The sequence below is a fragment of the Sparus aurata genome, chromosome 5 (genome assembly GCF_900880675.1).
Source record: "Sparus aurata chromosome 5, fSpaAur1.1, whole genome shotgun sequence".
Taxonomy (NCBI): Eukaryota; Metazoa; Chordata; class Actinopteri; order Spariformes; family Sparidae; genus Sparus; species Sparus aurata.
Genome location: NC_044191.1, coordinates 35,039,071 through 35,161,758, shown reverse-complemented (window position 1 = coordinate 35,161,758; position 122,688 = coordinate 35,039,071). Strand labels below are relative to the sequence as shown.

The 122,688-nt window shown below is 40.1% G+C and overlaps 15 protein-coding genes and 1 pseudogene across 21 annotated transcripts in view; 4 read left to right on the top strand and 12 right to left on the bottom strand.

Moving 5' to 3' along the window:
- Positions 1–4,602: 4,602 nt before the first annotated feature.
- LOC115582201 (phospholipase A2-like) lies at positions 4,603–10,213 on the bottom strand. Its single transcript, XM_030418017.1, has 4 exons — positions 10,174–10,213; positions 9,869–10,028; positions 8,521–8,648; positions 4,603–4,752 (listed from the first exon to the last, which is right to left on the bottom strand). Exons 1-4 carry the CDS (start codon positions 10,211–10,213, stop codon positions 4,631–4,633), a joined length of 450 nt encoding a protein of 149 aa, XP_030273877.1. The 3' UTR covers positions 4,603–4,630.
- Positions 10,214–13,609: 3,396 nt separating this feature from the next.
- LOC115581319 (phospholipase A2-like) lies at positions 13,610–14,618 on the bottom strand. Its single transcript, XM_030416302.1, has 4 exons — positions 14,557–14,618; positions 14,250–14,409; positions 14,039–14,166; positions 13,610–13,808 (listed from the first exon to the last, which is right to left on the bottom strand). Exons 1-4 carry the CDS (start codon positions 14,594–14,596, stop codon positions 13,687–13,689), a joined length of 450 nt encoding a protein of 149 aa, XP_030272162.1. The 5' UTR covers positions 14,597–14,618; the 3' UTR covers positions 13,610–13,686.
- Positions 14,619–18,668: 4,050 nt separating this feature from the next.
- LOC115581317 (phospholipase A2, minor isoenzyme-like) lies at positions 18,669–20,994 on the bottom strand. 2 transcript variants are annotated; one of them, XM_030416297.1, is made up of 4 exons: positions 20,899–20,994; positions 20,624–20,783; positions 20,415–20,542; positions 18,669–18,847 (listed from the first exon to the last, which is right to left on the bottom strand). In XM_030416297.1, the coding sequence occupies exons 1-4, from the start codon at positions 20,936–20,938 to the stop codon at positions 18,726–18,728; spliced, it is 450 nt and encodes a 149-aa protein (XP_030272157.1). In that variant the 5' UTR covers positions 20,939–20,994; the 3' UTR covers positions 18,669–18,725. The 2 variants fall into 2 exon arrangements, with proteins under 2 accessions (XP_030272157.1, XP_030272158.1); XM_030416298.1 differs by having other exon boundaries at positions 20,624–20,780.
- A 3,592-nt stretch (positions 20,995–24,586) lies between these two features.
- On the bottom strand, positions 24,587–25,832 carry LOC115581315 (phospholipase A2-like). The gene is made up of 4 exons (XM_030416296.1): positions 25,732–25,832; positions 25,417–25,576; positions 25,208–25,335; positions 24,587–24,973 (listed from the first exon to the last, which is right to left on the bottom strand). The coding sequence occupies exons 1-4, from the start codon at positions 25,769–25,771 to the stop codon at positions 24,852–24,854; spliced, it is 450 nt and encodes a 149-aa protein (XP_030272156.1). The 5' UTR covers positions 25,772–25,832; the 3' UTR covers positions 24,587–24,851.
- Positions 25,833–36,562: 10,730 nt separating this feature from the next.
- LOC115581314 (phospholipase A2-like) lies at positions 36,563–37,564 on the bottom strand. The gene is made up of 4 exons (XM_030416295.1): positions 37,468–37,564; positions 37,158–37,317; positions 36,950–37,077; positions 36,563–36,717 (listed from the first exon to the last, which is right to left on the bottom strand). The coding sequence occupies exons 1-4, from the start codon at positions 37,505–37,507 to the stop codon at positions 36,596–36,598; spliced, it is 450 nt and encodes a 149-aa protein (XP_030272155.1). The 5' UTR covers positions 37,508–37,564; the 3' UTR covers positions 36,563–36,595.
- A 3,244-nt stretch (positions 37,565–40,808) lies between these two features.
- Positions 40,809–45,244, bottom strand: LOC115581320 (phospholipase A2-like). The gene is made up of 4 exons (XM_030416303.1): positions 45,205–45,244; positions 43,910–44,066; positions 43,684–43,820; positions 40,809–40,930 (listed from the first exon to the last, which is right to left on the bottom strand). Exons 1-4 carry the CDS (start codon positions 45,242–45,244, stop codon positions 40,809–40,811), a joined length of 456 nt encoding a protein of 151 aa, XP_030272163.1.
- A 2,082-nt stretch (positions 45,245–47,326) lies between these two features.
- LOC115581321 (phospholipase A2-like) lies at positions 47,327–49,313 on the bottom strand (annotated as a pseudogene).
- A 5,190-nt stretch (positions 49,314–54,503) lies between these two features.
- Positions 54,504–56,191, bottom strand: LOC115581747 (phospholipase A2, minor isoenzyme-like). The gene is made up of 4 exons (XM_030417073.1): positions 56,152–56,191; positions 55,885–56,047; positions 55,667–55,800; positions 54,504–54,631 (listed from the first exon to the last, which is right to left on the bottom strand). Exons 1-4 carry the CDS (start codon positions 56,189–56,191, stop codon positions 54,504–54,506), a joined length of 465 nt encoding a protein of 154 aa, XP_030272933.1.
- Positions 56,192–58,885: 2,694 nt separating this feature from the next.
- On the bottom strand, positions 58,886–60,390 carry LOC115581783 (phospholipase A2). 2 transcript variants are annotated; one of them, XM_030417174.1, is made up of 4 exons: positions 60,339–60,390; positions 60,088–60,247; positions 59,879–60,006; positions 58,886–59,173 (listed from the first exon to the last, which is right to left on the bottom strand). In XM_030417174.1, the coding sequence occupies exons 1-4, from the start codon at positions 60,373–60,375 to the stop codon at positions 59,049–59,051; spliced, it is 450 nt and encodes a 149-aa protein (XP_030273034.1). In that variant the 5' UTR covers positions 60,376–60,390; the 3' UTR covers positions 58,886–59,048. The 2 variants fall into 2 exon arrangements, with proteins under 2 accessions (XP_030273034.1, XP_030273035.1); XM_030417175.1 differs by having other exon boundaries at positions 58,971–59,173; positions 60,088–60,244; positions 60,339–60,384.
- Positions 60,391–62,190: 1,800 nt separating this feature from the next.
- LOC115581781 (C-type lectin domain family 4 member E-like) lies at positions 62,191–65,354 on the bottom strand. Its single transcript, XM_030417172.1, has 8 exons — positions 65,285–65,354; positions 64,734–64,817; positions 64,568–64,651; positions 63,717–63,803; positions 63,582–63,632; positions 63,351–63,490; positions 63,145–63,260; positions 62,191–62,516 (listed from the first exon to the last, which is right to left on the bottom strand). Exons 1-8 carry the CDS (start codon positions 65,331–65,333, stop codon positions 62,363–62,365), a joined length of 765 nt encoding a protein of 254 aa, XP_030273032.1. The 5' UTR covers positions 65,334–65,354; the 3' UTR covers positions 62,191–62,362.
- Positions 65,355–67,389: 2,035 nt separating this feature from the next.
- cox6a1 (cytochrome c oxidase subunit 6A1) lies at positions 67,390–70,202 on the top strand. The gene is made up of 3 exons (XM_030417176.1): positions 67,390–67,546; positions 69,637–69,779; positions 69,881–70,202. Exons 1-3 carry the CDS (start codon positions 67,444–67,446, stop codon positions 69,968–69,970), a joined length of 336 nt encoding a protein of 111 aa, XP_030273036.1. The 5' UTR covers positions 67,390–67,443; the 3' UTR covers positions 69,971–70,202.
- A 1,052-nt stretch (positions 70,203–71,254) lies between these two features.
- LOC115581782 (uncharacterized) lies at positions 71,255–76,156 on the top strand. The gene is made up of 7 exons (XM_030417173.1): positions 71,255–71,809; positions 71,924–72,098; positions 72,526–72,596; positions 72,680–72,853; positions 73,685–73,782; positions 73,858–73,929; positions 74,016–76,156. Exons 1-7 carry the CDS (start codon positions 71,794–71,796, stop codon positions 74,157–74,159), a joined length of 750 nt encoding a protein of 249 aa, XP_030273033.1. The 5' UTR covers positions 71,255–71,793; the 3' UTR covers positions 74,160–76,156.
- Positions 76,157–76,309: 153 nt separating this feature from the next.
- On the top strand, positions 76,310–87,678 carry hps4 (HPS4 biogenesis of lysosomal organelles complex 3 subunit 2). Of its 3 annotated transcripts, none has more exons than XM_030417168.1 (13): positions 76,310–76,448; positions 77,969–78,073; positions 79,368–79,458; positions 79,950–80,093; positions 80,211–80,318; positions 81,208–81,324; positions 81,713–81,807; positions 81,895–81,967; positions 82,776–82,894; positions 84,071–84,722; positions 85,131–85,257; positions 85,581–85,692; positions 85,949–87,678. In XM_030417168.1, the coding sequence occupies exons 2-13, from the start codon at positions 78,042–78,044 to the stop codon at positions 86,118–86,120; spliced, it is 1,842 nt and encodes a 613-aa protein (XP_030273028.1). In that variant the 5' UTR covers positions 76,310–76,448; positions 77,969–78,041; the 3' UTR covers positions 86,121–87,678. The 3 variants fall into 3 exon arrangements, with proteins under 3 accessions (XP_030273028.1, XP_030273030.1, XP_030273027.1); XM_030417170.1 differs by lacking the exon at positions 76,310–76,448 and adding an exon at positions 77,747–77,888; XM_030417167.1 differs by lacking the exon at positions 76,310–76,448 and having other exon boundaries at positions 77,767–78,073.
- A 139-nt stretch (positions 87,679–87,817) lies between these two features.
- On the top strand, positions 87,818–92,204 carry LOC115581780 (uncharacterized). Its single transcript, XM_030417171.1, has 3 exons — positions 87,818–88,614; positions 91,446–91,590; positions 91,677–92,204. The coding sequence occupies exons 1-3, from the start codon at positions 87,981–87,983 to the stop codon at positions 91,987–91,989; spliced, it is 1,092 nt and encodes a 363-aa protein (XP_030273031.1). The 5' UTR covers positions 87,818–87,980; the 3' UTR covers positions 91,990–92,204.
- Positions 92,205–99,177: 6,973 nt separating this feature from the next.
- Positions 99,178–107,888, bottom strand: mlec (malectin). Its single transcript, XM_030416025.1, has 6 exons — positions 107,663–107,888; positions 106,999–107,219; positions 105,263–105,441; positions 104,462–104,638; positions 101,139–101,196; positions 99,178–99,483 (listed from the first exon to the last, which is right to left on the bottom strand). The coding sequence occupies exons 2-6, from the start codon at positions 107,198–107,200 to the stop codon at positions 99,239–99,241; spliced, it is 861 nt and encodes a 286-aa protein (XP_030271885.1). The 5' UTR covers positions 107,201–107,219; positions 107,663–107,888; the 3' UTR covers positions 99,178–99,238.
- A 3,879-nt stretch (positions 107,889–111,767) lies between these two features.
- Positions 111,768–122,688, bottom strand: part of cabp1a (calcium binding protein 1a) — a 12,612-nt gene continuing 1,691 nt past the window's right edge. Inside the window, exons 1-7 of one of the 3 annotated variants that reach the window (XM_030418391.1) lie at positions 120,095–120,263; positions 116,179–116,209; positions 115,845–115,988; positions 114,765–114,874; positions 114,603–114,677; positions 114,444–114,516; positions 111,768–113,664 (exon numbers count right to left, since the gene is read on the bottom strand). In XM_030418391.1, coding sequence (XP_030274251.1) covers positions 113,639–113,664; positions 114,444–114,516; positions 114,603–114,677; positions 114,765–114,874; positions 115,845–115,988; positions 116,179–116,209; positions 120,095–120,235 — 600 coding nt within the window. In that variant the 5' untranslated portion in view covers positions 120,236–120,263 and the 3' untranslated portion in view covers positions 111,768–113,638. Of the gene's footprint in view, positions 113,665–114,443; positions 114,517–114,602; positions 114,678–114,764; positions 114,875–115,844; positions 115,989–116,178; positions 116,210–118,182; positions 118,327–120,094; positions 120,264–122,688 lie in introns of those variants that run through there. The other 2 variants (XM_030418392.1, XM_030418390.1) reach the window with 2 other exon arrangements.

The window sequence follows — 122,688 nt, the reverse complement described above, 5'->3', positions numbered from 1 at the left end:
CAGGTCCTTTGCTATTGAGCATAAATATTGGACTCATGAAAGGTCAAGTGTTCTGATGAGTCCAGATTGACCCTGTTCCAGATTGATGGGAGCATCAGGGTAAGAAGAGAGGCAGATGAAGTGATGCACCCATCATGCCTAGTGCCTACTGTACCAGCCTGTGGGGGAAGTGTTGTGATCTGAGGTTGATTCAGTTAGTCAGCAACATTATGTGCCCAGAAATGAGGTCAGCTGAGTACCTGAATATACTGTTGGGACCCACAGAAGAAGTCGTTCATTGTGGATTTCAAAATAGAATCTGAACTGAACTCATTTCCCCAGAATTCCAGTCTTCACACCGAGGTGTAAAGACTGGTGTAGAGACCCAGCCTGGAGCTACTCGCCCTTTTTAGATAGAAAAGGCGGCACATTTGCTCCAAGGTAACAACGACAGTGTGCGGCCCTGTCTTTCTAAAACGGAGGTGTAATATTCCTCCTTTTCCAAAAGCCTCCTCTGAGGTAGGCGTAAACATGTGACGTGACGTGAAGCTTGAAGTTGGGCTGTGAACAATGACAAAGAATTTGTCTTCAAAATAAGAGCTTTACATTGCATCCCATTGGACTTTAGAACTGGGTTCTTAGCGGGGGGCTTTTAATTTGAAAGTAGCGACCGTTCCTAGCTTGCCACTACAACAACAAGCGAACAATGAAGACAATTAAAGGGACAGAGGAGACGCTAGCATCTCCTGGATCTCAGCGGCTGTCCAGTTGCTCATCTTAATGTCCGCGGATGAAATGATGGACTGACTGCTGTGATCAGCTGTTTCCTGGTTTTAAAACTCCCCGGCTGTGGGCAGAGATGGACAGAGTACTCGACCCCAGTACTTGAGTAAGACTACAAATACTACTGGTCAAAATTTACTCTGTTACAAGTAAAAGTAGCTCAGTCGACATGTTACTCGAGTAAGAGTATAAAAGTACTTTCTTTTAAAGGTACTTAAGTATCCAAAAGTACATCCTTTTAAATTTACTTTAAGTAAAAGTAAGAGTAAGAGTAAATTTCTTATTTTTCACATCAATTAATTACTATAATTTCTAAATGAATTTAAGGACCTTTTAACTCTTGTTTCTGAGAATGAACTCTTTGAAACCACCTGCACTGATGTGCTTGCTTTAAGAACCACAATGTTATATAAAGCCTGCAGAAACACCTATAAAAACAAATCAAATGAATGGGATCACAGGAGGACAGCAGGTGTTGCAGATGTTTATTAACAATCATTAAAACTGTAACCAACTGAACCTGCACCGTCCAACTAACTCTCTATCATTTAGCTAAGTTGGGAACTGGAACCCGCTCAAAGACCAATGTTGTCCCCAGACCACTGGTTGAGAATCACTGCTTTACAAAAAACTACATCTGATGCAGCCATTGTCGCGGTTTTGTGTTGACAAACGCAGTCGAGAGCGCGGCTACTTTGGTGGTATCCTTATGGGGAGGGATGACGTATTTCAGCTTTTACGTAGATCCCAGTGGAGAGCGTGCACTGTGATAGGTTTCCTTCTTTGACAAACACAGCTTGTGTCCAATAGTATTTTAGGAAAAAAAAAAAAAAAAAGTGTAGACCTAAAAGTAACAAGTACTTTTCAGCCTTCCTAGATATTAACTCAAGTAAAAGTAAAAATATTTGTCTTGGAAATGTATTCAAGTAAGAGTAATAAGTATCAAAGAAATCTAATACTCAAGTAAAGTACAAATCCTCTGGATATGTACCTAAGTACAGTACTCAAGTAAATTTACTCCGTTACTGTCCACCACTGGCTGTGGGTCGCACAACAGTGCAGGTCATCGACACCTCCGCCCACCTCACGCAGAGGCCGGCACATTGACGCCTCGTTTTTAGATAGCAGGCAAGGCGGAAATAAGTGTACCCTCAGAGGCCGAAAATCAGCGACCAAAACAGACCCCCAATTTGCCGGCCTCTGTCTAACCGCGGACCGAGTCTCCAAAAGGACGGGCAAATTGGCGGCTTGGTGCCCAGTATAAAAACGACTTCTGTTACTCAGAGTGACAGACCCCCTCTTACCAGATAGTCAAAACTCCAGCTGCTTCCTTTGACCTCTCTTCTCCAGGCTTAGATAGCACACAGCATGGCACAGCTAAGCACAGGACAGTTTTTTTTTACCTCTGGTTGGTGTGACGCACATGTTCAATCTTTGTGTTTGTTCACTGTTTGGGTGTTATTGTGATCTCAGGTCGGGTTATTTGTAGCTTGATTTGCTATACGGCTAATTTGACATTAGTTGAATGATGCTTCACACAGACTCAGAGACTTTGCATGCAACTAATCATCTTCTCTAACCTGGCATCACACACACACACACACACACACACACACACACACACACTCCTTCAACATGGAGCATATCAGACCCACATGTGATACCATCTTGGACCTGCGTCCTTCCCTGATGCTATAGGCCTCCTCCATCAGCCATTTTATTTGTAGTCACCTCGAACTCTAGCCATCATTTCGCCTGCGCACACACACACCTATATAAAGTACATGTCATATATATTTACATATAGTACAATACTTTTGAACCTTCATGCTGTCTATTTAATATCGTACAAGAGTGAATGTTGCCAACCTCGACTCAACAAGTACTCTCCCATCATTAACACAAGGCCATGGCAGAAAATGATTAGAGTATGTGACTTTGTTGTGGGGCTGGGCAGTGTATTTAATGAGGATCAGTGTCATCAGAGCGTCATGTGGCTCAGAACCTGCTGCAAACAGGGCCAATATGATCAGGATCTGGCACCTGTGTCACTACAGGATAAATATTTAATCTAATTATCCTCTCCTGACTAGGACGCCCTCTTTCTTGTGAGGTGTATAATGATCATATGCCAAAATATTTACATACTAACAAGGATGTGAACTTCAGTGGAAAGTTAAAGAAGGACAGCAGAGATAAGATCAATTATTACACAACATTTCTCTGGTAGAAACAAAGGAGGTGACTGATCCTGATCAAACTGGTGCTGGTGACAATCTTTGAGATCCCAGACTTAAGCAGAACTAATTTTAATAGTCCTGATCAGCTTTACTGAACACTTTTGTGAGGGTTCTGTGTTTTGTGTGTCTTTGCCCTGTCTCTGTTCTGTCTCTGTTTTCCCTGCCTTCTTGTTCTTCCGCCTCTGCAGGACTTGGCTGACGGGACTGACGAGGCACACCTGCAGCCACTCGCTCATCACTACCTCCATAAAACCTCATGACATTTCTTCCTGGAAGACGATGGTTCACAACAATCCATCCAGGTTTTATTAATGTGTTGGACAGTTCTAACTTTAGTAGTTTCAGTCGTTTTCTTTGCTTGATGCACACCAATAATTTGACCCTTCTGAAACAGCATGCACATTTGTGAAATCAAGGGGAAATTATGAATCAGTCGCTCTGACAAAATATCATGGACAACAAGTATGTGACCACTCTTCTCTACAAGCCAATATAATCCACAGAGCCATGATCCAGACTCTTATTTTGAAAAAATAATAAGTTGTTGCTGCTACTTGGAGTGTTTTGTTAAAACTGGACCTAAATATTCTCCTGATGTTTTTACCTTCCTGTAATCTCAAATTGTGGAAATCTTGCACCTATTTTAGTTCAGATTTCTGCACAATGATGTTGATGTATAATCCATAATAATGACAGTTTAAAGCTTCCTGTCTTATAAGTTAGTATCAATCAGAAACTGACAGAAGACACGAGAAACACACGTGAATGTTTTTATTTTTTTAATGCTGAACTGATTGGATCCAGATTTGTCTGTAGTTTGTAGTTACACATGATGCACAAACACACAACACATGATTTTGATTATTTTTTAAAGGAACAGTTCACCCACAAATGAAATCCAGTCATTTCATGTTGTTTTGGTTGTTTTATACATTTTAATTCAAGTCTGCAGCTGCTTCAGTTGTTTAGCAGAATGCTGCAACTCTGTTTTACTGTGAAACTGCAGAAATGTTCTGTGGACGACGACACTTCACCTGACTTTATATCATCAGGAGGAGGAGCGGAGGACTTCATAAATCTGCTAAGAAATCATTAAAGAAAGGACGCTCCTCACATGTGCAGAACCTGCCTTATAAAAATCATGTTTTTAAGTTGTCTTCAGTATCACAGTGATCCAGTGATAGTTGTCTGTACATCCACAGGTTCACTGCTAACAGGAAGTGCAAACAGCTAATTCAGCAAACTTTTAGAGAATTTTATGATGTGTTTTAAGTTTTAGTCCCCAGATACACCCAACTTTCCATCAGCATGGAGGGAGGAGATAATGACTGGATTTGTATTTCCAAGTGAACTGTTCCTTTAACTGATAAAACTGTAAAAATCATAAGAGACTGTGACTGGATGGTGAGGTCAGATCAGCTGTAACCTCTGCTACAGAAGCTCTGCAGACATGAGGACACAGAGAGGTTGAAATCCAAACTGAGAATCTCACTTCCTGTTTTTGATTAAGTGGAAAAATAAATCATAGAATCAAACTTCTTTTAAATCAGGTTTTGTTTGAAAATCATGAAAAAATTAAACTTTAAAGAGAAATCCAACGTTCTCTCTTGTGTGTTTTGTTGGTTAACTCATTTTTTACAGAATCTCTCATCCAGGTTCTTGTGTTCAGGGTTGTATTTGGCCTGAGTGAAGCAGAGAGCTGCTGCCCGATCGCACTCACATGCAGCAGCCTGGCAGTAGTCGTTGGTTGCTGTGAAGACAAAGTTAGAAAATACACAAAATACAGATTGTGATGTTACAAACAATAAGCAAATGAAAAACATTTTGTTGGGCCTTGCATTACACAAAGCACAATTAAGTAGTGTTTATGCAACATTATTTTAAATCAAATCAATAATCAATAATTATGAATGATTATCAGGGATAATTATTAATCATAATAAATAATATTTTCCAATTTACATTAGATCACCTCGGGTCACCACCCTTGAAGAAAAGAAAACAGCAAATTTACCAAATCAGTCTCATAAAAAGGTACTAAACTGTTTTTCACTCTGATTAATAATTTACTTAATAAATACAACCAAATTTGTCATAACAGCTGTAATGGTTGAGGGTTTTTGGAGTTCTTAACAGTGTAGAGGTCGGAAACATTCACTCTTGTGCAATATTAAGTAGACAGCAAGAAGGTTCAAAAGTCTTTTATTCAGCACAAAGATGAAAACACACGATCTAACTAACATGTACTGTATACATGTGTGTGTGTGTGTGTGTGTGTGTGTATGTGACGTGATGTGTCAGTTATAGAAGATGGTTAGTTGCATACAGAGACTCTGAGTCTACCAATAACTTCACCTGAGGTCACAATAGCCCTTTTTAGATAGAAAAGGCGGCACATTTGCTCCAAGGTAAGGGCGGCAATGTGCCGGCCTGTCTTTCTAAAACCGAGGCGTAATATTCCTCCTTTTCCAAAAGCCGCCTCTGAGGTAGGCGTAAACATGTGACGTGACGTGAAGCTCGAAGTTGGGCTGTGAACAGTGACATAGAATTTGTCATAGAGCTTGGAACAACGGACCAGCTCTTTACTCTGGCAGGGGTCTTGGAGGGGGCCTGGGAGTACAATCTCCCAGTCCACAAGTGTTTTGTGGATCTGGAGAAGGCGTACGACCGGGTCCCCCGGGATGTTCTGTGGGAGGTGCTGCGGGAGTATGGGGTGAGGGGGTCCCTTCTCAGGGCCATCCAATCCCTATATTCTCAAAGCGAGAGCTGTGTGCGTATACTCGGAAGTAAGTCGGACTTGTTCCAAGTGGGTGTTGGCCTCCACCAGGGCTGTGCCTTGTCCCCAATCCTGTTTGTGATTTACATGGACAGGATTTCGAGGCGCAGTCGTGGTATGGAGGGGCTACAGGTCGGTGACCTTAAGATCACATCACTGCTTTTTGCAGATGATGTGGTCTTGATGGCATCATCGGCTGTAGATCTACAACGCTCACTGGATCAGTTCGCAGCTGAGTGTGAAGCGGCAGGGATGAGGATCATCACCTCTAAATCTGAGGCCATGGTTCTCAGTAGGAAACCGGTGGATTGCCTACTCCAGGTGGGGAATGTGTCCTTGCCCCTAGTGAAGGAGTTCAAGTACCTCGGGGTTTTGTTCACGAGTGAGGGGATGATGGGGCATGAGATTGACAGGAGAGTCGGAGCAGCGGGTGCGGTGTTGCATGCGCTTCACCGCACGGTTGTGACGAAAAGGGAGCTGAGCCGAAAGGCAAAGCTCTCGATCTACCGGTCAATCTTCGTCCCTACCCTCACCTATGGTCATGAGCGATGGGTCATGACCGAAAGAATGAGATCGCGGGTACAAGCGGCCGAAATGGGTTTTCTTCGCAGGGTGGCTGGGGTCTCCCTTAGAGATAGGGTAAGAAGCTCAGCCATCCGGGAGGGACTCGGAGTAGAGCCGCTGCTCCTCTGCGTGGAAAGGAGCCAGTTGAGGTGGTTCGGGCATCTGATGAGGATGCCACCAGGGCGCCTTCCTAGGGAGGTGTTCCTGTCACGTCCAACTGGGAGGAGACCTAGGCGTAGACCCAGGACCAGGTGGAGGGATTATATCTCTTCTCTGGCCTGGGAGCGCCTGGGGATTCCCCAGTCAGAGTTAGCCGATGTGGCCGGGGAAAGGGATGTCTGGGGCTCGCTACTGAAGCTGCTGCCCTCGCGACCCGATTTTGGATAAGCGGTTGACAATGGATGGATGGATTGAATAAGAGCTTTACATTGCACCCCATTGGAATTTAGAACTGGGTTCTTAGCGGGGGGCTTTTAATTTGAAAGTAGCGACCGTCCTTAGCTTGCCGCTATAACAACAAGCTAACACAACCAAACAGCTACAGAGACCGAGGAGATGCTAGCATCTCCTGGATCTCAGCAGCTGTCCAGTTGTTCATCTTAACAACAGTGCAGATCATTGACACCTCCGCCCACCTCACGCAGACGCCGGCACATTTCCGCCTCGTTTTTAGATAGCAGGCGAGGCGGAAATAAGTGTACCCTCCGAGGAGGAAAATCGGTGGACCAAAACAGACCCCCAATTTGCCGCCCTCTGTCTAAAACCGCGGACCCAAAAGGACGGGCAAATTGGCGGCTTGGTGCAAAACACATAATTGAACACATCACATCAACCAGGGTTTAAAGTCCTGTGCTATGCTATTCTGTCTAAGCCCAGTTCAGCGTTACCAGTCTTTGAAGAAAATGTGCTGGTGGCTGCAGGAGAAGGTTGGGATTCCGATGTTGAATGCTGTTCTTTCTATGCAAGGTTTGATGAAAGTCGGCAGAGGAGGAAACTGGTTTCCTTTGCAGGGATAGCAGCTCAGTGCTAACCTGCTTGGTGTTCCTCAGATCCTCAGATTGGCAGGACCTCGTGTCGCTGCAGTGAGGAGAAGTTCTTTGGGCCTGCTGCCAATGCAGCTTGCAGCTCTCCACAGCTTGTTGGGCCCAGAAGAACAGATCTTGAAGGCAGGCAGCACCGTAGGGGGAGGTGGAGAGGGGCCCTTGAAGATCAGAAGTTGAGGGGGAGTCGAGGGCATCGAGTGAGAGATAGAGAGAACAATGAAGGCGCTGGGATTTTGACTACCTGATCAGCGGGGGGTCCGTCACCCTGATCAAAAGTAGCTCAAACCTGAATTATGCATTGAATTATTATGAATTCTTGGACACTGAGGGGCCGTCCACACGGACAAAAACAATCTTTTTTTTCTCCATCTTCCTCGGCATCTTTCAAGAATATTTGCGTCCATACGGATCCACTGAAAATGACCGAAAACGCTGTAGTTTATATTCCAGGCCTATAAGTGGCGCTTGACATTCACCAAAAACGAAGAAGAAGAGACAGAGCATACGCATAAAGATTGAGCGCTGTAAACAAACAGACAGTAGACCGAGAAATCAAACACAACAAGAAGAAGATGAAAATGGCTACTGCAAGGAAACCAGAATCGTTTGTGTGGACCGTTAATGAGGTCGAACTGCTGCTGCGACTCACACTCAACTACCAGGCGAGTAAGTTGCAAGAAACACGAACACAAGCATGTAGTCCGCCATTGTTGTTGTTGTTGTTATGAGACGTCGCGGGGTTCAGAGGTCGAGGGAGGGCTGCGTTTTCGGATTTTTCCACCCTAAGACCCATTTTCAAAAAAGTGTGTTTTCAGGCGCTGCGTCTTCAGGATCCGTGTGGACGATCCGCCAAAACGATGCAATACATGTGCATTTTTGCAAAAGAGCGTTCTCATCTGGACGGCCCCTCAGGTCAGTTCAGAGTCCATTTTGAAATCCACAATGAATTACTTCATCTCTGGGTCCCAACAATTCGTTCCTGCATTTTTGATTCTGGGGTGAACTGATCCTTTAAAATCAAGGCTTTTGTCAGATTCTCACCACAGCGTTGCAGATTTTCACCACAAAAGTTTTCAAAAACACCTCAAATTTAATGTTTAAATTGTGGAGTTAAAGCATCCTGGTTCAGTCTTACCTGAGCAGGTCGGCTGGCCTCCTGCACAGCTGTACTGATAATAAACAAAAAATAACAGGCGAGAGAAACCCCTGCATTGATGATTCTTCATTTTTGCTGTGTAGCAGTCATCATGAACTTTGCAGCACCTGAACACAGAAAGAAAGAGTGCATGTGTCACAGGCAGTAAGACTGTTTTATCTTAGTTGTGCTTTTTATTATGTTTTATTAGGTTTTTATATATTGAGTTTTATGATTGCATGATTTTACATGTGTTGTGTTTTTAATAATTGTATTTATCGTGTTGACTTTTACTGCATGTGTTTGGGTTTTGTTTTTGGTACTGCCTGTGAACGCACTGTTTTGATTGTTGATCAGCTGCACCTGTGAGGTTCCATTTTGTTCACATATTTAACAGCCACCAACTGACTAAACAGGGACCAGAGACACAGACAGAGACACAGATACAGAGCCAAGAGACACGCTAGAGAACGGAGGGCGGCACGAGGAGGCCAATTTCTTGGCAGGTCTGGTCGGCGGAAATAAGAGGCCTGGTTGATGGGAGAAGCCTAGTGGATTAGATTATTAGAGAGGCACTGATGTCAAGGGGCGAGTGAGCACACCAGCGAGGCGCCGGGTCTCCATGAGGGGACCAGATCTGGTCTGAGGGCTCCGAGAGGCTGGAGACGACAAGACAGCGTGAGCACCGGCCGCACACGAGAGAAACCCAGAGCGTTACTACTCGACGTACTCGCAGCGGCAGAGCATAGCGCTCTGCCTGGCGGGTGAGTTTCCCTTTGGGCCATAGTAGCACTCTGGTGTGTGTTGGTGCCGGTGAAGCTGTAGTCCGCGAGGTGTGTGGACCCCCGATTGGCTGTGTGTTTGTATTTTCCAGGAGACCTCTGGAACACTGACTGGGAGGAGCAGCTGAGGTACCTGAAGCCCCTGAGGAGAGATGGCAGAGCTCCGCCGCCACCTCCGAGCCGCCCCTGTATCCAGTCTGGCTGGCACAATAGACTCGCTTAATTATGAATGGACTATTTTTAACAAATGCAGCTTCCATTTTAAGAACTCTGTTTTAAAACCTTTTAAGGTTTTAATGTTCTGTGGTCTCTTTTACGAAAAATATCTTTTAATAAGTGGTGCACCGGCATAAATTGTCTTTGTCCTCTCCTTCACCTGGTCGCTGTCAGTGTGCTCTCCCCCGATAAAATTCACCATAACCTGTATCTCCCCCCCTGTTAAAAATAACCCTTTACACTCAATAATTATCTCCACTACTTCTGATTGCTTTCCCCACTCCTTACACATGTTTGAGAAAATCCCACATTTATTTAGTTTTTATAATCTTGACTGAAAAACAACCTACTGGTCCACTTCATCCACAGGAGTTCCCTGCCCACCGAGGCCGCAGTAGCAGCCGTAGTTGTTGTACTTGAAAGGGATAACACCAGGCTGAACACACCAGATCATGTTCCCAAACTGCCAGAATGCACTTGATTCCTGCTGATCACTGAGCTTACAGGCTGCTGAGGCACATAAATACAAATATGGATCAAATCAGCAGAACAGAAATACCCGTGAAACAGTGGTACAACATTGACAGAAGTGGTGGATTAAGAAAGACCTGAAAGAGACATAAAGATCATTTCTTATTGTCAGTTCTTTTCTTACCAGAGAGAAGCAGCAACAGCAGAGGACCTGACAGGTTCATGGCTGCAGACAGAGTTGGTAAAGATGGTCAGAGTGTTGGTGCAGCCGTTCTTATAGAGCAGCAGGTGAGAAAAAAAGAGAAAAGATGGAGACAAGTGGGTGTGAACTTTAATGATGACATACCAGATAAACTGTCTGTGTTGGTTCAGTTCCAAGTGTGACAAGCAGTTCATTAAACAAACTCACTGATAAGAAACATACTGAAGAGATGCCAGACCAACGTCTGTGATGACTTGAAAAGACGTCCGGTGAAGAGCCAGAATAAAAGTTCTTTGACATCTTTTAAATGTTCACTAGTGATGTTCAGGTCCTTTGCTATTGAGCATAAATATTGGACCCATGAAAGGTCACGTGTTCTGATGAGTCCAGATTGACCCTGTTCCAGATTGATGGGAGCATCAGGGTAAGAAGAGAGGCAGATGAAGTGATGCACCCATCATGCCTAGTGCCTACTGTACCAGCCTGTGGGGGAAGTGTTGTGATCTGAGGTTGATTCAGTTGGTCAATTGGAGGTTCAGCAACATTATGTGTCCAGAAATGAGGTCAGCTGAGTACCTGAATATACTGTTGGGACCCACAGAAGAAGTCGTTCTTGAAGTGAAGCTCGAAGTTGTGCTGTGAACAATGACAAAGAATTTGTCTTCAAAATAAGAGCTTTACATTGCACCCCATTGGAGTTTAGAACTGGGTTCTTAGCGGGGGGCTTTTAATTTAAAAGTTGCGACCGTTCCTAGCTTGCCGGAGACGCTAGCATCTCCTGGATCTCAGCGGCTGTCCAGTTGATCATCTTAATGTCCGCGGATGAAGTGATGGACTGACTGCTGTGATCAGCTGTTTCCTGGTTTTAAAACTCCCCGGCTGTGGGTCGCACAACAGTGCAGGTCATCGACACCTCCGCCCACCTCACGCAGAGGCTGGCACATTGACGCCTCGTTTTTAGATAGCAGGCGAGGCGGAAATAAGTGTACCCTCCAAGGCAGAAACTCAGCGACTAAAACAGACCCCCAATTTGCAGCCCTCTGTCTAAAACCGCGGACCGAGCCGCCAAAAGGTGCCCAGTATAAAGACGGCTTTAGTTACTCAGAGTGACAGACCCCCTCTGACCAGATAGTCAAAACTCCTTCCTTTGACCTCTCTTCTCCAGGCTTAGATAGCACACAGCATGGCACAGCTAAGCACAGGACTCTTAAAAAATGTTTAACCTCTGGTTGGTGTTACGCACATGTTCAATCTTTGTGTTTGTTCACTGTTTGATTGTTATTGTGATCTCAGGTCGGGTTATTTGTAGCTTGTTTTGCTATACGGCTAATTTGACATTAGTTGAATGATGCTTCACACAGACTCAGAGACTTTGTATGCAACTAATCATCTTCTCTAACCTGGCATCACACACACACACACACACACACACACACACACACACTCCTTCAACATGGAGCATATCAGACCCACATGTGATACCATCTTGGACCTGCGTCCTTCCCTGATGCTATAGGCCTCCTCCATCAGCCATTTTATTTGTAGTCACCTCGAACTCTAGCCATCATTTCGCCTACGCACACACACACCTATATAAAGTACATGTCATATATATTTACATATAGTACAATACTTTTGAACCTTCCTGCTGTCTATTTAATATCGTACAAGAGTGAATGTTGCCAACCTCGACTCTGTCAAGTACTCTCCCATCATTAACACAAGGCCATGGCAGAAAATGATTAGAGTATGTGACTTTGTTGTGGGGCTGGGCAGTGTATTTAATGAGGATCAGTGTCATCAGAGCGTCATGTGGCTCAGAACCTGCTGGAAACAGGGCCAATATGATCAGGATCTGGCACCTGTGTCACTGCAGGATAAATATTTAATCTAATTATCCTCTCCTGACTAGGACGCCCTCTTTCTTGTGAGGTGTATAATGATCATATGCCAAAATATTTACATACTAACAAGGATGTGAATTTCAGTGGAAGGTTAAAGAAGGACAGCAGAAATAAGATTAATTAATCATTACACAACATTTCTCTGATAGAAACAAAGGATGTTCCTGATCCTGATCAAACTGGTGCTGGTGACAATCTTTGAGATCCCAGACTTAACCAGAACTAAATTAAAAGCTCTGATCAACTTCACTGAACACTTTTGTGAGGGTTCTGTGTTTTGTGTGTCTTTTTTTAAATCTTTTCCATGACCACAGGATGTCTTCTGACATGGACAAGAAGGAGGAGAAGAAGCATTGAACTAGTAACCCAAATACAGCATGCAAACTAGTGAAATCAAGGGGAAATTATGAATCAGTCGCTCTGTCTGTCAGACAAAATATCATGGACAACAAGTATTTGACAACTCTTTTCTACAAGCCAATATAATCCACAGAGCCAGACTCTTATTTTGAAATGATAATAAGTTGTTGCTGCTACTTGGAGTGTTTTGTTAAAACTGGACCTAAATATTCTCCTGATGTTTTTACCTTCTTTTTCTCAAATTTTCTGCACAGTGATGTTGATTTATAATCCATAATGATGACAGTTTAAAGCTTCCTGTCTTATAAGTTAGTATCAATCAGAAACTGACAGAAGACACGAGAAACACACGTGAATGTTTTTATTTGAATGCTGAACTGATTGGACACAGATTTGTCTGTAGATTTGTAGTTACACATGATGCATAAACACACAACACATGATTTTGATTATTCTTTAAAGGAACAGTTCACCCACAAATGAAAATCCAGTCATTTCATGTTATTTTGGTTGTTTTATACATTTTAATTCAAGTCTGCAGCTGCTTCAGTTCTTCAGCAGAATGCTGCAACTCTGTTTTATTGTGAAACTCCAGAAATGTTCTGTGGACTACAACACTTCACCTGACTTTATATCATCTGAAGGAGGAGATGAGGACTTTATAAATCTGCTTAGAAATCCTCAAAGAAAAGACGCTCCTCACATGTGCAGAACTTGACTTATAAAAATCATGTTTTTAAGTTGTCTTCAGTATCACAGTGATCCAGTGATAGCTGTCTGTACATCCACAGGTTCACTGCTAACAGGAAGTGCTAACAGCTAATTCAGCAAAGTTTAAATGTAGTTTTAGAGAATTTTATGAGTTTTCTTTTTATGTTTTAGTCCCCAGATACACCCGGCTTTCCATCAGCATGGAGGGAGGAGATAATGACTGGATTTGTATTTCTAAGTGAACTGTTCCTTTAACTGATAAAACAGTATAAATCATAAGAGACTGTGACTGGATGGTGAGATCAGCTCAGCTGTAACCTCTGCTACAGAAGCTCTGCAGACATGAGGACACAGAGAGGTTGAAATCCAAACTGACAATCTCACTTCCTGTTTTTGATTAAGTGGAAAAATAAATCATAGAATCAAACCTCTTTTGAATCAGGTTTTGTTTAAAAATCATGAAGAAATTAAACTTTAAAGAGAAATCCAACATTCTCTCTTGTCTGTTTTGCCGGTTAACTCATTTTCTACAGAATCTCCTATTCAGGTTCTTGTATTGAGGGTTGTGTCTGGTCCGAGCGAAGCAGAGAGCCGCAGCCCGATCGCATTCACATGCAGTTCTCTGGCAGTAGCCATTGGTCCCTGTGGAGTCAGAAAATACACATAATACAGATTGTGATGTTATAAACACTAAACGAATCAAAAAAACATTTGCTCATGCATTTTTGATTCTGGGGTGAACTGATCCTTTAAAATCAAGGCTTTTGTCAAATTCTCAGCACAGCGTTGTAGATTTTCACCACAAAAGTTTTCAAAAACACCTCAAATTGATGTTTAAATTGTTGAGTTAAAGCATCCTGGTTCAGTCTTACCAGAGCAGGTCACCCGGCCAGGTGAACAGGTGTAACGATAATAAACAAAATATGGCAGGCTAAAGAAACCCCTGCATCGAGGATCGCTAATTTGTGCTCCGTAGCAGTCATCATGAACTTTGCAGCACCTGAACACAGAAGGAAAGAGTGCATGTTTGAGAAAATCCCACATTTATTTAGTTTTTAAAATGTTGACTGAAAAACAACCTACTGGTCCACTTCATCCACAGGAGTTCCCTGCCCACCGAAGCCGCAGTAGCAGCCGTAGTTATTGTACTTGAAAGGGTTAACACCAGGCTGAACACAGCTGATCATGTACCCAAACTGCCATACGGCACGTGACTCCTGCTGATCACTGACCTTACAGGCTGCTGAGGTACACACATAGAAATATGGATCAAATCAGCAGAACAGAAACATCCATGAAACAGTGGTACAACATTGACAGAGAAGTGGTGAATTAAAAAAGACCTAAAAGAGACGTAAAGATCATAAAATATTGTCAGTTATTTTCTTACCAGTGAGAAGCAGCAACAGCAGAGGACCTGACAGGTTCATGGCTGCAGTCAGAGATGGTGAAGATGGTGAAGACGGTCTGGATGGTAAAGATGGTCTGGATGGTGAAGATGGTAAAGATGGTCTGGATGGTGAAGATGGTGAAGATGGTCTGGATGGTGAAGATGGTCTGGATGGTGAGGGTGTTGGTGCAGCCGTTCTTATAGAGCAGCAGGTGAGAAAAAAAGAGAAAAGATGGAGACAAGTGGGTGTGAACTTTAAATGAGGGTGTACCTGATAATCTGTTTATGTTGGTTCAGTTCCAAGTGTGACAATCAGTTCATTAAACAAACTCACTGAGCAGTAATATCTTGAAGAGATGCAAACCAACGTCTGTGATGACTTGAACGTCAAGACATCAAGAGCCAGAATAAAAGTTCTTTGACGTCTTTTAAATGTTCACTAGTGATGTTCAGGTCCTGACAGGGCTCAGAATTAAAGTTTTTACAATGTAATGTTAGACTTCTGTTCAACTTCAGACACAGACATCTAAAGACGTCTTCAGTTTGCTATGGGGCATAAAGATGGCACCTGTGCCACTTCAAGATAAATATTTAATCTAATTATCCTGTCCTGGTTAGGACGCCCTCTGTCTGGTGAGGTTTTTAATGATCATATGCGAAAATATTTACATACTAACAAGGATGTGAACTGCAGTGGAAAGTAAAGAAGGACAGCATAAATAATTTTATTATTACACAACATATCTCTGGTAGAAACAAAGGAGGTGACTGATCCTGATCAAATTGGTGTTGGTGACAATCTGGGAGGTCCCGGATTTAACCAGAGCTAATTTTAATAGCTCTGATCAGCGTCACTGAACACACACTTTTGTGAGGGTTCTGTGTTTTGTGTGTCTTTGCCCTGTCTCTGTTTTCCCCGCCTCCTTGTTCTTCCCCCTCTGCAGGACTTGGCTGACGGGGCTCACTCATCACTACCTCCATGAAACCTCTGGTCTTCATCCTACTCTCCTGCCAGATAATTCCATCTTGTTGGTAGAGGTGACCGTGTTTGCTTGTGAGCTTTTTGCCACCTTGTGTGTTGCCAATAAGTATTGATGTGTTCTTTCCCTCGTGTGTTTTTTCAATTCCGTGTTCCTTGCTGCCTCCATCTGATATTTTTATTTTTAACTAAAAAAAACATTTTTTCAAGCAGCATCATAACAAATCTTCTTTAGACGACTTTAGACCTTCATCTGCCTCTCTTCTTACCCTGATGCTCCCATCAATCCGGAGCAGGATCAATCTGGACTCATCAGAACACGTGACCTTTTTCCATCGCTCCAGTGTCCAACCTTTATGCCCCATAGCAAACTGAAGACGACTTTAGATGTCTGTGTCTGACGTTGAACAGAAGTCTAACATCACTGTTAAAACCTTAATTATGAACCCTGTCAGGACCCGAACATCACTAGTCAACAATTAAAAACTTTAATTCTGGCTCTTCACTGGATGTGTTTTCAACTTTGTGAAAGAGGTTGGTTTGTTTCTGATCAGTGAGTTTGTTTCATGAACAGATTGTCAAACTTGGAACTAAACCAATACAAAATTTGTCAGGTACACCCTCATTAAAAGGTCACACCCACTTGTCTCCATCTTTTCTCTTTTTATCTCAGAGTCGAGGTTGGCAACATTCACTCTAGTACAATATTAAATAGACAGTATGAAGGTTTAAAAGTATTGTACTTTATGTATATGTATATACTACATGTACTTTATACAGTGCTGTTCTTGATGTGCAATATCTGATGAAAGACAGCAGGTGGAGGAAACTGGTCGCTCCTTTCCTTTTCAGGGATAGCAGCTCGGTGTTAACTTACTTCATGTTCCTCAGATTGTGGAGTTAGCTGGTAAGCTTTGGTTTATACCTGCTGGTGCTAACTGAGCTGGGGTACTAGCATTTAATATTTAGATTTAGATTTAAATTGAACATTTAGATTTAACATTTTGCATTCAGCATTTATATTTAACATTTATCATTCAGCATTTATATTCAAATTTAACATTTAGATTCATATATAACATTTATATTTATATTTAACATTTAGATTTTAATTTAACAATTAGATTTAGATATCAATTTAACATTTAGATTTAACATTCAGCATTTAAATTAAATTGAACATTTAGATATATTTAACATTTATTAAACCTTTATATTTATATTTAGTATTATGCAACATTTAGCATTTAGATGTAACATTTGGATTTAGATTTAGATTCAACATTTATATTTAAATGTAACAATTATATTTAACATTTATATTCAACATTTATATTTATATTGAACATTCAACATTTAGATCTTAATGTAACATTTATATTTAACATTTAGCATTAAGATTTAAACGTAACATTTATATTTGTATTTAACATTAACGTTTATATTTAAATTTACCATTTATATTCTGATTTAACATTTAGATTTAGATGAACATTTATTAAATATTTAACATTTATATTTACCATTTACATTTAACATTTAGATTTAAATTTAACATTTAGATTTAGATTTAACATTTATACTTAACATTTATATTCAGATTTAACATTTAACATAGATAGCTTTAGATTTAAATGTAATATTTAGATTTAGATTTACATTCAACATTTAGCATTTATATTCAAATGTAACATTTATATACATATTCAACATTTTCATTTATATTTAACATTTAAGATTTACATTCAACATTTAGATTTAGATTCAACATTTAGATTTAACATCTAGATTTAGATTTAAATTTAACATTTAGATTTAACATTTAGATTTCAATGTAACATTTATGTTTATATTCAACATTTATTTTAACATTTAAATTTAACTTTTATATTATATTTAACATTCATATTTAACATTTATATTTATATTTCACATTTAAATTGAACATCTGGCATTTGTATTTATATTTCACTTTTATATTAATATCTAACATTTATATTTCTATTCAACATTTAGGAGAGGAGGTGACCTCAGACATTACTGATCATCCTCCTACAATGTAGTACTGAGTTCTCTCCCCAGGCAGTTTAACAACCAGTCACACCTGGACTCACCTGGACTTAGCAACACACATGAAGAAGAAATATTCTCCTGATGTTTTTACCTTCCTGTTGTCTTAAACTGTGGAAATCTTGCACCAATTTTAGTTTGATTTTCTGCACAATGAGGTCGATGTATAATCAATAATAATGACAGTTTAAAGCTTCTTCTCTTATAAGTTAGTATCAATCAGAAACTGACAGAAGACACGAGAAACACAAGTAAATGTTTTTATTTGAATGCTGAACTGATTGGACCCAGATTTGTCTGTAGATTTGTAGTTACACATGATGCATAAACACATAAACACACAACACGTGATTTTGATTATTCTTTAAAGGAACAGTTCACCCACAAATGAAAATCCAGTGATTTCAGGTTGTTTTGGCTGTTTTTTACATTTTAAATCAAGTCTGCAGCTGCTTCAGTTGTTTAGCAGAATGCTGCAACTCTGTTTTACTGTGAAACTCCAGAAATGTTCTGTGGACGACGACACTTCACCTTTAGACTTTATATCATCATGGAGGAGGAGAGGATGACTCCATAAATCTGCTTAGAAATCCTCATAGAAAGGATGCTCCTCACATGTGCAATATTTCAAGTTGTCTTCAGTATCACAGTGATCCAGTGAAAGCTGTCTGTACATCCACAGGTTCACTGCAAACAGGAAGTGCTAACAGTTAATTCAGCAAAGTTTAAATATAGTTTTAGAGAATTTTATGATGTTTTTTAAATTTTAGTCCCCAGATACACCAACTTTCCATCAGCATGGAGGGAGGAGATAATGACTGGATTTGTATTTCTAAGTGAACTGTTCCTTTAACTGATAAACAGTAAAAAATAATAAGAGACTGTGACTGGATGGTGAGATCAGCTCAGCTGTAATCTCTGCTACAGAAGCTCTGCAGACATGAGGACACAGAGAGGTTGGAATCCAAACTGAGAATCTCACTTCCTGTTTTTGATCAAGTTAAACATTTTCTTATAGAATTAAACTTCTTTTAAATCAGGTTTTGTTTAAAAATCATGAAGAAATTAAACTTTTTAAAGAGAAATCCAACATTCTTTCTTGTGTGTTTTGTTGGTTAACTCATTTTTTACAGCGTCTCTGATCCAGGTTCTTGTGTCGAGGGTTGTATTTGGCCCGAGCGAAGCAGAGAGCTGCTGCCCGATCGCACTCACATGCAGCAGCCTGGCACTTGCCATTAAAAACTGTTAAGACAGAGTCAGAAAATACACATAATACAGATTGTGAGTAAATAAAAGAATTGAACAATGAGAAAGCTTGTTTGTAGACACAGTAATCAATCCCTGGCTGTGTAATACCTATATGTTCCTCTTACCTATAGTGTTATTTATCCATATACATAGTTTAGTCTACCTATTTTTTGTTACATTTGCTAAAATTGTCATTATGATCTGACAGTAGAATGAAATACAGGTCAGCCTTCTGTAGCTCCACTCAGTGGAACTAATTTGATTTGCAAGAATCCACCGCTCCCGGATCAACACAACTAATCAGAGCCAAGGGGCGTGTCAGAGAAGTGTCAATCATTCTCATGCGTATGCTGCTGCCAGCCCCCCTCCCCCGCACAGGTGCAGTGTCTGCTCTCACCTGGTCAGATACATTCAAGATCAAACTGTAAACAATGGTGGAGAACAGACAACAACAACAACAGAGCTGAAAAATCCCCCACCATCGCCCACATCAAAGAGAAGAAATAAAAAGACTGACAAAGAGAAGCTGTGTGAGAACAAAGAATTGGACCGAGCCAGAGAGAAAACAAGGATAAATGTCTGAGTCATTTCAGAGCTGGAGGGAGCTGCTGGATCTGGACTCAAGAGCGACGCAGAGTCAGCTGCTTTTCTGCTGCACAAGTAAGGACCCCTGCGTTATATTCGTCATTCTGTGTTTTAACCACAAGAATAAGATGGCGTCAGTTACAGTAATGCTTGCATTAGCGCATATGGCCATACAATGTTGCAGTCGAGCTACGTAGCTTGTTGCCAAATTTGCTTGTTAGCTTGTATGCTAACTCTGGTGTTTAGCTTAGTTATTTTGGCCACTGGTGATGGGAGGAATGTTGTTTGTTACTCGGGATACAGTACTCCACTGTAATTTAGTTGTATTGATTAGAAATAGAACAATTGGGGCTTGTTGTTATTTTGAATACGCCGTTTTGGTTATCTGTCGACCTCCGTGGTTACAAGCCTGCTCGTGCAAGGCAGGCTCCTCTGTGGGGAGCAGCAGAGAGGAAGAAGGAATCACCTGGGAGCTGGGCTCATTCAAATGTTCTGGCTAAATCCCCTTTTTTCTTTAAACTCAAGACTGCAGCTTTAAGTGTGATTGACATGGCATTAAGGGGTTCATATTTTTCTGAAAATGAGAAATTTCCTGCTCCAGGAACAGACGAACTCCACCCTGGAATCTTGGGAACTACACTTGATTTTAAGGTATAACATCAGTAACAGCCCAAAAACTAAAGCAACAAGATGAAATACGCATTTTATTAATAGCTTACAGTACCAAGCTCCATGTGAAGACGGTTGGTGTTGGGACTAAACACCAGAACGATCTAGATGAATGAAATAACGCGGCAGGTCAGAGGAAAAATATACATTTTTGATTCTGAGGCAAACTGACCCTTTAAATTCACTCAAATTAAAAAGAAATCAAGCCTTTTGTCAAATTCTGACAAAAATTGTCACCATAAAAGAGCTTAAAAACACCAAATATGACGTCTAAATTGTTGTGTGCCGCATTCTGGTTTAGTCTTACCTGAACAGGTCACCTTGTCCTTTGAACAGGTGTACCGATAAGGAAGAATATATGGTTTTAAGAAGAAACCCTTGCATTCAGGATCATTCATTTGTGCTCCATAACAGTCGTCATGAACTTTGCAGCACCTGAACACAGAGGAAAGAGCACCTGTTTAGAATATCCCACATGATATACTTATTTAAAATATTGACTGAAAAACAACCTACTGGTCCACTTCATCCACAGGAGTTCCCTGCCCACCGACGCCGCAGTAGCAGCCGTAGTTGTTGTACTTTAAAGGGTTGACACCAGGCTGAACACACTTGATCATGTACCCAAACTGCCATACGGCATTGCTCGGTGGCTGACCGCTGACCGCACAGGCTGCTGAGGCACACAAATACAAATATGGATCAAATCAGCAGAACAGAAACATCCATGAAAGAACTAAAAGAAACATAAAAATCATTTCATCGACGCATATTGTCAGTTCTTTTCTTACCAGTGAGAAGCAGCATCAGCAGAGGACCTGACAGGTTCATGGCTGCAGTCAGAGATGGTGAAGATGGTCTGGATGGTGAAGATGGTCTGGATGGTGAGGTTGTTGGTGCAACCTTTCTTATAGAGCAGCAGGTGAGAAAAAAGAGAAAAGATGGAGACAAGTGGGTGTGAACTTTAAATGAGGATGTACCTGATAAACTGTGTTGGTTCAGTTCCAACTCACTGATAAGAAACATATCGAACAGATGTCAAACCAACGTGTTTGACAACGTTGAAAAGACGTCCAGTGAAGATCCAGAATAAAAAATCTTTCAAGATTTGAGAAGGTTTATTGTCATTCCAGCCATATACTCAGTCCACAGTGCATTAAAAGTGCAAACAAACAACAACAAATCTTTGATGTCTTTTAAACGTCCACTAATGATGTTCAGGTCCTGACAGGGTTCAGAATCACAGTTTTTACAATGTAACGTCACAGACGTCTAAAGAAGGTTCGTAATGATGCTTCTTGAAAAAATGTTGGGTTTTTTTTAAGTTAAAAGCAAAAATATTTAGCTTTGCTTCATCTAAAAATTACAAAATATAAAATATAAATTACTGACTTGTGTTAAAACAAGATATTTCATCTCATCTCTCCAAAATCTAAGATTTAAAATCTTGGTGATCTCAGAAGTGTTTTGTCATAGTTGATCATCTCTTCTCAGTTTGATGAACATTTTAGCTGCTCGTCATCTTGTTTGATAGAGTTTATACACAGACGTTAGAAGTAGAAAAAGCAATAAGATAAGAATTAAACAGCTCGTAAAGTTTATGAGGACCAATTAAAGCCTGTGTTCAGTGACACTGAAATCCGGGACCTAATAGATTTTTACCGACATCCTATTTGATCAGGAACAGCCTTTGTCTCTACCAGAGAAAAGTTGTGTAATAATGAATCTAATCTCTGCAGCACTTCTTTAACTTTCCACTGAAGTTCACATCCCTGTTAGAATGTAAATATTATGATCATATACATAGGATGTGTATCATATAAGAGGGCGTCCTAACCAGGACAGGATCATAAGATCACATATTTATCTTGTAGTAACAAAGAAGGTGCCAGATCCTGATCAAACTGGCACTTGTCCAGATTCTACGTCCTGAATTCTGTTAAGGATCTGCGTCAAATTAATCTCTGATGCCACTGATCTCACTCTAACTGGTCCTCATTAAATACACTTTGCAGCCCATTGGACCGCCTTCAGCTTTGATTACAGCACACATTCACTGTGGTATTGCTTTGATGAGCTCATACAATATCACAACATTTATTTCCCTTCAGAGCTGCATTATTTTTTGGTCACAGTCTTGTATTGATGGTGGGAGAGTCGGCCCGCTGCATGAGGGATTCTGAAGCACATCTTAGTGAGGTTCAGGTCCGGACTCTGTGGTGGTCTTTCTAAGTCTGAGCCCCATGAACCATGGTGTTGTCATCTTGGAATTTGCCCAAGTCACCAGCGAAGAAAAAACCCATTGATGGGAAAACTTGGTCATTCAGTGCTGAGCTGACCAACTGGATCAACCCCAGATCATAACACAGGCTGGTACGGTAGGCACTAGGCATGATGGGTGCATCACTTCATCTGCCTCTCTTCTTACCCTGATGCTCCCATCAATCTGGAACAGGGTCAATCTGGACTCATCAGAACACGTGACCTTTCATGAGTCCAAACTTTTTGCTCCACAGCAAACTGAAGCCTTTGCGTCATGACTCTAGGCTCATGTTCTTTGTGTTGTGTCTTGTTGTGTCTTGTGTTTGGATTTCCATGCCCTCATGTGTCTCTTGTCCTTTAAGTGTATATGTTCTTCCCTCTGTCTCCCTCTGTCTGTAAGTTGTGTTCCCTCCATGCCATCGCCACTGTGATTCCCTCATTATCTCACCTGTCCTCCTCCCTCCTCTCTCCACACCTGTTCTTCGTTCCCTCATCAGTCTGTCTGTGTATTTAAGCCTTGGTTTCCCATGTACCCTTTGTCGGTTCATTGCCTGTGTTCCTGCTTCTGTCCGTGTGGTGTCCTCCCAGAGTTCCTTCTGTTGTCTAGTTCCCCAGTGGTATATATAGCACATGGAACTGCCCCTTAACCAAGGCTTATCAAACATGTTCCTGTCAAACTCAGCTATTACCTGTAGAATTTTATAATGAATTTTATATATATATATATATATATATATATATATATATATATATATATATATATATATATATATATATATATATTAGGGCCGGGACTTTAATGCGTTAATTACGATTAATTAATTACACAAAAATTAACGCGTTAAAAAAATTAACGCATTTAAATCGCACTAATTTTTGCACCGCGGAAAGTTTGTCACTGGAAGAGTTTCAGCGGTACCGATTATACTGGAGCACCAACTAATGTTCATGACTTCAGACAACAACAATGAACGAAGAAGCAGATGAGACTGCTTTGGTTGGCACCGTGGATGGGAAATTTTGTCTTAAAAAGCGGACGGATGGCAGCTGCACTGGTCGGGGCAGCGTTTAGCTCAGTGGGTAGAGCGCGCGTCCCATGTGCCGAGGCTCTGCAGCGGACCCAGGTTCGACTCCCGGCCTGGGTCCCTTTGCTGCGTGTCTCTCTCCCTGTTTCCTGTCATATCTTCAGCTGTACTATCAATAAAGCCATAAAAGGCCAAAAAAATATTTAAAAACTGCACTGGTCGGGGCAGCGTTTAGCTCAGTGGGTAGAGCGCGCAGACCCAGGTTTGACTCCCGGCCTGGGTCCCTTTGCTGCGTGTCACTCCCCCTCTCTCTCTCCCTGTTTCCTGTCATATCTTCAGCTTACTATCAATAAAGCCATAAAAGGCCAAAAAAATATAAAAAAAATTGCACTGGTCTATTGGTCTTGAAAACACAATGTTTTGTTGCTTAAGCTTCTGTATTCAGTCATTATTCAATGGTATACTAAAATCCATGTGAAAACTGGACCTAAATATTCTCCTGATGTTTTTACCTTCCTGTAATCTCAAACTGTGGAAATCTTGCACCGATTTTAGTTACAATTTTTTGCACAATGATGTTGATTTATAATCCATAATAATGACAGTTTAAAGCTTCTTCTCTTATAAGTTTGTATCAATCAGAAACTGGCAGAAGACACGAGAAACACGCGTGAATGTTTTTATTTGAATGCTGAACTGATTGAACCCAGATTTGTCTGTAGATTTGTAGTTACACATGATGAATAAACACACAACACGTGATTTAGATTATTCTTTAAAGGAACAGTTCACCCACAAATGAAAATCCAGTCATTTCATGTTCAGGTTGTTTTTTACATTTTAAATGAAGTCTGCAGCTGCTTCAGTTGTTTAGCAGAACGCTGCAACTCTGTTTTACTGTGAAACTCCAGAAATGTTCTGTGGACTACAACACTTCACCTGACTTTATATCATCAGGAGGAGGAGAGGAGGACTTTATAAATCTGCTAAGAAATCCTCAAAGAAAGGACGCTCCTCACATGTGCAGAACCTGCCTCAGAAAAATCATGTTTTTAAGTTTCCTTCAGTATCACAGTGATCCAGTGATAGTTGTCTGTAAATCCACAGGTTCACTGCTAACAGGAAGTGCTAACAGCTAATTCAGTGAGGAGACAATGACTGGATTTGTATTTCTAAGTTAACTGTTCCTTTAACTGATAAATCAGTAAAAATCATAAGAGACTGTGACTGGATGGTGAGATCAGCTTAGCTGTAACCTCTGCTACAGAAGCTCTGCAGACATGAGGACACAGAGAGGTTGAAATCCAAACTGAGAATCTCACTTCCTGTCTTTGATTAAGTGAAAAAATAAATCATAGAATCAAACTTCTTTTAATCAGGTTTTGTTTAAAAATCATGAAGAAATTAAACTTTAAAGAGAAATCCAATGTTCTCTCTGGTGTGTTTTGTTGGTTAACTCATTTTCGACAGCGTGTCTGATCCAGGTTCTTGTGACGAGGGTTGTGTCTGGACTGAGCGAAGCAGAGAGCTGCCTTCCGATCGCACTCACATGCAGCTCTCTTGCAGTAGTTGTTGGACGCTGTGGAGACAGAGTTAGAAAATACACATAATACAGATTGTGATGTTACAAACACTAAACAAATTAAAAACATTGTTCATGCATTTTTGATTCTGGGGTGAACTGATCCTTTAAAATCAAGGCTTTTGTCAGATTCTCACCACAGCGTTGTAGATTTTCACCCCAAAAGTGTTTAAAAACACCTCAAATTTAATGTTTAAATTGTTGTGTTAAAGCATTCTGGTTCAGTCTTACCTGAGCAGTTCGGCCGGTCTCCTGAACAGGTGTACTGATAATTAATAAAATATGGCTGGCTAAAGAAACTCTGGCATTGAGGATTCCTCATTTGTACTCCGTAGCAGTCATCATGAACTTTGCAGCACCTGAACACAGCAGGAAAGAGTGCATGTTTGAGAATCCCACATTTATTTAATTTTTAAAATATTGACTGAAAAACAACCTACTGGTCCACTTTATCCACAGGTCTTCCCTGCCCACCGAAGCCGCAGAAGCAGCCGTAGTTGTTGTACTTGAAAGGGTTAACACCAGGCTGAACACAGCTGATCATGTTACCAAACTGCCAGAACGCACGTGACTCCTGCTGATCACTGACCTTACAGGCTGCTGAGGTACATAAATACAAATATGGATCCAATCAGCAGAACAGAAATACCCATGAAACAGTGGTACAACATTGACAGAGAAGTGGTGGTTAAAAAAAGACCTAAAAGAGACGTAAAGATCATTTCATGGATCCATATTGTCAGTTCTTTTCTTACCAGAGAGAAGCAGCAACAGCAGAGGACCTGACAGGTTCATGGCTGCAGTCAGAGATGGTGAGGATGGTCTGGATGGTGAAGATGGTCTGGATGGTGAGGATGGTCTGGATGGTGAGGGTGTTGGTGCAGCCGTTCTTATAGAGCAGCAGTTGAGGAAAAGATGGAGAGTGGGTGTGAACTTTAAATGAGGGTGTACCTGATAAACTGTCTGTGTTGGTTCAGTTCCAAGTGTGACAATCAGTTCATTAAACAAACTCACTGAGCAGGAACATCTTGAAGAGACGTCAAACCAACGTCTGTGATGACTTGAAAAGACGTCCAGTGACGAGCCAGAATAAAAGTTATTTGACATCTTTTAAATGTTCACTAGTGATGTTCAGGTCCTGACAGGGCTCAGAATTAAAGTTTTTACAATGTAATGTCAGACTTCTTTTCTACTTCACTCACAGACGTCTAAAGCCATTTTGTTATGATGAACTTAATAAATGTAGGATTTTCTCAAACATGCACTCTCTCCTTCTGTGTTCAGGTGCTGCAAAGTTCATGATGAATGCTACGGAGCACAAATGAGGATTCCTGAATGCCAGAGTTTCTTGAACCACCCATATTTTATTTATTATTGGTACACCTGTTCACAACAATTCAACAATTCAACCGTAGAACTCACAGCTGTGTTTAATGGTGATAGTAAGAGCATTTTGGATTTCAAAATGTACTCTGAACTAAAGTCAGTTCCCCAGAATTCCAGCCTTCACTCCGAGGTGTAAAGACTGGTGTAGAGACCCAGCCTGGAGCTACTGTTACTCAGAGTGACAGACCCCCTCTGACCAGATAGTCAGGTAGTTAGTTAGTTGCTTTTATTGTCTCCCTTAGGAGAAATTTGTTTTGGACACAAGAGAATGTCACATGTTCACATACAGCACATCACAAAGGACAAATCACAATTCCTTTGACCTCTCTTCTCCACCTCTCTCCCCACGGGGCTGCCTGCCCTCAAGTTCTCTTCTCCTGGATTCTTCTGGGTCTAACAGCTACTGAAAGCTTCCAGCTACATTTCCAGCAGGCCCAAAGAACTTCTCCTCACATCAACGACGTGAGGACCTGCTAGTACCACAGCTCAGTCAGCACCAGCAGCTATGAAGCAAAGCTTACCAGCTAACTCCACAATCTGAGGAACATGAAGTGAGTTAGCACTGAGCTGCTATCACTGAAAAGGAAAGGAGCGACCAGTTTCCTCCACCTGCTGTCTTTCATCAGACATTGCACAGCAAACAGAACTGTTGAACACTGGGATTCCAACCTTCTCCTGCCTGGCTCATCAGCCAAAGAATCACCAGCACCTTTCTCTTCAAAGAAAGGCAACGTTGCTTAGATAGCACACAGCATAGCATAGCCTGGCTAAGCACAGGACTTTTTTAGCTCTAGTTGGTCCGATGCCGATGTTCAATATTTGTGTTCGTTCACTGTTTGAGTGTTATTGTGATCTCAGGTCAGGTTATTGGTAGTTTGCTTTGCTACATGGCTAATTATACATTAGTTGAATGATGCTTCTTTGTATGCAACTAATAATCTTCTCTAACCTGGCATCATACACACACACACACACACAGACGCACACACACAAACACACACACACACACTCCATCAACATGGAGCATATCACACCCACATGTGCTGTGCAGTGTATTTAATGAGATCTGACACCTCTGTCACTACAAGATAAATATTTAATCTAACTGTCCTGTCCTGGTTAGGACGCCCTCTTTGATCATATGTCAAAATATTGACATACTAACAAGGATGTGAACTTCAGTGGAACGTTAAAGAAGGACCACAGAAATAACATTAAATATTACACATCATCTCTCTGGTAAAGATGAAGGATGTGACTGACCCAGATCAAATAGGTGCTGGTGACAATCTGGGAGGTCCCGGATTTAACCAGAACTAATTCAATAACTCTGATCAGCATCACTGAACACACGCTTTTGTGAGGGTTCTGTGTTTTGTGTCTTTGCCCTGACTCTGTACAGTCTCTGTTTTCCCTGCCTCCTTGTTCTTCCCCCTCTGCAGGGCTTGGCTGACGGGGCTGACGAGGCACACCTGCATCCACTCACTCATCAGTACCTTCATAAATCCTCCTCATGTAAGAATCATCCTACTCCCCTGCCAGATGATTCCATCTTGTTGGTAGAGCTGACCGTGTTCACTTGTGAGTTTTTTGCCATCTTGTGTGTTGCCAATAAGTATTGAAGTTTTCTTTTTCTTGTGTGTTTTTTCAGTTCTGTGTACTTTGCTGCCTTGTTGCCTGAGTTCCTGTTTTTTTTCCAAAAAAAACCTGGCCAACTATCCAGGTTTTATTCATGTGTTGGACAGTTTTGTCCACAATTTTGGTAGTTTCAGTTGTTTCCTTTGCTTGATGCACGCCAATAATTGGCCCTTTTGAAACATATCAACATCTTTTCCACGACCACAGGATGTCTTCTGACATGGACAAGAAGGAGAAGCATTGAACTAGTAACCCAATATCACCAGACTCCCTTAACAAATGTGTCAGTTTAACTGATAAAACAGTAAAAATCATAAGAGGCTGTGACTGGATGGTGAGATCAGCTCAGCTGTAACCTCTGCTACAGAAGCTCTGCAGACATGAGGACACAGAGGTTGAAATCCAAACTGAGAATCTCACTTCCTGTTTTTTGTCAAGTTAAAAATTTTTTCTATAGAATCAAACTTCTTTTAAATCAGGTTTTTGTTTAAAAATTATAAAGAAATGATACTTTTTAAAGAGAAATCCAATGTTCTCTCGTGTGTTTTGTTGGTTAACTCATTTTTTACAATGTATCTGATCCAGGCTCCTGCATTGCTCTGCTCCTCCCGCTGATCGTACAGGCTGCTGAGGCACACAAATGCAAATATGGATTAAATCAGCAGAACAGAAATATCCATGAAAGCATATTGTCTATAGGGTGCGGAATGTAAAGTTGCACATGGTATAATAAGCACCACATTTAGCAACAGACCACATTTAAAAAACACATGCACATTTTAAAATGTTACTTTTGACCAGATCTACAGCCATATTTGTCAACTTTGTGATATTTCTTCCCTTGTAAAAGTATGTTTATGTTAAATCTAAATAAAAAATCTAAATCTAAATGTTAAATATAAATGTTACATTTAAATTGAAATGTTGAATCAAAATGTCACGGGTCACAAGATGCAAATTCACACTGCCTGTCACTGGAAGTAACAAAATAATACATACAAACTGCCGCTGTGGCAATAATGCGGCAACTTTGTGAAAAGGGCTACTGTCACTGTCGTTGCAGACGCATTGCTGAAACTGTATTGCTGCCAAAACGGCCCTACCTATGTTTCCAGCTAAGTTGGTGGACATGCTGCCAGGTAACATGAGAGTACGGTGAGGAGACATGCCTAACAGTGCAGCGTAATCACTCTGTCTGACTACTCTAAGAAGACCATGCCTACCGCTTGCTCATGTCAATTAGCTTTTTTTTTTTTTGTACTTCCGGTGACAGGCAGTGTAAATTTGCATATTAGCTAAACATTTAGCATTTATATTTAACATTTAGATCGAGATGTAACATTTAGCATTCAGCATTCATATTTAACATTTAGATTAAATATTTAGCATTTAGATTTAGCATTTAGATTTAACATTTAGATCTGGATTTAACATTTAGATTTAAATTGACCATTTAGATATAACATTTAGCATTCAGCATTTATATTTAACATTTATATTTAGCATTTAGATTTAAAATTCAGATCTAGATTTAACATTTAGCATTCAGTATTTATATTTAACATTTAGATTTAAACATTTAGCATTTAGATTAAACATTTAGATCTAGATTCAACATTTAGCATTCAGCAAATATATTTAACATTTAGATTAAACATTTAGATCAAGATTTAACATTTAGATCTAGATTTGACATTTAGATTTAACATTTAGATCGAGATTTAACATTTAGATCGAGATTTAACATTTAGATCGAGATTTAACATTTAGATCGAGATTTAACATTTAGCATTTAGATTTAAATTGACCATTTAGATATAACATTTAGCATTCAGCATTTATATTTAACATTTAGTTTTAGCATTTAGATTTAACATTTAGATCTAGATTTAACATTTAGTATTTAGATTTAATATTCAGCATTTAAATTTAACATTTAGATCTAGATTTAACATTTAGATCTAGATTTAACATTTAGATCTAGATTTAACATTTAGATCTAGATTTAACATTTAGTATTTAGATTTAACATTCAGCATTTAAATGTAACATTTAGATCTAGATTTAACATTTAGATTAAATATTTAGATCTAGATTAAACATTTAGTATTTAGATTTAACATTCAGCATTTAAATGTAACATTTAGATCTAGATTAACATTTAGATTAAACATTTAGATCTAGATTTAACATTTAGTATTTAGATTTAACATTCAGCATTTAAATGTAACATTTAGATCTAGATTTAACATTTAGATTAAACATTTAGATCTAGATTTAACATTTAGTATTTAGATTTAACATTCAGCATTTAAATGTAACATTTAGATCTAGATTTAACATTTAGATTAAACATTTAGATCTAGATTTAACATTTAGCATTCAGCATTTATATTTAACATTTAGATGAAACATTTAGCATTTAGATGAAACATTTAGCATTTAGATGAAACATTTAGCATTTAGATTAAACATTTAGCATTTAGATTAAACATTTAGATCTAGATTTAACATTTAGATTTAAATTGACCATTTAGATATAACATTTAGCATTCAGCATTTATATTTAACATTTAGTTTTAGCATTTAGATTTAACATTTAGATTGAGATTTAACATTTAGCATTTAGATTTAACATTTAGATCTAGATTTAACATTTAGTATTTAGATTTAACATTCAGCATTTAAATGTAACATTTAGATCTAGATTTAACATTTAGATTAAACATTTAGATCTAGATTTAACATTTAGCATTCAGCATTTATATTTAACATTTAGATTAAACATTTAGCATTTAGATTAAACATTTAGATTTAACATTTAGATCTAGATTTGACATTCAGATTTAAATTGACCATTTAGATATAACATTTAGCATTCAGCATTTATATTTAACATTTATATTTAGCATTTAGATTTAACATTTAGATCTAGATTTAACATTTAGATCTAGATTTAACATTCAGCATTTAAATGTAACATTCAGCATTTAAATGTAACATTTAGATCTAGATTTAACATTTAGATCTAGATTTAACATGAAGCATTCAGCATATTCAACATTTAGATTTAACATTTCACATTTATATTCAAATGTAGCAATTATATTTAACATTTAGATTTAACATTTCACATTTATATTCAAATGTAGCAATTATATTTAACATTTAGATTTAACATTTAACATTTACATTTAACATTTAGATTTAGATTTAAATTACACACTTAGATTTACCATTTATACATAACATTTATATTTAACATTTATGTTTAGATTTAACATTTAGGTTTAGATATGATTGTAATATTTAGATTCACATTCAACATTTATATTCAACATTTAGCATTGATATTCAAATGTACCTTTTATAATCAACATTTATATTTATATTTAACACTTGGATTTAGATTTAAATTTGACATTTAGATTTAGTTTGAGATTTAACAGTTGGATTTAATATTTAACATTTTATATTGAAATTGAACATTTATATTTATATTTAACATTCAGCATTTCTATTTAAATGTTACATTTATGTTTAAATGTAACATTTACATTCAACATTTATATTTAATATTTAGATTTAACATCTAGATTTAGATTTGAATTTAACAGTTGGATTCAACATTTAGCATTTAGATTTAAATGTACCATTTATATTCAACATTTATATTTATTTTTATATTTCTCATTTAGATTTAACATTAAGCATTTATATTTTTAACATTTATATTCATATCTAACATTCATATTTAACATGTATATTTATATTCTAGATTTAGATATTTTTTTTTTTATTTAACAATGACATATTTTTACAAAAGAATGTTCACAATTATTGCTGTGTATCTGGTCAAAAGTAACATTTTTAAACCTGGTTTGTTGCTAAATGTGGCAAAAAGCTGTTGCTGTTTATTATAGGATGTGCAACTTTACAATCAGCCCCCCCATATATTGTCAGTTATTTTCTTACCAGTGAGAAGCAACATCAGCAGAGGACCTGACACATTGACGCTAAATTTTACTGTAAGCTAAAAAAGGTACAGAGAGGGCCCAGCCTTTTGAATCTAATCCTAATTGATGAAGGCTTGATGACCAAAGCATGTTGTGTATTAAAACTGGGGTCCATTTCACAAAGCGGGTTTAGTGAAAACTCTGAGTCTGTTAACCCTGAAATGAGGGAAACTGAGTTTTCCGTTTCACAAAGGGAGGTAACTCAAACCAGAGAAAGAGGGGTAACTTTAGCCTGTTTCACAGAGAGAGGTAACTTAAGCTCTCGGTCAGTTACCATGGTAACATACTTTCTGAACCTAACCTGGTCGGGACCAGGTTTTTCTCAACAAACCTCGAGTTTCTCTCTGTCTCCGCCCTCTTTCAGCCACACACAGTATTTGGTTTTCCTCATTCAGTCAGCAGGCGAGTTTTGGCGTAGTATAGTTCTCATTGATCATTGCAAAAATGCACCACCCGTTTTACGGGCATCTGCTTTCTTTCTTTTGGCTGAGTATAAGTCTGTTAGTTTAAATAGGCTTAATTATTTAACAGAACATGATATAGATGAGAAGACATTTGTGTGTGAAAACAGCATTATGTTGGGGATAAAACAACTGTACAGTCAAACAGCCACTTAATATTTACTTTACAATGTAAAACATGATCATCATGAGATTATGCCGAGGTCTAATGTTTTTCTGTTTCATCTTAAGCTGCAGCCAAGTGCGCTTCTCCCCCTCAGGTTTGCACCTAAATGAAATAAATTAATAGGCTACCACTCAAGCAGTTTCCCCCTGTAATATTATTGTGATTGCAAAGGACTACATTTAAACTTACGAATTGACCCGAGCACCAATGTTCTCCCACACCGTCTCCCTCTCTTTTGCTGCTGCAGCGGTGTTACACTTCCTTGTAAAAACGTGCTCAAACTCACCGTATGAGGGCATTAATATTTCCAATTCCAGTGGGGTGAAAAACGTAGCCCTCCTCTTCCCCGTTGCCATGGTGACTCGTCGAATCGGGGCTCCATTGATGCTGTCTTTTTCTACTTGTGGTGCACGTGCTTAACTCCAGGTTAAACTACTCCGAGTCGATCAAACTAACTCAAATCAGCTGTTCTGGAACCGAAAACTCAGAAATTCCTATCTCTGAGTAGATCAACTCAGAGTTCAGGGTGAGACTCAGTTTGTTGAACCTGCTTTGTGAAACGGACCCCAGATGATTGGCTCTCCTGGTAAAGAACGAGCCTCCAACAGGCTGCTGAGGTTGAGGATCAGCGTTTGAATCCTCTCTGTAGATTTTGCTGCATAAAGTAAAATCTAGCATCAAAATTTTTTTATTTTGAACCACAAGAAGTTGTTTAAATGCCTGAGAAGTCTAACATTTCATTGTGAAAACTTTTTATTTTGAACCCTGTGAGGACGTCACCTGGACATCACTAGTGACCATTTAAAAGACATCGAAAACATTTAGAGATGAAGGATATGTTAGATAAATATAACAAGGACAGTTTTAACAGCTCATATTTTTAATGATGACCAATTAGAATTTCATCAGTGTTATCAGGGCTGAATGTATGCTAGATCCTTGTGGAACAGAATCAGTGACCTCCAAGATCTGGAGCAGCGCCATTTACATCAGGATCTGACACCTCCTTTATCACGATCAGATAAATGCTGTCATCCTGTCATGGATAAAAAAACGCCATCTTTCTTAAGACATCTACAGCGATCATATGCCAAAATATTTGGACGATACCAGGGATAAACTACACAAAATCTTAGCTCGCGTTTTGTGCACAAAACTCACAGATTCAGCTACTTCAGGCGTCAAAATAAAGAAAATGATACACACATGATTTCTGAGGAACTTCAGTGGAAAATAAAAGAAGGACAGCAGAGATGAGATTGAATGGTAGATATGAAGGAGGTGACTAAATGCTTTTGCTATTGTACAAATTCAACAACTGTGTATTCACTCTATCAAACAAGATGATAAGCAGAAAAACTTCTGAGCTCACCAAGATTTAAAATCTTAGATTTTGGAGAGATGAGATGAAATATCTCGTTTTAAAGTTATTCAGTAATTTATATCTTTGTTTATATTTATGTTTTTAAAATTATCCTTTTTTTTCTATTAGTCGCAACTTTTGCAACTGTTGCAACTTTTAGATAAAGCAAAACTTGGCAACATCATCATTCCCCAAGTCACAGAACATATGAGAAACTCAGGAGGATCTTTAAAAAACATCATATCCCGGTTCTGTCATGACTGTTGATTCTTGCTCCTTGTGTCATGTTCTTGTGTCTGGTTTTGTCTTTTGGTTTCTTGTATTTGATTTCCATGTCTTTGTATCGTGTTTTGTTTTGTCTTATGTTTTGATTTTCCATGCCTCACTGTGTCTCTTATGTTCTTCCCTCTGTCTCCCTCTGTCTGTAGTATTGTTCCCTCCATGTTTTCTGCTCTGTGCTCCTCCCCCTCGTTACCTCATCTGGCCTCCTCCCTCCTCTCTCTCCTCACCTGTTCCTCGTGTTGTCATTAGTGTCTGTGTATTTAGTCTTTGTCTTTCCTGCACTTCTTGTCATTGCTTATGTCGCATCTGTTCTTGCAGCTGTCTGCGTCTGCCGCGATTCATGTTCCTGTCATGTTCTTCCAGTCTCCCCGTAGTATGTGTGTTTTTGGACCTTGAGTTTTGCATTTTGCATGTGTTTGATTTGAACTTTAATTTCTGATTTGAACTTTGCATTTTTCTTTGCACTTTGTCTTGCTGTTTTTGCCTTGGTTGCTACTTTGGTTTTTGTCCCCTTTTTGTCTGTTTTTGTACCTTGCTCCTTTGGTTTTCGCATTCAGTTTTGACTTAATAAAGCTCGTCTTTTGTTTTCCCATATCTTTGTCCTGTGAGTAACTGCATTTGGGTCCACCTCCTATATTCCTTCTTAGTTTTCCCCTTTAACCTCGGCGTGACAGGTTCACTCTAAACCTGCCAACACACTGAGGCAGACACTTGTCCATCCTAAAGACAAAACACTCAGGCATAGACAGAGTAATGTAGTTTATGGAGAGCACAGATTTGTACAATGGAGAGATAAAACAACCTCTCCATAAACGAGTGGACAACACAGGAGGGCCAACTCCTCATGTCAACACTCTGCTGTCCACTGACATCTGAAGGAGACAAATCGTTCTTTGAGGACAACAACGTGAACATGTTGTCCAGAGAAGACAGACGGTTTGAACGAGGAGTCAAAGAATCCACCTGTTTCGAACTGGAACGACCGTCTTTAAACAGAGGAGGTGACCTCAGACATTACTGATCATCCTCCTACAATGTAGTACTGAGTTCTCTCCCCAGACAGTTTAACAACCAGTCACACCTGGACTCACCTAGACTTAGCAACACATATGAAGGCTGATTGGACCAACGACCCACACGTGTCCTTAACGAATCTTCAAGGACACTCCCACACAGAGTGTAAAACCCTGCAGCTCTCCTCCAGTTAGTTAGAACTGAAGAAGCCTGTTGGATGAGAAGTGAAACGTCTCCAAGAAACTGAAACAAGTCCAGTTGCCTATGTTACAGCAGTAGAAGAAGTAGAGGAGGAGGAGGAATATTCTCCTGATGTTTTTACCTTCCTGTAATCTCAAACTATGGACATCTTGCACCAATTTTAGTTCGCATTTTCTGCACAATGATGTCGATGTATAATCCATAATAATGACAGTTTAAAGCTTCCTCTCTTATAAGTTAGTATCAATCAGAAACTGACAGAAGACACAAGAAACACACGTGAATGTTTTTATTTGAATGCTGAACTGATTGGACCCAGATTTGTCTGTAGATTTGTAGTTACACATGATGCATAAACACATAACACGTGATTTTATTATTCTTTAAAGGAACAGTTCACCCACAAATGAAAATCCATTAATTTCATGTTGTTTTGGTTATTTACATTTTAAATCAAGTCTGCAGCTACTTCAGTTGTTTAGCAGAATGCTGCAACTCTGTTTTACTGTGAAGCTCCAGAAATGTTCTGTGGACGACGACACTTCACCTGACTTTATATCATCAGGAGGAGGAGGAGAGGATGACTATATCATCAAGAGGAGGAGATGATGGCTTCATTAATCTGCTTAGAAATCTTCAAAGAAAGGACGCTCAGAACCTGGCTCAGAAAAATCATGTTTTTAAGTTGTCTTCAGTATCACAGTGGTCCAGTGATTGTTGTCTGTACATCCACAGGTTCACTGCTAACAGGAAGTGCTAACAGATGAATCAGAAAAGTTTAAATGTAGTTTTAGAGAATTTTATGATGTTTTTTAAGTTTTAGTCCCCAGATACACCAACTTTCCATCAGCATGGAGGGAGGAGATAATGACTGGATTTGTATTTTTATGTGAACTGTCCCTTTAACTGATAAAACAGTAAAAATCATAAGAGACTGTGACTGGATGGTAAGATCAGCTCAGCTGTAACCTCTGCTACAGAAGCTCTGTAGAATCAAAAAAATTAAAGAATCAACTTTGTTTAAATCAGGTTTTGTTTAACACGTTTTAATGACAAATCCAACGTTCTCTCTTGTGTGTTTTGTTGGTGAACTCATTTTCTACAGCGTGTCTGATCCAGGTTCTTGTGTCGAGGGTTGTGTTTGGACCGAGCGAAGCAGAGAGCCGCCTTCCGATCGCACTCACATGCTGCTCTCCGGCAGTAGTTGTTGGACGCTGTGGAGACAGTCAGAAAATACACATAATACAGATTGTGATGTTACAAACATTGAATAAATTAAAAACATTTGTTCCTACATTTTTGATTCTGGGGTGAACTGATCTTTTAAAATCAAGCCTTTTGTCAAATTCTCAACACAGCGTTGCAGATTTTCACAACAAAAGTGTTTAAAAACACCTCAAATTTAATGTTTAATTGTTGAGTTAAAGCATCCTGGTTCAGTCTTACCTGAGCAGGTCACCCGGTGTTGTGAACAGGTGTACCGATAATGAATAAAATATGGCTGGCTGAAGAAATGCTTGCATTGAGGATTCCTCATTTGTACTCCGTAGCAGTCATCATGAACTTTGCAGCACCTGAACACAGAAGGAAGAGTACAAGTTTGAGAATCCCACATTTATTTAGTTTTTAAAATGCTGACTGAAAAACAACTTACTGGTCCACTTCATCCACAGGAGTTCCCCGCCCACCAAAGCCGCAGTAGCAGCCGTAGTTGTTGTACTGTAAAGGGTTAACATCAGGCTGAACACACCAGATCATGTACCCAAACTGCCAGAACGCACGTGACCCCTTCTGACCGCTGACCACACAGGCTGCTGAGGCACATAAATACAAATGTGGATCAAATCAGCAGAACAGAAATACCCATGAAACACTGGTACAACATTGACAGAGAAGTGGTAAAAAAGACCTGAAAGAGACATAAAGATCATTTCATGGATCCATATTGTCAGTTCTTTTCTTACCAGAGAGAAGCAGCAACAGCAGAGGACCTGACAGGTTCATGGCTGCAGTCAGAGATGGTGAAGATGGTCTGGATGGTGAAGATGGTCTGGATGGTGAGGGTGTTGGTGCAGCCGTTCTTATAGAGCAGCAGTTGAGAAAAAAAGAGAAAAGATGGAGGCAAGTGGGTGTGACCTTTAAATCAGGGTGTACCTGACAAACTGTCTGTGTTGGTTCAGTTCCAGGTGTGACAATCGGTTCATGAATAAAACTCACTGAGCAGGAACATCTTGAAGAGACGTCAAACCAACGTCTTGACAACTTGAAAAGACGTCCAGTGAAGAGCTAGAATAAAAGTTCTTTGACATCTTTTATATGTTCACTAATGATGTTCAGGTCCTGACAGGGTTCAGAATGAAAGTTTTTACAATGTAATGTTAGACTTCTTTTCAACTTCACTCACAGACGTCTAAAGAAGATTCATTATGATGCTGCTTGAAAAAATGCTTTTTTAGTTAAAGATAAAAATATTTAGCTTTGCTTTATCTAGAAATTGCAAAATGTAAACATTTCCTGACTAACTGAAGAACAAAAGATCATTTTGTTAATATGAATTAAAAGATATCAGTTACTGGATTATGTAACGTTTATGAGGACCAATTAAAGCGTGTGTTCAGTGATGCTGATCAGAGCTATTAAATTAGTTCTGGTTAAATCCGGGACCTCACAGATTGTCACCAGCACCTATTTGATCAGGATCAGCCACCTCCTTTGTCTTTACCAGAGAAATGTTGTGTAATATTTAATGTTATTTCTTCTGTCCTTCTTTAACGTTTCACTGAAGTTCATTTCCTTGTTAGTATGTAAATATTTTGGCATATGATCACTGTAAACTTCACAAGAAAGAGGGCGTCCTAACCAGGACAGGACAAATAGTCCTGGATTCTGTTTCCAGCAGGATCTGGGCCAAATGAAGCTCTGATGACACTGATCCTCATTAAATACACTGCACAGCCCAAAAACAAAGTCACATACTCTGATATCTCATTGGACTGCCCTCAGCTTTGATTACAGCGCACATTTAACTGCATCATTTTTATAGGCTTATACAATCTCACAACATTTATTTCTGTCCAGAGTAATTTTCTGCCAAGATCTTGTATTGATGATGGGAGAGTCGGGCCCATGAATCGTGTCAGTGACATCTTGGAATATGCCGGTGTCATCAGCGAAGAAAAAATTCATTGATGGAAAAACCTGTTCATACGGAGAATAGATAAAATATCGCTGTTTAAAGAAACCCCTGCATTGAGGAATCCTCATTTGCACTCCGTAGAATTCATCATGAACTTTGCAGCACCTGAACACAGAAGGAAAGAGTGCATGTTTGAGAAAATCCCACATTTATTTAGTTTTTAAAATGTTGACTGAAAAACAACCTACTGGTCGACTTCATCCACAGGAGTTCCATGTCCACCGAAGCTGCAGTAGCAGCCGTAGTTATTGTACTTGAAAGGGTTAACACCAGGCTGAACACACCCGATTATGTTTTTAAAGTCCAATACAGAACCGAACCGCTCCTCACCGCTGCCTGTACAGGCTGCTGAAGCACACAGATACAAATATGGATGGTCTGGATGGTCTGGATAGTCTGGATATTCTGGATGGTGAGGGTGTTGGTGCAGCTGTTCTTATAGAGCAGCAGGTGAGAAAAAAAGAGAAAAGATGGAGACAAGTGGGTGTGAACTTTAAATGAGGGTGTACCTCACAAACTGTCTGTGTTGGTTCAGTTCACAATGGGTTTGTGATTGTTTGTGTGGAAATGATGGGAGAGTCTGGCTGATGAATCATGCCTTTCTTGGAGTCTGTCCGTGTCATCAGTGAAGAAAAAATCCATTGATGGAAAAACCTGCTCATTCTATAGTGTAGTGCTTCATGCACCATTAATAGGGAATTTTGGGTTAAATTTGACTATCAATAATAAATCATCCTTATCAGAGCTAATTATTAATTATGATAAGACCCAATTTATATTAGATCACCTCGGGGCACCAACATTGACGAAGGGAAAAGAGCCAATTCACCAAATCAGTCTCATAAAAAGGTACTTAACTATCAGTTTGTAACTCTGATTTATAATTAACTGAATAACTACGATCAAAATTCTGAACACAGTTTTAGTAGTTTCAGTTGTTTTCTTTGCTTGATGCACGCCAACAATTTGACCCTTCTGAAAACATCTTTTCCATGACCACAGGATGTCTTCTGACATGGACAAGAAGGAGAAGGAGAAGCATTGAACTAGTAACCCAATATCACCAGACTACCTTAACAAATGTGTCAGTTTAGTGAGTTGTTGAGTTAGGAAATAGAAATCTGTTACTACAGCATGCAAACTAGTGAAATCAAGGGGAAATTATGAATCAGTCGCTCTGTCTGTCAGACAAAATATCATGGACAACAAGTATGTGACCACTCTTCTCTACAAGCCAATATAATCCACAGAGCCATGATCCAGACTCTTATTTTGAAATAATAAGAACGTGTTGTTGCAGCTACTTGGAGTGTTTTGTTAAAACTTAACCTAAATATTCTCCTGACGTTTTTACCTTCCTTTAATCTCAAACTGTGGAAATCTTGCATCGATATTAGTTAAAATTTCTGCATGATGATGTCGATGTATAATCCATAATGATGACAGTTTAAATCTTCCTGTCTTATAAGTTAGTATCAATCAGAAACTGACATGTGAATGTTTTTATTTGAATGCTGAACTGATTGGACCCAGATGTGTCTGTAGATTTGTAGTTACATATGATGCATAAACACACAACATGTGATTTTGATTATTCTTTAAATTCAGTTATTTCATGTTGTTATTTACATTTTAAATCAAGTCTGCAGCTACTTTACATTTTATCAGACACTTTTTGTCCAAAGCGACTTACACTAATTCATACATTCACACACTCATGGTGGTGGCTGCCATGCAAGGTGCCGACCAGCACATTAGGATCAATTTGGGGTTCAGAATCTTGCCCAAGGACACTTTGATATGCATACCAAGAGAACTGAACCAGCAACCTTCTGATCACAAGATGCTGGCTCTACCCCCTGAGCCACAGCCACAGCTGGATGGTGAGATCAGCACAGCTGTAACCTCTGCTGCAGAACTCTGCAGACATGAGGACACAGAGAGGTTGAAATCCAAACTGAGAATCCCACTTCCTGTTTTTGATAAAGTCAACCATTTTTTTTATAGAATCAAACTTCTTTTGAATCAGGTTTTGTTTAAAAATGATAAAGAAATGATACTTTTTAAAGAGAAATCCAACGTTCTCTCTTGTGTATTTTGTTGGTTAACTCATTTTTTACAGAGTCTCTGATCCAGGTTGTGGTGTTTAGGGTTGTATTTGGCCCGAGCGAAGCAGAGAGCTGCTGCCCGATCGCACTCACATGCAGCAGCCTGGCACTTGCCATTGAATGCTGTGGAGACAGAGTCAAAAATACACATAATACAGATTGTGATGTTACAACCACTAAATAAATAAAGATGGATAAAATAATGCTGCAGGTCAGAGGAAAAATATAGACTTTTGATTCTGAGGTGAAGTGACCCTTTATATTCACTCACATTAAAAAGAAATCAAGCCTTTTGTCAAATTCTCACCAGTGTAGTCAAAAAATGTCACCACAAAAGCGCTTAAAAATATGGAGCACATGCTAAAATAAACAGCAACTTCTTGCCACATTTAGCAAAAAAACATGTTTAAAAAACATATGTGAAATGTTTTTTGTATGTTACTTTTGACCAGATTTATAGCAATATTTGTGAACTTTGTGATATTTACTTATATATAAATATAAACCCCGATCCCCGCTTGAAAGACTAAAATTTTGTCAAAAAAAGAACAAAAATATATTTCATTGTCACTAATGGTCAGTAAAATGTTTTTAAGCTCACCATGTCCAGTATTCAGAATTCAAAACATTTATTCACAAATATGTTCTATTTTTTGTTAAGTGGAGCCAGCCAGTCCTGTGTATGTATGCAAATAAGCCATGGGCGCCAAACAGAAGAAAGACGTAACGTTGAGAAGTTGTACTAAATATAGCTAGCAAGCAAACGCTAAACCAGAGTGTATCACTCACACACTTTGGGATCACATCCAAAAAGGTGGCACTCAGAGATGAGGATGCACCGAAACACGATGCTGGTGCAGATAGAACAGTGGGCCCACTCGCTACCGGAACAGAGGATCCTCAGATCCCCAGAAGAACTACATGAAGTTGAGGCCGAGTCCGCCAAAGACACAGCAGGTGCTGAGGGAATGTTAGCTGCTACTGCTGCTAGCACAAGTGACTTGCTGGCTGGTTGGACAACGAAGCAGGTGGGCGAATGGAAAGACTGCAACCCTTGGCTTGACATTAAGGCAGGAAAATTGGGGTGTTTAGTTGCAGGAAAGCAAAAACGTTACTACTCTCAGAAAAGGGACCAGGTTTACACCTTGCAAAGAATGGATCAATGGTGATGTTACTAGCTCTGAAGCAAAGAGGCTACGAAAGAAGATCTACAGACAAAAGGACAGCAAGGCCCACACAAGGTCAGTGGAAATAACCCAGATGAAAGAGAAAGACACCCTCCCGAACACTTTCATCGATATACAGTTCTGATTTACTCAAAAAAACCACAGTCTCGTTCAGAACAGCTTACACCGTGGCAAAGGAAAGGCTATCATACAAAAAGCTCAACCCACTCATGACAATGCAGGAGCTTAATGGAGCCAAAGTTGGTAATATCCACAAATCTGACCATGCATGCGCAGAAATAATCAGCCACATTGCCAAGGAAATGCACCGCAAATTCTTCTTCTACGTAAAATGTGATGTCAGCTGGAAGGGGGATGTAGACAATGTTTTCCTGGATCTAGTGGAAATTACAGATGGGGTCGATGCTGAATCCATTTATAACTTGATGATTGCGAGTCAACATAAAGCCGGAATAGATGATGACTTTTTGAAGATGCACCTGATAAGCACCGCCACCAATGGAGCTGCGGTGCTCACAGGAAAAGCCAGTGGGCTTGTCATTAGACTCAAAGAAAAGTTTCCGAACGTGCAGTCTGTTCACTGCCTGGTGCATAGATCAGAACTAGCTGTCAAAGATGCTCTTAAAGAAGTGGCTGGCAATAATCAGTTTGAGTTCTTTATTTCAAAGTTATATTCACTCTACAATCAGTCACCCAGGAACACCAGATTGCATAGAGAATCAGCGGCCGAGCTCGACATGGAAATACTGAAAATAGGTCAAATCTTCACCATCAGATGGGTTGCCAGCAGCTTTAAAACAGAAAAGCAAAACAGAAAGATTTCCCTGCACTAGCACTCCATTTCAAAACAGCCAGTGAGGACACATCACGCAATGATCTTAAGAGGCAAAAATACAAGGGATTTCTGAAGCACCTTGCTTCATGAAAGACATCATGCGGTCTCAGTTTTATGAATCAGTGATTACGTCTCTAACTAAGCGATTACCAGAGTCAGATTTGGTCCTGTTGCTCAAAGCTCTTGACAAGCGTTGTTGGCCAGGAGAGCAGTAGGACTTGATTTTGCATGGCGAACCAGAAGTGCACAGCATTCTGAAAGAGCTTGGCGAACCAACCAGGGAGGCCATGGAGCAGTTTCGAGACTGGAAACTACAGGCACTGCACCGGGGAAAACAGTGGAAAGACTGTGCATAGCAAGTCGCACGTATCTCCCCACGTCAGCTAAGTGCGAACAAGGCTTTTCTGCAGTTAATAACACCGACAACCAGACCCACAACAGGTTGCAGGAGGACAGCCTGTCTTCACTCCTGTTTGTGGACCTCACCAGACCTCCCCTGGACAAATTCAACCCAGTTCCATTTGTCAGAAGCTGGATTAAAGCAGGACATCACCTCTCTTCTTCCTGGAAACCAGGATGGCAACCATAAGAAGTTGAGCCAAGGCATCTTTGGTCTGTTCTAACTTAAGGTAAGAAGCTATTTTTTCAAACTTTGTAGTGACTGAATTGTGATGATAGAACTGATTGTTGTGCATAAGTATTTTAGTGCTTCCTCTATTTTGTAAAGAGATGTGTCTTATTTCTCCAGCCTCCCTCTCGCGCGAGTGCCAGAGTCAACTTTACAATCCCCATACAAGAACACCAAAAATGTGATGTCTAAATTGTTGTGTTGAAGCATTCTGATTTAGTCTTACCTGAGCAGGTCACCTGGCCTTTTGAACAACTGTACCAGTAAGGAAGAGTATATGGTGTTAAAAGAAATGAGAAGAAACCCCTGCAAGCAGGATTCTTCATGCATGCTCCATAACAGTCATCATGAACTTTGCAGCACCTGAGAACACAGAAGGAAAGAGTGCCTGATTGAGAATATCGCACATTTATTTAGTTTTTTTTATAAATGTTAACTGAAAAACAACCTACTGGTCCACTTCATCCACAGGAGTTCCCTGCCCACCGAGGCCGCAGTAGCAGCCGTAGTTGAGGTACTTGAAAGGGCAAACACCAGGCTGAACACAGCTGATCATGTACCCAAACTGCCATACAGCATTGATCTGCTTCTCACCGCTGACGATACAGGCTGCTGAGACACACAAATCCAAATATGGATCCAATCAGCAAAACAGAAATATCCATGAAAGACCTTAAAATAGACATAGAGATCATTTTATGCATGCATATTGTCTATGGGGTGCCGAATGTTAAGATGCGCATGCTAAAATAACAGCAACTTTTCACCACATTTAACATGTATACATTTTAAAATGTTACCAGATTTACAGCAATATTTGGGAACTTTGTGATATTTCTTCTCTTGTGAAAATATAATGTCAATGTTAGATCTAAATGGAAAAATATAAATCTAAATGTTACATTTAAATCTAAATGTTAAATCTAAATCTAAATGTTAATTCTAAATGCTAAATGATGAATCTAAATCATGGGTGAAACTAAATATTTAGCTAATATGCAAATTCAAACTGCCTCCCTAGATTTAACATTCAGCATTTATATTGAAATTTAACATTTGGATTTAGATGTAGGTTTAAAAGTAATATTTAGATTTAGATTTAGATTTAACATTTAGCATTTACATTTGAATTTAATATTTACATTTGAATTTAACATTTACATTTATATTCAAATTTAACATTTAGATTCATATTTAACAATTATATTCATATTTAACATTTAGATTTAGATTTAACATTTAGATTCATATTTAACCATTATAGTCATATTTAACATTTAAATGTAGATTTATATTTTACATTTATATTCAACATTTAGATTTAGATTTATCATTTAAATTCAGATTTAGATTTAACATTTAGCATCTATATTTAAATTTAACTTTGATTTATATTAAACAATTATATTTATATTATCATTTATATTCATATTTAACATTTAGCATTTAAATTTAACATATATATATTGAACATATAGATTTATATTTAACATTTACATTTATATATAACATTTCACATTTTGAGTTAATATTTAACATTTATATTTAAAAAACATTTTATATTTGACTTTGACATTATATTTTTTAAAAATAAGTAAATATCACAAAGTTCACAAATATAGCTGTTCACATATTCACATGTTTTTTTAAACGTGGTTTGTTGCTAAATGTGGCGAAAAGTTGCTGTTTATTTTAGCATGCGCAACATTACAAACGGCGCCCCATATATTGTCAGTTATTTTCTTACCAGTGAGAAGCAGCATCAGCAGAGGACCTGACACATTCATGGCTGCAGTCAGTAGTGGTCTGGATGGTGAGGGTGTTGGCGCAGCCGTTCTTATAGAGCAGCAGGTGAGATAAGACTGAAACAAGTGGGTGTGAACTTTGGATAATGTCTTACCTGTCAGACTTTCTGTGTTTGGTGCAGTTCCAAGTGTGACAATCGGTTCAAAGACGTCCAGTTGAGAGCCAGGATAAAAGTCCAGGTGTAGTCCTGACAGGGTTCCGAATGAAAGTTTTTACAAAGTTATATTAGACTTCTAAACAACTTATTTTCATTCAAAATTAAAGTTTTTATGACGCCAAATTTTACTATAAGCTGAAAAAGCTTCAGAAAGGATGCGGCCCTTGAATCTTATCCTACTTGATGAAGGCTTGATGACCAAAGCATGTTGTGTATTAAACCTGATGAGTAGCTTTCCTGATGAAGTTCATGCCTCCAACAGGCTGCTGAGGTTTCAATCCTCTCTGTAGTTTTTGCTGCATGAAGTAAAATCTAGTGTCATAAAAACTTTAATTTTGAACCACAATAAGTCGTTTAGACGCCTGTGAAGTCTAACATTATACTGTAAAAACTTGAACCCATCATCGACATCAAAAACATTTAGAGATAAAGACACTGAAGGATATGTTAGATGAATATAACAAGGGCAGTTTTAATAGCTCATGTAGTTTATGATGACTATCAGAGTGTGATCAGTGTCATTAAGGCTGAATTTATACCAGATCCTGCCAGAACAGAATCAGTGACCTCCAAGATCTGGACCAGCGCCAATCAGATCAGGATCTGGCACCTCCTTTGTCACTATCAGATAAATGCTGTGTAATATTTAATCTTATCCATCCTATCATGGATAGTTAACGCCCTCTTTCTTGAGAAGTCTGTGACCATATGCCAAGATATTTAGACACTAACAAGGATAAACTACACGAAATCTTAGCTCGCATTTTGTGCACAAAACTGACAGATTCAGTAACTTCAGGCGTCAAAATAAAAAAAATATACCACACATGATTTCTGTGGAATTTCCAATGGAAAATAAAAGAAGGACTTCAGAGATTAGATGAAATATTACACAACATTTCTCTGGTAGAGACGAAGGAGGTGACTGATCCTGATCAAATAGTTGCTGGTGATAATCTGTCAGGTTCCGGATTTAACAAGAACTGATTTTAATAGCTCTTATCAGTGTCACTGAACACACACTTTGATTGGTCCTCTTTATCAGCTGTTTAAATATTATCTTAATGCTTTAGCTACTGTACAAATTCAACTGTCCAATCTGTGTATTCACTCTATCAAACAAGATGACATGCAGCTAAAATGTTGAGAAAAGATGATCAACTATGACAAAACACTTCTGAGATGACGAGACTTAAAATCTTGTTTTGAAGTGAAGTAATTCAGTAATTTATATCTTTGAATTTATACTATTAAAATGACGTCTTGTTCTTCAGTTAGTCAGACAGAAGAATTGACAGAAGACACAAGAAACGCAAGTGAATGTTTTTATTTGAATGCTGTACTGATTGGACTCAGATTTGTCTGTAGATTTGTAGTTACACATGAAGCATAAACACACAACAGGTTATTTTGATTATTCTTTAAAGGAACAGTTCACCCACAAATGAAAATCCAGTAATTTCTCACATGTGCAGAACCTGCCTTATAAAAATCATGTTTTTAAGTTGTCTTCAGTATCACAGTGATCCAGTGATAGTTGTCTGTACATCCACAGGTTCACTGCAAACAGGAAGTGCTAACAGCTAATTCAGCAAAGAGATTACGACTGGATTTGTATTTTTACATGAACTATTCCTTTAACTGATAAAACAGTATAAATCATAAGAGACTGTGACTGGATGGTGAGATCAGCTCAGCTGTAACGTCTGCTACAGAAGCTCTGCAGACATGAGGACACAGAGAGGTTGAAATCCAAACTGAGAATCTCACTTCCTGTTTTTGATCAAGTTAAACATTTTCTTATATAATCAAACTTATTTTAAATCAGTTTTTGTTCAAAAATCATGAAAAAATTAAACTTGAAAGAGAAATCCAACGTTCTCTCGTGTGTGTTTTGTTGGTTAACTCATTTTTTACAGCGTCTCTGATTCAGGAACTTGTGTTTAGGGTTGTATTTGGCCCGAGCGAAGCAGAGAGCTGCTGCCCGATCGCACTCACATGCAGCAGCCTGGCACTTCTTGTTGGTCCCTGTGAAGACATAAAATACACATAATAAAGATTGTGATGTCACAAACACTAAATAAATTAAAGACATGACATTGAAATGGCATTATTTTTTATATATACAGTTTCTACTCCTGTACCCTTCTCCCCACAAGTCTGTACCCTTCTCTGCACAAGTCAAGAGCCTCGGCGTCATTCTGGACAGCACCCTCTCATTTGCACCTCACATCAAAAACATCACCCGGACTGCCTTCTTCCACCTCCGAAATATCTCCAGACTCCACCCATCACTGTCCCAGTCCAGCACCGAAATCCTGGTTCATTCATTTGTCACTTCCCGCATCGACTACTGCAATGCCCTCCTCACCGGACTCCCCACCAAACTTATCAACAGACTGCAAATCATCCAGAACTCAGCCGCCCGGATTATCACCCGCACCAAATCATCTGACCACATCACCCCTATTCTCATCCAACTTCACTGGCTCCCTGTACAATACTGCATCCACCACATAAACCTCCTCCTCACATACAAAGCTCTCCACCATCTAGCCCCCACCTACCTCTGCAACCTCCTCCACGAATACAGCCCCTCTCGCACCCTCAGCTCAACCTCTGCTGGACTGCTAACCATCCCCACACCACGCCTCAGTACCATGGGTGCCCGAGCCTTCAGCTGCTCAGCACCCAGACTATGGAACTCTCTCCCCCCACACATAAGACAGTCAGACTCCATCGCAACATTCAAATCCAAACTCAAAACCCACCTGTTCAAACTGGCATACTCACTCTGACTGGTCACTGTGCACTACACTTTTCTTTTCTTTTCTTTTTCTTTTTATGTCAATGTTTGTTTTTAATATTCTGTGATGTTATTCTGTGATTTTGTGCTTTTATCCTATGTAAGGTGACCTTGGGTAACTTGAAAGGCCCCATCAAACAAATAAAATGTATTATTATTATTATTATTATTATTATTACTCCAGGAACAAACAAACTCTACCCTGGAATATTGGGAACTACACTTGATTTTAAGGCATAACATCAGTTACAGCAAAAAAAAAACTTAAGCAACAATGTGAAATACGCATATTATTAACACTGTAACTGTAACTGTACTGAGCTCCAAGTGAACATGGTCGGTGTCGGACTGAACACCAGAACAATCAACTAAAATAATTAAAATAACGTTACAGGTCAGATATGCATGTACAGATATGCATTTTGATTCTGGAGTGAACTGATCCTTTAATATCAAGCCTTTTGTCAAATTCTCACCAGCATCGTTACAGGTTTTCACCACCAAAGTGTTTAAAAACACCACAAATTCGATGTTTAAATTGTTAAGTTAAAGCATCCTGGTTCAGTCTTACCTGAGCAGGTCGGCCGGTGTTCTGTACAGGTGTACCGATAATGAATAAAATAAGGCTTGTTAAAGAAAGTCTTGCATTCAGGATCCCTCATTTGTGCTCCATAGCAGTCATCATGAACTTTGCAGCACCTGAACACAGAAGGAAAGAGTGCGTGTTTGAGAAAATCCCCAAGTATTTAGTTTTTAAAATGTTGACTGAAAAACAACTTACTGGTCCAGTTCATCCACAGGAGTTCCCTGCCCACCGAGGCCGCAGTAGCAGCCGTACTTGTTCTACTTTAATACGTTAACACGAGGCTGGACACAGCTGATCATCCTCCCAAACTGCCATACACCATTGCTCTGCTCCTCACTGCTGACTATACAGGCTGCTGAGGCACACAAATACAAATATGGATCAAATCAGCAGAACAGAAACATCCATGAATGAGACACAAAGATCATTTCTTAGATCCATATTGTCAGTTGTTTTCTTACCAGTGAGAAGCAGCATCAGCAGAGGACCTGACACGTTCATGGCTGCAGTCAGAGATGGTCAGGATGGTGAAGATGGTGAAGATGGTCTGGATGGTGAAGATGGTTTGGATGGTGAAGATGGACTGGATGGTCTGGATGGTGAGGGTGTTGGTGCAGCCGTTCTTATAGAGCAGCAGGTGAGAAAAAAAAGAAAAGATGGAAACAAGTGGGTGTGAACTTTAAATGAGGGTGTACCTGATCTGTGTCTGTGTTGGTTCAGTTCCAAGTGTGACAATCGGTTCATTAAACAAACTCACTGACCAGGAACATATCGAACAGATGTCAAACCAACGTCTTTGATGACTTGAAAAGACGTCCAGTGACGAGCCAGAATAAAAGTTCTTTGACATCTTTTAAATGTTCACTAGTGATGTTCAGGTCCTGACAGGGTTAATAATTAAAGTTTGAACAATATAATGTCAGACTTCTTTTCAACTTCAGTCACAGACGTCTAAAGTTTCATTATGATGCTGCTTAAAAAATGTTTTTTTAATCAGCTGCTTGTCATTTTGTTTGATAGACTGAATACACAGATGTTGAATTTGTACAGTAGCTAGCGCATTAACATAAGAATTTAAACAGCTCATAAAGTTTATGAGAACCAATTAAAGTGTGTGTGCAGTGATAACAGCAACTATAACTAGTTCTGGTTAAATCCAGGGCCTAACAGATTGTCACTGGCAACTATTCTAGGATTCAACGATCCTTTTTCTCTCCCAGAGAAATGTTGTGTAATTTTATCTCTGCTGTCCTCCTTTTATTTTCCACTGAAGTCCACATCCTTGTTAGAATGTAAATATTACAATCATATGATTTATATGATATAAGAGGGCGTCCTAACCAGGACAGGATTATAAGATCACATATTTATCTTGTAGTGACAAAGAAGGTGCCTGATCCTGATCAAATTGGCGCTGGTCCAGATCTACGATGTCCCAGGTTCTGTCAAGGATCTGGGTCAAATTAATCTCTGATGCTAGTGATCGCAGCCCATTGGACCGCCTTCAGCTTTGATTACAGCACACATTCTCCGTGGCATCGCTTTGATGAGCATATACAATATCACAACATTTATTTCTGTCCAGAGTTGCATTAACTTTTGGTCACAGTCTTCATCTTGTATTGATGATGGGAGAGTCAGCCCGCTGCATGAGGGCTTCTGAAGCACATCTCAGTGAGGTTCAGGTCAGGACTCTGTGGTGGTCTTTCACAGTTTGAGCCTGATGAATCGTGGCGTTGTCATCTTGGAATACGCCCTTGTGATCAGCGAAGAAAAAACCCATTGATGGGAAAACTTGGTCATTCAGTATATTCAGGTAGTCAGCTGACCTGACCAACTGAATCAACCCCAGATCATAACACAGGCTGGTACGGTAGGCACTAGGCATGATGGGTGCATCACTTCATCTGCCTCTCTTCTAACCCTGACCCCCAATTTCCACTGGATACGTGTCCGCTGCGTTGCAGCTCCGATCCGGTTTTGCTCCGCCGTCCGCCGTCCGGCAATCCCCACCGGTTGCGGTTTGAGTCCGCTGCGGCGCAGTACGGTAGACAGCTGGCTCACGAGGCAGAGGAGTTCCCACGATAATCACATGATCACTCACGACCGCAGTTATAGGTCTGTGTTATTAAAAACAATAACACAAAGTATTCCCGACCGAGGGATTAGCAGAAGAGCTTGTGTTTGTCTGTTTTTTGAGATTTGTGTGCTGATGTCAACACCGAGTGTTTTAATTTGAAAGGTAACCGGATGCTGTTTGTTATTTTGGCGCTTGACTTCCTGTCTGCTCGGTGCTAAATTCAGCTGAATTGCTGCGTCGTGCTCCGGCATCCGCCAGATATAGAAGTCCTGCGTATCTGTTCTGGACGGCTCCGGACTGCCGGAGCTGGGACGGAGCGGATACGCAGTGCAGCGGACCTGGTGGGGATTGACACATTGACCCACACAGTCCAATCTTTCTGCCCCATAGCAAACTGAAGCCTTTGTTTCAGATTGGCTTCACTGTTAGGTGGTTTTCTTAAGGATATACTTAGTGCGTTTACATGCACAGCTTAGTCGGATTACAGCCATACTTAGACTATGCTACTCAATCAGACAACTGCAATTGTCCGAGTGCACATGCCGGTGAGAAAATCGGATTATTGGCCGAAGCATGTCATACCCCCGTATGATAGGTGACGCTGTACCCTAGATGCACAATGGCGCTATTTCTTGGGGTGATTTTGGAGGAAGGACGGCAACGGCGTCTTTCCTCCGAAATCACCCCAAGAAATAGCGCAATAGTTCCAATAAGTTCTGAATAACTATTAAACTACAATCTCATCTTCTTAATTCGTACATATATTAACGAACAGTAGGATATATCCATAAAGCTTAGGTTTTCCACGTTTCTATACCTTATTCTTAAACCAAGATGAAGTTTTATTGCTTTATGAGTTTGAGGTCAGGGAGAAACCAACCCCTCCCTTTGGTGATTGGAACAGACTCTCAGAAAATCTTTGTGTTTAATACTTTGTCCTTTACCAGCAAAATGTCTCTGACATGTTTTGTTAAGATAGGAATATGTATAAGTTTTTGGTTCTACTGTATATTTTATGTTGAAGTGTGTTTTATGTTTAATCATGTTTAATTATTTTTGAATGATAAGTGATTTAGTCATGTTGTATCTTTTCCTATTGACAAAATCCCACTTTTAAGCCATGTTGAAAGTCTGGGAAATGTGAAAAAAGATCTCAAAACATTAAAAACAATAGTTTAGTTAAAATAAAGTTTTGTTAGTCTAAACTCAGATCACAGAAGGAGTGACTTTGTCAGTTCACCCGCCCCCTCCCTTTTGGTCCGCCTGCTGCAGGTCAATAAAACGAGAGACATGCTCTCTCCTCCTGCTCTCTTTCTCTCTTTCTCTCCAGAAGAAGTTGAATTAGTTTAAGAATCAGAACTTAAGAACCACCACTCAAACCACAAAGAAAAAGTATTTTTAAGACTATCCTTATTTGATGGAGAACCTTGCAGTGATTGTCTGCTTCAGAAGCCGTATAAGTGCTTTCCAACTTTTGGTGAGACTTTTGTTTTTAAGCCACGACCGGCTCTGCCCCCACTGCACTCAAGTGGACCGAAAAGTTCCTCAACAGAGTACCAGACTTCCCTCTGGCCACCGGACCGATACGACGAGCCCGCAGTCCAACTCAGAACGCTCGAGGAACCAAAACTTCAGGACTTTCTGATTCCTAGACAAAGCAGGCTGAACATCTTCATACAGCTGGAGCCACACACGTGAGAATGAGTTGGTGTCTAAGTTCTGACTTCTATCTTATAAACTTAAGAGAATTGAGATTAGAGTCTCGTTAGTATTAAAAATTACTCCCGTAATATTTAATACATAAAAGCCGACTCATAATTTCACCATCAGCCTACTATCACATAATCTTATTATTTTACTCATTACCATCTCTACATTTTCTGTTATCTGTTGTTGTTCGTCTAAATGGTCAGTTCATTTATTTAACCCTGAATTATTTAGTCAATAAACATATATAATCGTGTGTTGTTGTCTGCGCAAGTCAATTCTAATGTGGAGAACCGATGGATCTGTGTAAAGAAATCACTGATTCAGAATATGAGATTGAACATAGATTTTGAAATTGACTACATTGATTTGAAATTGATTTGAACTGTTCAAGCAAACTTGTACAGTTGGATTTTGAGTAATTTCCTTGGTATTATTCAAATAGATAAAACAACAGAGGTGGTGCCCCATTTACGGGTGTGTTATTAATCACCAGTGATTAAATACATTTATGATTAAGTAGTGTATCTCCTACAACAAGAAGGAGAATGAGAGGGAGAAGCAGTAAACTAGTAACCCAATATCACTAGACTCCCTCAACAAATGTCTCAGTTTAGTGAGTTGTTGAGTTAGGAAATAGAAATCTATTACTAGAGCATGCAAACTAGTGAAATCAAGAGGAAATTATGAATCAGTTGCTCTGTCTGTCAGACAAAATGTCATGGACAACAAGTATGTGACCACTCTTCTCTACAAGCCAATATAATCCACAGAGCCATGATCCAGACTCTTATTTTGAAATAATAATAATGTGTTGCTACTTGGAGTGTTTTGTTAAAACTGGACCTACATTTTCTCCTGATGTTTTTACCTTCGTGTAATCTCAAACTGTGTAAATCTTGCATCTATTTTAGTTAAACATTTCTGCACAATGATGTCGATTTATAATCCATAATAATGACAGTTTAAAGCTTCCTCTCTTACAAGTTAGTATCAATCAGAAACTGACAGAAGACACGAGAAATACATGTGAATGTTTTTATTTTTTTAATGCTGAACTGATTGGACCCAGATTTGTCTGTAGATTTGTAGTTACACATGATGCATAAACACACAACACGTGATTTTGATTATTCTTTAAAGGAACAGTTCACCCACAAATGAAAATCCATTCATTTCATGTTGTTTTGGTTGTTTTGTACATTTTAAATGAAGTCTGCAGCTACTTCAGTTGTTTAGCAGAATGCTGCAACTCTGTTTTACTGTGAAGCTCCAGAACTGTTCTGTGGACGACGACACTTCACCTGACTTTATATCATCAGGAGGAGGAGAGGAGGACTTCATAAATCTGCTTAGAAATCCTCAAAGAAAGGACGCTCCTCACATGTGCAGAACCTGCCTTAGAAAAATCACATTTTCAAGTTGTCTTCAGTATCACAGTGATCCAGTGATAGTTGTCTGTACATCCACAGCTTCACTGCTAACAGGAAGTGCTAACAGATAATTCAGCAACGTTTAAATGTAGTTTTAGAGAATTTTATGATGTTTTTTAAGTTTTGGTGCCCAGATACACCCGACTTTCCATCAGCATGGAGGGAGGAGATAATGACTGGATTTGTATTTCTAAGTGAACTGTTCCTTTAACTGATAAAACAGTATAAATCATAAGAGACTGTGACTGGATGGTGAGATCAGCTCAGCTGTAACCTCTGCTACAGAAGCTCTGCAGACATGAGGACACAGAGAGGTTGGAATCCAAACTGACAATCTCACTTCCTGTTTTTGATCAAGTTAAACATTTTCTTATATTATCAAACTTCTTTTAAATCAGGTTTTGTTTGAAAATCATGAAAAAATTAAACTTGAAAGAGAAATCCAACGTTCTCTCTTGTGTATTTTGTTGGTTAACTCATTTTTTTACAGCGTTTCTGATTCAGGAACTTGTGTTCAGGGTTGTATTTGGCCCGAGCGAAGCAGAGAGCTGCTGCCCGATCGCACTCACATGCAGCAGCCTGGCACTTGTTGTTGGACGCTGTGAAGACAGAAAATACACATAATACAGATTGTGATGTTACAAACACTAAATAAATTAAAGACATGACATTGAATTATTTTTTATGTATACAGTTTCTACTCCAGGAACAAACTAACTCCACCCTGGAATCTTGGGAACTACACTTGATTTTAAGGCATAACATCAGTTACAGCAAAAAAAAAAAGACTTAAGCAACAATTTGAAATATGCATATTATTAACTGCTAACTGTACTGAGCTCCAAGTGAACACGGTCAGTGTCGGACTGAACACCAGAACAATCAACAAAAATAATTAAAATAACGTTACAGGTCAGATATGCTTTTTCGATTCTGGAGTGAACTGATCCTTTAAAATCAAGCCTTTTGTCAAATTCTCACCAGCGTCATTGCAGGTTTTCACCACCAAAGTGTTTAAAAACACCACAAATTTGATGCTTAAATTTTTGAGTTAAAGGGACAGTGTGTAATATATCAAGTATTTAGCGCCATCTAGCTGTGAGGTTCTACACTGCAACACTCCTTTGCTCACCCCTCCCGTTATGAAGACGTTGGAGACGTTCCGGACGCTACGGTGGCCCTGACGGACAAGAAACCCAATTTTCAAAATATGGACTCTTTCCCAACAGCATCGAGTATTTCTACTGATTCAAGTTATGAGGTAAAGATGTAGTTAGTTATTAAGGCTATAAAACTAGAGGTTCCTTCTCAGTTCGGCAGTCAAGCTAGCTCTGAGCAAAAACGCGTTTAGCCTTACTTCGTAGTACCACGTAGTGCTTTGTGTCCCTCTCTGCAGTCCATAGCTTTTTCAAAACCGGAAAGACGGCAGCCTCCATAGAGCTTGCCCATAGAGCTTGCCCGTGCTGTGTATATTCAGATAGGTAATTCTTCGCTCAGGAGGATAAGTCAGATTGTTGGCAGAGGTAATTGTACACCAATGAGGACTTACTTATGAACGAAGACGTTGATTTGAGTTAATAGATTACTTCAATCGTTACACACTGTCCCTTTAAAGCATCCTGGTTCAGTCTTACCTGAGCAGGTCGGCTGGTGTTCTGTACAGGTGTACCGATAATAGATAAAATATGGCTTGAGATGTGGCCAGAAACTCTTGCATTCAGGATCATTCATTTGTGCTTCGTAGCAGTCATCATGAACTTTGCAGCACCTGAACACAGAAGGAAAGAGTGCATGTTTGAGAAAGTCAAACATTTATTTAGTTTTTTAAAATCTTGACTGAAAAACAACCTACTGGTCCAGTTCATCCACAGGAGTTCCCTGCCCACCGTAGCCGCAGTAGCAGCCGTAGTTGTCGTACTTTAAAGCGAAAAGAACATCAGGCTGAACACACTTGATCATGTTGCGAAACTGCCATAACGAACGCGACTCCTGCTGACCGCTGACCGTGCAGGCTGCTGAGGCACACAAACATGAATATGGATCAAATCAGCAGAACAGAGATTAAAAAACATCTAAAAGTGACATAAAGATCATTTCATATTGTCAGTTCTTTTCTTACCAGTGAGAAGCAGCAACAGCAGAGGACCTGACAGGTTCATGACTGCAGTCAGAGATGGTGAGGATGGTCTGGATGGTGAAGATGGTGAAGATGGTCTGGATGTTGAAGATGGTCTGGATGGTGAAGATGGTCTGGATGGTGAGGATGGTCTGGATGGTGAGGATGGTCTGGATGGTGAGGGTGTTGGTGCAGCCGTTCTTATAGAGCAGCAGGTGAGAAAAAAAGAGAAAAGATGGAGAGTGGGTGTGAACTTTAAAGGATGACGGACCTGATAATCTGTCTGTGTTGGTTCAGTTCCAAGTGTGACAATTAATAAACAGACTCACTGATCAGAAACATATCGAACAGATGTCAAACCAACGTCTGTGATGACTTAAAAAGGATGGGTTCAGAATTTAAGTTTTTACAATGTAATGTTAGACTTTTGTTCAACTTCAGTCACAGACGTCTCAAGAAGATTCTTTATGATGCTGCTTGAAAAAATGTTTTTTTAGTTAATATCTATATATAAATATAAATATATATACATATATATATATATATATATATATATATATATATATATATATATATATATATATATATGAATATAAATTATTTAGCTTTGCTTTATGTATTTTAACATGTAAACATTAACTATCTGAAGAACAAAAAGTCATTCTAATAGTATAAATTCAAAGATAGAAATTACTGAATAACTTTAAAACAAGATATTTCATCTCATCTCTCCAAAATCTAAGATTTTAAATCTTGGTGATCTCAGAAGTGTTTTGTCATAATTCATCATCTTTTCTCAGTGTGATGAACATTTTAGCTGCTCGTCATCTCGTTTGATAGAGTGAATACACAGATGTTAGAAGTAGCTCATAGAGTTTATGAGGACCGATTAAAGCACGTGTTCAGTGATAAGAGCTATTAAAATTAGTTCTGGTTAAATCCGGGACCTGACAGATTGTCAGCAGCAACTATTTGATCAGGATCAGGAACATCCTTTGTCTCTACCAGAGAAATGTTGTGTAATAATTAATTCCTGTCCTTGTTCGTGTCCATACCATATGATCGCTGTAGACTTCTCAAGAAAGAGGGCGTTTACTATCCATGAGAGGACTGATAAGATTAAGTATTACACAGCATTTCTCTGATAGTGATTAACGAAGTACCAGATGCTGAATGAAATGGCGCTGGTCCAGATCTTGGAGGTCCTGGATCCTCTTCCATCAGGATCTGGTATAAATTCAGCCCTGATGACACTGATCACACTCTGATAGTCATCATAAACTATATGAGCTATTAAAACTGCCCTTGTTATATTTATCCAACAAATCCTTCAGTGTCTTTATCTCTAAATGTTTTCACTGTCTTTTAAACGGTCACTTGTGATGTCCAGGTGACGTCCTCACAGGGTTCAGAATTAAAGTTTTTGCAATATAATGTTAGACTTCACAGGCGTCTAAACAACTTATTGTGGTTCAAACATTGATCCTGATGTTAAATCTCGGTGATCTCAGAAGAGTTTTGTTATAGTTGATCATCTTTTCTCAGTTTGATGAACATTTTAGCTGCTCGTCATCTTGTTTGATAGAGTGAATACACAGATGTTAGAGGTAGCTCATAGAGTTTATGAGGACCGATTAAAGTGTGTGTTCAGTGACACTGATAAGAGATATTAAAATTAGTTCTGGTTAAATCCGGGACCTGACAGATTGTCACCAGCACCTATTTGATCAGGAACATCCTTCATCTCTACCAGAGAAATGTTGTGTAATAATTTATGTAATCGCTTCTGTACTTCTTTTACTTTCCAGTGAAGTTCATATCATTGTGTAAATATTATGATCATTTATTGATTTATATGATAGCGTCCTAACCAGGACAGGATAATAAGATCACATATTTATCTTGTAGTGACAAAGATGGTGCCAGATCCTGATCAAACTGGCGCTGGTCCAGATCTACGATGTCCCAGGTTCTGTCAAGGATCTGGGTCAAATTAATCTCTGATGCCACTGATCTCACTCTAACTGGTCCTCATTAAATACACTGCACAGCCCATTGGACCACCTTCAGCTTTGATTACAGCACACATTCACTGTGGCATCGTTTTGATGAACTACAATATCACATTTATTTCCGTCCAGAGTTGCATTAACTTCTGGTCACAGTCTTGTAATTATGATGGGAGAGATCTTTGAATTCGCCCGAGTCATCAGCGAAGAAAAAACCCATTGATGAGAAAACTTGGTCATTCAGTATGTTCAGGTAGTCAGCTGACCTGACTAACTGGATCAACCTCAGATCATAACACAGGCTGGTACAGTAGGCACTAAGCATGATGGGTGCATCACTTCATCTGCCTCTCTTCTTACCCTGATGCTCCCATCAATCTGGAACAGGGTCAATCTGGACTCATCAGAACACGTGACCTTTCATGAGTCCAATCTTGACATGGACAAGAAGGAGAAGGAGAAGCATTGAACTAGTCACCCAAAATCACCAGACTCCCTTAACAAATGTGTCAGTTTAGTGAGTTGTTGAGTTAGGAAATAGAAATCTGTTAATACAGCATGCAAACTAGTGAAATTCTTCCTCCTCTGTAAGTTTTTGGGTGAACTGTTCCTTTAACTGGTTTGTAAAAAGCCTGTAACCTTTCAGTGTAACTGTGAGATAAGCAGCTGCAGCCTCTCAAACAGAAGCTCTGCAGACGTGAGCAAACAGACGCGAGGACACGGAGAGGTTGAAATCCAGACTGACAATCTGACGGCTAGCTTTTATTTTAATGCAGCATTTATTTCTTTACAAAGTCGAACTTCCACAGATCAGGATCGATTCACAAATCATCAAGAGATTAAACTCTGAGAAGAAATCTGGTGTGTTGTGTTGTGCTGTGGTTTGTGAACTCAGTTGGCACACTGGGCTTTCTTATCCACGTTCTTGTTGTCGGGGTTGTACTGGTTCTGAGCGAAGCAGTGAGCCGCCACCCGGTCACACTCGCACACAGCAGCCTGGCACTTATTGTTGGTCGCTGTGGAGACAGAAACGAGCGGCGAAATCAATCACAGCGGCTCAATGATCAGAAAACATGAAGCACGTAAAGAGATAGTGGGGTTATACACACTGAACACCAGAGTGCTATGAGATTTACAGCTGTTTAAAGGGACAGTTCACTACAAAATCAAAAGTAGTGTTATTTGTCTGTTGTAGAGTTTTTAAATATGTCTCTTTAAAAGAATTATGACCCGTTACTCAAGATGATCTGCAGAACTTCTCGTGAGCAGTTTGATGTTGGAATTATTTCCTTTCTACTGAACTTCAAACGCCAACAAAGGCTGCGACCAATGATTTATATTTATTTATACTTTCTTGGCTAATCAGATGATTATTTTCAATTAGTGGTTTGGTCTATAAAATGTCGATATAAAAAAAAATATCCAAATGTATCAATTAATAATCTAAATAGTTGCAAACAGATTTAGTTGATGACTAATAGATTATAAGTGGCAGCTGCAGGCCGGTTTCCAAAACTTTGCACCTCAAACTCAACAATCTAGAAAGATAAATAACACTCCAGGTTTTGATTTTGGGGTGAACTGTCCCTTTAAACCCACCAGATGTTTCAGTTCACTGACTATTGTAAATACTGGAGCTTTTTTCAACCTGCCAAAAATCACTTTAAAGTTTGTTGCCTGACGACCAACAGTTTGTGTCGAAGCACCTGGTTTATTCTCACCTGAGCAGGTCACCTGCTGATTGGAGCAGGTGTGATCGTAAACCAGAACGTAAGGAAGGTCAGCGATAGCCGTGCATCCGGGAGTCAGTCTGCTCGCTTTGTAGCAGTTGTCATGAACTTTGCAGCACCTGAGATCACAGGAGGAGCGAGTGAGTGTTGGAGGAATACCACATTTCTTTTTTTGTTTTTAGAAAGATGACTGCACCTACATGTCCAAGTCGTCCAGAGGAGTTCCCGTCCCCCCGAAGCCACACCAGCAGCCGTAGTCGTTGTACAGTAAGGGGTTAACACCAGGCTGAGCGCACTGGATCATGCTCCCAAACTGCCATAAGGCTCTTGGCAGCATCGCACCGCTGACCATACAGGCTGCTGAGGAACACAGATATACAGGAACAAATCCTGAAAATTGCAAAAGACATAACGATCTTTTCATGGGTGAATATTGTCAGTGTTTTCTTACCGGTGAGCAGCAGCAGCAGAGGTCCTGACACGTTCATGGCTGCAGTCAGAGAAACTATGATGTTGGTGCAGCTGTTCTTATAGAGTGAGGGGGAAAGTGAGGAAAAGAGATAAGACGTGGGTGGGAACTGAAACTGAACAATAAGCTGACAAAGCTTCTATGTTTGGAGAATCTAAAGTGCTGTATCGTAGACAACCGGACTCTGAGTTTCAGAGGCATCAGGGCAACTTGTGGGTCGATGACCCGACCGGCCTTCATGTTAGTTTCTAAGTCTAATGAATGAATGAATGGTTGTTCAGCTGTCTGTGGAGAGAACTCAGTACAGGACTGTAGGAGGATGATCAGTAATGTCGTAGTCCACCTCCTCCGTTCGAAGACGGCCGGTCCATCTGTCTTCTCTGGACAAGATGGTCACATAGTGTCCTCGCAGGAACGATTTGTCTCCTGCAGATGTCAGTGGACAGATATTTGGAGAAGTTACAAGCGTGAGAATCTGTTAAAAAAAACATATAATCAAGTCAATACAACGATTCCTTTTTCTCAAAGACAGACATCTTAAGAGGAGCAGTTCAACCTGGAAGTATAAGATGTCAGTCATCTTCTCCTCCGTCCACGCTGATGAAAGATTTTAATTTCTTGGGGAAATGTTCCTTTAAAGAAAGAGCAGACAAAAAGAGAGGCAGCCCCCTTTTTTATTTTACATTGATTGGTCGACTATCTGTCGCTGTCCAATCATGACTGAGGTGTGGTGCATTTATGGACGACACAAGAATTGATGACGCTCTGATTGAATCTAATAATCGATCTTCTTTTCTCTCTCTGAACATTTTAGCGCTGAGCTGCTCGACATCTTGTTTGACACACCAGAGACTTTAAAAGTGAAATGTAGCAAAATCTGAGACCGAGTGATGTTTTAACTGCTCGTATCGTTGATGAGGTGTGAGTGTGTTTCTTGTTTAATATTTAAAAGCTCAGATTAAAGCTCTGAGACAGCCACAGGAAACACAGCGATAAACAGATGATGCAATGAAAGTCACATTTTGGCTGCTATGCTACATATATCTGTATAAAATATCAAACATAACGTATTCCCTAATCAAGCGCTCCCTAATCTATGTGCTCTGTCCCTCCTCTCTCTCTGTTCTCACTCTGGTTTGTGTTTTTTGTCTTTAAATAACGCTGAATTTAAAGCAGCTGTTTAAACAGACGCCACCTGCAGCAGTTCTCACGACTTTCCACTGCACAGGATGACTCCGGCTCAGAGTTCTGGTGTTAAATCTGAAGGATTCAATGATGTAACACACTCCACAAGAGCTTAAAGTGTGTGTATATATGTCCTGTATGGATATCTTTAACTATGTGTATTATACATCTCTTTACATTCAAGCTGCATAATCAGGACGGACGGCTCGACCGCTGGCAGCTGGTCAGACCGTAAACCAGTTACCAAACATTTTTGGGCATCACTCAACAATTCATGTTATAATTATGATACATTTTTTTTACACAAAAGTCTGAGAGGATGAAATGATGAAGTTACAGTATTTGATATCCAGACGTTCGAAGGTTTAACGCTCTGTGACATCATAATGTTCTGCCTGTTATTCAACACCACAGCTCAGGAAAAACCACAAGGACAAAAATCCAGTATTTTAATGTCTGTCATTTTCAGCACAGTCAGGATAAAATGTCGGCAGTTAACGTTTCTGCAAACCACAGATATGTTCACCACCACCACTGGATGCTTTTAAGGAGACCTCAGGACAGATTCCAACAGGTATTTTAAGCCAAAGCATGATTTTCCCTAAATGATTTTTGTGCCTCAACCAAACCAGACCATAAGCACACATTGTTACAGGAAAGTGTGATCAAAGTTTTATTGTCAAACAGAAGCTTCACACAACTTTGACTCCTTCGTATGATCTAACTTCTCGTAATTACAGAAGAACTGATTTCAAAAACATTTTTTCCATCTTCTTTCTTTCTTGTGGGTTCAGGAGCTCTGAGAGGTTCACTGTCTCTCATCAGGACCTGATCTCACAGATGAACCGGTACGTCAGGTGACAGTCTGCGTCGTTCCACATCTTGCGTTTGCGTTTTTCAGATCCGTGAATCTGCCCGCAGTCCTCTCCGTTCTGTCTGTAGTCCCAGTCGTCAGGCTGGCCTTCATCCCAGTAACTGAAGCCAAGCAGAGACAGAACGATTTATATCTATATTAAATAATGTCTCTCTTTTCTTCTTCTATGAGTACTTAAACGTAAAAATCCTGTACGATTAACAGCAAAAGCAATAACTGAAGATTTCCAGTTTGTGCAAAACCAGATATTTCAATGAATTTTTATCAGATTAATTCCAGTAAATGTGGCGTCAGTTCTTCACCCTGATGCTTGTAGCTTCTGTTCAGGATTATTTTTGTTAGGTTTATATCTTAAATAACAGTTTAGACCGTTTAAAGCCGCTACAAGGAGCTGTTATTTTATGTTGGTTCTGGCGCCCCCTGTGGACAAAATCTGAGCTTAAAACTCTTAAAGATCTTGATCTTCTACTGAGTGCAAAACATATTTTTTGCTTTCTCTGTTATTTTAATCACAGCTGTGTAAACATCAAACTTTAATTCTACTGACTCATTTTTGAGCCGGTTTTGCACCACAGTCAACATCCAGTTAGACTTTCAAAATAAAGCTTGCGGCCCCTGGTAGAGGCTGGAACCCCAGGTTGAATTTGTATATATATATATAGTGAAACACATCAAAACAAACATTTCTCTGTGATGTCGTCATGTTGTACAGCATGATATTTGTCTCACGTTGGGGTTGAGTTGAAGTCGGTTCCATCCACCCAGCTCCAGTGTCCCTCATTTTCTCGCTCCACAAGTCCGATCCAGTAGTTGTGCTGGATTTCAACTATTTTCGAAATGTAGTCCTCGAAATAAAACAACAGCAGCATGTTACTTTTAAGCCTTTTCACACACTTACAATAAATGGAACCAAACTGGTGTAAACTGAACCTCACCAGTTCCTCCACGCTGTTCAGAACCACCAGGTGTCCTCCGTTTGTCCGGCACTTCTCCTCAGCCTGACTCCAGGTGACAGCAGCAACGGACAGCAGGTAGCAGCTCCTCTGGAAAGACACCCATCCCTCCCTACATGCTCCTGGAGTGGTGAGGATCAAGAAAAGAGTCAAGCGGGATCAGTCGAGGAGAAAACACCTAATGTTATCGCTCGTGAAGTATTCTGTGTTTACCTCTAACTGGGGTGATTTTCTGCAAGAGGACCTCCTCCACGGGTGCAGCACCTTTTAGTTTGAAAACCTTTAGTTGCAGCAGGCATCAATAACACAGCTGTATCATCGTATCAAGACCTGAAACCTTTTCCTGACCTGCAGTGGACGATGAACCTGCTCCTTTATGGCTCATTCGCCCCAGGTGACCTTTGACGTCGCTGATTTCCTTGCTCAGCTGGGAGACTTTTAGAGAATTGTCACGTGATGAGACAAGAAAAGTTTGATTTATCGATCATATTCATCTTCTCTATCGAAACAAAACAAAAGGCATTTTTGATGAGTGTTGTCTGCTCAGAGCCGACCAGATTCTGCTCTGATCGACGGGAGGAGAGCTCAGAGATTATTTTTTAAACTTCTGGGATTAAAAGCAGATTTATCTTCTCTCCTGTTTATCAGCCTGACTGCAGCAGTGATCGGCGGAGGTGACCTCCAGTGTCGAGTGTTTCTGTTCTGTATCGTTGACTGCTGACTGGAGCTGGAGGGGAAATGGACTTTACTCAACCCAACTGCCCGAATAAATGTTGGCAAAGTATGTTTCTGCAAAACCACAGGTAAGTTAAAACTTTACATGATTCTCAGGCCTAGTTTAACTGATGGTTTGGGATGGCAGCCGACCGTCTGGTAATCCCACAGTGTCAGTTTTTGGTCCTTTAAACGTTTATTGTTGTTGTTAGCATGATTTTTAGCCGTCTGCCAAACATCTTCATGATGCCTTGGGTCGAGTCTGAGTGATGAAACCTATCAAATGTTACTTGGGCTCAAACGTTCGCAGTCGAGGAGTTTTATTCTCGTTACTCTGACGCTCTCCTGGAACTTACAGCGACCAAATGAAATGCACCGTTACTCTGAGTGAACACACCTCAACAACATATAAAACAAAGGGTCAAGCAGTTTTTAGATGTTTTACTGCAGAAATCTTACATATTATATATTTTAAAAAAACGTACATTTAATGCCGGTGACCATCAGTAGAATCAGCAGCAGCACCACCAGGACTGTGTAGAGGGCGTAGGCCACGGACGTCTTCACCCCTGCAGACACACACAGACTTTATCTCAAAAGTCTGAGTTGACTTTTGAGATTATTGGCTCACATTCAAATGACATTTTGTACCTCCTGGTTGTGTAGACATCCTGTGAACCCCTTGAACCGGGCCGTTATCAGGTGAGCTGAACCGCTGATACTGAGCGTCCATTACTGAAAGAGATTTGTTTTTCAAGGTGTTTCAAATTAATTAAAATATTTACTCCTCACTGTTGCAATTTGTCGAAGAAAAGCTGACACAGTTCAGTCAATCCTTATTTTGCTCATCTCAGAGTGCAGCTTCAAATCAGAGGTCAACTAAATCTGTCTTGTTTGTTTTAAAGCTAAATGTGTTAATAGTTAACGGCTCAATAAATAAAAGAGGATTCTGTTATTATATACTTTACAATGCATATACATGTTCAAAGAAATGCAGCTGATTTCATTAAATAACTCACTAAATGTATATTATGATATAAAAGCTTTGTCTTCACTGATAAAGATGATTTAGCGTTCTGATTATTTACACACATTATACAGTGATTAATGCACATTACTACACATTATGAGAATACTTCCCAAGATATTAAAATAACTAATAAAGTCTAAAACAAAGTAAAAAGTGAACTTTTATAACTTACCGTCATCAACCAGAATACATCTGAATCTCTGTGGCTGGACTCTGACCATGAGATCACAGAATGTCCTCCCCTTTAAAGAGAAACGCTTCCGAATGTAAATAACAGGAAGCTTTTTTTTTTTTAATGTGCCAATTCGAATACAGTTATTATTTATCAATAGCAATCATCCCATAATCAGACAGGAGGAGAGAGTTTGCAACAGAATGTGAGGTGTTTACATGGCTGTTTTTTGTTTTCTACATTGTTTTATTCACATTAGTTTTTTAAGGCCTGAACAATCAAACTACTGGTGAACTATTAGAGGATGTACGAGAAATATGATTCATAAAGGACATTTAAACTCCTGGAAACATCTGTTTAATTTCTTGAATACTGGGATTGCTGAAGTCAAACAAGTGAAATAACTTTTCACTATTCACTATTAGTAGCCTATAACACTCTTTAATCAGTGGACTGCAGGTCTGCTGATATGGTCTTAAATTAATATTGTGATATTATACATGATATACATGTATGTACTGTATATCTTTTGAAATTGAGCCATACATATTATTAACAAGTCTGATTGTTGTGCTGACACAAATAAAATGTTTTCTCAACTCCCATTTTATGATATTTATTGACTTGTTTTATTTTAGAAAGTCACTCCAGGACTGTCTACAATTTTATTGGTTTGTTTGTAAATCTACCAAACAAAAAAAGTTAAAAGAGGTATCAGCAGGAAACAATTTAAATATTTAGATTTTCAAAACACTGCTGTGAATGGTACCTTAAATTGATCAAAATGCAGGACAGGCCTATATATAAGTAGTTTGTTCCTGTTGATTAAGCCTGAGCAGTCAATACGTAACACATACACTGTTGACTTTGTTTATACAATCTATATTACTTGTATCATGTGTGACAGTTAAAAAATATACATATATTGCTACTTAATCTCCTTTAAAGTGCTTCATAAATGTTCGGACTGGGTGGCAAAATGGTATTTGGCCAAAAATCGAAATATTTTTGATCAAATACCTCGAGATCAATATTGGGGGCAAGGTAGTGTGATCTAAAATAACGCAGCAGCAGTAACTCTTTGTCTGCTGACTGAAGAGTATATATTTCATTATAAATATATACAGAGTACAGCTTTCACACACCTTAAGATCGATGAGGAGAAGACGAGGGCCGACAACATCAGGAAATTAAACTCATGCACACTCAGGTTATCTTTACTTATCTTAGATAACAAGATGAAGGTCTAAGTACCAAAACATTGTTGTCAATAAACGTGATTGCAGAGGAAAATGTGCAGGAGTTTTTTTTTTCCTGATAATAAATATATAAAAATATATATTAATGTAATGCCTGTTACACAGTGACAAACATAAGTTACACAAGTGTAATTAATTTTTGCACAAAAAAATGCCGCATAACACAATAAAGCAACATGTAATATGACCTTTTTAACACAATGATTGATAGTCATCAATAATGTTGATTGCTGAAACTAATCAGTGACTAAATTGCTCATTACAATTAGGCTCATATTCTAACATTTCATTCCTTTATCATGTTTTATATATACACATTTCACTGTTGTTGTTTTTTTGTTTGTTTTTTAAATTGTATTTCTTTTTTACACATAAACAAATCCATATACATTTATACAATAAACAGCCAACACAACAAACAAAAAATATATACATATATACAAATACATAGATAGGGGAAATCATATAGTTGTTTATAATAATTTATAATATTCCAAGGTTCTTATAGCTTTTCTGTCTTTCATATTTTTTAGTAGCTGCATGTAATATCTGGTTTCTATTTAAAATTCATAAAAATGTGTTGTTGTTTTTTTGGATGACCATTTGCATTTATGGATGTAATATTTTCCTTGTAAAATAAAAATATTCAACAAAAACAGTTCCTTTCCCTTAAGTTTGTTTTAATCATAAGTGAGAATGATGTCTCTTTTTTTAAGTTTAAGCTTAATGCCTGTCACACATTTCACTGTAGAACCCCCCAGTGACGTCAGAGCTGACCTGAGGGTTTCCTCTCTGCAGTTCTCAGTCTCGCCGCTTGGCGCCACGGCGGCGCTGTCTGACCTCCACGTGACTTACTCTGTACAAAGTGCTTCCGGTCTGCGCGTGTCTCAGAAAAGCAAAATGGCGGCTCTCGGACGGCTCTCTCAGGCGCTGCTGCGGTCTTCTCTGACCCAGAGCCGGCGTCAGCTCTCTGCTTCTGCCCACGATCACGGAGAGCAGTCAGGTAACCGCATCGCTTCACTCTGAGTTATGAATTGTGTTTGATCTCATTTGATTTGACAACAATTTGTTAGTTTTTCAGCGTGACCTTGCTGAGCTAGCGTTAGCTTTTAGCATTAGCGGTTAGCTTAACATCCTTGAGCGGGCATCTAGTAGAAGAAGCTGCCACAAACAGCAGCTCTTTAACTGTAATCCTTTGTGTTTTTCGTCCTGTCAGCTCATTAAAACTTTGATTCTCAGTGTATTTGTGTAGTTGCAATTTTTTAACGTGACTGGAAAGTGTAGGTGTCACGTAAATACGTCCTGTTACCTAAAGAGCAACAGCAAAGAGTCACATCAGGTCAACGAGTATCGAGTTCTTCTGCCTCCTCCGTGTTTATAATACAGCTCAGCGCAGTTTACTTTACTGGGAAGGGAAGAAACTACAGTTAAAGTTAAGAAATCTGACAAATCACATTAACATAATACTTTATGAAGAGACAATGGTAAACGTAAACAGTGTTGTCACTACCAAAATAAACGTGTACATACAAAAGATTAGCACAGTAAGATATATTTAGCTTGTATGTATGTAGTTTATGTGCTTTTAATGATGTACATGAGACAACTCAGCAGAGATAATGTTGAGGAGAGGTGTTTATTAGACCTATAAAAAATGTGAATGTGGTTATTAATACTCAGTAAAAACATCAAATTAATAATATTCAGCTAGTTAGAGGCTCCTGTGTCTTTTAAAGGCAGATCTTAATGCTCTGGGTTGAATGTCACCTTAGTTAACAGCATGCTAACGTAGCATAATATGACTTATGTGGGACCTTATAGAGGTCTTTAATGTGTTGTGGTAAACTGGGTACAAAGTCTATCAGAGCGCTGCTTCTACTTTGATCGTCACTAATCAGCACATTTATCCAATCACACAGCTGTAGAAGAATGATATCGCCACTGCTGTGTATTTTTATATAAATTGTTTCTGTAGCTGACGTTGAACCTGTTTTAACATCGTACGATTATGTTGTACAGTGAATCACATATGAGATCTGTGTCTTCTGCAGATTCATATATTTTTGTCTGAGATGTTGATAGTTTTGTCGGGCCTTAACTGGGAGGTGAAGGACTGAATCAGGAAACTCTCAACCTCAAGACTACATGTGTCTTCTTGACAGCCAGAACTTTAAAAGCTAACTCTGGTTTATAGATCAAGGGCTGCCCACAACATGATGATAACTACATAAAAAGACAAATAATATGTAAGCAAACATTCTGGAGAATTTGATAAATGATAGAAACACTGACAGTCTGTCAGAATCCTTGGAATTTACAGGAAAATCAATTACTTGATTTTTTTGGGACATATTCATACAAAATAAAGTCATATGAGTTCTTTAGTAATTAATGACATTCATACAGCTTTAGACGGTCTACTCTAATAACTCATACTTTATTAACAGCTGGTTTAAAGACTATCGGGCTGCAAATTACACGTCATTTTGTCAAAATGTCATTTTACCTGAGACATACTGCTCACAGTATGATCTCTGAAGTAAGCTTCGTCTTTACTGATGTCCTCTTTAACATTTGTAAGGATAATTGATGTTGACTTATACAAAATTATTAATAAAACTTGTCTTCAAAAGACAACGAGTCTCGTGACAGTGTTGCAATCTGCAAACTCGTCTCCCCCCATTTGAAGATTTTCATGAAATTGTATTTGTTTCTCTGTGCAACATGCAGCAGGTGATCAGATCCATTTTCCTTAACGATACGAACTTATCATACATGTGATATGTGGGTGCTCACATTATTATCGTTACAGTGAATGTTCCTGGTGTGGACGGCCCTTTTTAAATGTAACATACGTAATTGTTTTCTCCGCATATCTATATGATTAGTATATTTAAGAAAGTGGCGTCCTACACTCACATTTATGTTTGCTGACATTTCCTCAAGTCAAATTTTCAGTGCAGATATGAAACCAAGTAACGAAACGTGTCCCAAAGGAGCGTTGTACGTCTGAAGACTAATTTAATTCTCAAGTCTTAAACATATACAATAACTTCTTGGTAGTTAAATTCCACATTATGTCTCCTTTTCCAGCCCGGACCTGGAAGATCCTGACCTTCGTGGTGGCGCTGCCCGGTGTGGCGGTGTGCATGTTGAACATGTACCTGAAGGAGCAGAGTCACAGCCACGAGCAGCCCGAGTTTGTCCCTTACAGCCATCTTCGCATTCGCAGCAAGGTCCGACTTCATGCTGCTTCAGTAATTCACACTCCAGACTGACTGTTTTAAAGGCATTTTGACTTACTCATGTGTTTTGTTTTATGTTGTAACTCCCACAGCGTTTCCCCTGGGGTGATGGCAACAAATCTCTCTTCCACAACCCACATGTGAACGCCCTTCCCGACGGCTATGAGGGTCACGATGAGTAAACCCTCAGAGCTCCAGACCTCCTAACTGGCACCGGGACCAGTCCTCCTCCCTCAGCATCTGTTACTGGACCACTCCTCATTTACAGTTTACACTCTATCTTTGTTCCATTCGTTTACCTCTGTGCTCTCGACACGGGGCACCTGAAACAACTGTTTATTTGCTCTGGACCATAAAACAAAATGTCTGTTAAAAACTGAATTATCATTAATAAAGTAATTATTATTACCTCGATTTCACTGTTTATGTCTTCTGTGTCTGAGGTATTTAAAGGAAGAAGCCTTTCACACGGTCCAAACAGTAAAGCTTTAGGTTTAAATAATAAATATTGATGGCTGAGTTCCATTTAGCTGCTTCAGATTGAGGCTCCTGGTATGGTGCATACAGGTTCACTCTGTCAAACTGTACACAAACATCTTTTATGTTTTTAATAACAACATACTTGGTTTTTTACCTGTTAATGTGGGACAAAATACAGCTGGGATTCTCTTCCTACCAGTGTGAAGAACGTGGTTAATAAACAAAACAATGAGATTATTTTGACAGATGTTGCAGCTGCCAATTAAATCTGTGATTTGTAGGAATGATCATTATTGCATCACATTTTCATTCACAATAAAACTATTAAAGTCATAAGTTTGTGATATTTGGTCAGGTCTGAACCAGACAAACATGTTTTGTCGTCCAGTTTATCAAACGATTGCAGCGTCTGTGATTTGGATGATGTGATGGGCCACACTGTCATTTCTAAATATCTGATTAATTCTGCAGCTCTGCTCAAATGTAAACAGAAAACATTGATGCCACATTGTTACGACCAGGGTGAGGGGAAACCCTGGTGCAACAAGAAAATGAGACTCCCCACCCCTTCCCCTCCTCCAGGCACCGCAGCAATAGCGTTTTTAAATGATTTTATTAACAAACACAGCTGGTACACAATCATGCATGCTGGCAGTCTGGGACAATGAAGGAGAGCCTGCAGGAACTGGGAGGAGCCGGCATTTAAACTTACAGCTCCAGGAAACTGCCAATCAGCTCCACGGGGCAACCTACAATCACAGACACACCTGCAACCAATCTCACACACATATACACATAATCGGCTTGTTTTCCCCGCATTAGAGATGTAAATATTTTCCTTCAGCGTGTGAAAATTGAAGCTATAAACCTGAGAGCAGTGAATCCAGCTGAGGCTGACGACCACCGAGCAGACTGGAGTTATATCAGTTGGAATCATTCACGGATTGTATATTAAATATTCTTAATACAGGAAGAACATGCCGTGCCTTCATTTCTTTGTATTTTCCCCCAATTACAATAAGAGATAGAGCCAGCAGAGCGCAGAGAACATGTTGAGGGTTTGAGGGATTTAAATGTGATTCTTCTTCTTCTCTGCTAATATCAACACGGCGTCTGTCCGCGTGTCTGTACCTGTTATTCTTCAGACTAACCCTTTATGTGTAACAATGGTTAATGCCGTCTTGTTTGATGTCTGCACCACGTGACTCTTTGTTCCCGACTCCACCTCTCTCACGTGAACGCGCCATAAGCCGAATTAGAAAATCCTGGGTTAACAAAGCTCGCTGATATCCGGGTTCTGTAAACCGGGTCTCCTCCACCTGTTCCCGCCGCGCACGCAGCTACGGATCACCTGACGCGGGTCGGATTGATCTACCGCGTCGATTAATCCCGGCTTTGTTCCGGCTCACGTCCTGCAGGTGACGATCTGATTAATAAATCTAGCATTGAAACATCTCGGATAACTGCGCGTTCACGCGTCGACATAAAGGGGAGACCAGTCGAGCTCCGAAAACCGGATCGCATCATGAACGCAGACAGAGGTGAGGAGAGCTCATCACACACAGAACAGCACATTTATATTAAGATAGAGTTTTGTCACTTTGGACTCATACATGAAAAAAAAAAACATTTATATTTATGTGTTTTTCAAATAGATTTCCAGATGATGAGAAAAAATGAGAGGGCTCATTTTTTCAGCCCCAAAGAGCAGGAAATGATTTTGAAGTTGTATGAAGAGGAGAGAGAGATTCTGACAGCCAAGTCCAACACGACCAGCGCCTCCAAACTGAGGGAGGAGGCCTGGCAGAGGATTGCTGATAAAATAAACACGTAAGAATTTAATTTAAACATGTTTTTCAGCCTCATATTGTGACTTCAACCTTTCAAAAGTGTCAAGATCAGACTTTAGACTTTTATTTATCCCACATCGGAACATTATCCAAAGTACAGGACTTAGAATACTAAAAAATACCAAAAAAAAGATTTGAATAAGAGCGAAAAGATCAAATATAAAAAGGACTATACGTTATGTGCATTATATATACATGAGGCAAAAATGTGCATTATATTCATTTAAATAAAGTGTCAGAGTTTTGCCTTGTTCAGGTTGGATGCATAAATAAATAGTGTTTTAATACAGTGTTTGAAAATAAACAGACTCAGTGTATGAATCTGAATATGTACAAAAAATAAAATAGTATTGTTGCACAGGATAATTTCTCGCCACTGACACATGTTCTGCTCCATCACCTCCCAGTGTGTCGGACAGCGGCTACAAGAGGTCGTGGCAGCAGGTGAAAGTCAAACACAAAAATATAGTGCAAACAGGTAACCAGGTGTCTGCAGATCTATATTATCAGAGGTGAATTGTCCAGGTGAGTGCTTAACGGCTCAAATTTATCCTCATGCAGCAAAAAGGAGAAGGGCCGGGATGTCGAGGAACGAAGGAGGGTCTGCAACACCGTCACTGACCTCTGCAGAGGAGGACGTGCTGCAGCACAAAGACAGCAAGCTGAGGGTGGAGGTCCTGCCTGGAGGGGCCTGTATAGAACCTCTGACTGGATCGGGCAGCTCTTTTATCAGTGGTAGGTGTGCTTCACATGAGAGGCTGCTGTAGTCCAGGTATGAGTGTCCCTGTTTCATCACATACACAACTGTGTGTACAAAGAAGAAGAAGCCACAACAACTACAACTAAAAATCATGATATCACCAGACCCCCTTAACAAATCGTCTGATTTTAAGAATTGTGAGTGAGGAGACGCTTAACAAACTCTGTGAAAATTATTTATGATTAATTCTGAATCATTGTGTCCTTGTTGTAAATTCAGCATTAAATCTTTCAGCTGAAGTTGTTTGTCTCCTTGTAAAAAGTGTCAGTTTGTGGCAGCATGTCTGTACCAGCCTGTCTGCTTCTGTGTCTAAAGTGCTAAAGTCTTACCTGCCAACATTGATCAGCTGTTTGAACACACTGTTTACACTGATTTCACCATTTACACTCCATTTATGAAAGAAGAAACATGTTATTGATCTAAACATGTCACATGTTACAAAGACACTAAACAGTAACAATATAGGCTACTTCTTTGTCCCCGTGGAGAAAGTCCCCAGACTCCCTTAAAAAAACACTCAATTTAGTGAGTTGTTGAGTTGGAGACACTTTATAAACTTTGTTAAACTCTGTATACAACAAAATTTTAACTATTTGGGCCTTCTTGTAAATCCGGCAAATGTTACACTTTCAGTTAATTCTTTAAGTAAAATTTATATATATCTGTATGTCCAAGTGCTTATTTGAAAATATAGCGAGAAAGTGAGACTGAACACAAGTGGTCACTCAGGACGTATTTTTAATACCAGGTCTGAATTCTCTCTCTGATTTAAAAGGTATTTGTCATATTGTAATCCACTCCTACAGTCTCAGGTCATCCCGTCCTCCTCCTGCCTGTAACAAAGACCGAACCAGACAGCTTGAGCAGTGACGAGACGGACGTCAGCGACTCTCATTTCGAAGGGGTAAGTTCTTCTGAACATGTATATTTTTGAGATGTTTGTCTGTGAATAATTATCATCTGGACTTTTGTTTTGTAGGATTTGAACAGCAGCAGCGTCCAGGAGAGGGCCACCTCCACATACGCCACATCTGGTGGCAGACATATAGAGGTGAGGCGTATGTGTCACATGTGGGTTAAGGTCATGATTAGTTTAAGAACAATGTAAGAATACGTGTTGTTTAACTTGTTTTGCAGAGGCAGACAGACGACTTAAGAGCTCTTTACTGCAGCTACCTCCGAAAGGAGATGGAGAACCGCGACCAGCAGATGGCATTCAGAGCGCTCAAAATGAAGAAGTTGGAGAAAGAGATCTTGTTACTTGATAAACAGCTCATGTGACCAAGTGACGAAAATACTAATGTTTTTTTTATATATCACACAAATGTTCAACTTGTTTAATTTAAGGTCAGATGATTGTAATGAATTGCTTCAGTCATATAAACTCTTCCGTTCCTGAACCAGTGGTGAGGATAAATACATGGCAGCCATTTTCCTCTGACGTCACGCTTGAATGTTGAGATGATGTTGAATGATTGATCGTATAAATCTGAAGGGAAATCAGGTCGAATTTCAAATTTAAACAACATTTTTACGTAGCTAACATTAGCTTTCAACCACTTCCTGGCTAACATTAGCATCTGTTAACATCCACTGTGTTTAACTTCCAGACTGAAGTCAACATGTCAAAGATGAGCGCTGATATTTACGAGTTAATTTACACTTTTCCTATCATATTATTTAACACCATCAAAATGTAAAGTTAGCTAAGAGGTGGTTGGATGCTAACATTATCTGTATATCCTAATGCAAGCTTATGGGTTATTAACAAATATGTTCTTTTATTTGGAAATGTGGCCGGATGTCCCTCCTTATTTTCACTTTCCGTTGTCATTTCAGGTGTTTATTATCAGATTTATTATGTTTATACGTCCAGACAACCCAGAACACAGCAGCGTTACGCTAACCGCGTCTCTAAGTCAATGTTTTTTTTAACGGGTTTTCAGTTCAATGCCTGAAATAAGGTCTATGATTAACACAATCGTAAGATATGCTCATGTTTTGATCTATGACATAAAATACATTAGTAAACACATTTTGAGTTAGAGCATGTTGGCGTGTCTTCCTAACAAGTCTACGAACACTTCGCAGCAGTTAGCACTTCCTCTGGTTATATCACCATTTACTTGAATTTGTTGAGTTGCTTTTTACTTCCGGTGATTTTATTTATGCTTCGAAAATCACAGAAGGGCTGCTCATCTGTGAAGATGATCTTGTACCATAAACCTGTCAAAGAGTTTATTTTCTGCAATAATCAAAACAAAACCCCACAGGCTTTCTGTTGTGGGAACCAGAGAGATGCTTTCCTCTTGGTTAGCCTACAACAGAACATCTAAAACAAAGTGTCAGACATTTTCTAATTGTTGTAGGATTACTCTGTGTATTAATTGCGGTCAGACTGAGGCACTGTTTGCATCTTTGGTTGTTTATTTCCTGTCCTCGTCTGAGGAGGAGACGCCTCACAGTGCAGTTCAGAGCAGGAGGGTGATGGAGCTGCGCTGCCTCAGGAGGATTCCTCCATCACATCATGAGTTACAGCCCGGCGGTGCTTCTGTTGGCTCTGATTTACACTGAATGAATCAAACGTCTGTCTTTAGTCTGAGGCCTCTTAAAACCACATGAGAGGAGCAGTGATGAGTAGTGAAGGAACTCTTTCTGTCGTGTTCATACTCACAACTCCAGGAGGCAATAATAACAAGTCAACATAAAGAAAGTCATTACATTTAATTTGTGGTTTCAGATGGTTGCAGCCGCTGACAGGCGACGTCTGATGGACACCAGCAGACATTTAATATTGTCTGTTTGGTCTGTCTGCAGAAAGTGACGTAAGGTAACTTATTTGTCCTGTCAGACACTTTCTGGTGTCTTTGTGTGTATGATTTGGACACATTGTGGACAAACTCCATGATACACCTGTAATCAGGTAATGTGAGGTAGATTTCTGCCACCAGCACAGGATACATACAGTGTTTGTTTGTAAAATGTAAATTATGGGACTAAGCTACCTGTAAATGTACACTGTTGAAGATGTCCCCCTCTAAATCCCAACAGAATAATGTAATCGGTTCATTTTAATTCAGTTTTTTTTATCATAATAATCAAATTAATGTTACAATCACACCTGATGATAAATATATATTTTTTGTACAGTTATTTTTGTTTTTCCATCCTTGTGTTGTATTCATTTATTTTTGCTCCACCCTCAGCAGCTACATTAACATTTTAAACAACATTTTGTCTCTAAAAGCTGATTGAAACAATAAATTCTACAATAACAGACAATAAACGTTTGTGTCGCCTTTATTTTAAGAACATTTTAAGAATTGTAGACATATAATATTCATCATACAAACGTTTATTCTATGTTAGATTTAATAAAACGGTCTTATTTGTTATTGTTTGTTATCGTAGTCGAGCTGAATCCACTTCCGGGTTTGTTCTCGGTCTGATCTTTGTACAAAGTCAAAATGGCGGACACGTTAACGACTTATTTACAGGCGCAGTTTTCCCTCCGACGATTCCGGATCGATCCAGGTCCTGAACTCGACTCCCGACTTCGCAATAGATCAGGTATCTCCGTGTGTCTCCCTCCCCGATGAGCTGATTCCAGATCGATCGAGTTTTAATCCCGCCATTGGCTGACGGGAGCTGCGCGCGCTCACGGTCCGTTTCTGAAGGCAGCGTTAATCGAGCGGTGAAAACAGGATCGATCACAGCGTCAGACAGAAGCATGAAGCGAAAAACTGATTTTATTCGCGTGTTTGTCTCATTAAAGGCGCCTCATAGTCTGTGAACGCACGTGTGACTCTCCCTGAAGATTAAACAGCATTTTCTCTTTATGAATAAATACAAACGTGATTTAATTCTCATCTGAAGCGAATTTATTTACAAAAAAATAACTCGATATTGGATTTTAGATAAATCTCCAACTGCATTCTGTACAGTTTAAAGTTTTTAATAAGTTTGAACCTACAGAATTATAAAAAAGAAACTCAATATGTCTTCTAATACCACAGCAAGAAGAAATAAAGGTCTTAAGCACACAAAATGTGATTTTATTTTTATTTTTTAATGAATAAAAAGGATCAGAAAGAGTCACTAAAGACAAAACATTTGTAGTGGTGTTAATATCTCTGCAGCCCTGGGTTTTTTTTATTTAATATCCTCCTTTAGGTACTGTTGATACTATCAAATATACAAGAGCTGCCATCAGTACATCAAACATCTGCTCAAAGACAAAAGTCCCTCTTGTTGTTCTCGCTGCAGACATCTCAGTGAGACTAAACACAAGATCTTCTGTTCACTGAGGTGAAGTAAACATAAACAACATTATGATGGATGGAGACACGTCAGTCCTCCATCCTGAACACATGCTGTTGGATGTCAGATGGACCTTGTGTCATTAAATTATTATTATTATTATTATTATTATATATTATTATTGTTGTTGTTGTTGTTGTTGTTATTATGCATTGCTTGATGACTAGGACCTTCTCTTTCTTTCAGTGAAGTTCAAATTGAGCCTCTGTGGTCATTTTGAAAGTAACTGTTTTATTACCAGATATGAAAAGTAACTAAGTACTCATGTACAATAGAGTACCTCCATTACATGTCACATTATACTGTCGTGTATTTCTCTCCATATAAAGGCCTGTAGTTATCACAGTTTACTCCTTAATTTGGTATGAAATCAATCAAATATTTCTGATTTCTGGATCAAACAGTTTTTTTAAACTAAATTTGTTGAATTAGTTTTAATTTGATTTTTCCTGTAAATAAAAATCATCAGTTTTTGTTGTTAAATGACTTAAAGCAGCGTTACTGTAACTTTAACTTTTCACCAGGAGTAACTTTGTGTTTGAGCGGTTTTACGTGACGCACTAGTTTGTCCCTGTGCGCTCGCCGTACTTTCACATGACTCGCGCTGCGTGTGACTGACCCGCATTCCTCAGGTGGCTGGTTCCTGACAGACTGCAGTCCGTCCAGAGGCGAACCGACACCGAACCAGCCGTGTGGAGAAGTTGGAGCTTCATTTGGACTCACAGCTGCTCGAGTGTGAAAGTTTCTAACAGCTGCTGGTTTGTTTTCAGTTCTTCTTTTCGTCTGGAGGAAGAAAACCGATGACTGACAGACATTTCGCTTCTTCTGGGCTTCGTGTCGGTGATGGCTGAGCTCCTGCCGCCAGATGTGAGACGGTAAGACCCGCTCAGACCCGCTCAGAACCAGAATCATCAGCTTCAACTCTCATTCAGTCTGCAGTGACTTTAATCGATCCACGAGTCTGCTCCTTTATTCCTCCAGAGCTCAAACTGAGATAACTGTAAAACCTAAAGACATTGAAGTAAACGTGTTGCCTTCAGGGTCCAGTCAGCCTGCAGATCTCTCTGCACCATCAGCTGCAGGAGCATCAACTACAACTTTGTCAATGAACTGAGTGAATTCAGAAACTTCCTGCAGAATAAAGTCTTCATGCTGCATCCTGCTCGATATAAAACTGACCGATAGATTATCGGTCCAATAATGGAACATTTACACGATCAGTTGATCAGTTATCGACGGATAAAGAAGAAAAATAATGATAATAAACTGTATTTATGTAGCACCTTTAGAAACAAACGTTACAAAGTGCTTCACACTGAAAGACAATTAGAATAAAACATTAAAACAAGGCAGGAACAGAGAAAGTAGGTAATCAGAAGCTAAACAGCAGACGTGAGTTTATGAGGTGATTTAAAATCAGGCAGGGAAAAATGATTCCAGAGGTTTGGATCCGTAACAGCAGAACTGACCCGGGAACGTCCAACAGAACTTTGTTCAGAGTGATGATGTGAAAGCTCAGTAACTCAGAGACAAACATTGCAGGACTTTAAAATCAATAGTCAGATTTTAAAATGGATTCTAAGACATACAAGCAGCCGGTGACGAGACGCTCAAATGATGCTGTCGTGTTAACAGTCTGTCTGCTGCAGTCGTGGGTCACCTGAGGCAGGTAAACACTGCGTCACAATAATCCAGATGAGAGGCAACAGAAGCCTGAATCACTCTTTAAACATCATTAACAAGGAATAAAACACTAAATAAATAAAAGACACTGAGCGAAATGTTTAAGGGTGACTGATAACACGACGCCAGATAACTCCTGTTGACTTAACAGCAGCCAACAAAAACAGAGAAGAAGAAGAACAACACGCTGATGTTGCGCTCGTAACAGCGAACTGCTGCACCTGTGAAGAGCCGCCATCATATAAAGGAATCTCAAATGAACCTTTCTGGCATAAAAAAGCATAAAAATGTTTGTTCCTGTCATCGGTTCTTTTCTCCTTATCATCTGTGAGAGTCGGGTGATTATCGGTCGTCGTATCGGCTGAAATAAATCCATATCGTGCCTCTCACACGTCCGTCACTCTGCAGCCTACGACAACTGCTGTGTTTGATTTTTGACCCGTTAAATGAATAACTGTGATGTTTGATCGTGTGTTTGTTCTGCAGGTGCACTTATTTCTTCCTCTACGATGGATCCAAAGTCAAAGGAGAAGGCGACCGGACGAGAGAGGGAATCTGCTACTTCTACCCCGAAGAGGTCCGAAACTACAGATGACACGATGATGATTAATAATGATGATAATACAGATTGTTTCACTGTTAGCAGGATGTTGTTATAACAACAGGACACTTTGGATAAAGATGAGAGTAACAAAGACTAACGATCGTCTCTACAAAGTGTTTTACTAACATTAGTTTTATTCTGTGTTAGACGACGTACAGCAACACAGTGAAAATCAATAATCCAGCAAAACACATGTAGAATGTAAACTTCACCAGATAACTTAAGTATTTTATGATCATTTAAAACGTTTTACTTTTTACATTTACAGAATCTAAATTTAAAAACTTTGTATTTATTTATGGTCAGTGACCTGCAGTACCGTCTCAGCCCAGCAGGCGGCCACTAATCCAACGATTAATCGACTTTGAATTAGTTTTCTGTTAATTTTCTTTTTGATCGACTGATCACTGAATTGATTAGTGTGTGTGTGTGTGTGTGTGTGTGTGTGTGTGTGTGTGTGTCAGACTCCTCTGGACAGGCAGGAGCTGCTCTGTGGTCAGCTCGCCGGCGTCGGCCGCTGTGTCTCTGAGCTTTCTTTCTCTCCGGTGAGAATTCTGAGGCTGCGCCGCAACAAGTTCGCCATCCGCATGAAAGACGACTTCTTCTGGGTGAGTGTGGATGCAGCGGGTCCAGCTGCAGACTTTCAGGATGGTTCTGGCTTTGTTTCCTCTGAATACGAGTCTGTGATGGTGATTCAGAGGATTTATTTGTGTCGTTCCTTTCAGGCTCTCGGCTGCTCAGTTGAAGTTCCCATCGTCAGCGTCTGTGAACTCCTGGATCAGCTGATCGATCTCTTCTGTTTCTACAACGGTTCTGTCCGGCAGAGCTACCAGGTGAGGTGTCCATTATACTGCTAGTCTTATTGTGCATTCAGACCAAAGAGTAATTTTACATCCAGCAGCTTCTTCAGACACCAAACGTTTTATTCTTCTCTTTATTCTGGCGGCTTTGTTCATGTTTCTCACAGCCTGATTTAAAGATCAGTTTATTTAGAAAAATATAAAGAAAATCATTATTCAGTATTTTTTGTTTTGGTGTAAAAACCTTTGACTTACTTTCTTTTTTCAACCTGATCTTACTTCCTGTTCAGTCTTTGCTCTGGAATCCAATGCAAATTAGTTTCATGCTGATTAAGAGAAAAACATTTCCTATTCTTTTGAATATTATTATTTTGATTATCAGTCATTTACAGGAGTCATTGATTAATCGTAGAGTTCATCAGATCTCCAGAACAAACACGAATAACACGAGAAACAAAGAAGATTCTCATATTTAACGCAGCAAATGTTGAAACAATTGATCAGTTTTCAATTGATTTTCATTCTGTTGACTAATCGATTAATCGTTGCACCTCTAAACAAAAATTATTTAAAAAACACAGAGAAAATTGATTTTTTTTAATAGGTGTTGACAGTGTTTTGTGATTTATGGAGCGATTTCAAGAGATTTTTTCCAAAATTTCCTTGTAGAAAAACATTTGACTCTCGTATGTCAAAAGTTTGTGTATTTTTAAACAAGATAATTCCTAATTAGCATATTTTAACATCATGATATCTCCCCTTCAGTCTGGTCTGACATTTGTTTTGTGTCTCCATCAACACGGTTGGAGTAAAGATAACATAAAAAAGTGAAACAATTCAGTGACTTTGTTCCTAATTTCAGTAAAAGACGCACGTTTGTAAATGTTTCACATCATCATATGAGCGTTTGGTTTCCCTGCAGCTCAGCAGTCAGGAGTTTCTGGCTGCTCGCTGGGCTCGGTACCTCTCACACCTGCAGTCCGGATCCTCAGAGCTTCATCACATCTTCAGCTGCTTGAGGACCATCGACTCCACCAACGTGAGTCCGACACGTCTCAACTCGAGCTGCTTGTGTTGCGGCTGCACGTCGATGTCCTCAGACAGGATGTGACTGTTGCAGTGCTGCAGTGTTGTGTAATCACTTCTGCATATTAATTGTGGCTTCAGTGTTGCACCAGTTAATCCTGGATATTTCTGGCCACTTAGAAGTTGAGATTAAAAGGTACAATGTTCTGTTGTTGGTGCAATATTCTGAAGCAATCGGTCACATGATGCTTCACACGACGTCTGAAGAAGAACGTATACAAACATTCAGAAAAGTCTTTATGGAGGATTTAACTGGTAGTATAAATCATGTATGTATATATTATCTTTCAGTTTATGTTTTAAAACGAGCTGAATGATGATAATCTGTCGTCTCTGCTCAGGTTGACCCTCTTCTGCTGCTGAAAGCCGCCCTCATCCTCCAGGCGTGTCAGCGCTGCCCTCTGGTGTTGGCGGGCTGTATTCTCTTCAGAGGACGGTGAGCTGATGTTCAAACATCATCCAGATGTTTTTGTTGATAACAGCTTTTTGAAATCTTCTCATCAATCCTGTCGTTTCTCCGCAGAGTTGTGAGCACACAGATGTGTCCGGAGCTCACGATGAAGGTGATGGTTCATGAGAGTGAAACGTACACGAAGGTAGGAAACAACGAAGAACCCTGAACTCATCACCGCCTTAATGAAGCAAACCTTTATTCACATTTACTGAAATAAATCATGCAATTTATTAGAAAATACTTTTTTTTAAAGCGTGAAAGGACAAAACATAAACATGAGGAACAATAACAGTTGGGACGCACGATATTTATCGGAGCGATAAAGAAAAATTTACATAATCGGCAGATAATTAAATTACAGCTGATGAATAAAACAATAAAACACTACATCTTCTATAATCTACAGGATATAATCTTATTCTTAAAACACAAAGATGTGAATTTATGTTGGTGTCGGCTGACGAAATCCACATGGTGGGTCCGTTAATAATATTGATTTAAATATTAGAAAAGAGATAATGATAATAACATTGAGGATCAATATGATGTAACAACAATAACGCAATATAACTAATGTAGTAAAATAAAATGATAACATAATAAATCCATGTAATATATTAACAATCATTATAATAACATGAGTCCACATATATTTAACAATATAAGCAAATATATTTTTCTTAAGAGTTTATCACAAAATGTAGTTTTATGTTGCATGTTGAATTATATTTTACACAAAGTACTATTTATATTTATTTTGTAAAATATGTTTTTTATTTGATACAACACATGAAAAACTTAAATATTTGTAAACAAAGAAAGAGAAAATATAATTTGTAGTACAACATTAAAAAATACTGATGATAACTTATTTATACAGCACCTTTAAAAACAGAGTTTAGGCCAAAGAAAAGTTCTAATCCAGTGTTCTGATGTCGACCTGTGCTCAGACGCCCGCTGCTCACTGCTCCTCCGGTCCATTCGGTGGCGCTGTGAGCTCCGTCACCGTGTTCCTGACGCTGTCTGAGCTTCAGTACCTGCAGTCTGCTCCCGTCAACAAACACCTCAGGTAGTTTCTGAGCTTCATGAGTTTGTTACCTTGTTTATAGAACGTATTTATCAGAGGCGGTTTATAATGATCTTTACAGCACTTAAAGGAACAGTTCACCCAAAACATGTAAATTCAGGCATCGTTTCCTCCCTCATGCTGACAGAAAGTCATGTTTGTGATCTCGGGGCTCCAGCAGACTGTGATCACAGCAGACGAGCTGCACAGAGACATCTGATGTTTGTAAATTAAGTCTCCAGCTGCTGTGTTTTACTGTAAAACTCCAGAAATGTTCTGTGGACTACGACACTTCACCTGACTTTCCATCAACATGGAGGGAGAAGATGACGACTCCATAAATCCACTTAGAAAACAAACAAAAAGACGCTCCTCACATGTGCAGAACCTGCCTTAGAAAATCATGTTTTTAAGTTGTCTTCAGTATCACAGTGATCCAGTGATAGTTGTCTGTACATCCACAGGTTCACTGCTAACAGGAAGTGCTAACAGATAATTCTGCAAAGTTTAAATTGAGATAATTATATTTTAAATCAAGTCTCCAGCTGCTTCAGGTGTTTAGCAGAATGCTGCAACTCTGCAACAACTGTGAAGCTCCAGACTGACTTGTTTGTTCCTTTAATGTCCCTTTTTACAGTCAGATATCATCAAAGTGATTATTTAGTATTAATAGTTTCTGTCCATGCGAGCAGCAGAAATACCAGGTCTCTCGTGAGAATTGTCTAAGTTAAGGTTAAATAAAAAGTCAATCAGCTAAAATATCTCATTAACTTTGTTATAATGTGACGACACGTGGTTCAGACGTTCAGGTTCCCCTGAGGAAGAATCGTAATCATTTCTTTTTGGGTTTATGACCGAATAAAAATCACGATTAGTAACGCTAAAAATCACAGCCACCATATAATGACAGGATGGATTTTCCTTTTTGGGTTGAACTTTTCCTTTAACATACTTGTATGAGGTTTTTTCCTCAACATTTCTTGTAACTTTCAGATGAAATATAAACGTCTTCCACACATTAAGGATGATTAACATGTGAAAACAAAAGTCCTGACAGTTCCTGTAGAGGTTCTGGTGTTCCCACCTCCAACAGAAACAGAAAACCCTCTGCAGAGTTTTTCTCAACATACTGAATGAAGTTGTTGGTGTCGTGTCTCAATCAGTTTTCTGCCCCTTCAGTTCAGAGTCTACTCCACAAAAAGAGACTCCGCGGAGGAAGACCCGCCTGTCGAGGACGTTATCAGACATGCCCTCCACCGACTCAGATCCGTCTGATCGCGGCTCCCTCCAGTCGCCCCAGCTGGAGTCCTTCAGTCCTCAGCTGTCAGACAGCTCCGTGTTCAGCCCGGTTCCCTCTCACAGCGCCACTGATCCACTTCACCCTCCAACGCAGCCGCTCCAGCCTCCTTTCTCAAACGGAAAACACTCCAGTGAAGCCGAGGACGAGGCGCTGGAGGAGCCGTCGTATTATCACAGTTTTCACAGCAACGGAGGAGACAGCCAGACGGACGCCTCGGTGTTCGAAGAGAACTGCCAGGTTCTAAACGGTGGAGGAGACGGTGGAGGAGACGGAGGAGGAGACGGAGGCGCGGCCTGCGGGACAGTGTTTGACTTCAGGGAGGCTGCAAATGATGAATCACATGACGGGAAGGAAGACGGCTGCAGGAGCGCTCCAGAACCTCCTCGTCCTCCTCACTGTGGGGCTTTTGACGACCCGGAGCAGAGTCAGCTGGTCCCCATGACGCTGTACCTGCACCGGGTCAAAGGCCTGGTTCTGGCTCTGCTGGTGGAGCCTCTCTTCCTGAGCGACACAGCTTCTATGGAGGAAGTGGTGAGAAACAACCCGGTTAATAACTCACACGTAGACTTTCATTTTTGTGAAGTTTGCTATGAGATTACGTGTTTTATGATTTTTTTTTTTAACCTGCCAACGTTTGTGACCACAACACCACCAGACTCCATTAACAAATGTAGTGATTTTAAGAGTTGTTTCACGAGGAGAAACGTTTTATTGATCTAAACATGTCGCATGTTACAAAGACACTAAACAGTACCAATATAGGCTACTTCTTTGTCCCCGTGGAGAAAGTCACCAGACTCCCTTTAAAAAACACTTAATTTAGTGAGTTGTTGAGTTGGAGACACTTTATAAAGATTAATTCTTCATTATTTTGGCCCTCAGTGAACTCACTCAGGACAGATGTTGACAGCAGTTCTTCCTCTGTGGTTTGTTTTCCAGTATCACAGCAGCCTGGCGTCTCTCAACGGACTGGAGGCCCACCTGAGGACCGTCGCTCCAGGAGCCCCGGGCGCTCCGGGACCTTACGTCTTCGCCCATTTTGACCACATTCAGAGCACGCTGACGAGTGAGGCTCCCTCCCATCGTACTCTCTCCTCCCGCTACTCGCATCCACTCTTTACTTTCTCTGCATCTTCTCTGATATTTCCTCTTCGGGTTTCCACTTTTCCTCTAGAGTGAGTTCAAGCTCACAGCCCAACATCTCTACCTGGGACCAGAGGAGGGGTGGTGGTGGAGGTGGTGGAGAAGGGGAGGGGGGGTGTGTTTGGTTTATATTTGTCTTTGCATGAGCTAACGGCTAATTAGCGAGGCTGTGATCAGGATTCCTTTGTGCAGCAGGCATGTCCATCCAGGTTAATGTGGGTCTCTTCTCATTGTGTGTCTCTGCAGCCAACCTGTCTGGTGGACCAGGGGGAGCCCCGGAGCGTCCTTTTGTCAGAGCCACATCACTTCTTCACTCGCATTTCTGTAACACTGAAACTCTGCAGGAGGCTATTATCAGGTCAGTACGGCAGTGAGGTGGTGGAGGTGGTTTGAGGGGGCTGGGGGGGGGGGTTCTGGTCTTTCACGGCTCTTCTAGTAGAAGTCGGGGGTGGTGGTTTATCATCACATCCCACCAATCCCTGCTCTTCCTCCACACACTGCTGCAGCTCACATTTACAGAAAAAGGAAACTTGTCTCGCGTCTTCACTGTCACTCGGCTCTCTGCGCTGCGCTGCGTTAATCTGCATGCTTGAAATGTAAATGTTCCCCTGCAGGAGTGCCGGAGCTGCTGTGTATGGGACCCGCAGCGTGGCTCAGGAGACTTACTTCCAGCAGCACGGGGGATCGTTCAGGAACTCGGGCATCCCTAACCACCAGGACAGCGCCTTCTCTCTGCCCGGGAAGGCCCGACACAGACTGCTGAAGCACGGCGTCAACCTGCTGTGACAGGACGGCGTCACGAGGAGGTCAGAAGATGAAGAACTGTCCTGTGAGTAAAAACCAGCAGAGGAAATGTGAGAATGTTGAGCTGTGGACACAGAAGTTCTGATTCTGTAAAGTTCGCTTTGAGAGAGAAGGAGGCAAGTAAGTTTCTGTTGTAGTAAAACACTGGACCTTTTGTATTTAGAGCTGCAGTTCTACAGTATTAAGCTCCTCTTCACACACGTTGGTGCAGTTTGTGATCTGTTTTCACTTTAAAGATATTTTCCGTTCAGCCGCTGTGGAAAATGTGTTTGTGTTCTGACTTTTTTCTGAGAATTAAAGTCAGAAAACCACAAAAAAAAAGTCTGAATTCTGACTTTGATCTCAATGAAATCATTAAATTCTGTTTCATCATGTAAACGAACCACACGACCCGATCAGCTGTGCTGTGCTGCGATCTTTAGATGTTGTTCTACTGGACGCGACTCTCAAACAGCCAGCAGCAGGTAGAGATGATGCGTTTACTTACCGGGAACTTTCAGCTCCCTGAAGATCTCCAGGTAGGAACGACTGAAAAGTCAGATTAATCCTGATTTAACTTCTTTTCTGAGAAACAAGAAGAACCCAAGTGTTTTTTCACACCTTCTATAATAATAATAATAATTCATTTCAATGGTAATTCTTCATTTAATAGGAAGTTTTAATGCAAGATGAAAATCTTTGTACAACTTGATTTAGTGCATTTGTACAGAATCTTGCTACACAAACTGAAAAATATGTTTGTTTATTAATATACACATTTCAGAATTATGATTTTTTTCTTCTCTCAATTCTGTGAAAAAAAAATATCTAAATTTAATGACAGAATTTCGAAAGAATTTATTATAAAATTGTATTATTTTTTTCAAACACTGGACTTAATCTTGGAAAAAAAAATCTACATTTAATTTAGAATTTCGAGAGTAAAAAAAATTATTTCTAAATTTTTTCTAAAAATTCTGAGGAAAAAAGAAATTTAATCAAAGAACTGAGAAAAAAAAAAAAAAAAATTAATTGATTAAAAAATTAATAAATTCTGAATGTGATCGAAGAATTCAGATACAAAAAATTACAAATGTAATCTCTATTTGGGAAGAAATAAAAAAAAAATGTATCTAAGAAAAATGAATAAATAAATAAAAATAATCTGTATTTGATCTCAGAATTTGTGAGAAAAAGTCAGAACTTGCAAACATTTTCTTCACAGCTGCTTTTACATCTCAGTGCAGTAAATATTCCTTTTTTTTTGTAAATATTCATTAAATAAGAACTTTGTTAGAGAAAGATAAAATATTTACACTTTATAAAATGTCTGTACAGAATCTTTCTGCAAAACTCTGTTTGTCTTTTACACAAATAACTTAAATAATCTGAAGTAGTTTTTATAAAAATGTTTATTTATTTCCAATCAACTGTTTGATAACAAAAAAGTGTTTTTTAATTATTCGGCTGTTGTTTTTTTCTCTCTCGTCATGTTTGTATGAGCTGCACTGTGACGTCACGCGGAGTGTTATTAGTGATCATTAAATGAATATCGATCCTCGGGGTTGAGTCCTGTGTGAGCTTCTTTTCCTCGCTGCTTGTGTTAAACCACTCGGCTTTATGAGAACCATCAGCGGCCTGTGAGCGGCCCCGCAGCCGCCTCACCGTCCCGCTGCTCGGCCTCTCAGTCCCACATGTCCCCGCTGACCCTCCAGGAAGTGCGCGAGGCTGTTAGAAAAGCCGAACACGAGCTCATAAATGTGATTATTCATTCATGTTTGTGCGCTATATGTGCTGTAAATAAAGATCCTGATGATCCAAATATGGAGTGATTAGAGTCATTAGCCGCGGAGCTGAATGTGAATGGATGAGGTCGCAGCTCCTCGGGGCGCCTCATTATGCAGGCGCATTAAAAGAAAGCGCTGGGGGGTAAATGGGTGGTTAGGGGGCACGAACAAAAAGAGGGGCAGGGTCTGCGAGGAGGGCCAGGATTCAAATTCTAAGTGGGGAGATGTTCCCATTGTCAGCGGGGTATATAGCTGCAGGGTTTGGAGAGCAGTGAAGACTCAATCACCGGGATTTAAAAGCACCATGGCCTCCGCTCGCTGCTGCTGGACTGCTCTGTTTCTTCTCTCGGTGGTGACATGTGGAGTATTTGGTCGCGCAGTGAACACGCAGGGATTTGTGTCGCGGGATGAACCCTCCGGACAAACTTTACGCACGGACGCGCTGAGGCGGTGGAGGCGCGCGGTGGCGGGGACGCACCGGGAGCGCTGCGCGGAGCTGGCGGCGCCGTGGCAGGAGAACACACGAGCGGCTCCCGAGGATGATGCGACCCGGCTGCAGCTCCGTGTGCGGCCCTTCACCCCGAGAGCCGCCCAGGGCCTCGTGTTCCCGGAAAAGTCTCTGTTCAGCTTCGTCCGGCGGGTTTACCACTGCTGTCAGGAGGGACTGAGCTGCAGGAGCCTGAAGGGAATACAGGGCCGCCTGAGAGGAGGTAAGCTCAAACACACGCCTGCTGCTGAACTCTCCTCTTCTTTCTTTAACGAGGCAAGAAGCAGAACGCAGCTTCATTCTCTGTGCGCAGAAATACAAGACAGAACACGACTGAATGCTTCTTAAATGTAATCCGTCCCTGCAGAAGTCTAGAAACAAAAAGCTCTGATAGAAGAAATAATTAGAAAAGGCTGTTTTTACTTTTTTTGTATCAAATTACTTCAGGTTTTCTGTTTGCTGTCTTAATTGCAGCATGCTGGATAAATGTAAGGCAGAGGAACAAGACAGGAACTCAAATCACAGCTAATGTTGCTGCTTTGAACACAAAGTTTCTCAGTTTCAAGACTTCCTCATTAATTCACGATGAATTTAACACAATAACATGAAAACAACTTTTAAGATTATAAATCTCGACGAGTGCAGAACTTTTTGTGGTGTCATGTGAGGAGCTGGAGGACTGAAGGCCTCAACCATGAAACAGGATTTTAACCACAGTTACTGATGACAAACTCTCCCACTGCACCTGAACACAACACTGAAACATCAGATCAGGTCTGCACAGATAAATCACAGAAGAAGAGCAGCTGATCACTTAAACAACACTTTAGTCTCCAGATGAACACGATGGAATGTAACTAAGTAAATGTACTGAAGTACAATATTGAGGTGCTTGTACTCCACTACATTTGATCATTTAAGTTACAAGTTACTTTGCAGATTACATGTTGCATCAGAGCCAAAGTAACATTTTTAAATTAACTAACTGTATTATCGGCCATCAGGTAAAGAAACCTCATTATGTTTTATCACTTTCACTTTTATCAAAGTTATAGTTCAACACCATTTCTTTACTTTTACTCAAGTTTGACTCCTGAGTACTTATTGCTGTCAGTTACTTTTTAAGAGATTTTGTAAAGAATCAGAGTAGACGACAGGACGCCGGCGTTCAGGCGTGTCGCTGAAGATGAACAGCTGGTTTGCAAACATAAAAAACATTTTTAGGACTTTTGGAAGATACAAATATGCAAAACCTGGTGAACCCCATCCAGTCACCATGAAGAGAACACAGAGAGAAGGTGCATGATAATAGAGATAAGAGCATTAAGCAGCCACATGCAGGCAAACGTGTTGAGAAAGTGACACTGTGCAGGATCATAGTCAGCTGGAGTGTTTTGGAGGACGCTGATGAATGCAGCTGTAGAGCAGCAGATCATCTGCATACAAATGAGCCTCAGCTGCTTAACGTCCCACTGACAGATTAACGAGGTATTAGGAGTGAAAACATCACCTCTGTGCTGGAGAGCCGGGTGTTATCACCCTGCAGCCTCACGGGAAGAGTTGGAAGAGGAAACCAAGAAGATAAACTCGAGCACAAGTGAAGATTTGGTGTTAAAATACCACTTTGGGAGAGTGAAAGTCTGAAAGTATCTGATATTAAATGTACTTAAGTATCAAAAGTATCAGGTAAAAATGTACGTTCTGTATGAACTGTATAAACGGCTCGGCAGCATTTTCCTGATGATCAGAATCAGTGTTGTTCTCAATCGGATTCCTTTAAAGATAATTTATTTTAAAAACGTGCTACTTTGGCTCTGATGCAGCATTTTGTCTTCAAGGTAACTAGTAAGAAGCACAACATATAGATATATAATGTATATTTAGCTTTAACTTGTATATTTGATACCTCTTGGTGTGAGAAGTTTTGAAAGAAAATTTATTTTTATATTTAAAATATAGTATATTTATTTACTTTAAATAAGGAAAAAAAATGGTGAAAAAAATACTCCTGGAAAAATGTTATTTTTCACACATAAAAAAAAAATGTCTGAAAAAGTGTAAAAAAAAAAAAAAAAAAAAAAATTTTACAGGACAATTTTCCTTTAAAGTTAAAATAAATAAATAAATAGTGTAAAATAAATTTGGTTCTCCTGGCTTCTTTTCCCCCTAAAATTCTAAATTCTTTACTTCTACACAAGTGAAAATAAATCTCCTTAACAGTCTTTTGAAGTCAATTTCAGGAGAAGCTTTTCAGAAGAAAGAAAGAAAGAAAGAAAAAAAGAGATTTTTTTTTCACGTATTAAAAAAAGACTTTTTTTCCCACGTGTGAAAAAGTAAAAAAAAAACTTATGTTTATTTTTAGAGCAAACTATTTTCTTAAGGATGTTTTTTCTTGAAAGATTGAAAAAAAGATCTTTGAAAAAGGCTTACTTTTTTTTCAAACATTAAAAAACGTTCCGTCTTATTTTTTCTATGATTCTTTTGAGTTTTTTTCTAATGTGTGAAAACCTGAAAAAAACAACAACAACCATTTAACTAAAATGTACTAACAAAAATGAAAAATGAAAAGTGAATTTTGTTTTAGGCCTGAAAAATGTCTCCTGAAATGTCTTTCAGAAAATGAATAATTATCCTCGGAATTTATTTTCTCTAGCAGACAGAAAAGTTTTTTTTTTTTTTTTTTTAGCAAAAATGTTTGAAAGAAAATTTCAGAAAAAACAAGAGAATAAAAAAAAATCTCCTGGAAAAAATTGTTTTCACAAAAATATTGCAGATTATTTTCCCACATTTGAAAAAAGTGAAAACATTTCAGGGAATTTTTTTTTAAATATTAAAAAATTCTTTTCTATTCTTTTTCTTCACTTGGGTTTTTTGTTTCACAGATAAATTTGATTTATATCAGACTTAGAAAATGGATCAGAATCTAAAAGTTTAATGAATGTTGCAGAGTTGATGTGTAAACTATCAGAACATGTTAAGTTGTACTTGAGTTCATCACTTGAGTTGTTGTGTGAGTTCTGTGACTCTGACCGTCTCGTCTGGTCTCCTCCTCAGATACAGATGTGGAGTTTCTCCTCACTGGAGACGTTTTGTCATTAACTGTCATGAGAGCTGAACTTCACCTCCAGCTGTCCAACCCACAACACCTGGACATCCACCCGGTGCTCTCAGCGTTGGCGAAGCGCGACCTTCCTACGAGGTAAAAACACAAATCATGATCTGATTTCAGCCTGAAGTGTCCTCTGGGAGTCTGGTTGTGACCCGGTTGTCTCTCTCCTCCTTCAGGTACAGCGTGTGGTCTCGGGGCAGCTCGGTGGAGCTCAGGGTGGATCTGCTCTTCCTCTTCCAGAGTCTGCAGGAGGCGGCAGGTGGAGCAGGAGGAGGTCCCAGCTTGGTGAACATGCGGCGGGTGGCGTTTTCCTCCAAGGAGGATCGTCTGCAGGACACTGCGGGAGACGTGTTGGGGGTCACCGGCACACTTCCAGTTCAGGAGCTGGGCCTGGTCCTGGGCTGCAGCCGGGCTGGATCCAGGGTGTCCTGTGGAGCGGGTGGAGTCCAGCTGTCACACACACCCTTCATGGCGCTGTACCACAGGTGAACTCACCGACACCGGACTGAAATCTGCAGGGAAACACTTCATGTGCCGGATCAACCAGCTGCTGGAAGCCTCGGAGGAAATCATGCACTTCAACTTCAGATCTATTAATTTATAAATGTTGTTTTCTTAAATATATTTACATGTGTAAATAGTGAATATGATATACTGTTATTCTAAGGAGTCATTCTGTTGTTATTAAAGCTCAGTTAAACATGTGGTGGTTTTAATGACGTCTGCTCTGTTCAGCTGCGGTCCTGGTCCAGGACGTTCTGATCCGTGTAGATCTGGGTCTATTTAAAGAAGTTAAACACACATTCAGTGGAAAAACAACAGCTGGACAAACAAAGACTCTGTTCTGTACCTGGACCGAGACTCTGCAGTGATTACTCCGTTAAAGGAACAGTTCACCTAAAGTTGTAAATTCAGTCATTAGCACCTCAGCTTCATGCTGATGGAAAGTTTGTCCTAAATATTCTGACTTGGTTTGTCACACGAGAAAAAAACCTTTTTGAAACATATGAACATTTAAAACATTTATTTTCTTAAAATCTTAAAGCGCTTTTTTAGTCAGTCTCACAGGAGAAAAAAGTTTCTTTAGTTTCCAAGAAGGAAAAAAACATCTTTTGTCACTTGGTTTGAAAAGAGAAAAAAACATTTATCCAAAGTTTTTTTTTTCCGCTTCATTTCCACACAAAAAAACATTGTGTCCTAAAAATGTGTTAAAAAAAAAAAAGATGAGCGAAAAAAGACTTTGTCCTCAAATGTTTTCCAACTCATTTTCCTTAAAAAAAGAAAGTAAAAATCTCCTGGAAAACAAGATATTTTTTTCACTTGCTTTCAAATATGAATATTTAGTTTCACAAAAGAAAGAAAAGAAAAGTTCTCTTGAATTTCTATTTTCCATTTAACTTGTCTGTTTTCACTTGGTTTAACATAAGAGAAAATATGTTTGTCCTGAAAATTTCCCACTTAGTTTCCAAAAGAGAAAAAAAAAAAAACCCTCTGGAATTTTTTATTTTTAATCAAAATAAATCTGAACTTTTTATGTCATATAAAAAATTAATCCATAAGAAAAAAATATTCTGAATTATTATCTTCTATTTATTTGATATCCATGAAAAGACATTGGTTTAACATATGAGAGTAAAAATGTTTGTCCTAAAAAATTTCCACCCTTCCATACCAAAAACTTTCCTTGTGATTTATTTTTCCAATTGGTCAAACAACAAAAAATCCTGGAAATTTTCTTCACTTGGTTTTGAAAAAAAAAAATCTCTTAAAAGGTGAATAAAACCAACCAGACAACATTTCTGTGAAGAGTAAGAAAAAATAAAACTGTCTAAGGACCTACAGACACCCTGACTTCAGCTGCTACCCAGGAAGGTTTGAGTTGAAAAACAGCCGCAACACGTTCTGATAAAATAGCACATTTATTAAAAAGAGACAGCATTTATCAGCATTTCCCATGTTGCACATATACGTCACATCTGAGTGAGATCAGGGCTCCGAACACATCTCCACCTGCTGCCACCTCAGAGGAACGACACGTCATCTGTACAGTCGGACTCGTACTGACACACACTCACACTGTGTGATCATCGTCTGCAGCCCTGTGTGTGTGTGTGTGTGTGTGTGTGTGTGTGTGTGTGTGTGTGTGTGTGTGTGTGTGTGTGTGTGTGTGTGTGGTCGGCTGATGTTCTGATGCTCTAACTCGTCTCAGTTTAAATTCGTCTCACATGTTCAGTTGCTTTGAGAAAATGAGAAACGAAACAACAAAACAGCAACATGCCAAAATTAAATTTACATTAAATTACAGAGCAATTAAAAGTGACTCTTTTAGATGAGACTGGCAAATAACTCAAAGACAAAATGTGATGTGATGATAAGATGCGATTTGTTTTTTGCCGTCCTCTGGCTTATTCACGGCGAGAAACAAAAAAGGGTGACGGAGATGAAGAACCGTTAGCGTCACGTCGAGACGGCGTTTAAGAATTTGGATGGAGTGATGGAAATTCTTTGGTTCTGATGTTCTAAGAAAATAAATCAGAGCAGATCTTCATTCCACTCCAGTTCATTCAGTTGTGAGAAAATAAATATACAGGTCTGAAAAACACTCGCGAGAGATCCAAACAGAAGAAATGAGGGCTGGACAGCTTCACTGCAGATATTTCAATTCTACTTAGAGCTGCAACAATAAGTCGATTGAAAGAAAATTAATTGCCAACTGTTTTGATAATTAAAAAATTGTTTCAGTCGTTCCTCAAGCCAAATGATCAAACATAGGCTGCTTTGTCATGTATGACAGTAAATGAAGAGTGTTGATTGGACAAAAAAGAAAATCAGAGACATCACTTTGGACTGTGTGAAATACAGATGGGTCGACTTTTTTTTACATTTAATTACTGAAACTATAAATGAGTAAAATAAGATGAATCGATAATGAAAATAACTGTTTGTCGCAGCCCCAATTCTACCAACAAGAGCCGTTTGTGCGGAAAGAAAATCGAACCCTGAAAGTGCGTTTCACCGAGAAAAGAAATGAAAGAGGAGAATAATTTGATTCAAGCCAACAAAAGATCGAGCTCAAGGCGAATGATGGTAAAGCACAATGTATTCAAAATTTCAAGGCAACAAAGACAAACAAACAAAAAAATGACATGAGGCAGTGCAAAATGTCACACCAATAAAACATCACGTTTTAAAAACAAAACAAGATCCTGAGGAAAAAATTCCAACACACAAATCCAAGCGCATTATAAAATCTCTCCAGATCAGCCCCACTCTAATTAAATTATATAGAATAGAATAGAAGATCCCACATTTTCAGACAAATCTCATTTATTTGACTTTCTGACAGTCAGTTCATCCGACTGCCCGTTAAAATTTATTCTTATACTCTGTACCAACAACCGTTCCCTCCCAGAAGAAAGGCCACAAAGACTTCCTCAGGAGAACATGAAAAAAAAAAACAACCCAACACCTCGGCTACGAAACAAAAGTGATGAGAACAAAACTGTCGTCACACGATCAGTGTGAGCTTGTACCTTATATACAGACGCAGCTGTGTGGACTCGCAGAGGAACAGAACACGTGACGACTTTGGTGCCGAGACAAATCAACTTCTTGCATCTTTTCAGAGGACAGAAAAAAGGTGCCTTCATGGTCTTCAATGTGTGGACGAGGACGAGGGCCGCGGTGACAAAATGGGGTTGAGTTCACGACTTTTTCCTCATTATTCTGAGGTTAAAGTCAATTCTGAGAATGAAGTCAATTTCAAGGTGAAAAGTCAATTTTGGGGGAAATAACGTCAATTTTGCAGGAAAAAAGTCAATTCTGGGAAAAAAGTCAATTTTGAGGAAAAAATTCACTTCTGGGGGAAAAAACCTCAATTTTGGGAAAAAAAAGTCAATTCTGGGAAAAAAGTAAATTTCAAGGTGAAAAGTCAATTGTGGGAAAAAAGTCAATTTCAAGGTGAAAAGTCTATTCTTGGGGGAAAAAACGTCAATTTTGGGGGAAATAACGTCAATTTTGCAGGAAAAAAGTCAATTCTGGGAAAAAAGTCAATTTCAAGGTGAAAAGTCAATTTCAAGGTGAAAAGTCAATTCTGGGGGGGAAAGTCAATTTTGAGGAAAAAAATTCAATTCTGGGGGAAAAAAACATCAATTTTTTGGGGGAAAAAAATTCAATTCTGGGAGAAAATGTAAATTTTAAGGTCAAAAGTCAATTCTGGGAAAAAAAAGTCAATTCTGGGAGAGGCATGAAAGTTTGAATGTGAAAATAAATAAGAATGATACAAAAATTCAGATTTATGAGAAAAAATCTGGATAAACAGTATAATTATAAAAGTCTAATTATGAATTGTATAATAATTCTGCAGCTTCCACAGCTGTGGATATGCAGAGCGGCCATGTTGGATTCTGAGGTCGGGGCTGTTGCCGAGCGACTCTCAGAGTTGGCGATCGTCCTTCACTTGAAATCACCGACCGACAACTCAGACAGTCAGACTTGTTTCTGCTTCAGGTGGAATCAGTACCATTAGAATCAGTTAAAAGTCAGAACTCTAAAGACATTTTTTCACACGTGGCCCGGATCCGGTTCCGTATAAATATAAGTTGAGTTTAAACTTAAAAAAAACAAAATAAAAAAACAACCAAACCGACCAAATATTTTCTGGCACAATCTTCTCAGAAAAAGGAAGGAGAATGAAGGAGTGAGGAAGGATCCACAGCACGGGATCATTAACTGTTGTTCTAGTACTGCATATGGCAACAGCAATACTGGCAGCGAGAGGGGCAGGAGACATTTAAGACGCATTAGTGAAACAGGCAAAGTTACAGAACCGTCCTCGGAGCAGAGCTTAGCACTTAAGGGAGGAAACTAGATACATAAACAGGAGGGTTCACAACACGACTCCACTAATAATGAAGAACAAAGCTGCTTTTCAGACCGTATGGAAAGCAAAAAAGGACATCATTGTCCAACACTGGAGACTAAAACACAGTCCGACGTGGCGATGTAGGAAAAAAAAGGCTCAACGATTGAGGGAGCAGAACAGGAAGCTCAGAGTTCACACTGCGTTAAAAGGAGCTGCAGTTACATGAGACAGTTCTGAGACAACAACAAATGTTGGTTTAACACATCGAGGGGTCGTTAGATTTTCTGCTGATGTTGTGCTTTCTCATCTCTGACTGCAGATGGAGCAGCTGTGACGCAGCTGCATCGACAGGCAGATTCTCTTTAGTTATTGGATTAATTAGCGGTGAGTTGCAGCGACTGGTGACAAAAAACAAGACTTCACCGTCCTCCCGGTTAGTTGAGGAATAACACTCCGGACGTGCAGCAGGCTGAAACAAAGCGCTCGCCACAGCATCCTTTTAAAAAGTTGTCAAATTAAAGAGGCCACCAGGTTTTTTTTCTTCTCTAACAAACTAAAACAAAAATAAAGAAAGACATTCTTTGGTGAATCAAAAAGGCAGACATGCATCATGAATGAGTGAAGAGAAAAGGCAACAACACAGAAAACACAGTGACGTAAAGTAAAAAGGTCCGGACTCACTGCAGGACTCGTTCAGACCAAATCAGGCGTTCAGCGAAACAACACTCCTCTCTGTTCGTCCTGAGAAGTGTTGTTGTTAAAGCTGTTGACAGTAAAATCACAAGATGACACTCGATCGGCTACGACTCCATGTCCCAATGCAACAATGCTGTCTCCATTAAAAATGTTGTTACGTCCTGTAGACGGCCTATCATCTTTGTTTTTACTTTGAAAGTACAGAAAATGAGTGTTAATACTGTGATATTTAGATATTTCTCAGTTGGACAGCCAGCCGAGGGGGTGTGTCATCTAATCCGACACTTTCAGCTGCCACCTTATTCAGGTTTTGGAAGAAAAAAGGAGAAGGTATGTACAAACAGCTCTTAATTTAAACTTTATGAATCAACCGTTAGTCATCTACGTCATGCTTTTGACGCGAGCGACAGAAATGAAACTGAAACGAGGCGTCGGGCTGAAAATGTCACGCCGCGTCACTCCAACAGTTCCCCTTTCACACAAGACAAACCAACGTGGACGCGCTGAAGTTAACGAGGCCGGCGTCCATCGTTCAGGCAGCACAGAGTTTGACAGACAGACTGAAACCACTGATTGTGGTCACTTTATTAATATCTTTAGGTATTACAAATATATCTAATAGCTTTAGATATTTAAAAAGTTTGGCGTGAGGGTAAAAACAGATTCTGACCATATAGACCAGAAATAAACGTTGCTCTGAGTTTCTGGGCTCTGGTTGCTTGTTGTATCAGAGATCAGCTCCACAAAGAACGATGCGTCTAATTCATGGACTTCTGGATGTAGTCTGACGATACGATCTGCAGCTTTCTACAGTTTTCTGTTATTCCAGCGTGTTCGTGATGGCGAATGTGACACACAAACTCTCCTTGGATTTTGGGAACCTACTTTTAAAAAACCTGCATACACACTGCAATTCTGGTGTAAAAGTGGTTTAGGAAATAATCAAATCGAGTTGATTTTGTTGCCGACGTTCCTTTTTTGTCACATGCAGTTTGGACAGATGTTTTTTTTTTTTTTGGTGTCGGACTGCAGCAGCGGGGAGGAGAGACTGGAGAAAATCTTTGTGGAAGAGCTGCTGAGCCAGAAACCGCTCGAGTTCCCGGAGCAGACGACGATTCTCCTGCAGCTCCGTCCTTCACTGCAGCGCCTGATTTGGTCTGAATGAAGCCTGAAGCATTTCACAGTATTCACTTTGCCTCTCACTGAATGCAACAAGGTTCGACATTCTCGTTTTGTAACGTAGAATTTTAATAATGGCGTCATCCTTGGAGAAAAAAAAAATCTATATTTAATCACCGTTTTCACAGCTTCAATCGGTATTTGGTGGAAAAATGCAGAGAAATCTTTTAAGCATTATCACATCACCGACAGATTTATAAAAGCCGACCTGTATTTACGTCGAGGCAAACGGCACAAAACCCCGTCAGCTGCAGAGCTGCTCGTTCAACACCAACCGGTTTCTCCTTTACGAGGATAAGATGGCACGTCGACAACAAACTCACTACATCTGAGTGAAAAGACACAGAAATGAGACAAGTTGAGAAAAATAGGAGCCTCTGAAAAAGCAACTGTTCCACTGAGCGTCCGTCTCACGGTTTTTCATTTCTATCTAACCCAATTCTCAGCAGCACCACCTCCAATTTAAAGGTAACACGTGTGACCAGGTGCTGAGCAGGAGTGTTAGACAGAGTGTGCTTCCTCGCTACACCAGGTACAAAACAACGCTTTTAGTTTAGAAAACGGGCCGAGACAAATCACCCCCGAGCAGCCTCACCTGCTGAAATGTGGCTTCAAACCTCAGAGACTGGCACCTGGAAATCCTGCCCAGTCTCTGAGTGGAAATGACTACCAGAGTTCAAAACGGTCAGCAGAGGTGGATGCGTAACACATTCACAAAGAAGCGCACAGCACGCGGCCGTCCCACGTCTCCTCGGCGGTAGAATCTGACAGCAGCGTCTGCTTCGTCTCTCGGCGGCGTTCCGAAAAGTTTTTGTCTCTTTTTGTCCTCCATCGTCGAACTCTCTCCTCTGTGTTTGCCTTTACCTGTGCTGCTGCTGTCACCTTGAACCCCCCCACCCCCATCCCCACCCCTTCCTCCCTGCCTCCCCCTCCCTCCCCCTCTCTTCATAGTCTCACGTCTGTCCGTTTGACGCCTCCTCCCCGGTGGCTGGTTGTGGCTCACAGCCGACAGAGGCAGAACAGTGTGGGGATGAACACCCCGAACGCCACCAGGATGGGGAACATTAGGCTGCTGTTGTCGGCTGCGTATGGGTTTGGTGTTCGCGGGCCCGACTGGACCCTGGTCTTGGAGCCTGGTGGGAGCTTTTTCTTCCCACCTTCCTCGCCTCCCTCAGTCTCCTCCTCTTCTTCCTCCTCCTCCTCAGGCTTCTCCAAGCCGGGGTGAGGCTGAAGCTTTGGCACATCTGTCAAGTAAAGAAGTTCCAGGGAAGACGGGAGAGGTTATTTCTAAAGACACAAAAGAGATTGGTACACTACTGCTGCTGTAATGAGCTTACAGCTAGTTGAGCAAGACTTTGCAATCCATAGAGTTCTCTAGAGGGCTTAGTTAGTGTGTGTGTGTGTGTGTGTGTGTGTGTGTGTGTGTGTGTGTGTGTGTGTGTGTGTGTGTGTGGGTGGAGGAGGCATTCAGAGCGTTTATTTAGTAATCAGTAAAATCTACTTAAAGTGTCAAAGTGAAACTATTCTGCAGTAAACAGGTCCCATGACTGATTTTTGATTAGACTGCTAATAATAGCGACATGAAGTATGAGTCAGTACAAGTCTTCAGTGACTGAATACGCTTCAGATAACAACTGTGAGACATTATTTCCTCTCCCACTTTGCTGCAGAAGACTTTCTAAATGCTCTCAAACGCAGTAAAGTTCTCTTCAGGCGTGTTTGTAAATCGTCAATGCAACATTTCACAAACTGCTGTTGGTGTCATGCTTAGCAGACGGTTCACCGCCTAATAACACAGCCTGCGATCAGGGAGGAGACTCAACACGTCTCACTCACCAAATCAGTAAAGACGTGTTGGTGAAGTCGGTGTAAGAATATTCAGACTAGAGTCACCGTGTCGTGGTCGTCTCCTGAGCTGTGGTGGTGAATAATGGCCAGAACATTTATTATCAGGATTTTATGACGTCAAAGTGCATTTAACCTCTGACATTTTATCCTATTAGACATTCGTATGTCAATTTCGATGGTAAATACCGTATGAATTATTAAGTTATGGCCAAAAATGTGTTTGTGAGATCACAGTGACCTTTGTCCTCCAAAATCTAATCAGTTCATCTCGAGTCATAGTCGACATTTCTACCAAATCTGAAGACATTTTAAGAACAGGACAGATGAACGCCTCTAAAACACTGTTGCCAGCGTGGAGGCATAAAAGCCCTGAAGCATTGCTTTTACTACTTTTCAAACGTGTCCTGAAAGAACACATTTCCTTGATGGATCACGAAGCCTCTGGCTGGATAATAAGAGCAAGTGACGGCTCATTACAACAGCTGAACGGTGCGCTGCAGGACAGTTTTTAAAGTAATTCACAACATACATCAGTTATAGAGATATTATTACAAATATGAAGTCAGTGCTTTCCGATGACTGATGCCCTACAGGCTCGCGAGATAAAGTGCTAAATGCCAAAAAAACACTTGAAAGGGGAGAACATCTCAAATCTCCAAGTCGGAAGGACAAAACACTCACATTTCACTGGTTTGTTTGGCTCACATCCTAAAAGATAAACGCTAACGTGTTTGAGCAGAGAGCCTTCGTCAGAGCGTTCAACATAAACAGCTTCACATCAGCGTGATGCACAGGAGCAGAGTGGAACCAGAAATGTTTGTTACGACTGGCTGCGTTAACTACAGATCAGAGTTTACACAGTGGGCTGAAAGAAGCTGGCTGTCAGACGGTCAAAGAGAGCTGTGAACCCTCGCGAGGATGAACCAAACTACCCTGTTCTGTCCCGTGTGTCGGCTCATCCAGATGCTCACACTGTTTTTACCAGGCAGTGAACAGTGGAAATAATGGCATAATGGCAAGGAAAAGAGGTGCGTTCAGGCTCCAGACTCACCTTCTAATGTCCCCTTCATCACGTAGAGAGCGCAGACCTTGGGGTTGTCATAATAACCCTGAAAAGATAGAACACATCCGTTAAAACAGCAGAAACAACAGTTTCTAATGTCGGTAATTTAATACCACACAGGAGAGACGGAGTGTGTCCGACTGTGATCACGCTCATAATCTTTGTTGCCTTCAAAAAAAAAACACCTATTTAACGGTTGGAGATCTTTTATCCTGAGATAGAAATTAAAGACTCAACAATTGTTGCAGGTGCGTTTCTGCTGAAGACGTGCAGAAACAATAAAGATTCTGTCGTTTCATTGTTTGAGCAGCTTTAACGTTTGCAAAAAAAAAGAGCGAACAGCGTGTCCCACTTCTATCTTTACAAAGAGAGAGAAATGCAGAGAGGGCCAGTGATCTACAGAAAATACAAAGAAGAAGAAAGAGGCCACTGCAGAGAAACTTTTCTGAAGCACAGATTTAGCCTACAGCCACATGTTCTGCACAGCCACTGGCACAATCTTTCATTTGTTCGAACACAGAGCTTGAAGGGAATACTAATCAAGATGAAAAAAAACAACAATATGGCCTCCAGCAACCTCATCAGTATTTATGAGGAGGTCCAGAACTGTAAAACAAAATCAAAAGGTAGCCTGAATCCTTTATGTGTCAGTCAAGATTCATTCTGTGGAAATAACTTCACCTACTGACACAGTTTAGTTCGGGTGTTCCTCACGTAGTCGTGGGCATTAAGATGGAATCAAACCTATGCAGACACGTTCAGTCATCCACCAGCGTTTCTGACAAACGGCACAGTTTTGCTTATCAATCGATAACAAGTGAGGGAGCTGGGTGTGATCATGCAAAACCATCAGGGCTGAAACAAGGGAAGTCTGGATACAGCGTTGGAGCCAAAACAGTTCAACTTCCTGGGTATAAAATGAGAGATTTCTGTTGGCTAAACGGCTACCTTCCAGTTTAGCTCTATGCTAACTTGTGCAGGGATAAAATGATTTACTCGAGCGGCTCTTCTACACTTATCAGGCCAAATAGTTCAAATTCTGATAGTGAAGCTAGTCATTTCACTTCACTGCTCAGTATTTTACAGCTGCATCACGAGAAGTTAAATAACACGGTTTGGTCATAATGTGGAACTGGCTTCAAAGCTCAGATCAGTTCCTGCAGCATCCTTTAAAGGAACCAGCTACAGACGTGGTTTAGGAGTGACGACAAGCGGGAGAAGCGACTGTTCATCTGGAGACAACAATGTCGGCTCCTCGAGAGGTTCATGTAGCTGCTAAAGCATCTCGTGATACAGAAACTGGAGAGGATATTTAACTGAAAGAAGAGCAAACAACAACACTGAAGGCTCCTCTCTTTATGGAAAACACTGTGTTTATTCTTCTCTTTCCAGCTGTTCTTCTGACTGGTTGAAGTTAGCCCAAGACAGATAGTAATTTAAAGGGACTGAACTTTTCCAAACACTTCCTACTGGCACCTCTCCAGGTGGTTCTGTGTAACAACGCACATGAGTTTGTAAGAAGTGTCTCAAATGTACACGATGGTTCAGAGACACCAAAACCACCAAATATTCCCGCTGCAGCAGGCCCGTTAACAGGAGATGATCGATGTACAACCAGAGAATACAATGTGACCAACTTCATCACAAAGACAGCAACAGATAATACGAGTCATTTTTATTGGTTTAGGATGGATTCATGGTGCTCATTGTTCATCTAGAGCCAGACTTCAGACTCCAGAGTCAGCCAACCTCAACAAAACAAACTGTGCACGTCAGCCTGAGCAGCTTTTTGGACATTTTAATGGCCTTTCTTAAAATCACAGCAACTGTAATCATGAGAAAGTGAAATGAAGGGAACAGACTGTGAAAGCTTAATAGCAGACAAACAGGCGCAGATTCACAGGCAGCAGCCGTTTGGTGTGAACTTCACAACACGACAAGTAAGCAAATGTGAGGAAGGCCGACCAGATGTGCGACTGTTGTCGGTCATTTGCATGACAGACCACAAACATCAACAGGCTGTCGACAGCCTCTCTCAGACAAGGAGTTCATTATGAAAACGTGCCGTTCAGTTTACATTTTCTTCACAAGTTGTGAGGCGAGGACGAGACAGGAGCGCCGTCATGTTAAAGGGACATTCAACAGATTTGGATAAACACTAATTTTATTGGATCTCGTTTGAGCGCCTCCTAAACTCTGACAGAATGTTTAATAATTCACAACATCAACACATTCATTTCTTCGTCACTCTTAATGTAAAACGTTAATATTTCTATTCATGCACCAGGATGACTGAGACACTTTACAGCGTTTGCTCTCTAAGAATCTCTGTAAGTGAAGCTGAATCGATACTGAATTAAATAAAAAACAGGACGATTGTGATGACACGCAGCTCTGAACTACTTTTATTTGCTCATCCATCTTTGTGTCTACATCTTACTGTATGTTTAATATGTGTGCAAAGCAAGCATGTTGTCAGTGTCTTCATCAGTGAGGTTTAAAAGGTGCTGCTAGGTGGATTTTGTTGCTGTTGGATGGAGTCTGGTTAGCTGTTCCCCTCTCAGTGCTATGCTAAGATAAGAAGCTGCTGGAGGAAGTCTAATCTTTAAAACAGGCAGATAAGACTCATACAATGATCACCATCTCCTGATCAAACTCTCAGCCAGAAGGAATAATCACATTTTGCAGAATCCTTCCTGTCGTACTGACGCAGATATCTTTATGACTGCACTTCCTAATACTCAAGTCATTTTTTATATTAAGTAGCATAACTTGTGTACTGATTATTCTCCAACCTGTCCACCACATATAGCTGTAACTGTTGCACACTGTTACATAAAAAAGTAGAAACAAATAACCTGCAAGGAAACCAATTTAACAAATGCTGAATGAATAGTCTGATAAGAAAATGGCCTTATGCACACAAATCATTTGACTATTTAGACAAATTTGAATAAACTCTCAACTGCTGGAACGTGACCGTCATCAGGATTTCCTTCCTTGTGCTTCGTCGTACGCTGTGCATCTTTAACTGCTACCTCATTTGTCCTGGAAAGCTGAAATAACTAGAAAACCAAACCCAAAAGTTGAGCATTCATGCTTAAAATAATAATACTGCAGCACTAATCTGTCCCTGCGTCACGTTCCACCTCACAACCCTGTTTGGAAGAAAGATCAACAAATCAAGCGAGCAGCTGAACGCTATCATTAAGTGCTGGTACAGGTGTCACGGTATAATCAGCACACTGACACTGTGACAATGAAGTGCAGAAGTTTCGTCAATAATTCAAAATAAAAAAATAAAAACTCACCTTCACAAACTCCACCGTGAGCTTGCCGTTGAAAGTGGACACCTCTCCCTGCACGCTCAGCTTCCCACGTCGGATAGAAAAGGACACGATCTCGTCATGAGCGGTGCTGTGACCCACTCGGTCAAAGATGTCCAGGTCCTTCACCACCGTGTGGCCGTTTAGACGGACATCAAACACCTGGGAAAGTATATTGATTAAGCGCTAATCCCCCTACACACACACACACACACACACATCATCCAGCACATTGATGGGTATTCAAATTGATGCTAACGAGCCACTGGTTTTGATCACTGAATGCAAAAGCAGCCTCCATGATGTCGGGTTTATTTTCTTTTTTTCCAGAGATCCTTGATTGATTTGTTTGGGAAGAGGGTCGACTCTGGACAGATTTGAGAAACTGAGCTTTGGCACAACCAGTTGAATTGTTGAATCACTATTATCTACTATTATTATTTGAACGTGTTTTTAAATCACAGTTGTCAGGATATAAAGCCAACAATCTGTCATTTTTTACAGATGTGATTGTCTGACAAAGATTTAGCCGACAAAATCTTTTTTTTTAATTTAAAATAAAATCGAACTGTGACCCTTAAATCAAAGTCAAATGGAGTCGAGTATTTGGATAATTGTGACCCATCTAGTCTTCAAACAGCTCCCACAGTACTGACTGAATATGAGTAAAAACATTAAACATGACACGCCGTCCATCGTCAACATGACCTGCACAACAACAAGTACATCAGCACGTGCAGAGTGTGCTAAAGAAGCTGAACACCGTTGATCAATTACTCGTCATACCTTTTGCTGTGACTGGGCGAAGTAAACCTCTGCGTACTTCATCACTAGTATATAGTCTCCTTCCTCTCGGATGGGAACATCATATCCGAATGTGTCCTCGTTGTAGCGCTCTGTCTGATACAGAATCTGGTCGTCTGGACTGGAGCGCAGGATCGGCAGACGCACGCCGTAATCAGACGCTAGAAGAAGAAGAAGAAGAGCAACAGGTTCAGTGTGAGTCAGAACCCTATCCATATATTACCAGAGGACCATGTTTATGTTTCATGTGGTGATACATTAAGTCAGTATTTAACTCGATTTTACTGACATTATCTCCGAGATATGATGTCAAGGCTCTAATGTAACATCAACTTTCTGTGTTTGTTCTTCAGCAGCCACATTATTCATGTAGTTTACAGTTCGTCTGCTGACTTTATGCATGTTTCAGGTACAAATACACATCTGCAGCTCATTTAGATCAGGTAAAAGATGCTTTCTTGCTTGTTATCTGTGCATACTTGCCAACCTGGAGACCTCAAAAACAAGCAAGATTTCAAAAACAAAGCAGGATTCTGGGGGAAGATTCAAGGAAATGTGTTTCCTGAACTGTGATGAGGTTTAAAAAGAAGGAAAGTCTGTGCACGACACTACCCCGTTCGTCTGCCTCTCGATGTGGACTGATGCAGTATGACCTGGTGTCTGGCAGAAGAAAACCTATTACTTTAAAACTTAAATAAGAAACTGCCATTCTTCTCTCCAGGGTATCTGAAATATAATGAAAAATCATATTTCCTCTCCATTTTTCTCTGTGTCTCTCACTCGTTGTGAATTGTGACCAGGGAGGAGACCAGGAGAGGGCAACGAAAGAACTGGAGTCTCCGGGGAAAATCTGGAGGGCTGATGTATCTAAGAGCTACACGGGAGCAACTAGACTCAATCACTGACAAATACGGCATATTTTTATATATTATGGATGCGACAGATCTCCAAGTGATTAAGGTCACGGACATGATCCATATTGTTGCCAAGAGAATCAAAATATCGACACTGAATGTGAATTATCCAGTTCCAGCTGTGTTGTTCACTCTCCTCTCTGACAGTAAGTAACAGCACAGCACAGAAGTCCTGTTATATTTATTTCTTTTACTAAAAATCTGACATTGTGTGCAGCCAATGTTGTGCAAGTTTTTCCCTGTGGCATCGAATATCGATATCTCTCAAGGTCTTGTATCTTGTAAGACACAAGTCCAAATCACCAGGTGGTACTGGTATGAATTCTGAGTTCATGTTTGCAGATGATTGTCCTTCCATGTATTGATTATCGCACAACAGCCGTGTCCGGATACTATACTTGTTGTGATTTCCACCCAGAATTAATAGCTGCATTACTGGAGAACAGATCTAAGCTGTCAGTGCACATTACACAAGCCCTGACCTTTCCCTGCACCCTCAGAAACACACAGTCCTTCTGTCTCACATGGCTGTGTGGTTCGCTCCAGCTGAAAATTTGCAGTATCTGAATCTCACAACTGGAGCCAAGAGTGACTGTGTGCAGTCAGTCTGATCATATCGTCACCTGCTTCCTCTGCATGCTGACAGGGGCGGAGCTGCAGCCCTCTGTGCTGACTCCTCATTAGTTTGTGGTTACTTGCGGAAGCCTGACCGTGCAGAGGTTTGCTTCTGGAAATATCTGTTCCTCTGAGCAGCAACATTTTGTTTTACCTTCACAGGTGTAAGGTGTCACAGCATCCACTCACCTTTGCCGACCTTCCCTTCCAACGGGTCCTTTTTGAAGTGAATACCGTGCACGTCTACATGTGCTTCACCTCCGGCGTTTACAGCCCAGATTACTCGTTCAGCGAGGCTGGGGCCCCCGCCGTCCGCCCAGCACTGCTCCGCCAGCAGCGACAGTACCGCTGCGACCAGCCCGGCGACGAGCTGCGCCGTGACCCGCTGCATTGCCCCACACCGCCCGGTCCTACACACACACACACACGCACACACACACAGACACACACACACACACAGTGTCGGAATCGGAAACTCTCAGTACGGAAGCAGCTCCTCATATGAAACATTAACCATAAGGTTAGCTAGCACAAGGAGCTAGCCAGCTTGTCTTGATGACATGCAACATGATATGAGTTAGCCTGTATGCTAACCTTAACAGTACCAGTACCGGCAGTTAGCGTTAGCCTGAACGCTCCTCACAGAGAGCCGGAACATGACAGAGAAATCAGTAACAAGTCTCCCGGCTCACCGTTAACACACCGACGAGACACCACTCGTGTATCAACGAGCACAAACATTCAAATACAACGAGAAAATCAGCGTTGGTCAAGTGAGGCTACTAGCTAGCTAACCTACCTGTCTAACCAGAAATACTTGGTGTGTGATGAGAGTAATTCAAACGTCTCTCACCTTCCCCTTCCACAAATGTCTCCGACCCCGTCCTCTGCCAACGTGTGAGCTCGTGCCTGCCGTTAAAGTCTCCGCAGGTGAAGTCACGCCGTCGGATAACTTCACTGAGGGGAGATGATCTCAGCTGCTGGTGGTCACAGCCTGCTACACCGACTTTCATTCAATGTGTGCACTAACAGTTGCTGCTGCTGCTGCTGCTAGCTCCAGCGGCTGGCAGTAAGCAGGGGGCGGGGCCGTGCTACCTAACCTTACACTTCCGGTGGACGACGAGTGACAGGCGCTCCGTCCAATCACAGCCTCCTGCTGAGACGCACCATTAAACACCATTTTATGTCTTATTTCTAGAAATGTAATAATTACAAGAATATCATAGGTTATATATTTGAACTATTCAAGCTCATATTCAAATCTTGACTGAGAGAAGCTTTTTTTTTTTTTTTTAAATGTTTTTTTTAATACCTTTTATTGAAAATAGAAGACTTTACAGCGTATTCAGGTGGTTTTCATCAAACAGTAGCACAAACAACATGAATATAAGCAAAGACGAAGCTACATGAGGGCATTAACCAGTGAGAATACAAATAAATAAATTAACAGAACATAACACAGAAAAATAAAGACAGGTGGGTACATATAGGCTGTAGATCAATATAGACATCATGATAAGTATTAGATTATTATTCCTTAATCAAAGTGATTTAAGTCGTAAGTTTAGTGTGAAAAGAAAAAATGAAAATTTGGGAAGAGATCTGAAGATTTCCTGAAAAGATTTTTATATTAACCAACAATATATTTAAAGTTAAGAGACAAAATTAAAAGGCTCAAAAATGAGATTCATTGACAGTCAACAGGGTTTATTTTTATTTAAGCCTTGTTTTTTTTTATTCTTGCCAAATATGCAAAATTCTCTTAGTCAGGCAGATTTCATGTTAATTATCCAAACTTAAAAATACCCTGGTCAAAAACTCCCACGGGATTTTCCAACTTTTCTAGTGAATTTCTAAAAATCTTCTAAGAAAAATGTTTCTGACTTTAGGATTTTTTTAAAGGAAATTAGAATTTTCCCAATCGTATATTTTTTAAACTTGTGTACAAGGTATTTGAAATTTTAATTGACTGAGATGGATCCTTAGAAAATTAAAACTATCTGGCTAAACTAAACGATCTGCAATATTATTGATGACATATCACAAATGATACTGCAGATAGTTTAGCTGTAAGTCAGGAACAAAGTATGTACAAAATCATTTCTCGTGAACTAAACTATAAAAATTCTAAATAAAAAACATTTAACAGTGTTATAAATGCGTTTTCCGTTATTATTAATTATCGTCTCACATATAAAGTGATTTTTTGTCCACTTGTTTGACTATTAATCTCTCCACACATACAAGAGTCGACATTATATTTAATATATGTCCTACATTATATATTTTTAAGGTAATTTGTGTGTTTTCCTATGAAATCATATCGTAATATTACACGTGTCCTTTAAAACAAGCTTGCACGCCCCCTCTCTACTTCCGGTATGGTATGGTCCCGCTCTCGTCCAATCAGGAGAGTCCAACGCGGCAGCGCGCACTCCGGCAAGGAATGAATGAAGATAGTTGCTATGGCAACTGCAATGGATGACAGGTGTTGTGTGGCTGTTTTTACCTCACACACCTGCCCTTAAAAGGAAGCCAAGGTGCAGCTGGAGGGAGAAGATTCGTTCTTATTTGTAATAAATGTTCAGTAAACCTGAAAGTGATTCGAGCACTCTGAGGTCTAAAAGTGCGAGAGTTGAGATATTTTTGAATGTTTTCAGATTATATTTATCCCAGTTTTTGCTTTAATGACAGCCTGTACAGCTGGCAAGGACTCCACAAGTTAGTGTGCTGACTCGTGTTACCCCAGCATGATGTGACAGTCAGGACTCCGCGGTCCAAACCAGAGGCTGCAGCACGTCTCTGAGGCAGCAGTGAATATATCTGGGACTTGTGTTCATCAGTAATTCGACTTTTTCCATCATCCACTGTGAAATTTTGTGTTTGTCGTTGTTTCCTTCTTGAGAAGTGGTTTGGAAAGTGTCCCTCGTCCTCTGAGACACCACGAGACAGCTTTCATCTGACAGGACGACTTCCTTGTGTTGTTTATTTACTCTGTTAATTCTGTAAATCTGTGATGGAGTTTCTCTTCTGTCTCTCAGTGAGCTCAGCCGGATGCATTGATCTTCTGACGGTGTGGAAACTGTCTGATCGTTCTTTGGAAACAACTGATCCAGTTCCTAAAAAAAACCAAATCCAGTTTTACCTGCACTGACCCTGCAGAAACCTTCATAGATTTAAAACTCTCTGATTATCTCCAGGTCTATGTGACATATTAGAAATATTAGACTTGTGGACCTCGCTGGACTTTGCATCAAGATATGTGCAAACATTTGTTGTGTTTTCTCCAGAAGTGGCCCAAAGAGGGCACCTTTAAGCATCTTTAATAGTGCAGTCTTCTTGTTGGTGTTGCTGATGTGTGATTTAAGTGTCTAGAAGTCACATTTCCCCTCCTAAATAGTGTAATCTTACCGTCAGTATCTGCTCCTTTTGAGGAGAAAAGTCAGTATCAGGAGCTTTCTAGTAATTATATTATCATCCAGTTAATCTAACTTGTTTTAAAAGTACAACACTGAATTAAATTTTTTGCGATAATTATTAATATTCAGTGAAATATTTGAAATCTATTGAACACTGGAAGAGATATTGAGGACAAAATGCAGGTTGTGTTTTTATCAGGTGACGATATTATCTTCTGTATTTAATCTTTGATTTTTTTCCCCAAATGTCCCTTCCAGGGCTCCGTAGTAATCAAACATTAAACAGATGTTTGAATCTTATTTCCAACTCAAGTTCTGACGCTCTGTGGTGGCAGCTGACCCGACCAACAATCCCACCTCACGTCAAGTTGGAAATGAGACTCAGAAATCATCTTTTCTTACAAATTGGACCTTTAAAGTTGATTTTCTTTCTTGAATTCTTTCTCAATCAAAAAGAAAATCCCTCTCTGTCACTTGAAAATTAAAAATTGAGTCCATAACTCTCTCGTCTGTAGTGTTATTAGTGTTTAGCGTTACAGCTTTAACTGTTTCAACAGTGACATGAAATGACTGCAGATGTTCGGTATGTAACTAAAGCATGTAAACACAGTCTGTCACTGCTTCTATCTAATTAATCTTCAGCAGGTCTCACTGTTAATCAAATATTATCACAATCAAACTGTGGACAATCACAGAAGCTGCAGTTTTCGGATGGAAGGTGAAAGGTGCAACATGTACGAAGTGGCCACCTCTTGGAACAAATAGCAGGCAGGATATTACCATGGTAACTGCTAGCTGCATGGCTAACTCCCAACATTGACAGCTAGCAGCAGTTAGCGGTCTGGACTGGGAGCTCAGAGCGATATCAGACAGGACAGGCCAGCTGATCAGCACGCTAACTTGTCTAAGAAGTCTGCAGCACAATCATTTCAGTTATTTCCTGAATTTTTAAACTTCTTACATAATGCACTTTGAAATACGTGACAAACAGCGTTATAATGAAGCACTGTGTTGCTGCAGAGACGTCCTGACCTACAAATGTGGTTTTCTAAATGTAAGAAAACAGGTTTGCTTGGTGCAGACACCAACACGAGTCACATCATCATGAGGATTTCTCAGTAAAAATAGAAATTTTTGATGCAAAAATGATAATTCCCACTGAACCGAATCAAATCTGTCATAAAATCTGTCAAAATACTGGCATGATTTTTTTATTTTACCATATCCTGCAGCCCTAGTCTTCATTAATATGTGTAACTAGGTCAAATGATTATGTCTCTAGTAAAAAAAGCATCAAAGTAAGTTATGAACATTTGATGAGCTGCACTGTGATGGTTCTGCAGTGTTGCAGCAGGTGAAGCTCAGCCAGCCTGCAGTCTGAGCAGAGACACACATGAATAATAGATAATCTAAGGAAGCTTGTCCTGAAGACGTGCAGTGACAGCACACGGTGCTGCACCACTAATAACCCCGACATGTTCACACAGGCAGCAGCGAAGACGAAGAAGTAAAGCATAAAATTTCAGATCTGTGGCAAAATAAACTGATAAAGTGTCATTTATTGGTTTAATTACAAACTGAAAACACAGAAAAAAAGGAGCTCAAATGTAAACACCTTTTTTATTTCTCTACATTTACTTGGCGAAATATTTTTGTTGACTTTATTAGACAAAAATGCAAATGTGCATACTGAATTTAATAAACTTTTATCTCTTTGGCATGCATAAAAATTGCTTCGACTGAACAGATGTGTGGAACGTTACCACAACTACAATCATAGTGACATACAGACAAACAGAACAGGTACAACAAAATGAACAACTACTGCACACTCACATATGTTGTTCCTACTGTACGATCTCAGACGGGGCACTGTGGATCACCTAAGAACAGACATGTGCTCCCAAAGTGGGTTAAAGGTGTAATCTGTAAGGAATGGCCAGAATTTGAAGCTAGCTACCTGCCTCTCTGCTCTAGCTATCTTTAGCTGTAGCGACTAGTTGCTGTTAGCAAGCTAACGCCAGCTCAATTAGCCGTGGAGCTAAGTGGCCTGGACTGCAACCACAGATGACGAAGGGGCTCAGTTTAACTATCGCCTCCAAGTGAACCCAGCTAGACATCAGGCTGGGACCGATCACAGCCTCGGAGAGCGACGGAGGTCAGATTGATGACAGAGGATACAGTATGGAGGTGATTTACAGCGGCTCTGACGAGGACGAGGATTCATGGCAGGAGAGGCATGAAGAGGCGGGTAAGAGCCTCAAACCAGGACTGTCTTGTTGCATCTTATTTTGTTTCTGTCCAATTTAAATAAAGACTCTTGTGTGATGACTTAACAAGGCGTTCTGAACTTGAATCCAGACGGTTTATGCTTGTATTTTCTGTTCAATAAGGAAAGAAGATGTCAACATATTTCTATTCTTGACATTTTCGACTGAGTAGTGAACTTGCTGCTTTTATATCATCTAGCTGAAACTACTGGGCTGTCAGAATATCACCGTCGACCGAACCGGCTGGTGTTAGCTGCATGCTAACTACAGCAGACTTCCTGTAACACAGTGCAAAGACATCTTTGATAAGACGTCATCACTGCTGTCTCTTCACATGTTAATAATGTTCATTTCAGGAGTTTAAATGTACTTAAATTCTGGCCAAATCTTACAAAATGCCCCTTTTATGACTGCGCATCATATCGATCTGTGAATATTGTCTAAACTGCCCTCGATCTACGTCTGTAGTGAACAACATATACGAAATGTTTTTCATTGAGCTCTTCTTCTTCTTCTTCTTCTTCTTCTTCGTTGCATGTAGTTGTCAGACAGTGATGCTTTTTGTCGGACTGAATTGGCACAGTGACGAATCACAGATGGTCACACAGTAACAATGGAGGTGTTATATTGCCACATGGGTTCCTGGTTGGAGCACCAATGTCACACGAAGGACGTTCCACTAACACTTTCTAATATAACACACACTGTGTGACAACACACCGACACGTTCAACACTGCACTGACCTTTTACAACTTTTCTACAGATACTCTTTCATCCCGACTCTGTTGTACATCAAAGGCGACATTTTTGCTAGACACTTATTATTTTTTTTTAACCATGTAGAGGATGAGACGAGACACCAGCGATCTATCCACACAGGAAGTTATTTAGTGAGAATTAAAGTGCAAAAACATAAGCTGGACAATCATCCGCTAGGCTACAGCAAATTCTGCCTCGGTTGAACTGGAGACTTTTCAGGAAGAACACTTATTGTTTGAAAGTGTGAGGTGACTCCTCGCTCCGTAACATTCAAGGAGTTTTGATTCCAGTGTCATTCAGATTCGGGTGGCTCAGAGATCGTAGCGCGTCCTCGTCGAGGAGGACGAGGCTTCACATTCAGGGCCGATCATTTCATGATCTTAGCGAGACATCATCCGTACAAACTCTGTGAAAAGAGAGGAGATAATGACACGATGGACTGAAGCTCACGGCATAGCTTAAAGGAACAGTTCACCCAAAACTGTCTTCATCAGCTCCTCCCCGCCATGCTGATGGAAAAGTCAGATGCAGTCTTGAAGTCTGCACTAAACCAGCTCGTCCAAGTCTCTGAAAGCACTGAGATCCTAAATATATCTATAAAAGATGTTATTTAAACCCTCGACATACGGTCAAGCTCACGCTCTCACTGCAGATGAGTGAGCTGCAGAGGATATTTCTGTTTAAAAAAACGGTGTAAATAACGTCTTTTCAAATCAGTTCTTCTTTTCTGAAGACTTGCAGACTGCAGCCTGATGTTTAAAGTCCCCAGCTGCTTCAGTTTAAGAGGATGCTGCAACTGTCAAAACATTTTTATGTCTATGAAACTTTACCTGACTGTCAGCATAGAGGGAGGAGATGATGACTCCATAAATCTGCTTAGAATCCCTAAAAGATGCTCCTTACATGTGCAGAACCTGCCTAAGAAAAATCACATTTTTAAGTTTTCTTCAGTATCACAGTGATCCAGTGAAAGTTGTCTGTACATCCACAGATTCACTGCTAACAGGAAGTGCAAACAGATAATTCTGCAAAGTTTTGGAGAATTTGTTTTGGTTGCAGAATGTTTCAGCACTGTTTTGCTGTGAGAGTGTGCAGAAATGTTTTGGGAGTTGATAATGACTGAACTTGCACTTCTGGGTGAACTGTTCCTTTAAATAAATAGTCCTAATAAATAAAATAACTTACCTTCAAAGTCAACAAGCCCATCACCATTTAAATCGACATCCCTCAGGATATCTTCTACCTCCTTCAGACCCACCTGGGAACAAATGTTTTTTTTGATTGTTATTCACACAAGAGTTCTTCAGAGACGTTCTGTTCTCACACTCTGATCCGAGTTCTCACCTGTTGGCCCAACAACTTCCTCATCGCATCTCGCAGCTCAGATGTGCTTATAGCACCGTCTCCATTAGTGTCAAACTGAGAGAAAAAAGAAGAACATCAAGTAAGAGTTTCACAACATGAGCAGAGATAAATAAGGTGGTTATATCCATTTGGATGTCTTACCTCTCTAAAAGCATCTTTTAGCTCTTTTATTCCAATCATGTCTGCAGTTTCAGCGAGGAGTTTCGGGCCCATCAACTCTACGAAGTCCTCAAAATCAACATGACCTCCCACTGACGGAAAAGAGATTATGAAACAGAATATAAACCAAAGTACAAACACAGGATACAGCTATATGCATGACATAAAGGCCCGGTTCAGATCTGCTATCAATGTGCGCCTCAAATGACCACTTGTGATCTGATCTCACGTCCTCCCTCTGTATGCAAATAAACTCAAACATCACTCGGACAAACACACACAAGATGATTTTTACACAAAGACAAAAAGAAGTTCATGTAGAACATTTGCTGAATTAACAAGAAGGTCCAAATAATGCAGAATGAGTCAGAGACAGAGTTTCACAGAGTTTATAAAGTGTCTCCAACGCAACAACTCACTAAATTGAGTGTTTTTTTAAGGGAGTCTGGTGACTTTCTCCACAGGGACAAAGAAGTAGCCTATGTTGTTACTGTTTAGTGTCTTCGTAACATGTGACATGCACTTTAGACTTTAGACACAGAAGCAGACAGGCTGGTACAGACATGCTGCAACAAACTGACACTTTTTACAAGGAGACAAACAACTTCAGCTGAAAGATTTAATGCTGAATTTACAACAAGGACACAATGAGTTACAATCTGTCAGAAACAGAGTTTCATAATGTTTATAAAGTTTTACGCTACTCAACCACTCCTTAAATTAGCCGATTTGTTAAGGGAGTCTGGTGAAATTGTGGCTAATATTTGGCTTCATGTATCACATTTAATGCTGAATTTACAACAAGGACACAATGAGTTAGAATCTGTCGAATTTGTTTCTTAAAGTTTCTCCCCAGGCAACAATTCCTTAAATTGCGCAATTTGTAAAGGGAGTCTGGTGATACTGTGGTTACTTTGTCTTGATGTCAGTTGAGGAGGCGGTCCTTAAATGTGGCCCAGGACACATGTGAGTATAAACTGCTAACAGCTTTACTTAAAGGACGGATGTTAATATCAGGTCTGATCGGGGCCGTTTAAATAGATGAGACAGTGACGTCCTTACAGTTCATGTTTATCTGTTGGCTCAGCTCGATCAGCTCCATCTCTGTTGGCATGTATCCCATCGTCCTCATACAGTTTCCGAGGTCTTTACAGCTGATGAAACCGTCCTTGTCTTTATCAAACTCTTTGAAAGCGTCCCGCAACTCTGTCAGGCAAAAACAGAAGGATTGTTAGGAACTGAAACACATGACTCTAATTTTACTTACATGTTCTTTTCATTTCATTTGACTTTCATATTTTTTATGTAAAGCACTTTTGACAAACCGGTTGTTTGACCATGTTAAGGAAAATTAGGTTTGGTTTCTTAACTTCATTTATAAAAAAGACAAACTAACCGTCCATCTCTTCTGGCCGCAGCTCTCTGTCCTGTTAAGAAAAAGCATTGAATCATTGGTCAGTACAAACACGGCCAACAAACTGAACAAACACAATCTGTCTGAGCTACATGTAAACATACCGCTGACAGCGCTGTGACCTTCATGATGCCCAAACCCAAATCAGCCAACGTCTCCATAACGAACTTAATGAATTTAAGGACGTGGAACAGTTCAAGATGTTCACGGGAGACTGAAACTATCTCACATCTTCACAACAACACTGCCAAGTATAAATAGGCTGATTCCGATGAGGCATTACTGGGAACCATAACCACAGAGTTCACAGAAGAATGCGACTGTTTCTATTTTTTCAGCGTTAGCGTACAATGACTGCAACCTTTAAAGGGCAGAGAGAGAGGCAGACACATCCCAGAACCCTCAGGGGTTAACAGCAGGAGCAGTGTGAAGTCTAAACACAACACTGAGTGTTGACGTCAGGCCCGAACAACCGTCTGACCGGAACCACTGACATGGAAAACACAGGAGGCACATGAAGCCCAGGGGAGCAGAACCAGCCGATCCGACATGTGCGCATCATCAGCACATCTGCCAGCTCATCAGCCGTCACCTCTCACACCGACACGTCCTGGGAGAGATCAATTCACTCAGGTCACTGCGCAGAACACCTTCATTACTACACAAAGCACATAATACTGAGGCGAACCACCTGCCATCACTGTTACTAATTGATCAATGATCATATAATAGTGCAGCGCTCAGACCTGGAATCAGCATCTGTCCTGGGTGATAAGGTGACGAGTACACGGCTCTGATTACATGTTTGGGATCGTAACCTGCCAATGTGAGCAGCAGGAGCCTGAAAACACACGGAACTCGTAACCACAACATCACCAGACTCCCTTAACAAATCATGCCATTTTAAGAGTTGTTTCATGAGGAGAAACATAACAGATAAACAAATTCGACCACCTCTGACTCATTGTGTCCTTGTTGTAAATTCAGCATTAAATCTTTCAGCTGAAGTTGTTTGTCTCCTTGTAAAAAGTGTCAGTTTGTGGCAGCATGTCTGTACCAGCCTGTCTGCTTCTGTGTCTAAAGTCTAAAGTGCATGTCACATGTTACAAAGACACTAAACAGTAACAATATAGGCTACTTCTTTGTCCCCGTGGAGAAAGTCACCAGACTCCATTTAAAAAAAGCTCAATTTAGTGAGTTGTTGAGTTGGAGACACTAATAAACTCTGTGAAACTCTGTCTCTGACTCATTCTGCATTATTTGGACCTTCTTGTTAATTCAGCAAATGTTCTACATAAACTTCTTTCTGTCTTTGTGCAGAAACATGGAGTCTGTTTGTCTCAGCGATGGACGGGTTTATTTGCAGATAAAGCGAGTGTGGAATGTGCAGAAGTTGTTATAAGTGCGTTTTGACATTTTGTATAAAACTCTTATTTGCTTTCTCACGGACAGTTAGATCAAACCTCACTATCACTCGTATGTCTGCACTATAAATATGAAGCCACAGGCACAAAGAGTGGAAACGGGAGGAAGCAGCTCTCTCAGGTAACAACATCCACCTGTCAGCATTTATAAAACTACTACGTCATATCAAACAAGATGTAATGTGTTAACTAGCAAGCTTCAGAGGTGCAGGTAAAAGAGTTTGTCACCTTTGACAAGCATTTTGCCTCCATTTCCAGTCTAACCGGCTGCTGTCTACATATTTAGCTGACAGACACGACCGTCGTATCACTCAACAACAAAGAAAGACAGTGTATAAAACACAGATATGTGTTTGTGGGTGAGGCGAGTTTAATCCTGGACGTCCTCACACCTTATGTTATTTTAAAGTATCTCATCTTTTCCAAACCTGTGTGTTCCTTACTGACAGCTGGCAACATTCCAGTCGACAGCAGCAGGAGTTTAAATAATACAAATATAAGAAGCGTACAGCAGAGTACTAAACACAGATGTAGATAAAAATGGATGTTTGTCCAGACTTACGTACAGCCTGCCTGCACGTGGCCATGCCATTTCTCAGGAAGACACAGGTTTGCCCCAGTATGTTGGTGACGAGGACACAGTTTTGTGTCACGGAAACAATGGACTCCTGATAAGGCCTCAGATACCCTGCCTGGCCCAGCTCCTGACAGGACAGCACCCCTCTGAACCTCCGCTCAGCGTCCTGGAGCATCTTCAGAGGGGTGCAGAGACAGTGTTAGAGAGCTGAAGCAGCTGCAGAGCAGAGCGGTGTGAAGATACAGGCTGAGGAACGCCTACAGTCGAGCCTGCAGGCCGAAGTTTGAGGTCCAGTTTGGCCCAACAGTTCAGAATGTCCCAAATTATGCGAATGTTTATGCTGTGTCAATTAGGCCTGCATGATAAGATGATAGCAATATGTATCAGTGACAGACATGTCATCGATAGCAGTAAGAAAATAGTTTGATCGCACAAACAGCCAATCGTTGAACAGGTGTGAAGTCCGGCTGCACCGTCACGGTAGCTCAGGTAACGTCCACGTTTCCTGCGTTCTGATACGGCATGTCACGAGTTGTTGTTTTGCTGGTAAACACACCGACCTCTTCGCTGCAGGTAGAGCGGACAGGATGTCTGTTGCTGTAGAGACACTGCAGCCGCGACAGCACCAAGAGGTTGGTGTGATTACCAGGAAAACTATGACTTACGATCTGTCGGATCAACTCTGCCGCTGATCGTTTGTTTAGCAAACCAACCGCGAGCAAAACACAAGCACATTATTCCTGATGGAGAGGAGAGGCCAGCTTGCCGCTATGTCAGTATTTCTATTTATATGTGTTTTTCATCATCGTGACATAAAAATTATAACCTGTGCGCGTTAATAAAGTGATTAAATTCAACCTGGTCTTTAAAAATGATCAGTTAGTATCGATATCGACTGATATGAAACGTATTGTCCAGGCCCAGTTTCATTTTAGAGACGTTAAACTGGTTTATTGTTAATTAATTATTTGTCATAATTTGAGCAAGATGGGCTCAAAGGTGAGTGACACTTTTTGCAGGAAGAAAATTAAGGGAACTTAATTTTGGTTCAGTCGGAGGATGCTGCAACGATCTCAGCCTGTCAGAGGCAAAAACAGAAAACCTTCAGAGGATGAAACTTCGATGATCAATTTGTGAAAACGATTATGTTGCAGTCGTGTCGCGGCTGCCAGCTGAGAAAATCTTCTGGACTGATTCCTAAAATGTTGTTGTTCATTTACACACACCAACATGTGAATACAGGCCCCAGGTTTTTAAAATACCTCCCTGCTCTATAGTCTTGCATAAAGCAATAAATCAACATGCTAAGACGGTGTTATGCTTGTGTGTGTGTGAGAGACAAACAATGTTGAAAATATGAAAACATGCCAGAAAGGTAAACGCATGAATAAAGCAGCACGGTGCCAACTTTCCATTCATTGTTCATAACAGTTTACGTGCCGCGCTGTAGGGACTGGCAGCTCCCTCCTATACACTGTCACAGGAACAGTAAACACACTCCGACGCAGAGAAAAGACGAGCTGAAGCGCCCGCGAACAGCGAACAGCCTGCATTATGTAATAAAGACAATGTGAGCAGGTTTTGTTCTGCGGGACATGCGATGCTTTTCAGAAAATAGCTCCTTTTTTTTGCACACTGAAGGTCTGCCAAAGTCTGCAGCCGCTCATCCGACACACTGTACATGTTTAACAGGAGGAGTGCAGCTTCAGAGCTCAAACTTGAAACAAGCACTGATATTTTCTACAGGCTCGTCCAACAAAAACATCACATAACCCTTCAGATAAGAAAGTTGTAAATCTTCTTGAGTTTCCATGTGAGTTTGTGCACAAAGCTATGCAACATGATAAACAAAACTTTCAGAGAAAAACACTTTGCATCGCAGTGGAAACAATCCTACCGTCCTCAGGGGCCAGTCGAAGCAGTTTCCCATACCAAAAGAGAAAAGAGGCACCAAAAAGGACCATGAGGACCTTCTTGCTGTTATTTTTGCAGTTTGGATTCTGAGAGGAGTGCAAACTCTGGTTACAGCAAGACCCATGAAGACCGGGATGCTAACGTACAGCCGGCTGAGAAACGAGTGAAGTGCACGGTGCTGAAACTGTCGGGAGTAAACGAAAGAAGCGACGGTGAGACGAGGGAGGGAAACTAAAAGAGAGAGGGAAGAAGAGAAGTATATGCCTATTAAAGGAGAAGAGGGCGAAACACTGTCTGTGACATGTTTCACACAACTGTCACACCGACCAAACTGTTATAGTTATCTGTGAACAGATAAATGGCAGCAAACATCCAACTGTAAAGCCAGAGATCACTGTCTGTCTGTCTGTCTGTCTGTCTGTTATTCACACATCTGGAGAACCGTTCATTCTATCTGCTTCACACTTGGCAGCTTCTTTGCAGAGGATCCAACAGAGTGCAGTGTTGAATTTGGTGCAATTTGGACACACAGGACATAATTTTTAATGCATTTTGAATAAATGGGGAAGCAGACGTAAACAAATGGAGATTAGCGTGGTGCAACAACTAGCGCTAATACTGCGAACAAAAAGCAGAAGGTCAACACAGGTTTTCTCTTGCAGAGAGACCTGGAAGGTGAGATTTTTAAATATCTGTCAACCGTAGTATGCTAGCTAACGTTAGCTGCTAGGGCTAGACCGCCAGCTGCTCCTGGACGCCTCGTCTCATTGGTTGTTGTGGATGTCATCATCTCGACTTTACATCTGATGAGTCGGTGAGCATCTGCAAACCTCACATCACCAAATCTTTTTAGTTTTGTAAGAATAAACTAGAGGAATGGGATGCGGCGTGTCAGCGTTCCTGCAGAACAATGTACTCTTAACAAATGTGCACCTGACAGGTGACCCGAGCTTCAGGGTCGCACTCAGAGTTTGAGGCGTCGGCTCTTTTCTAAGCTGTTAAAATCTGTAGCAGACAAACGTACAAGAACACCGTGTGATGACCTATTTCCAGTCCGACTGTGCTCCTCAGCTGCACTCTCACACTCCAGCACCAGACTGATTTATCAATTTCAAACCTTGAGATTACATTTTTATTCTTTTATTACACTTCCTTTTAATACACTGTATTTCTGCACATGCTATCACTGCGTGTATAACCTTGAAATTATGATTTTGACAGATGATTTCTAGGTTATATCATGATTAGGGCTTTACAATATCAGATTTTCAGTGTGCATACTGTGTTTTGTCTCTCTTGGAAAATAAAATGTTACACAGACGAACAAACGATCCAAAAGGCTGAACACAGTATTATCATATTTGCGTCACTGAGACAACATTAATTTGACATTTTTTAATCTCAGGATTATCGTCAATCGTCGGTTCATTGTGAAACCAGCCCGCCCTCATCAGAGAAACTCCTATGTAGCAGCTTTAATGACCCTTATTTATGTTTCCTGTCAGACGGGCTGTAGTTATTATTACAGCTGCAAAGGATCAAAGTAAAGAGTCTTTATAAGGCCACGGTTGAGGACGGACAGTTCTTGCGTAAAATTAACCAAACTTTGAGCAACTGATCGCATGCAGATTTTCCATATTGACGCTTTTAATCATGACACATGATATATATATATCTCAGTATTATTAAATCCCCTCAAAAGCGCTTCATCAATGCTCAGACTGAATAAAGAAACTGATGGTCAGACTAGAAAACCGGCACTGAGTCGGTTCAAATCTTTGTTGCAGGACGAGGACGTCTCTGTGTCGATTGGTAATCATTAAACAAAAATCACATGGAGTTCATCAAGTGTCTATTCTAGAGCCTCCTCTTATGTGCACATTTTTTGATAGTTTGCAAAAAATAAGAAAATAACGTGGCTACGTGACGCGTGGACGAAGTAAACAGAGACGAGAGGTGAACGAACCAGGAGACAACATGGACAGAGAGGTTCTTCAGGAGCTTCTTTCGACAGGGCGGGTTGTGACTGTTCTTGTTCTTGCATGTCAGCGAGCATCTTATCTGCAGAACCGTGTCACCACATGACCACAGGAACCAGCAGGTGATGTGACGGCTCCTCGTCCCCTACAGGAGCAGAGAGAGCTCAGGGACAAAGGGCTGGTTAGCAACATCCATCATTTATCTGACCGAAGTGTGTGACGGTTAGAATCTAATGGACCTGAAACCAAAACGTCCCCCAAACAGGACGAGGTTCAGCCTCACATCACATCCAGGATGTGATGTGGATATCAGGCCCGGCTGCACTGGTGCTGTTGTTTCTCATCATCCTCTGCAGGAGACACAAGGTCACTCTGACCTCCAGACGTGTTGAGAATCTGAACACGTGTCACTGCTTCATCTACGTCTACATGCATGTTTATATATGCAGGAGGAGGTCAGAGAAATCTAGTTAGTGAGGCGAAAACACCTCCAGTGATTCTCATCTACCTGATCACCACCTGCTCCCTTCCACCCTCACTACTCCTGCCCTGTTCAGACATAATGCCAGAGGCGGAGTGTGTGTTCCTTCAGCCCGTC

What these genes read in the sequence shown, in the direction of transcription:
- cox6a1 (XM_030417176.1), top strand. Translation starts at nt 67,444, where the DNA reads ATGGCGGCTCTCGGACGGCTCTCTCAGGCGCTGCTGCGGTCTTCTCTG. An exon ending in CGATCACGGAGAGCAGTCAG is followed by an intron (nt 67,547 to 69,636) that starts GTAACCGCATCG and finishes CTCCTTTTCCAG; the next exon opens with CCCGGACCTGGAAGATCCTG. An exon ending in ATCTTCGCATTCGCAGCAAG is followed by an intron (nt 69,780 to 69,880) that starts GTCCGACTTCAT and finishes TAACTCCCACAG; the next exon opens with CGTTTCCCCTGGGGTGATGG.
- LOC115581319 (XM_030416302.1), bottom strand. Translation starts at nt 14,596, where the DNA reads ATGAACCTGTCAGGTCCTCTGCTGTTGCTGCTTCTCACTG. An exon ending in GCTGTTGCTGCTTCTCACTG is followed by an intron (nt 14,410 to 14,556) that starts GTAAGAAAATAA and finishes TGTGTACCTCAG; the next exon opens with CAGCCTGTAAGGTCAGTGAT. An exon ending in TGGCCGGGTGACCTGCTCTG is followed by an intron (nt 13,809 to 14,038) that starts GTAAGACTGAAC and finishes CTGACTCCACAG; the next exon opens with GGACCAATGGCTACTGCCAG.
- LOC115581315 (XM_030416296.1), bottom strand. Translation starts at nt 25,771, where the DNA reads ATGAACCTGTCAGGTCCTCTGCTGTTGCTGCTTCTCTCTG. An exon ending in GCTGTTGCTGCTTCTCTCTG is followed by an intron (nt 25,577 to 25,731) that starts GTAAGAAAAGAA and finishes TATGTACCTCAG; the next exon opens with CAGCCTGTAAGGTCAGTGAT. An exon ending in AGACCGGCCGAACTGCTCAG is followed by an intron (nt 24,974 to 25,207) that starts GTAAGACTGAAC and finishes CTGTCTCCACAG; the next exon opens with CGTCCAACAACTACTGCAAG.
- LOC115582201 (XM_030418017.1), bottom strand. Translation starts at nt 10,213, where the DNA reads ATGAACCTGTCAGGTCCTCTGCTGTTGCTGCTTCTCTCTG. An exon ending in GCTGTTGCTGCTTCTCTCTG is followed by an intron (nt 10,029 to 10,173) that starts GTAAGAAAAGAA and finishes TATGTGCCTCAG; the next exon opens with CAGCCTGTAAGCTCAGTGAT. An exon ending in AGGCCAGCCGACCTGCTCAG is followed by an intron (nt 4,753 to 8,520) that starts GTAAGACTGAAC and finishes TTGTCTTCACAG; the next exon opens with CAACCAACGACTACTGCCAG.
- LOC115581783 (XM_030417174.1), bottom strand. Translation starts at nt 60,375, where the DNA reads ATGAACGTGTCAGGACCTCTGCTGCTGCTGCTCACCG. An exon ending in TCTGCTGCTGCTGCTCACCG is followed by an intron (nt 60,248 to 60,338) that starts GTAAGAAAACAC and finishes TGTGTTCCTCAG; the next exon opens with CAGCCTGTATGGTCAGCGGT. An exon ending in TCAGCAGGTGACCTGCTCAG is followed by an intron (nt 59,174 to 59,878) that starts GTGAGAATAAAC and finishes CTGTCTCCACAG; the next exon opens with CGACCAACAATAAGTGCCAG.
- LOC115581317 (XM_030416297.1), bottom strand. Translation starts at nt 20,938, where the DNA reads ATGAACCTGTCAGGTCCTCTGCTGATGCTGCTTCTCACTG. An exon ending in GCTGATGCTGCTTCTCACTG is followed by an intron (nt 20,784 to 20,898) that starts GTAAGAAAAGAA and finishes TGTGTGCCTCAG; the next exon opens with CAGCCTGTGCGGTCAGCGGT. An exon ending in GGACAAGGTGACCTGTTCAG is followed by an intron (nt 18,848 to 20,414) that starts GTAAGACTAAAC and finishes CTGTCTTAACAG; the next exon opens with TTTTTAATGGCAAGTGCCAG.
- LOC115581781 (XM_030417172.1), bottom strand. Translation starts at nt 65,333, where the DNA reads ATGGTCAGAGTCCAGCCACAGAGATTCAGATGTATTCTGGTTGATGAC. An exon ending in AGGTTCATCGTCCACTGCAG is followed by an intron (nt 63,633 to 63,716) that starts GTCAGGAAAAGG and finishes TCAAACTAAAAG; the next exon opens with GTGCTGCACCCGTGGAGGAG. An exon ending in GAAAATCACCCCAGTTAGAG is followed by an intron (nt 63,491 to 63,581) that starts GTAAACACAGAA and finishes TCACCACTCCAG; the next exon opens with GAGCATGTAGGGAGGGATGG.
- mlec (XM_030416025.1), bottom strand. Translation starts at nt 107,200, where the DNA reads ATGCAGCGGGTCACGGCGCAGCTCGTCGCCGGGCTGGTCGCAGCGGTA. An exon ending in GGAAGGGAAGGTCGGCAAAG is followed by an intron (nt 105,442 to 106,998) that starts GTGAGTGGATGC and finishes TTCTTCTTCTAG; the next exon opens with CGTCTGATTACGGCGTGCGT. An exon ending in TCGCCCAGTCACAGCAAAAG is followed by an intron (nt 104,639 to 105,262) that starts GTATGACGAGTA and finishes ATACTTTCCCAG; the next exon opens with GTGTTTGATGTCCGTCTAAA.
- LOC115581314 (XM_030416295.1), bottom strand. Translation starts at nt 37,507, where the DNA reads ATGAACCTGTCAGGTCCTCTGCTGTTGCTGCTTCTCTCTG. An exon ending in GCTGTTGCTGCTTCTCTCTG is followed by an intron (nt 37,318 to 37,467) that starts GTAAGAAAAGAA and finishes TATGTGCCTCAG; the next exon opens with CAGCCTGTGTGGTCAGCGGT. An exon ending in ACACCGGGTGACCTGCTCAG is followed by an intron (nt 36,718 to 36,949) that starts GTAAGACTGAAC and finishes CTGTCTCCACAG; the next exon opens with CGTCCAACAACTACTGCCGG.
- LOC115581780 (XM_030417171.1), top strand. Translation starts at nt 87,981, where the DNA reads ATGGATGAGGTCGCAGCTCCTCGGGGCGCCTCATTATGCAGGCGCATT. An exon ending in ACAGGGCCGCCTGAGAGGAG is followed by an intron (nt 88,615 to 91,445) that starts GTAAGCTCAAAC and finishes TCTCCTCCTCAG; the next exon opens with ATACAGATGTGGAGTTTCTC. An exon ending in AAGCGCGACCTTCCTACGAG is followed by an intron (nt 91,591 to 91,676) that starts GTAAAAACACAA and finishes CTCCTCCTTCAG; the next exon opens with GTACAGCGTGTGGTCTCGGG.
- LOC115581320 (XM_030416303.1), bottom strand. Translation starts at nt 45,244, where the DNA reads ATGAATGTGTCAGGTCCTCTGCTGATGCTGCTTCTCACTG. An exon ending in GCTGATGCTGCTTCTCACTG is followed by an intron (nt 44,067 to 45,204) that starts GTAAGAAAATAA and finishes GTGTCTCAGCAG; the next exon opens with CCTGTATCGTCAGCGGTGAG. An exon ending in CCTGTGGATGAAGTGGACCA is followed by an intron (nt 43,821 to 43,909) that starts GTAGGTTGTTTT and finishes CTGTGTTCTCAG; the next exon opens with GTGCTGCAAAGTTCATGATG.
- hps4 (XM_030417168.1), top strand. Translation starts at nt 78,042, where the DNA reads ATGGCTGAGCTCCTGCCGCCAGATGTGAGACG. An exon ending in GCTACTTCTACCCCGAAGAG is followed by an intron (nt 79,459 to 79,949) that starts GTCCGAAACTAC and finishes TGTGTGTGTCAG; the next exon opens with ACTCCTCTGGACAGGCAGGA. An exon ending in CCCGTCAACAAACACCTCAG is followed by an intron (nt 82,895 to 84,070) that starts GTAGTTTCTGAG and finishes CTGCCCCTTCAG; the next exon opens with TTCAGAGTCTACTCCACAAA.
- LOC115581747 (XM_030417073.1), bottom strand. Translation starts at nt 56,191, where the DNA reads ATGAACCTGTCAGGTCCTCTGCTGTTGCTGCTTCTCACTG. An exon ending in GCTGTTGCTGCTTCTCACTG is followed by an intron (nt 56,048 to 56,151) that starts GTAAGAAAAGAA and finishes TGTGTGCCTCAG; the next exon opens with CAGCCTGCACGGTCAGCGGT. An exon ending in ACACCAGCCGACCTGCTCAG is followed by an intron (nt 54,632 to 55,666) that starts GTAAGACTGAAC and finishes CTGTCTTCACAG; the next exon opens with CGTCCAACAACAAGTGCCAG.
- LOC115581782 (XM_030417173.1), top strand. An exon ending in CAAAAATATAGTGCAAACAG is followed by an intron (nt 72,597 to 72,679) that starts GTAACCAGGTGT and finishes ATCCTCATGCAG; the next exon opens with CAAAAAGGAGAAGGGCCGGG. An exon ending in GGGCAGCTCTTTTATCAGTG is followed by an intron (nt 72,854 to 73,684) that starts GTAGGTGTGCTT and finishes CCACTCCTACAG; the next exon opens with TCTCAGGTCATCCCGTCCTC.